The sequence below is a fragment of the Homalodisca vitripennis genome, chromosome 8, assembly GCF_021130785.1.
Source record: "Homalodisca vitripennis isolate AUS2020 chromosome 8, UT_GWSS_2.1, whole genome shotgun sequence".
In the NCBI taxonomy this organism is placed as follows: Eukaryota; Metazoa; Arthropoda; class Insecta; order Hemiptera; family Cicadellidae; genus Homalodisca; species Homalodisca vitripennis.
This window is the reverse complement of record NC_060214.1, coordinates 98981432-99125610: the sequence shown is the minus strand read 5'-3', so window position 1 is coordinate 99125610 and position 144179 is coordinate 98981432.

Below are 144179 nucleotides of genomic sequence, written 5' to 3'. Positions count from 1 at the left end.
ATACCTAGCAACTAGGTGTAAACAGGTAAATGGGTGTGAAAATTTCCCATAATTTCTTTTCTCGAAAAATCAAATATGAAAATTTTGGTATTTTTATTACACCCATTTACCTGTTCACACCTAGTTGTCAGGTATTATTGCCAGAAAAATGTAGGCAACGGTGTTGTAGTATATTGCATATGTATTGAACTTTCAATTCGTACTAAATTTAAAATGAAAAAGAATGGTGGTGTTCACGTAAAAATTTTAATTAAATAATTTTAAATTAAAAATAGCCTTTCCAGGAAATAATATGGCAACTGACAGGGTTTTTGATTATTTATTAATTTTAAAATAAAAAAAGTTTCATTCAATAAAAGAAATAAGAGGTCCATGTATACAGCGGGATCTTAGTCTATTATAGTAGAGAAGTTATAGCATGACCGGTGACTTCGAGATGCGCAGTAGGTAAAGACGGAACTAAAGTGGTGGGGGGTGGAGCGGCTCAGTCTGTTGCCGTATTTAGCCTTGTGAACTTCGGTCACCAGTCTTCTATACGTGCAGCCCAAAAAAAACATTCGCTTGTGCCAATTCACGAGTTGTAATACAATTTGTGAATTGATTGCGTTGTGCTCATTACGTTTTAAGTAAGGAGTTTGTGATGGATCGTAATGTAAAAAGTAAAATTGGAGGTAGAAAGGTTATACACGGCCAAGCAAGAGAAGTGATTGCAAATGTTTACCATTTTATGAAACGGGAAGCAGAAACCAACACACTTATAAAATTGAAGAAAGTTCAATAGCGTGTCGTAGAGGCAACTGGAATTTCTGAAAGTACGCTGAGATGAATTTTGAAGGAGGAAAAAAAGTCCAATTGGCTATTCTTTTAGTACGCCCAACAAAGTAAGAAACATACTAAAAGTGATCTGGACAATTTTGATTTGGGTGTAGTTCGAAGAACAATAAATAATTTTCATCGGCAACGGGGTTTTGTTATGTTAACTATTGCGTGTATATCATTGGCGTTATTGTTATTTTAAGTATACATCATTAAATTAACTTGATACAAGTTGGTAGATAAAACTGAGTTTTTTCTTATTCTACTGTGTATATTGACAAATTAGTTTAACCAATTTTATATTAATTTTTAATTTAGCAGCTAGGCTATGTCAGTTGAAAATTTTGTAGTGTATAATTGTATCTACTATCGTAAATCCTGAAGCTTACACGGTTAGTATATGATAAATTGAATTTTAATGGCTAACAAAGCGTAACAATTACAATTCTGAACTGTTGTCGTTGGAGATCAAGAATAATATAAATTCCTACCCCTTCCCAATTTATGAGAACCCTTTCTTACCACCAGGTATCTCTACTGCGAACTCATTAAGAAGGGTGAGCTATGAACACAATTTCGGCAGAACATTGTCATTGTTACGATCACGTACATCCGGTCCCAATATTTCCAAGATTTCCTGTATTGAATTCCCCATCATAAAAGTCCGTCGCCGTAACTACAAAAGAGTCTAGAAATGTTCAAATATTCTCCTATACTAAATTGCTCATCATAAAAGACCGCCGTGGTAAGAACATAAGGGTCTAGAAATGTTCGCAAACACTACAATATTCGGATCCCGCCACCACTATGAGCCGGGAGCCGAAAACTCTCAGTAGGGGTAGTAGCACCGTATTCACTCCCCTACTCTAGATTGTGCCCCCACGCGCTCACCTCCTCCACTCCTCACGCGCATCCCACCAGTCATGCTATAACTTCCCTACAATACATTATTTCATCAACTGTACTGCCTCGGTGGTAGCGATAACAGCTGGGCAAGTTATGTAGCGTAGTGGCCAGAGTACATGCAGCAACTACATGGAGTTAAATATACAGCAAACTAAGTGCGTTGTAGTTCTGCTGTTCTTCAGGTAATAAGACAACATGATGAGTTGCTACAGTCTAAACTTAAGCAATAATTGTTTAAAATCAAAATTCAGACAATATCTACGTTAGTAATATACATAGACAATTTGATGTTTTAACTTACTCATTTCAAGAATATTACGGCCAAAATGACAGAGGCTCAACCATATTGTCAGAGTCACAGATCGAAAGAAGAGCAATTCCAAACACTGGTAATTTTGTCCTATGCACTTGTACCAAAATAATCAGGATGCTACTTTATTGAAACTATGTAAAAATTATAATGTTCTAAAATGGTGTTTTCATGGTTACGAAATAAAAATTTTTGTCAGCTAAGAAAATGAACAATCCTTTTTTTGAAAGTAGTTTTTTTAATATTCCAAAAAGTCTTAAACCTACATAAAAACATTGTATTTGGCTGCGTGTCATTAAAATCTATTACTTACTGGTGTGACAAAATTCTTGTTTTGCCTTCCGTTAGAGGTATAAACATTTATTTTCTGTGTAAGTGTTAGTTTTTATATGTTTCCGCAGGAAATCGAGAATGAAATGTGATATCGGCTTAAAATTTTGCATTTAACTTCAGCGATGCCTGTTACGCGACACATGGAGTAACATAAACCTTTATTTACTTAACGTTTATAAATTCTGTAAGTAATGCTATTTTTAAATGTATTGAAAGAAGAGAGACAGAGAAATAAGAGATCTGAAACAACAAAAATAAACTTTTCTAATTATAAGAGACTTATTTACTCGAACAAAATAAAACAATTTAGATTGAAGTTCCGTTTAGGCTCACTCTAGATAAACTTTGTTATCAAAGTCTCAAAGAAGATCCAATCGCTTAATTCTATGTTTCCAACAAGAAGTTGTAGGAATTTTACTTAGAAAATTTGGCTTCTTTAGGAAATTAGAAGATACAGAACTATTGCCTAGTTCAATTATTTGACAATGTATTATTTGTTTTATTTTTATTTTAGGAGTGAATACCAAATAATATTAAAAATATGGATTTTCTTCTTTTTTACATGTTCTGTTAGCAATATGTACACTAGTTAAGATTTAAATTGGGAAAATATATTACCCGCAAACAATACGAAATATCTGAGAACACTATAGCTGGATAGTATTTAATAAAGGTACAATAAATAACCTGGTATATTTATTGAAAAAAGTTTAATTTCAGAATTTTTGTTTGTAAATTTTATAATGGTACCTATTTTTTTATTCTACTTGTGTTCCAAACGTTACACTTATTCATTTCATATAATCGTATTTTCATTATATTTAATTAACCAAAACATTGGTAATATGTACGAAAATTTGTATCCCTTTACTTATGTTTGGTTTTATTTTGCACGTATCACTCCAATAGACTCAAGCAAAATATTATCCATTAAATTTAAATAATTACTTTCTAATGTTATTGTTATAAAACAGTATATGTGTTATAATTTTGAGCAATTATATTGTACTTAGATACTTTAAATTTTAATATTTTTATATTGCTTTTGCCGTTTGATTATAGAGTGTTTACTCGATTACAGAGGGTGTGACATTAATTATTTCACTGACCGCTTAAGTTAAATAAAAGTTTATATTTTTATATGATTATTTGAAAACCTTGTTTAAATCAGTTTATGTTTGTAGTCAAACCTCATCATCTATATTATTTTTAATAGTGTATTATAAAACTAATTTTGTAGTGAGGCATTTCAATGAAAAAATATAACGAAAACCTTTTCTATCATTGATACTAAGAATATACATATTATATTTACAACATTAAACATTTTTGAAAAAAAAAAAACTAATATGTGTTTAACTGAGGGGGCATTCGCCACACTGTACTATGTGATAGTCATGTTATTAAAGTTTTAATTTAATACAAGTTAGGAATACGCCTTACTACAAGTCAAGAGACAGATGTCGGAAAGGTTGTGTTTACATTTTTAAGTATCTGGGTCGTTTAATTCGTAAATTATCCTGTGGATAGACCAAACAGACAATCATTGAGAAAAGACATTTTTAAAAGTTTCCAGTGAACAAAGAAACTGCGGCTTACTGGTGATAGGTTTCCTGAAAGCTCAGCTAAATTTCAAGACTGAATATGCACCATTATAGAAGTCTCTACTGTTTGTGTTGAATTTAAGTTTTAATAGATATCTTGCAGATATTTTGGATAAATTCGTTGATAAATCACATGTTAAAATCTAATATGATTGTACTTAGTTTATTTACAAATTATTTTATTCAGGGATTTTCTATCTGCCACCATTGTTACACATGAGATCAAAGTAAAATTGTTTGCTGATTGTCAGCCCAATTCTATAAAGTGTCATTTATAATAAACAAAGTCGACAGAAACTACATTTATCCAGTCCCTAGATCGCGTGAATTCACTAATTCTCAGCGAATTATTTTATACGTTTAAAATAGATTTTTTGAGATCTACTCGTAATAACAGGATTTATTACACATGTTTGGCCTGTTACAACTAACAGTCTTTTACGAGTCCATGGTTTTTTTTTATTCCAAGAAAAACAGATATAAGAACTACCGTATCCCGAGAGCCATGTACTGTGGAGTTTCATTATCAGTTAACCACTCGGAATACTTTGTTTTATTCTTGTTCTGCCAAAATAAATTGGAATCCTATTATCTTTTCTCAGAGCAGTTGGATTTAATCAGTATTCGATTAAGGGAACTTAAATTTCACGACAAAATATTTTATTACACTTAAAGGTATACATGATTTAATAATACGACATGATTCACTCATGGTAATGCATAAAATAACTCCTTACATCGTGACCTACATAGGAATCCCATTTAGTCTAATAGTTATAAATACTTATGAGTATGCAAACTTGCCTAAATGTACAATAAGTAGACACATGTAGTCGTATCTTTAGCAGTAAATGATTAAATTATATAGCAACTAAACATTTTAAAACGTAAATAAATAGAACATACATAGTTATTTTAATATCTTAGCATATTTGGTTTACAAGAGATTTGGCCAGAATGGAACGAATAAGTTTATCAAACTAAGGAAACGTGGTATAAATGTGTATACCAAGGACAGGAAATAATTGGTAATATAAAAAACTGGGCATTTAAGAATAATACAAAACCAAAAATGCATAAAGGATTGTGTAAATTACATAAATAAAGCTTAATGCCACCACAAACCCTCATTAAACTTACATGAGTAAGCAAATACATTGCGTTAACGAGCCACGTCCATGTTCATGCGTTTGGTGTTACATATGTGATATGAAATGACTGTGGTGTAATATATCAAGTATATTTACTGGTGTAATATATTCTGTGTATTTACTCGTGTTGAAGCAACAGTATATTGTGTGTTCCGACCTTAATATGGGTTATTTTTCAATAAGTTCGAAAGAATTTAAGTAGAAATTAGACTACGAATATTTACTGATTTTAATGATTAGTGAAATTAGTTTCCGTAATGGAAACTTGATAAAAGGGTAAAAATTACTGTAACTCATTATTTAGTCGACTTTGGCTGTGCAGAATACTGGATGTTATAATACATTATTTGGAGAAATAGAGATGCCGACATTATTTTTAGTCTAGCTTAATCTGGTCGTACTTGACGGCATACTCTGAGACCAGGAAGAGGTTTAAGGTTAAAAGTATTGCTAAGGAATGGAAGATTACAGACAGGGTTTGAAAACGAAGTTCTACAATGCAGCGCCAAAGTTTGAGACACTTCATATCCATTGATGCCCCTATTTAGAAATAATACTTTTTGCCTCAATAAAACAACAAGCTTTTTATAAGCAACCACGTTTATCATATGGTTTTGGTTCAATAATGGCTTCTAAGATATTCGCTATCAATTATGTTTTAATTACAAAATACGGACTGGACGAGTGCATCATTAACCCAACAGATGCTTCTTTATCAAACATCTTGATCATTTCATTTTTCCCTATCATTAAGTCCTTCAATTGAAGTCATTATTAGAATTAAAATCATAGAAATAATAATGTTTCTCTTTCTGTGCAAAAAGATTGTTTTTGTAATTTTTATTAGTTGTTTGTCCAAAAGATCAGAAAGCATAAAAATCATTAACGTAGCTTCTCAAGACATGGTATATGTGGTAGATAAAGATGACTTTAAGGTTTTCTTGATTGCTGTGTTATCACAAAAATCCATTCACTTCTGACGGATGTTTTCTAGCTTCATATAGCTTTTATATTTGCGTCCTTACTTAGGACTCTCATATTGACACGATAACTCAAGATAACTGCTATTACAAAGAAAGTTTATTGGCCTAAATACTTCAAATCTCTTAAATGGTTCAAGCAGATAGATTTTGATGTCAAATTGTAGCCCACCTTTTTCTGTCTGACCATCTGAGTTGATAAATCTGTACAGATTATTTTTCCTAGTGGCTTTGAAACTGGATTATAGATTTCTATAGACTCTTCTTTGAAGATGAACTATGTATTGGAAGTGAAAATGTCAAATGTGATCTCCTTTTTAACGCGTTAACAAGATATCGGCAAAAGACTCCCATATGATATTATCATGAAGCTTCAAGACGAATAAGTACAATAAAATAGTTTTAGGTCGAACGTTAACGAGGTTTCAAATTACCCGCCCAAAATTTACATGGATTATTGACTTAAACTCAAATAAGTTTAATATCGCTTGGAGTGACATTTTGATGTGTACATAGCCAGTTATATGTGTAAATTGATAATTTATTATTGATTAGTTCTCAAGATGTCCATTGTTTTTTTTAATACACGCCTTATCCTATTTTTTCTCTAGATTCCGATTAACCAGTATATTAGAGCTCTTTAGGAAAGTTTTTTTTATTATGATTGAAGCAAATGTATGATAAGGATTCAAAGGTAAAAAGCGTACTAATATATGACCGTTATTTCTGCAAGATTCATAAAACGTCTACTTGTATAAAAATCCTGTTTGTATAACTTTACATTAGGTAATCATCATTGTATTATTTTGCAATAAGCATGAAAATTCACAACCTTAATACAAATTAACTGATTACTTTATTGTTTTTAGTGTTCATGAGAGTTCAAAGTATTCCACTTATTGAGAACGTTCTCCCTTCAGGGTTTTTGATAAAGTACAGGTTTATAAAGAAACACTAAAAAAAATTTAACCGATACTTTAATGTATACATAAAGTTCCAGAATGTTTCAACCAAAAATTATTAAATATAATAATTGTGTAATACTATAATAATGTGGGGAAACACTACCGAGTTTGTTGAATAAGATAGAAATGTTCAAGATTTATGTTATATCAAACACATCCTAGACATATAAATCATCTATAGCCTATAATGGAAATAAATAAAATGCAGGTTAAAAGGAATTGTACATTAAAGCACCTACCGAATTTTTTGTTGGTTAGATTGGAGGCTATTTTATTGCTAATATATTTCAAAACCACTTTTTTCTAATATAATTTCTTACTTCCAAATAATATCGCAGTAACACAATAAGTAAATTTTTAAGAATAGCCGTATTAGTTTCAATAACATTAAATATCTTACACCACATTAGAAAATAATATATACTTTTCTTTTGTCTCTTAACAAATTTAACCTTTTTTAATCTACAATCTTTCCCTTGTGTCCTGTATTACGTAATTAGCTTAACTCCATGCACGATATGGATACGCCACAACACCTGTTGTGTAAGAGGCTTCGTAAAGGTAACAAGAAAAACATGAAGTCTTCATGTGTTTCTGTGTAACACGTTATATTGCTGTACAATTTTATACAGTTTGTTTAAAATTTATTTATTCTGTAATTTTACTATTGCCGTCATAGAGAAACACTGAACACATGTTCGCCAACTGTCATACAAGACTTGTAACGGAAAAGCAATCATATAAAAAATGTGCATGATAGAACAAATTTTATAAATAAAAAATAAATGAACACATAAAACCTAACAGAGGATGGAAGTAAAAGGACTTCTCGTGAGATTAATAAATGTAATTCCGCTTTGAGACACACCGCGCAGAAAAGGATAATAAATTCACGCTCTTGTTTGAGTTGAACATACCCAAAGTTTGCTCTTAGTCCTATCATATACAGCAAAGATTTCCCTTTTATAGTTTAGATGGAGGCATCCTTTTGTGAACGGTATTCAAAATATTTTACTACGGACGTTATATTTGTACATAACAAATAAAAATCATTAGATTAAAAGGTCCTGTATCCATTTAAGACCTATTTTTACCTTTGGATTTTTACATTTTTAAAGAGATATTTAGTATCAATAGAGTTAACAGGCGTTGAATTTTGCATTATTAAACTTCAAATAATAATTCCTACCTTGGATTAAAAAAGAATTAAATGGAAGCCAATGTAGTATTACAAGTAAGGTTGATGCTTCTAACTATTGAATTATGTTTAATGGCTGGCGAAATAAATGAAAATTAAGAACTTCGCTGTTGGGGAGTTTAGACCTGCGGATCTCTAACCTTAGGCCACGTGTACTATTAATAAGGTGTGCATTCAATTTTTAAAAGGAATTTACAGCATTTTTTCTCTAGAAGGGTATGGTGTAATAAATTAAGGAAACACTACCATTGAAGAACATAATAGAAGTTGAAGGTTTTAAAATTCCAGTTATTAGTGACTGAAACGTTAACATTTTGTACTTTAAGTATAGTAGTGTCCACATATAACACGTTCACGACCAATTGGTTCACAATCTGTGGTTTGTATGCCAAGATTAGGCACTGCACCGCTCGGTAGTCAAAGTGTTAAAGAGTGTTGACGAAATCCGATATTACAGCCTAGTAAAGCACCATTAACTTCGAAAAACCGTTTGAAAATAAATGCAATCTCATTATAGTGACCGTTGGTAGTTTCAAGTGCCTCATTGACTATTAATTAAAAATTTTAGACTCCATGACAATTTTTCAAAAAATATTCGTGAACAAAGATATAATTTGCTTGCATATATAATTATGATTAGCAATAAAGTTAAGATATTAATAGATTTTTTTCTTAAATTGACCTATAACACAGTATTGTAAGATGTTTTTCTAGCTAAATACCTTTTATCTTGGTATTAATTTAATATTTCTATCAAATATTATCACACAAAATGCAATTTACTTCAAATATACAAACAAACAATAAAAAGAAAGTTATTGAAACATTTACCAAAAATAAAGTATATAAATAAAAAATATCATGATACCTTGAAAATAAATGGAAACAATCATAATGTTAGGTTTTCACATTTATTTATAATAATTAATCAAATTTACACATTAATATAATTTATTACTAATAACCAAAATTGTATTTTATTTAGACTTGCTCTTTGTCCACCATTGTTTGATACCATTTTAATTATAAAGCAATCTATTTTCATGTATCTTTACACACACACACACACACACACACACACACACACACACACACACACACACACACACACACACACACACACACACACACACCTACATCCCAATTTATAGTGGTCCGACTGTGACGTGGTATGAGGTGACTTGTGTCGACCAATCAACGGCGTCCCTGGAGACGCGGACGAGAGAAGAAAGCCCTCAGAGGCATCTTCTTTAGTTCTTTCACAGACTCCTTATCGCTCGGTCGTACGTTAACACCAGCATTAACGTAGTTTGGGCCGTGCCCCCTTTTCTTGTTCTTGTGAAACTTTGAGCCGTTCTATGGCAATTAGAAGCCTTGCCACTTCATAGTGTAATAATTGTCGTCAACCCCTTGCCGGACTTTATATTGTTAACGAGCCAAAAGTAACTTTGTCCCTGTGGAACATCAGCGTTCGTGAGTGAACCGAGGATAGTGTCTAGTGAATGTGGAATCTTCATCCATCAACAAGAACTCCAGCAGTGCAACATTCCTTGGAAGCAACCCAGGTCGAACTGCAATCAACCCAACTTCATTTGTGTCAAGGTATCAGACAATGGACGGTGCAAGTTAACAGTGCTTCATTATTCTTATGGTCCTTCGTAATTAGAGAACATTTTCTCCTCAATCAGGATTTTTAAAAGCTTCAACTAATTTAGGACATTATTTTGGACATTTTTAATAGAAACGAAAACCATTTTAACACTTTGTATTCATGATTTAACTGTGTGCTTTTTTCTAATAATATGTTCTTTGATCTTATTCCGTATTTTTATTTTTCCCCATTTGAACTAACAGTTGTTCTTAGAAAATCAACCTATAGGCTCCATTTGCTCAGTTATCGAAGTGTGAGTTTATAATATTAGACATTTTATTGGTTCTTCGAACACATAATATTTTTCTAAAAGCCTTCGGAACATTATAAAAATTACAATACTACAAAACAAAACATTTCTAGAATTTCAATTTTAAAAATCAAAGGTCATAATTGACTATCCTTTTAAAGTAGCAAGGGAATTTAGGTACTTTTCTTCTGCAGCTAAACCAACCTAATATTATATCATAGGCAGTCCTCTCAAGGAGCCATTGACGGGACCCACTCATGAGTCTGTAAGTGAAATAAATGTGTCCCATATCATGAAAAACTACAAACCAAAAACTCACATGACATAACGGAATGTCTGTGGCACAATAACATTGCTTCAGTCACATTTTGATCCAGTGTAAAAATTTATTATTATTTTGTTTGCACAAACCGTTTTCTGGTCTGCATTGAAGACGGCCTAAGTAATAATTATCAAAAAAGGCGATCCTGGTATCTCAAACAAAGATTCACCAATTTATAATTTCCCGTTAAAAGTGTAACTTACTTTTAAAATGCTTTCTTCACAAGATAACAAAATGTTCATACTTTTGAACTTATATAACCTGAACAGTTTGGGTACAACAAATGCAAATCGACTATCAATGATATACAGTCAGTAACAGTTAATTTCAGACTGACTTTCTAAGAGACTTTTATATTTCACTACAGTTTTCATACTATGTTCAGTGAAATATTTGTCACGTTTACTATCAGAATAGTGGAAAAAAATCCTTCACAAATTTTCACACAAACGGGTATTATTATTAACTATTTTATGTATTTTTTATATCAGTAAAAAATCTCATTTTTGCGATTAGGTAAAATTTTTTAAGTAAACAAAGCCTACAAATTCTGCTTGCTAGTCTTGAATAATTTTAATTACAATATTTAGCAAATTCCATATAAAACTTTACAATATAGGTACAAATAAGAGAGCTGTAATAGTCTTAAAATTGTGACAAAAATCAGTTTTTTTTAGTACAGCGAGTAAACGACGCAATCAATAATCTATTTCAAATGTTTAATTTTTTGGTCTGCTTACAACTTTGTTTTTTTAGTATTTTGTTTATCTCCTATAGTCTCCAAGATGCCTTTAGTTTACATAGAATTTTTTACATTTTGTATAGTAATTATATTCACTATGTATAAAATATTAATATATATATATATATATATATATATATATATATATATAACTTTTTATGTTATGCTATGTATTTGACGAATGAAAGATATTCTGGCTTTTGATTCCTAAACTTTATGATAATTGTTAGCACAACTCTGTATTGCTACAGTTTTTGTTACAGAAATCTTTAACACACGAACACCACAAAAACTCTAAATAAATTACCTGATAACAAAAGAATGCCCGGGGTTCCCTGGTAACCCTATTAACTGGTACACCACTGGCATGATACGTGAATGCAATAGGTCCGATAACTTGGTTGCGTTGGACTAACACAATTTTTAACAAAGGATAAAATTTCCTGATGATGATTTCATTTGTATATACCTAAATTTTCAACATGTAATGCTACTCTAATTTGTTATTAAAACAATAAAAACAGGTACATGGAAACGTTTGCCGGTTAAATGGGTATGACATGATGTGGGCAAATATAATGTAATCAGTTTCACGCTCCTATTGCAAGATTTGCAAGATTTTCCATACTCGGTTATGGTTAAACCCCTTTATTATTTTTATGTGATGTTCTGTTTTCAGCCAAAATATAAATTAATTTTTGTACTAGATAGTTATAGTATTCACGAAAAAAAGAGATAATAATTCAAATACTGTGTACTTTATCTCAAGAAACTTCCACCTAAAATATAAAACTTAAAAAAACTTTTGAACCTCATAATTTTTAAAGTTTGTATGTGCTTTCCTAAGAATTACATAATAGTACATGATGCTATATACTACATTGTGAATAAAAGCTATAATCCCCTTTAAGCTGCTGTGTATGTCAGGTCAGAAAGCTCTTTGTAATAATATGAGTATGTTTCTTCTTCTAGCACACATCTATTTAAAACAATCTTCCGCACAAAATGATCTGAGGTAGCCAGGTGTAAAACCAATAAGTGAAAATATTGAAGGTTTGAAATTAAGTTTTAAAAATTACAAGTATTCCTAAAAGATGATTTATAAAATCAATCGCGATTAAAAATGCGGCCACGTAATGCTAAATAAAAAACAGTTTTTAACCAAGAAAATTCAAAATAATTACAAAATATTCCGTCAATATCTCAGGATTTACACAATCACGGTAATGTATGATTCCATCTGTATGTCACAGGTAACATAAAGTAACAATACACAAGTAGGCAAAAGTCTTGATTCTCAATTATCTACCGAAATAAGTATATAGAGCTTGTGAATTCATGTGAAAGGCTACTTCTTTCCTCGTGCAGGTTAGTTGATCGTTTGTATGTTAAGTCTAAGGCTTAGATTAGTTGAATTTAAAAAAATATAAATATTCGTAAATCTGGAGTCACATATGGTAGTAGGAGTTTATTCTTATAACCTAATTATATAGAACTTCAACGATACACCAATATTCGATTTTTCGAAATTTTTCAACTCAATATAAACATTTTTCAACGAATAATGCTCCAGTTAACAATGCAAGGAATAATTTATGTCACAAATAATTATATAAAATGTTGAGAGAATATTTATATAATTCAATGTCTCATAAAATACAGAAGTTGGTTTGGAGAGAATTCAATTTGAGTTGGAGTGGTAGTACTGTTGTGTGGTCAGGTACAGAGTAACTTCCTTGTTAGACATTGCTGTGTCTGTTCCCTTCCTAATTAAAACCGAGCTCCGTAGAGTTGTGCAATTAGGCGTGGTTCAATGAGGTTCTTTAGCAATGGCACTTTTACTTTAGAGCACTAAACGATTTCAAGGGAAATTAATTACACTAATAATTTGTTTTTTTAGTCATTGTCTGTTTGGCAACCATTCCCAAATGTTATACACTAGGAGCTAAATTTTAGTATGATCTGTGTAATTAGATAAATCCTCAAAATAGACTTTTCATATTGTGTTTAAGTTACACTCACAGTAACACACCTACTATACATATTAAATTGAGCTTACATCAATTTGTGTCTATGTCTTTATTGTTTAGCAATCATTGTTGATGTCATTGTAGGGACAGCCATAGTAAATGCGATTTTATTCGTTCGCACCCTGAGAGAGAATGTGTTATGCAGCCTGGAAGACCATTTACGTCAATCTCACTGATTAAGGGTTAGATGAATTTACCAAAGTGGACTTATTAATAATAAAAAATAATAATAATAAACCGAAATTCCGGCTTAGTCATAATAAAGGAAGATTTCTTGTGTATCCATCAACTATAAATGTCAACCTGAAGATGTATTATTAGTTTAGTTATTTAATTTGCACAACACTGATAGGACAGAAAATTTCAATGTTGGCCTGTTAAAATTATCGAAATATTTAAAAGTTCTTGAAAGCATATAATGAAAGAAAATAAAACCTTACAAGACAAACACTGTATAAATATAAAAAACGAAGACCATAAAATCGTACCTGAAGATGGAATCAATGATTCCGAAATGTACATAGTGTAATAAAAATAAAAGTTTAAAAGTGTTAAAAGTTTATTTATATTATGTTAAATACCATAAAATTATTTGATATAAAAAGTGACTCGCTTTAGTTGCAATCAAAGAGAGTTATGTTTATAAATATAAGTACTTATACCGAATCTAATACAAAATTGTATACCTTCAACGCTTACCATTTTGAAACCTAGAATATTATCTAACATAAATGTTAAATGAAACTTCTGGGTGATCTTAAGAATGATTTTAATTATAACTTATGATATAAAATTAACTAGGTAAATATTTGGCATACATTTAAATATCAGCAATCTTGGAGCGTCTTATTGGTTAATACCACATAACTGTGTGACGAACACAACTAAGCTAAATACCGCTTTACTACTAAGTTTGGTCCCAGTGATAAAGTTATTCCTACAGTTTTGTATGTTACGTAACACTTTGTACTCCTCTTATATAGACATCTTTCAAGATATAAAAAGCAAAGCGGAAAAACATTATTGTAAACCATCTGAAAATTATGAAACAATTTGTTTGTTTGATGATATGATGAATAATAAATGTTATATAACGATTCATTCTCCAAATTTAAATAACCACTTTCTTGAAAATTTCAGAAATATATTGTACCGTTATTTAGTTGTATTTTATATAATATATATTTTCACCACTCTGTTACTCGTTGCTGGTTAATATAAGTTACATCCGATGGTCTTGAACTGAATTGTTGGCAGATTAATAGCCTAATTGTCACACGTATTATTTTTTTCTCTCGTGAACTTTGTAGCTGCCCATCCTGCTGGCGAACAACGTCTCGCGCGCCTTGCCTGTATATAAAATTGATATTTCCGTATTGTAAATTAGCTCTTTGATGCGAGAGATCTAATTTTAGTAATGTAATATAAAGTAGAGTTTTAAATGGGAAAGAAACTTACCTTGGTTGATGTTTTATTTGGCAGATTATTGTGGATAATAGTGTGGTGATGTCCTTCTGACGAGACCAAGTTGTCATGAATCTCAAGTTTTCTCGATAAATAGCTAATATCGTCGCGATTTTGTTATAGACTAGTTTAACTTCGAGTCTCTGAGTTTGATTTGAACTAGGAGTACACCTTTGAGTGCTTCCAGCATTCATGTTTTAGACTTCTAGTCTACTAATATTCACTTTTTCCAAATACAGCTGCAATGTCATGCCACGATGCTGACGCTCGCGCTTGTGAATAATGTGAATTAATGTCAATTTTAAAGTGTTGATAATTAATTATTAAGTTCGTATTCCATTGAACATTTTAACCATTAGGCCCACCTCCAAGATATCATTTAGTTCATTACCATTTTTTTGGCAGCAATGGGACAATATATTACTTTATTTTTAACATCTAGAAGCGGTTATTTTATGTTTATTTGCCACAGTTAAACACGTAAGTAAACTTTGCAAATCTAGTATTCATTACTACGACCTCAGCGGTATCCAACCCCATGTGTTCGTCTATTCCATACAATCTTAAAAAATTAAAGTAAATCTATTTATAATTACATAGTATTAAAAAATACCATTTTGGGTCTCTGTCGGGAATTTGTTGACTTGAACGTTCTGTTTCAGTGCGAATAGCCGCATTTATGTCTTCCAAGTTAGGGTTTTTATTTTAATAAGAGGTGACAAGAACGTTATTACGATGATTTATTACACAGAACCTAGTAGTAATATTTTACTAACCTATAATATTGCATTCTGTATAGACAATTTGAGGAAAAGAATACTAATATTTTATTTAGAAAAATTACTATATCTAATAAATTAAGTTACCCTGATAATTAATTCTATTTTAAATACATTCATATACATACATAATACATCAATACATCAATATTACTGCACCTGGACATACAAAATTAAAATAATAACGTAATCTTCTTTGTTCTAAAACATCACTGAAAAATAATTTATTAGCAAAACGAGCTACATATTTAGTATTTGAATGAAAAACGGGAATGTAGCAATATAAATCAATAGTGATTCAATTTCAAAATCAGTATGTTTAAGATTCAACACAGACTGGTTTAAAATAACCTTGTTTTTAAGACATTGATATTTGTAAAAATAATATTCAGACTCGTCTTTTACAGATCTCTGAGATTACTGTTATCATTAATTACAGCAACTGAATATTCTTATAAAGGGACCCGATTAAGATTTTTTCGAGCTAACAAGATATCTAGTTTCTTATAGTGACTAGCAAGGACAGTTTATAAATAGGAACCTTTCTTTAATTAATAACGAGTTTTTAAAGGACAACATGATTACGATTAGTACCGATATGACGTGAGGTAGAGAAACGAATTCTAAATATAACTTAGTCCTTGTTAAGAATACCAAGGACCTTATTGAAAGTGTTGAGAGTGGAGCCTCTTGCAGCAGGAAAGTTTCAACTCGTAATCAATTGATTATAAAAGCTAACATTACGTATACTGTTTCTAGAATTAATAATTAAATATATATTTTTCGTATATTAAATTAAATACAGAACTATAATACTTCATCCATAATTTTATAGGAACTTAAAAAGAATTATACTACTTAAACATTTTGAAACTCTCAGTGTCACAAAATAAAATTTTTATACGGATTTTGATTTTTGCCATTCGTTAATAAGTGGGTAAACAAACTACTTTTTAGGGTTTAATTGATCTGTTGGTCAAGATTACCCGCAACCGCAAGGGAATCTTGGATATGCATTCGACGTAACTTGTCAGTGAAATTTATGGTTAATAGGTTTCCGGTTCCTGCGGAGAGCTCATAAATGTTTACGGGTTCACTTTTGTTTGTGTTTCATTCGCTCCATTTCCTTCTGGCTAAATGAATTACATTTTGTTTAATTTAACTCTACCATATACAGGGTTTGTCCGGAAAGTAATAGGACTGATTTTTCTCCTGTATATAATAGGAGTATTCTGCTGTTTTGAACCGAAGATAAGCTATACCAAAAAGACTAATTTTCTACGACCTTAATCCCAGGAACAATTGAAATAAAGTGTGTGTTGTTCCGAAAGTAATAACATGAGCAAACACTTTTTCATCACCAGTGAGGTGTCACGAGAGTTTGCAATACACAAGATACATCGGTATTACCTTGACCAATCATAAATCAGGCTACTAACAAAATGTTTTACACTTATAAATCACAAAACGAACTCACATAAGTTGATAGCACTACATACACCAAAATTACTGGTAGACGTACTTAAAATGTTGTCTTGTGACCGCTTCCTTAAAGCTATAACGTTATTTTTAATAACAGTAAAAGTATTTAAATTTTTGTATACATTGCAACATTTAAGAATATATAAAAAATATACAAAGCTAATTTTTATTAATGAGTTTAAATAATTCTTTGTATACTATTGAGAAAAACCGCCTTACCTATAAAACCGTAAGCTCTCTTCCAAATAACAGAGGGGTGGGTAGTTTTATCCTGCTATCTCTTTCTACCTAGATGCTATTATCGATATATATATATATATATTGAATATATATATATATATATATATATATATATATATATATATATATATATATATATATATATATATATATATATATATATATATATTCAATAATGAACCTTTTTAACACTTATTGATCTTTTTTTTATTTCGTATAATGTACATTTCAAATTCTAGGAATTCATCTTTTTATTTGATATTCCTACAAGTTGTTATTGATATTCAATGCCTGCTAACCTCCTCATTACAGATGTTACATAAGATCTCAAAACAAGGCAGATCCTATTACGTACCCTGAATATCCTGTCTTTCTGGAAGCAGTGCACAAGTCCTTTTGAGACAATGTGTAAAAGAACATTTCCTCAGCTTTTACACATTGGAACAGTGTAAACTAAACTCTACTACGACTTAAGTGAACATGGGAAACAATAGTAGAGATCTATTAGAATATACAAAAAAGAGTATTCATTTTATTTATTTTTGTTTTGTATTGCAAACTGGTAAAAAACGTGAATATGTTAAGTTATGATAGCCTAACGCATAATAGTTAGAAACGTACTGTATTCATTGTAACAATCTCGTTGCTTTATGCAGTCTCCCGGTTGATTTATCCCATACAATAAGGCTGAGAACTGAAACACGCCATATACACAAGGAAACACATGGGCACTGCGTCATTTCTCGCAGCTGAACCTGAATGTGTGTTTCACTTCAGCTCAACTTTCTGGTTCACTGCCTAATCCATTCATTTTGACTCCACAGTACATGTATTTATTATAAAATCGTATTTATTATAAAATATGTGCTTATCCTTGTCAGTTTTTTAAATCTAATGTGTTAATTTCAAACAATTTATAATTTTAACAATTTTCATACTTTTCAAACAATTATATATTGTACTAAGTATAAGACAAAATAAAGAAAATAATGTATGTTTTGTAAAATAATTCGTAAGAAAATATCCTGTCCATATAATACTTTTCCGTCCATATAAGCGTTCAGTTTTCACATTTACCTTAACTTAAAATTTTCTTACTATCCTTGTAACACATTTTAATTTATTTAACATTTTAGTAATATTCAAGCTCAAGTTTAACTTAAAAAGACACTTATTTTAAATCCTGAAATAAAGTGTTATACAATTATTCCATTAATAAATAACCTGTTGTATAAATGGAATGCAATGTGTTTGAACAGGAAAAATAAATTGTGTCTAGTAAACATAATTTGTTAATGTTAGTTTTTCTAGGGATGAACGTAGGAAGAGACTAATGCTTTACCCTTTGGTCATATTGTATATTTTGTTGTTGTTGTGTTTTTAGTGGGGAACTACCAAATCAAAAACATATTAACTTGTTATTGATATTCTATTGACCATTGTTATTTAAAATAACAGTTCTTATTTATCGTACAGTTATAAAAGTTACAAAAATAAAAGTACCGTTAAAGGTCTTATTTTTCTGAAACTGCAACAAAACTTTATGAATTAAAATAATGAATATTGATATCCAAATAATATCTGTTAATTCTGTCATAATTGTAATAGTAACAAATATATTTATACACAGTCCTTTAATACATTTCATTAACTTGGTTACGTATGTCTGTACGGGTATCCTATCGAACTAAAGCTTTCCAAGTGCAACGTTGTAAAAATGGAATTAATCGAGACGCTAGCGTTCACTTGGCCTGAAACTTCACTACCTGTTTTCAAACACGAGGGTGGTTTTTATCTTAAAAGTTTGCCAATATCCTGAAAGAAGTCGAAACAATCGCAGGTGGTCGCCGCGGTGGTGCAGACCTAGGGGTTAGATCTCGGAATTAACTGACTAATTGTACTTAGCACACCAAATAAATAGTAATAATTTATGTTCTTTATAAATAATAAAATGGAATAAAATTATTTGTAAAATTATGAATTCTTCAAAAGTAATAGCACTAGCAGTAATACTGAAATTTTATAGGTTTAATAAATTGCATCATCAAGTGTAATCCTTTAAAATGACATTTACCAAATTATTTGAAAGTTTTTCTCCTAATAATATATTGGAAACACATCTAACCATTTAAGAAATCATATGACATGGCATATATTTAATATTTTGCATCAAGATAAAGAAAAACGACTGGCAAGAAATAAGAAGTAATCTAGAATATAAATTTAAAAAAATTGAGGATTGTTTTCTATTAAAAGGAATGAACCAAATATCAATATCCGGATGGAATTTACAACAGATTAAAATTAAAGTACATGGAGTAGGGTTGCAAAATCATGTTGAAGACAAAAGATCTATTTAGACTAAATTTAAGATAACTTTTTAAATAACATTTAGAGATCAACATTTTTGTATAGGCAGTATTACTTCCTCCTTTACAAAAGTCTACTATTCTACCAAAGATTCAACTAGAAACCAACGCCCTCTGGACTTTATCAAATGCTATGCACAGTATAGGCATTTATATATCCTTGACTCTTGTTAGCTTTTAATAATTTTTTTGTAAGATTTTTGTTTATATTTCAACCCTCTAGAAGACTAAATCCCCTGAAATATATAAGTGAAAAACTTTCTTTATTTCCTTTACTTACAAAAATGAATACTAATTTAATATAAGATAATACTTACTGATTTTTTAACAAATATAGTTCAATTCAGCGTTTTAATTTCACATAAGAAACATCGGTTAAAAATTTAACACGAAACTTACGACTTAGAATTAATGTCTATTGCTACATAAAGTACATTTTCTTCATAATTTTTATACATATATTGAAATCGGAAGTCGCAAAATACTTGCTTATCTTCAAATCACTTCTTTCCTGAATTACATTTCAAATTTTGTTACAACGCAAGCACTACTTTCATTCGATAAGTAGATTATAACTTCAAACACTGGTAGTGCATTACAGTATTTTCCTTTACTGACTAAGACATATAAGTCAATATTGACTGACACTTTGGAAAACTCAATATAGAAGCCAGGTGGCACGACAAAACACTCGGTGGTTTAGATCCGAATCCCATCAGTTCTGACGTTACAAGCGATGTTTACTTTTCCTGAAGTCAATCTTATCTTTCTGAGCCTCTGTCACAACATACAAAGCAACTGACGACTTTATATATGAATTTCCCAGAGTCGTCATTGTCACAAATATTTGAAATTGAAAATTATTCTATTCTATTTTCTACATTTATTGTTTCCATTTAAATTTAAAATTGGGTTTTAATGTGTTTTCATTCACTGTTTTAAATCTTTTGAACCAAAATTTTATTAAACTCAACGAAATAAGCCTTAAGTTGTTGAATTTTACCGTTAAAAATATTTAAAATAATAATAATTACGTAGAGTTGATTTAAATTGTTTGTTTGACCATAATTAAATAAATTCATACTTAATAAAACGTAGATGATAGAATTCGAAATATATATTACAAGTACAATGAAGAATATCGGAATAATGCTTTTAAATAAATCATTAAATGGAGAAAGCTGTGTTTTTTAATATTAAAATTATCGTTAAATCATGTACGTTATTTTTATAAATATAACTTCAGTTTATAAATAACTATAAACATGTATTTGGCACGTTCAAAAATATCTCTGATGTTTTTTTTTTTAAACCAAAGACTTTATGGAATCTTTGATACGACTATGAAGCTTTCTCTTTTTGCTTTAACTTATAAAGGATAATAATAACTAATATAATAATTAACTTCTGTTGCTAATGCGATGAAAAAAATAGGGTTTTGCAATTTGGAACGAAATAAATTTATTTTGGTTGTTCAGCTGGGCACTGGGAAAAAGCATTTATTAATAATACAAATGATACATTTTACCATGAAGCAAGAATAAATAAATAATAAAGAATTAATAATTGACTAACAAAATATGCATGTGTTTGAATGAATATGAATGTTTTAATTTTAATTGTATTTAAAAAAACAACAAGCCATTTGCTTGCTTACACTAGCATATTATGTATAACATTGTAATAATTACAACAAGGTCAATTCTTATAAACTTTTTACTCCAACTGTACTTTTGAAATAAGGAGTATTGCATTTTAGTTTAAATTTTCATTAAATTCCGTTCATTTCATTAAATTATTTGAATGAAAATAAGAAAATTAAAAAAAATGAGTTGCTGGGAATTTATTTCAGGCTTCAAAAACGAAACTTACTAACACTTAAAGGATCGTTCGTGGTAACTTTGTACCTCGTGCATTTTTATTTTGTAGACATAAAGAGTTGGTACATTTTACAATCATCAGGGGAGAATCACTCGGGAAAAATCATGAGATAATACATTACCTTCTATACAATGAATGTAGCCAGATCATTGAATGTTATACAGAAATATTAAAAATTATAACATGTATTAATATGACAACAAAATTATATTTTATACTGACCAAAACAGAGATGTACACTTCTTAAGATTAATGGTAAGCAAAATTTATCTTAACAGGGTCTCTTTATGCATCTGTCAAATCTATTTTCAAAATAATATTGAACAATTTGCATTATTTAATTAAAGTTGGTTTTAAAAGATGGGTGATTGATGCGAGTAACATAATTTTGTACATTTTCTATTTTTATAAGTTAAAAAAACAGAACAGTTTGAGTATTTCTATTAATTTCCTTTCTCAGGGGTGAAAAAAACTATAATCCGTAAGTTTAAACATACACAAAAAGTGAAACACTAAATGCTATAACATTGAGCTTAACACACTAAACGTAGTAAATTTAAAATTATAATATGATGTTAGTAAAAGAAATTAGTTAGGATACAAGTAATTATTATAGATTACAATATGAAATAGTATATATCTATTAAAAAATGAACAAAAACGGTACCACTTCAGAGACCCAAGAGCACAACGGCTATCTCAAACATCAAGAAAGGTGGAAAAGTGGGAAGAAAATAATTAACCGTGCTTTCTGTATCAGCAGTTTGTACATGTATCAAAAACAGAAAATCTTTATGTTTATTGATTATAAACTAAATATTTGAGTTAATGTGAGTAAGCAAATACTACGACAAAAATCTTTTAATAAAACCATTGGGTCACAACGATCTAAATAGATTATATACAAACTATACTGCTATGTAAGTTTATTTCTTCAATAACGTTTGGTCCGAATAAATATTTTAGCAGCAAGTTAACTTAAAAGTTTCTAAGCAGGTCCTCGATTGATTGTGTTATCCACTCTCGGTAGAATATAACAGTTATAACTCAGTTAGAGGTTGTCGCCAGAACAGCCCACTCTTGCTTAGTTGTCACTTTAAATCATGTTTCATCCTACACAGATGTAACTTTAACTACTCTATCAAATGCCTTTTTGTTATTACAACAACATCCTGCTTGTTCCTTCATTCTCTATTTAACATGTTTAACCCACCGAATTCATGATGAGGTGTGTGTTCCTATTTTTGTGAAACATATGAAAATAAATATAGTTACCAATAAATATGAGTTCCATATACGTTGGTAAAAATTCTACTTTGGCAGATTTTAATTGGCAAAATATATAGTGCTTATGAAGGTGTTGCAGTTTATTTGGCCCTGTTAAGAAAATGTACTACTTTACATCTAAATATTTTAATTCATCTAACAGTAGTCCGAGTACAGTTTTTAATTATCTTAGTCGGTAGTAACATTATTTTAATGCTCTGAAATATAAATAAATAGTATATTACAATAAAATATCTATTATACCAGCCAAATGTAATTGTTTAAGCTCTAATATCGTGTTAACGCTGTATTTCAATTTTATTTTATTTTTATATCCACATTAGAAAGTTTAAAAAATGTCAACTATAGGAATATAATAAGCAGTTAGGTTTGTGTAACACTTGCGATTAGTGATCGAGGAATTTGAGATATCAAATCAATCGATACTAGTACCAACCTATGTAATGATAAATACTGAAATCCACATGAGCGCATCGAAAACTTTTAGAATTGTTTCCCTAAATTTATATATCTGGCATGTTATTACAAATTTGTAGAAGAAAAGAGAGCAGATACGTAACTGTTTAGATTACAAATAAGGAATCGGTAAAGAAATGTGAAATAATAAGGCACATAGCAGTTGAAAGTTACTCAGATAGCTATGTGAAATAACAGTATTATTTTAAAAATAATTATAAAGAAGCCTCCTACTGGACTGTACAAACAAAGAATAGTTTTTATTATTACTTTTTAGATTTTAAAACCAAATATTAAAACAGTTACAGAACAATTTTTTAATTTTTTTAATATGAAAATCTGAACAAAAAATTAAGTTGGTTAATAATCACACATACAGAATACCATTTCAAGCAATCTACTTACAGTAGAATTTTAATAACACGTAATTTTTAATCTTCAAATAATTAGCACTGAAAATTACGTCAGTCTGAGGTGAGCGGTATTATACACATGTTGTGTTAAGATGACTTTTAAAAATAGACTCTATTTATGTGAAAAATAAAACACTATTTAATTGTAATTTAAATTTTCTTCAAATTATTAAATAATAATAATATTATTACTAATACCAATATATAATTTATTATATATAATGTTTTTATAAATACATTTATTTCTGGAAAATAATATACTATCAAATCGTTTTCCACACCATCGAGTAATAGACACCATTTATGATTAGTCAATATATAACGAAAAGAAGGATGTAAACCAAGGATTTGCTGAAGGATTATTTCGAAATCAGTATTAACAATCAGAGCAAACACTACGTTATTTGGGACGATTAATTACTAAATAAGAGTACCAATAATCATGATGTACTATAATCTCAATCATCCATATTATTGCGTTATTATCAGTAAGCGATCCTACGAGTACGACGTATATTACATTGCTCTAGTAGAGACAGAGAGAAACAGGTGGGCACTGAGTGTGGACTCACCATCCATAATTTATCAAACCAAGTCCGGAAACTTGCCCATAGTTGTGTGTGTTTATTGAACTTTAACGTTTGAGCATGTGTTTGAGGAGGAAATCTCAGAGAAACTGTCCACTCTCCGAGATTAGTCGATCTGATCCCAAGACACGATATGTTCTTGTCTCGGAATTTCCTAATTTAATTTCTCAAACTGTTTGAATTCACTTTTGATAAGTATTAACATATATATTTGATTTTATGTAAAATACAATTATTTCATCCAAATAACTGTGCTTCATTTAAGAAAAAATTGAATTTTTGGAATTTATTTACTCCAATAACAAAATGTAATTACAAATGTATTTACTCAATAAAAAAAATTTCAATACGATTACAAAAATTTTCTAAAAGACATTCAAAAAGTCATATAAACTGTTTGTTTATCTAATAATCCATATTATTTCGAGTTATTTTTTAATTTCAATTCTGTAAGCTTTTGCTATATAGAATTACTTTATTATCTGAGTGTTAGCAAAGTTTGTGGGCTCAAGTCTGCAAACTTTTCTTCCTTTTAATTTGTCTGTGTCTTTGTCTATCCTTAGTACATCTAAAATTTAAATGAGCAGTATAATTTCAGCTTTAGTAAATGCAAAATCAAATATTAAGAAATTTAGTATTCGACAACAGTACTTTAAATATTTTATTAAGATATTCCTTACTAAGATATTCCTTACTTTGGATTGTAATTCCGTTGGACTTATGTAATAATACATATCATGTTTACAGGACTAAAAAAATTTCTATCATCTATGAACCGTCGTATTATGACACCAAAATAGAGGTTTAAACAACAAGTAAAATATCCAAACGAAATACATTCTAGTATGTAGTACAAGACAGGAGCTGGTTTGAAAATTTTATGGATTAGTATGGGCTCCAGGATCTGATATATATCCAAAAAATTTAATTAATTACAGATGCTTTATGAAAGTGCATCCAAGACTGATAGATGTATTGACAGATTAGTTGCTCTCTTGCAACCAATACATGCACCTCCAACTAGAGTTTTGGATTTTTCCAGTCCAACTGCGATAAGTTTTGTTTGCGTCTTCTAAGCTCAAAAATTGCATACAATTCTGTTTACCTAACGTGGAAATAATTCTTATCAAAACTTATATTACGTAAAAAAATGTATTGAAAGTAATATTCTATGACAAACTTAATAAAGAATCAAATAATTGGCGAAAGACGTAAATTTCGACATTGCTTTAGGTAGATTTTGTATAATGAAGTACCCTATTAAACATCGCTCATATAATACCACTTACCGAAAATGTCTACATAGCTTCACGAAACGTGACCCCAAACATGAAAAACCCATCCCCTGTCTAAAATTATATATAGACATATAAAATTATATATTGGAAATTATATATTAGAAATTATATATGTGCTATGTGTATTTACATACATACATATATATATATATATATATATAAATATATATATATATATATATATATAAATCATAAAAGAAAAAGACTTCACATAATCCTTTAATATTTCGACTAATATTGTCGTTTTCATAAAGGATACACAAGTTTATATCTGTACCTCGGAGGTAAAGGACACTATGTCTATTTTTATCAAAAATGGGATTATTGCACTGTTGAATACAGAATTTTTCACTCTACTCAGAGGTATACCACACTATGTCCAGAGACAATTATAAGTCATATTACCGACTTATAAAATGAACACTATGTCCACTTTCATTCAGAGGTAAACAACACCATGTGGACTTGGTGTGGTTTACCTCTACTAGATCTGTGTAATGTTATTCTCCATCTGGACATAGTGTTGTTTACCCCTGGTGGAATTTTCATAAACTAAAAGTGCCTGGTTATATTGCAGCCATTTTGTTTATTTACAACGCTGTGTTAGATTGTTAAATGCTTATATTATAAGCAAAGAATTCAGAATCAGCTGAAATGTTCTATTCTTATTTATAGTATAAAGCTTTAAACTCCTTGGCATATTGGAAGAAAACTGCTTTATATTAAAATTTAGATTAATTATACAAAAAGGCGTTCTAATCGCTTACAATTAAATTAAATATTAACAATTTTTTTGTTTTGGAGTTGTAAATTCATAAAATATAAAAATCATTAAAATATAGACATTATATTGTTTTAGATTAATTTGGACTATTTTTAACAGATCATTTCTTTTTTTATCCAAAAGGTAATTATGACTTGGTGACTAATTGATATGCTTGTTCTAAAGTTTCTAATTGAATTTTGAAAGAATCTTCTGGTACTATACAAATCCCTTTTAATGTGTAATAATTATTAAATATTTAGTTATGAGCCAATGTATGTTGTGAAACCAATTTTTCGTCTTTTCTGTTGGATGAAGACCGATGTTTATTCATCCTAGTATTTAAGGGATTTGTCGTTAAACCAATATAGTCCTAGGGACAAACTTTGCATGACAACTGATAGATTACCTTCTTCGATTAACAGTTAATGTTATTTGAAATTTGATATGTTTTATTAGTTGTGCTACTTTTAAAAGTTTTAGAAGGATTTAGAATATTGCATGTAGCGTAACGCTTGTCTTTGCAAGAATGGCAACTTAAAAACTTTTTATCAGCACCTGAATTTAGAATTTGGTCTTAATAGGCAATAATTTAGGTTTTACCAGAAGGTTCTTCAGATTAGGGGATTTACTAAAAATAATTCTCGGCGGTTTTGAAAACAAACTATTTGTCAAGGGGGATAATTCTAAAATTTTGTAGGCCATTTTAAATATATCTTTTAGTTTTATGTAGCTCCAGGAAATATTGCGTAATAAATTTAGGATCATCTGTATAATGTTTCTTGTTCCTGCTGTTTTTGTTATTTTATTTTCGACTTGTGAATTTGATTTTTAATAATCTTGGTAGAGTAGTTCCTAACAGTAAAATCTATAGATAATGTTTCTATATAATGATGGTAATCCGAGTTGTGTGAACATAAATGTTTTACTCGGATTGATAGGCTTTTTAGTATGGAATTTTAATGTGAACAGGATGGCAAATGTTATAGTATAGGTAATGCGTGGTATTAGTTTCCTTTACATGATTTTTTTTTCTTTTGATAGCCGTGTTGAATAAAAATGTTTAATTCCAAAAGGTTACAGTTTTAGAACAAAATTCCAAGAAAATTTAAAAAAACTTTTAACGAATTGAGTTGTTCCATTCGGATTTTGGTTGAAATTTGGATACAGAATTTGGTACTATATTCTTTTTAATTGTAGACTGTTGTTGGGAAAAGTGAAATTTAAGTCCTACATTTCTAGCAAATCTGAGAGCGTCTGCCACAAATTTCATGTAGTTGAATTTGGGTGTCGGTGCAAAAGTAAGTAACCCCTTTTCTAAAACTAAAATTTATAAAATATAATATGTTGTATAACGCGGCTTGAGAAAACTAAACATGGGAAAAAATCCTGATAAGTGCTTAGTACAAAAATTAATTTTATAAAGGTCTTGGCTAAGTTTCCTGGCAATATTTTTAACCCATTTAGTTTCAATATGGCACTCGTTTAAACTTATAGTTAATACACGGCATTGTTGTTTATTTACCTAGAAAAAAACTCAAAATTTTCTGGAATTCTTGTAAAATAAAAAAAATGATAACAACAAAGTTTTACATCTTGAACGTTTTCCAAGAAATTCATTAGTTTATACTGTCATGAAGAAATGTTGATAGGATTTATGAAACATGTTTAAACTGATTAGAAAGTTAGAAATTTTAGTTATCTCGAATAGATTGGTTGGAAATTTTGGCAATCCATTTCTTTTCAATATGACCGCCGTTTAAATTTTGATTATCATTATTTGAAAATCCATTATTTATGGACCTAAATTAAAACAAATACTTTGGAATATACTTAAGATTAACTAAATATGTATATTCAAACTTATTGTATCAAAATATTTTAAGATATTGATTTCATGTAAATCCTATAGAATGAATTATTATTAATTTAGCTGTCAACAAATCTATCTAATTCTTGCGTCTGATCCAAAATATCTGTTTAATTTATAAACAAAATAAACTTCATTCTTAAGAAAAGAATCTTACTTTTTTGAGAACCGCAAAAAGAGAGTTCATCTCAAACAACTCTATAAAAGAAGACAGTAAGTGTGTACTTATCATGCAGATCAGCACCGCTTCTGCAGTAAAGTTGAGTATCTTTCACTTTATGAAAACTTTTCAGAGATTACCTTCCTTTGAATCCGAAATACATTGCTAATACTCGTCCCCACTTCTCTGAAAACGCATACAGTATTTCTTGATACACTTCATACTAAACACATTCGATAGACTTATATTTTTCTTTATAGTAAATGTTTCATATTTCGTCACTTTTCATAATCAATAGCTTGTATACATAAAGTACAAACAAAATATAAGAGTGAAGGTTATAAACACATTGCTAACAAAAACAAAACATATAATATCGAAACAAGAAAAATAAAACATGTAACTTTTCCTAAACACAGAGATATGTTTGAATAATTAAATTAAATTAACTGTGCCTCAGATTTATACCAACGGGTAATTTTTATTTAAGACCCTTTATGTTTGCTTGGTCATATTCTCTTAGAAATTATTTTGTTTACTCTTTATTTAAATAATTTTGAAACTTCTTGATGCCAATTAGAGAGAAGCAATTTTGATCTATTGCACAGCGTGTGCAGACACGGGTCTAAGTAAATTTCAATGTTAAACATCGGCACTATGGTTGTTTATTCTCAGCCTAAGTGATGAAGATGTTTCTCCAATGTATTCGTTAGGGAATGTTGACAGGATATTTTATAAACTAAATTTTCGCTGTTACATTTGATGTCTTCTGCAATATAATATTTTTTTCTCGGTATGCAGCTTTTGTAACTGTTTGTGGATTGTATCATGTTGCGTATTCCACAGCGTGGTTATATTGCATGGATGGCATTTGTGTTTGAGATTTTGATTGTTGTCGTTATCTTTAATATATTTTAGATAAACTAATAGATTTTAAAATTTTAAAAATAGTTTGAAATAATTCCAGGAGGTCTATTTGAAAGATCCTTTGTTTCTGGAGATTGTTTCAATATTTTGTAGGCTGTCTTAATAATTCAATTTACACAGTGTAATCCAGGATGATACTGAGTTAAAAATGTTACATATTTTTCCACAACACTTAAAACATGGTTTTGGTTTTTGGGTTTAGCCATTACACTGTTACTCAATTTTGCAGGGTATTCTTTGTTAATTAATGAATTTAATAATGTTATTATATAAATTGGGAAACCAATATCATCCGTAACGTAGATTCTTAGCTCTTAGAGCAAAATTCTAGAGGATAGATTTCTTTACCTACTGTGGATGGCAGCTATCATAATGTAGGTACTGTTTATATATATACATACATACATATATATATATATATATATATATATATATATATAATTAGAACTATTTCCATTATTACATGGATAAAAGTGACAGCTTTATTATGAGTGTTTGTAAATTTCTTTTACTGCTCCTTAAGATGGCTACTTAAGTGACACCGTTACCATGATGTTGCATGCGTGGTGATGGCTCTTCCTATTGCCCAACTTTGAGTTGGTGCAGAAACATCATGAATAGAGAAAGACTTTAATTTGTTTGTTTTGTTGCCTTTTAATTCGCTACGTTAAACTTTTTTTTGGTTAAAAAGTATTTAGTAAAGACAAAAATATTCAAATCCATGTCATTTTTATATTTCTGTTTAGTGAAAGCATTATTCTTTAAGTCATAAATAAATTACGTATAACTCCCTCATGCTCGTAACTCATGCACAATTGTAAAAACTTTATATTTCGCCAATTTTATTTGGGACTAATTGCTACAACGAGCATTAAGTTACAATTTTAAATGAATTTAGTTCCAATTGGGAGGAATATATACTTATTGTACTTTTTTCTACTTTCAGAGATGTTATCTTAATGAATTATGGGTTTATCGAAAATAATAATACTACCCATACTCAAAATCTATTTCAGCTCCTCAAACCATATGGCTGGATTCAATAATATTATATTTAGAAATTTAAATTTTAGCTACTTAAGATATATACTCCATTTTTGATAGATATTAACGGTCCTTTACATAACATATTTTGACAATTTACTTACAATAAAAAATAAACATAAGTCTTTTACATATGTTTTTCTTTCACACTTGATACATTAAAAAGATTTTCGGTTTTCTACATCTGGTTGTAAACTATTTAAATAATTTTCAGAGGGTGTATGGAAGTCGAAATTTACGAATAATTAGTTAAAGCAGTTAGAAGGGAAGTTTATACCTTGTTGGAAATATTTGTGAAGCCCATAAAATCACATTTCCTTACCTTTGCTTGTATCCACATACCGTGTTAGTGGAGCACCAGTATATTCGATTACCCAGAAACTCTTTCGGTGCCAGATAACGTATTTACACATTTTATGACGTTTTTCTTTCAATGTTCACAGCTTTAATCAAGTGCTAACTCAATCAGTTATTGCACGATTTTAATAGTGATAGCACCAGTAAATAATTTTCTGTACTTTTGTTTATAAAATACGTAGTTAAATCTCAAAAGAGGTTTATGTTGAATTCTTATAAATTTTTGAATACATAAAATGAGCACATATTACATTTTAATACTCTAACTTGAAATCAAACCCTATTTCATAAAAGTGGTTAAAGACAATAAATAATATAATAATGCAGAGTAGTTAAGATTTTTTACGCAGATCTAAAGAATTATAATGTGCAAATCCTTCAATATTTAAGTATCTACATAATGTTTTATAATATATATATATATATATATTTATATATATATATATATATATATATATATATATATATATATATATATATATCAATGAATGTTTGTATGTTTGTCCTTTATAGAATCGTAAACTATTTGTCCGATGATTATGAAAGTTTTTATGTATATGTAGTTTTCCACGGAGAAGGTTTGTATATTATGCCCATTGATCTAACTCACCACCGAGTGGCGCTACAAAAGATACAAGTTTTAAAGCGCCTGCACGTAAAAAGCTGTAATTACAAAACAATTACGTATACTAAATAGCCAAACACTATTTGAAGGCGCTAATTTATTATGTAAATTTATCTTTAAAATCCATTTCAGATTGAACTTAAAGCTTAAGTGTTAGACTGCTTTGCAATAAAGTACATGTACGTTTACAGTGGTTATAAACATACACTTTTGAGAGATTTTCTTGATCGTGGCAACAAGGCAAACTCTACATCGGCGTTGGAAATATAATGCACTTGAACCAGTAGTGTTTAAACGGGCAAAGGTTAAGAAAAGCGTGCGAAGCCGCGGGAAACAGCTAGTTAAATATAAAAATATAGGTAAATTTCATAACTTAACAATGTATTTTAATTGTAAGCTTTCAAATATATTAAAACTGAGTAGTCATTCTTATACCTTTATTAAATGTAATACCATCCAAATCCATAATATATTTCACAAAATCTTTTTGTAATTATTATAGGAATATTATTTTCTATAATAATTAACAATTCTGCTTCAACCGAAAAGCTGTTAATAAACTTATATAGTAGCTGTATAGTTAGGGTTAAAATGGATTTAATTAGTTTAATCTCGTTAAATGAGTGAAGTACTAGATATAAAATGAAAACTGATGGCTAATTTAGGAATTTCTGTTCCTGATCATAAATCAATATCAGTGCCACTAACTGTTTCAGCTGACAAACATAGAGGTATATCTATTCAAGAACTTCTGGTTATCTTTTACGGTTGATGGTTATTTTAATAAATTATATGATATACGGTAAAATTAACAACAGCTTTTAATTAATGTAACTTTAAAAAATTACAGTACAGTTTTTTCAATATTTAATATAACTTTTCACTACCGAAAGAGTTACTGAAATTGGTAAATTATTCTTTTGACATCATGGCCAGCTAAAATGTTAGTATTTCCAAACTTTAAATTCAGTATTGTTAGAATTACGATATTTACTCAAATCTAGTATGAATTAATTTTTCCGCACGTAATGTGAATCCAAATTATTTATTCGAGAGTATTTCTAAGTATAAAGTAAGAAAACCCCTCGCATATTTGTCTAAAATGTTTGTTGTATGCTTGAAACAATGTGCATTGATTACTTTATAGCTACATTCTCTAACAAAGGTAAACTTGAGGTTACGACTTTGAGTGATCGTGAGGCCTTTGAATTTACGCCACTGCGGACAGTATCCTAGGTCAGAGTAACCATTTCCAACAGAGCCTTTGATGATTACCATTGTAAAATGATTGTGTGTTGTAGATAATAAAGGTAGAGTTACAAACCAAAATTTTATTCTCCTTGCTTATTGATCCAAAAAAGTATTGTGAATGCAGAAGGGACACAGATTAAGACAGAAATCTCAAAACTCAGGCAATTGAATTTCGTAGGGACTAATTCTATATAATTAATGAGCTTTAATGATATAACCGTAGATTTTAAAATGAATAACTGTTTAGAGACATGTCCTTTGCGTCATCTGTTCACAGGTAGACACAGAGTTCACTTGCAAAATCTTGGGAATAAATAAGTTCTATTGATTAACAACCTCAAAAATATATGTTCACAATAATCGTCAGATCAACGTCTCTACAGGAAGTAATATAAAAGATCCGTTCAGGCAAAAGTCCACACAACTGTGGAGATTTGAATCTCCCAAATGTTACCTCAGAGGTATTGTAAGAGGTTCCTAGTCTACGTCAGGGTTCAAGAAAACGTTCGTGTTCGAGGTTTCTTTGAACATAACAGGAAGAAACGAGAAGGAATGAAATCTGTCATATAGGGCAAAAAGATAGGGTTCAATGCGAATACTGGAATTAATAAAAAAACTCTCAAGTTACTGTTTGTATTTTACTAGGCTACATCAGGATTCCAGAAAAACGCTCCTAAAATGACATGAAACAGAATTATAGAATAATATTCTGAGACCTTTCGAAGACCACAAAGTAAATCATAGACGCCGTCATACAGATGCCAGGATGTTATATTGTAATATTGTAAGAAATGTACTATTTGGGGTCAATATTACTATTAGAAATTCGTTAACGTATTACATGGATACGTTACATGATAGAAGATACGAAATATCTTTCCAGGTTATAGCTACCTTCGGATCGCATTTTTTAACTCATTTTGCGGTATATCATTGTTTGTTGGAGAATTTGAGAATTTATCTTATAAAAATTAGATAGGATTGAGATCTCACACTGTAATTTTTCAAATCACTAAATATTATCTCAGAGTTGATTTAGAAGGCTTCCCAGATTGCATCAGTGGTTTCAAACCACCCTCCTCTAGGAATTATTTATATTTGACAGGGAGAAAAATGACAAAACCAGTTGCTGAAAAATATCTTCCTACTAATGACAATAACCTATCTCGTACATGCTAAGGAACGTACAGTATTTCATAGTAATTGTCTGAGTAAATGTTTAGTTATGAAACTGTATAGATTGTATCCTGGATCAATGAGGCAGCGTTGATAATGGATATTAGAATTTTGTAAATAATTAAGTTGCTTAATAGCTTAAATATTTCAGCTGCAAACTTAAGACGCTAGGATAGAATCGTCGATTTAGTCTCACAATCTGCCAATCCATAAAGTAATTACAAAAGGTTCCGCCTTTAAGTAAATCAAGGATTATTTTGAAAACAACACACGATTGTGTTAAATCAAACTTTATCCCGTTTACGTTTAACTTAAATTCATCTTAAAGTAATAATAAAACGTAAATCAGGAATATTATTGCGGTTTTTACATAAATATGTGCTTGAAATTCATTCCAAGAACATTAGAGCCAAAAAGATTCCGCTTCAACATCAATTAGTATTTTACTGCAAGGTAAGGTTTTACATTTTACGCTAGTGTGATTAATTATATAGTTTAATAAATTTACAAGCATACATTGCTGATACTATTTCTTTATGTATAGTGTGATTAATTGTGTTATTATATATATTAATTAATGTGATTAATTACATAATTTAATAAATTTACCAGCATGCATTACTTGCACTATTGCTCTTTGAAGTTGATTAAAAATTTAAATTTATTTTCATAATGTATTAAGGATTTTATATTAAATTATTAAACAAATCTATGGTATGAAAACAAAAATGTTCATCCGTGTTTTATGTTAAGAAGTTTTGTAACAAACATAAACTACCTTTCGGGGCTCTATTGAACAATACAGTAACCGCAAAGGAATGCTGGATGTCCGTTCGACGTAACTTGTCGGTGAAAGTTATTGTTAACAGGTTTCCGGTTCCTGCAAAGGGCTCATGAATGTTATAAAATTTACTTTTGTTTGTGTTTTAATCCCACAGGGTAAATGATTCACGGTGTGTTTATTTTAAATGTGCAATTTTTGCTGCTTTACAGGTGGATGTCATTCTGCTTGTACACAATTATTTTGTCGTTTTTAACTTGGCAAGTAACAACTTTCATTACTTTCTCAAGAATTATATTCTTGGATCTTCGTCTTATCGACAATTGATATTAGTTTACGATTCTTCTAATACGTTCTGTCACTATAGAGTGAATATTTACTTACACGTTCTGATATAAATATACTCAAATTAGAGTTTAAAAATACACAACTGAATATGTATTGGTTAGAATGAATCTGTTAAAATATAAATAAATTTTTATATTAACACAACACGTAGTCTACTCATAAAACACGAACATAACATATTGCAGGCCTATCTGCCTCTACGTTATTGGCGCACATACTTCAGGATCAGGTCACGTGACCGCTTCCGTTGTTTTTACTTATCTTAACAGAGTGACGTAATCTAGATGTCTGCGTATAATGTTTTAGGAATGAAAAGCATTTAAAATAATACAGAGTTATTTGTAATTGAATAGTGAAAATATTTATTTTAACGTCATTTTGAGTCAAACTGATTGGTTATAAAATCCCAAACTCCCTAGTTAAAAGGGTTATATATTATTATTCTATCATCTCATTCTTTGAAGATGTCATTTCTGATATGAAGTACCCACTATCCTCTTCATGGTGGTTTAAACATGTATATTGACAGCAGGTGACCCTTACGTCCAACGTATGAATGTCTTCTCATTATAGAAGCAGCGCACATATCCTTTTAAGACAGCGTGACATTTCCTCAACTTCTTGTCTTAAGTGAATATAAAAACTAAAGTACAGTTTTTACTAGGCACTTATTTTTTTACAAGTATGATTAATAATTAATTTGATTTTTCCATATTGTAAACTTTAAAAAAATATTATAGTAAAATTTCAATTAAATTATCGAAAACAAAATACTGGTAGCTTAGACACGCTATTTGTTTACATGCGTACGTGTAATAGCGCACGGATTTGAGCACTGCGTCATCTCTTGAACCTCATCTCGTGCTTCTCTTCAGGTCGGCTTTCTGGTTTACTGCGAATTCACATAAAATTTATGTTTAAAGTTTTTATGATGTCATTAAAAATATTAAAATTAGTAATGTTACAACTTTTTTATTAAATACATCCTAGGACCAAACATAATAATTGATTGGAAATGGCTTAGGTTTTATTCGATATAGTTTAAACGTTAATGCCCTTCGTCAATGCTCATAACGAAGAGCACAGCGCAACACATGTCACAAGCACCAGCAAGATGAGTGGCGTTGATGCGTGTTGTCCGAACTTACTGTAGAGAACGAGGGTTATTTGTTACATCTATAAGTATTTTACCATTTTTTTAAAGTTAAATTTTTTGATTTAGTACAGTATTAATATTTCTCATATATATTAACATGTGTAGGATTTCTATATTGTTTTGTTTTATTATTACAATACGTACTAATATATTTAATAATTATTAATGAAAATTGAGAGATCGTCCTCATTGGATTTATCTACTCGGTAAGAAATTTCAATTTCATAATTAAAAATAAATCGCAAAACATGTTGCTAAGCGATAAAAATGACATCGGCTGGCCCGATTCGGCTAATGGTTTTGTAAAATATTCGTTTGAATCCAAGGAACGTTTGAATGATGATAAATATTAGAAAAGTTACATATATTATGTCTAAATATGTAATATTTATGTTTTTAACGCAAGTTTTATTGAGCTTAACAGCTTTCAATACATTCCGAAGTTCGTCCAATTGGATGGAACATATATTCATGTTTTAAATTTTTTAAAATTATGTATTGTACAGACCTTGATCAGTAACGTAATACACATAGAAAACATATATAACTTTTTAAAATTATGTCAGTAACGAATGTAAAACATGTAATAGATTAACATTGTAACTTATTTAAACATTGTTACAAACCCAAATACGTGAACAAAGATTTGAATTTTTTCGCATATTGTACTCAACAATGTTGTGTATTTAACATTGGTATTTTGAACAGGGCCTTAAGGATAAAACAGAAATAACCACTAACATGCCTCAACAATCCATTCTTTCCCAGAGTAAATTCCCCGAAATAACAAGACTTCTCAATGTTGATAAAGATTTTCCCTTTTACGGAAAGTAAATACAATGTTCCACTAAACCTTAAAAGACTTCCCAGTCCCATTCATCTACGTATATTTTGCTAATTGGTACTACAAGCAAACTGTGTTATGGCACTAAAAATACCTTAGACAGAAAGTAAATTACAAGACCTGGTACCCATTACTTTGTTATCAAAGTAGATTTCCGAGAATTACTTACGTATTCCCTACAAAGTAGGCTTCTCACACTTACGTTTGTAGATATATTTTCTTCGTCCAATAAATAAGAAAACTCTAATGTTAACACTGGTAATATTTTAGCCTGAATTGCACGACAAAGGCTATAAATCAACGCTTTTTGATCGAAGTACGTCTCCATGGCCAATTGATTTGTATGTTTTATCGGAGCAACAAACCAGACTGGCTTTGAAATACAATCATTTCGTTCTCTAAATGCTTCTATACGTGCTAAAAATGACATGAAATCATGTTAAACTCTAACATTCTTAACCACTAAACTCGATATTACATGTATATTAATGAATCATAAAATAAAATTTAAATTCTTTAAGTTCGTTCCTGTTAGACATACGTCAAGAAATATTTGCAGACTCTTGAGTGGCAGGCTTTACTAATGCTCAGCCCTTGAGTATTTTCTTGTTGATGTTAGTGTATAATCACAGGATGTTACACCTTGTAGCGGAATACGAAGTACAGTTGTTTTGAAACCGGTCACTCCGTTACTAAACAAAAAATAGTTTTGTTTAGTGTGAATACAATTCGGGATATTCAGCAAACCAAACTACCAATAAGCTTGTGATACTGACTCCGTTACTAAACAAAAAATAGTTTTGTTTAGTGTGAATACAATTCGGGATATTCAGCAAACCAAACTACCAATAAGCTTGTGATACTGACTCCGTTACTAAACAAAAAATAGTTTTGTTTAGTGTGAATACAATTCGGGATATTCAGCAAACCAAACTACCAATAAGCTTGTGATACTGACTCCGTTACTAAACAAAAAATAGTTTTGTTTAGTGTGAATACAATTCGGGATATTCAGCAAACCAAACTACCAATAAGCTTGTGATACTGACTCCGTTACTAAACAAAAAATAGTTTTGTTTAGTGTGAATACAATTCGGGATATTCAGCAAACCAAACTACCAATAAGCTTGTGATACTGACTCCGTTACTAAACAAAAAATAGTTTTGTTTAGTGTGAATACAATTCGGGATATTCAGCAAAACCAAACTACCAATAAGCTTGTGATACTGACTCCGTTACTAAACAAAAAATAGTTTTGTTTAGTGTGAATACAATTCGGGATATTCAGCAAACCAAACTACCAATAAGCTTGTGATACTGACTCCGTTACTAAACAAAAAATAGTTTTGTTTAGTGTGAATACAATTCGGGATATTCAGCAAACCAAACTACCAATAAGCTTGTGATACTGACTCCGTTACTAAACAAAAAATAGTTTTGTTTAGTGTGAATACAATTCGGGATATTCAGCAAACCAAACTACCAATAAGCTTGTGATACTGACTCCGTTACTAAACAAAAAATAGTTTTGTTTAGTGTGAATACAATTCGGGATATTCAGCAAACCAAACTACCAATAAGCTTGTGATACTGACTCCGTTACTAAACAAAAAATAGTTTTGTTTAGTGTGAATACAATTCGGGATATTCAGCAAACCAAACTACCAATAAGCTTGTGATACTGACTCCGTTACTAAACAAAAAATAGTTTTGTTTAGTGTGAATACAATTCGGGATATTCAGCAAACCAAACTACCAATAAGCTTGTGATACTGACTCCGTTACTAAACAAAAAATAGTTTTTGTTTAGTGTGAATACAATTCGGGATATTCAGCAAACCAAACTACCAATAAGCTTGTGATACTGACTCCGTTACTAAACAAAAAATAGTTTTGTTTAGTGTGAATACAATTCGGGATATTCAGCAAACCAAAACTACCAATAAGCTTGTGATACTGACTCCGTTACTAAACAAAAAATAGTTTTGTTTAGTGTGAATACAATTCGGGATATTCAGCAAACCAAACTACCAATAAGCTTGTGATACTGACTCCGTTACTAAACAAAAAATAGTTTTGTTTAGTGTGAATACAATTCGGGATATTCAGCAAACCAAACTACCAATAAGCTTGTGATACTGACTCCGTTACTAAACAAAAAATAGTTTTGTTTAGTGTGAATACAATTCGGGATATTCAGCAAACCAAACTACCAATAAGCTTGTGATACTGACTCCGTTACTAAACAAAAAATAGTTTTGTTTAGTGTGAATACAATTCGGGATATTCAGCAAACCAAACTACCAATAAGCTTGTGATACTGAAGGATCTTCCAATGGCATGGGAAGGGATTGTACCTACCAATTCACTAGTTTCAAATTTAGATTTGTTACTTTTATTTTTAAAAATTTCCTTACTAACGAAAGATCATTTGAAGGAATAACAGGAATTTGGTCATTTGATATCGTTGTATGTCATAAGATTATAACTCAAAATTGCTTCAAGGATTTCAATCCAATACCTATCGTAGTTAGCGTAATCACTAATGAAGACGTATGTAACAGCTGATGAGACCCTGATACTCTGGATGTATAAGAGTAAAATTATTTATATATCCAAACATCTTAATAGATTTAAGTTGAGTATTGTATTATACGTACAATAATTTCTGTGTAATAAAACACTCATAAATTCATAGCAGCTTGCCCAAAAAAGTGTCTTTGGTGCCAAGACTAAACTGAGAGAGCAACTAAATTCACTGTTAAAATACTGAGACATTAAAGTATATTTCTTTTTAAGTAACTAATCAAAATTATGGTTGATAATCACAACAATAATTTAATATCCAATCTGTCCCAAGTATATTTTTATTGTTAGCATATAATAACTAAATTATAACCATTTAACTGATAATACATTTTTATATGTTAACTTTTATTCTACTAAAAATCATAATTATTTTTAAATTTTGGTTCTGCACTATACTGGTTGATAGATGAGAGCCTAACAGATTTAAGTTTATTCAAACATCGAAATATATGTTTACATCACCACCATAGGTGAAGAACTACGTGAATGTTCTTTTTTTTTTGAAGTTAATTTTTGACGCTGGAAGGATTATGAATGAAACAGGATATTTGCCACCGTTCAGTTAGACAAAAAATCAGTAACACTACGTTTTCGAGATCTGCAATCTGATCTATTCTTCAGGTAAATAAATAACCTAATACATAACTACAAATCTAGGTTAAAATAAACAAATCATACCAGAGCGTTGTAACACGCCTATGTCAGAAATCACAACCGCCATGTTTTTGTGTCAACTTCACTAACTTCATAACAGCCAGCAATAAAAGTGACGACAAGAAATAAAACCATTATCATTATCTGCTCTTACTGCTGATAGTAAAAATCCATAGCCATGGGATTTATTTCAGAGAATACAACTGATTTACTTTGTTGCTCTTATCAAGGATATACATATGGAAATTTTAGAAAGCCTACTTCTGTTAAAAGACAACTAAGTTGAGTTTTATAACAAACTTAAAGTAGTAAAATTTAGATTGTAACTTGCTCATTCATATCTGCGTCACGGTGGTTACAAGCAATGCATAAGTGATGTTTACCAAAACTTACAGTCAAAGTATAGAGTATTTAAAAATATTTTCTTACTTCGTGCTCAACAGTGGTTGCAGGAATCGTTGAAATAAAACTTATTCTTATTATTAAGCTTATTCCATTCTTTCACGCTATAAATGTAAAATAATGGAGAATAATCGTTAAATTGACTAAGGATATTTTTGTGCTGCTATTTAACAGGTTGTTTTTAATTAATATTTTTATAAGTTTAAAAAACCAAGACGGGATTGAGCGCAACTTTATAGACAAGAAGAACGTAGCCCGAAGAGAGTTTACAAAAATATGTATTCTAGTATAAATATAGTTATCCTATATATTTTTAGAGTCCCTGATTAATGTAGAGGCCTATTTATATTTATAAACTACAATTTCCTTGTAGACTAATACATAGTGTTAAGTAGATTACTTCAGTCATTATTGTTATACTTTAATATCAATATTTGCAACTTTCTAAGTAGGTCCAAACAGAGCCACTGACATTAAATGCCTTCTCACGTGAATTAGAACAGTTGCTTTGCTAAATTTTACTTACTTACTAAGTTGTCAGTTTTGTCTCTGAAGTAGAACACTGTAGCTGAGGTACTAAACTCAACAACTTGTATTACCCCCCAAACTACGTTGCAGTTGTGCAAGAATCTGTTCTAAACTCTAGATGGAGTACCGGAGAGCATACATTCATAGATCAATTCAGCAGTTAAATTGGATTTACGTAAACGATTCTGACCGGAAAATATTTTATCACCGGACAACTCATAGCCAACCTTTAGAAAATTAAAATTTTACATATATATATATATTTTTTTTACATATATATATACATTTTTTACACACACACACACACACACACACACATATATATATATATATATATATATATATATATATATATATATATATATATTTAGACTGCTCTAATCATTGTGGAAATATTTCCTCACATAGGTGCATAGAGAATGAGTCCCATTAATTCATTAACAAGTTTCTTAGGGAAATAAGATGTTTAATTAATGTTCTTTACTAAAAATAATATATAGAAAAAAAATTGATTTAGTAATTATAAATACAGATAACGCTCATAGTGGTAAAGAAATGGTCATTGTGAGCAAATTAGAGGGTAACTGCTAGTATTATTTAATATTGCGATCGCTCATTGTGATATACATTATGAGATTCAAACTGTTCATGTTTATACATTATTAAAGTTAAAACTGTTAAGATTATTCTTCTTTTTCCTACTGTAGAATTACATAGAAAACTATATTTGATTAAGTAATCCACTTCATTTTCCAGTAATGTGTTATATTTTCTGTTTAGTGGTTAGAGCTAGAAAAACGAATATTTGTTCTGGTTTAAGCAACAAAATTCTCGAATTTCAAACCATTTATACTATCAAAATTCTTCCCCTCTATACCTTTATATTCTTGTGGCACTAGCGTTTAAGGTTTATGACTCTGCAGTTTCAGTTCCACTAAGATCACGAAGAGTTTTTATGGCAGTACCAAATTAAAAACGTGTCGTTGAAATTCGAGGTAAGGGCAACCATTAAATCCATTACGAGGCACAGGTCTACGCTTGCTAATCTTGAAACCTGAACTTACTATGTTACTGTGCGTTACTATATATATATAAGAAATGCTGATCTGAAATATTAGACCATGTGTTTTTGAGCTGTGTAGTATTAAGATTAAATGTTTTATTGTTAAATTAGTTTCTACCTATAATAAGAAGACGAATAAAAGTATACGTAGTCATCTTATAATGTATTTAATAAGTAGTAAGAATGTTGGAAAAAATGGAAATATAGAGTTATTTTACTATGTGTTTTATTCATTGTTTATACTATGTACGTACTATAAAACGTTGAAATTTTGAGTTAACCATTTCGTGTATATTATTATTTTAGACCATGAAGTATAAAATTTTTTCAATTAAGAATAGGCAAATACCTAACTAAGCATGAAATTTATAAGTGAGCCAATTAAATGCATACAAAATTATAGGTAATTGATATAAACATATTTGTATGTATTAAATTTAAAAACATGCCACATAAAATATTTAAGGGGGTTCGGTAGGCCCTATCCTTACAATGCTATATTCCTATATTTTATGTACCTTCTTCTCAGGAACAACTGGTTCGATTACAGTAAAATTTTTATGTTTTATTTTTTTAGATCCTTATCATGAAATAGAGCGCAAAACATTTTGGTTTTTAAGAAAATTTCATTAAAAAAGAATTTTTTTTAAAATACATGTTTTTTTTGAAAAATTTTATGTTATTTATTTTTTTGCGTAATTATTAAAGATTTTTTTTACAATTTTACGCGCTTAAAATGTGTATATTGGTGGCATGTACAAGTGTTTTTTTTTTTCATAGTGATCCATCTAATACTTCCTGACATAAAGGTACATAAGTAAGAAAAAAATTAAATTCCGGGATATCAACGTTAAAGTTAAAATATACATTTGGTCTTACTTGGTAATATGTAACTGAAGTTAATGGCATCCTGCTCCATAACTGGGATCATCAGGATCCTCCAAAATCTTCCCATTCATCTTCCAACTTCCTTTTAGCACTTTCACGGGGATTGTCTGCTTCTTTTTGCAACTTCCGAGATCATGCGCTGAGCCTTTTTTAGCCGGGATATATCTTTATTTTTCATAGCATCACAAAAATTCTGCCCAACAATCAATCCCAGTTTCTTAAATACCATACACCTTGCTATTTTTCCTTTATTAAAAGTATTGATGGCATCATATACACCTAAGTGAAGTGTGTGAATGCTTACAAACACGGTTTTCGGTAGGCGAGTCCAAATTATTTGGTTCACAGACTCATTGGGATTCTGTGATTTACCATGTAAGCACTTTTTTAGAAGGTCAGGAGCACTAAGATCTTTGAAAATAGGTTTTAGCCTCTCCATTATGGCAAGTGGTAGGTGAAAATGTTTTTCATGATCATATTTTTCATTTTGGACCAATGATTTTTTATATTTACACCAACTATCACTTCCTTTCGGGCAAAGTCCATGTTGAGGATTAGAGTTACTTGATAGTAAATGGTAGTATTCTGCCCTTTGTCATGTCATTCAAATTACCTATATTTCTGCGTATGGCTAATCCGTAGTATTTCTGAATTGATAATATAGCTTAGATAATATAGTTAGTCGGTTGCGACCGCCTAAGGTTTTTCCATCAATTTGTTTTGCCTTACCTTCTTTTAGTTTTAATGTCCTTAGGGCGTGTGCCCATACGCTTTTGGACATGTCCAATGCACTCTAATTTTGTAACTGGACAGTCATTACCATAAGGCATGCTTTCTAATACACTAGCAAACCCTTTTAGAGTCGCCGTCTCCAAGATATTCAATATAGCGAACATCATAAGTTGGAACGGACCGTTGAAATATTTTTACAGGTTCCTACCACTTCCATACCCCCACTTACTCCTTGGTAATTAGCACTGCAATTATCATCATGATGGCCAGTAAACTTGCCTCTACAACGACAGTACTTAGACAGTATGACGGCATCTACAACTTTACCAGTATCAACACTTGTAGCAGTTACAACGCCATTTTGAGATGTATGTCCACGCTTTTGCCAAGTGCCGTCGATGGCAACACACAAATCCCTATTTCCATAATTTATTTTCACTGCTTCTTCTACAGCCTCTTTCATAAATGAAAAACATATATCCTCAGCTGTAGACCCTAGAACTCTAATGTATTCACTAAACTTTGTAGGAGGTTTAGGCAAGTTTAGCACGCCGCAAAGAGTTTCACAAGCGATCTGGCCCCTTTCTAATAGTACGCATACGGTACTTTGGGATTATACCGACCACACCCAGACATGAATCGTTATTTCACATTTCGTTTCTACTGATTACTAGATTAGCGTAGAACAATATTTCGTCAATATAAAACAGGAATTGTCTTATCGCAAACACCTCCCCATCCTCAGACAGAGGTCAAAGTCGAGCGTCTAGTAGATAACGTGATTGCAGAGTCTCGCCGCCCGTTCAGCTGGTGCATCGCTTTGTTGTACTTCCGTGTTTTACCTCTACATTTCTCCAAAACACAAAATTCAACAAAAACAAACATTTACCAAACTAAACTTTTTATTAAAAAAACACTCAAAACTTGTTTTTATTCTTGATCACATTCCGCCACCCAAAATGCGAGTGCCTCCGGCCATCAGCGCGGGCTTCGGCAGCACCTTCGGTGCTGCCCCGCGCTGATGTCGACGAAAGAAAAACATCCCTCGAGATAGTACCTATCAGTAAAATATCAAATTCTAGAGGGGCTAATCAGAAATATAAATTGAATTGTAATGGAAAGGCAATGATGTACCGTGCAAATCACGTGATGCCGCGCGGCCTGCCGTAATCAGGATTCTCGAGAAAGATAAGATAACAGCGACAACAATACCGATCACAATACCTGGAAATGCTTGTAAGTTTGTAATTTTGTAATTGAAGAGTTGTTTTTTCGTTCTATCATGTTTGTTTCTATAAATTTCTATTTTTGTGTTCTTCATAACTGGTGTGGTCGGTATAATCCCAAAGTACCACAAACTGCTATATTAGAAATTATTTTCAACAAACTATTCAAATCAACTATTTCATAGGCTAGACTAGGCTCACCATCAACAATAGATTGGTAGTTATTGGAAATATTTCCTAGTTTTGCTTTTGAAGCACTAACTGGTTCATCTAGACTAGTCATATCTTCCAAAACATCAGCATTAGGACTATGCCTAATTTCAGTTTCTACTGTGTTCTTACAAAATACTCGTTTCCTTTTCTTGAAAACACTAGTACTCCTAGGCATTTTGAATAATATATTCTTCTAAAACACTAGACACAACACTTTAGAAAAATAATTGTAATGTGTATTTACTTTTGAGTCTTCACAATAAAGAATAAACTCATGAATGTAAACAAACAATGTTTTCTTACTTCTCTTGTCTGCTGTTTATTGGCACAATACTTCAGGTTAGCCAACCATTGAAAGAAAAACAACTGTTTCTGGATGCTAGTTATTATAACAAATAAATAATAGTATTGTCGTTACCATAGATACAATTCTGGTAAAAATTGCAGTTGTGCAGACAATATGTTGTATATTTTTTTTAAATACTTCCCATTGTCAGAATTAAATAATTTTTATGTCAAAATGTTCAGAAAACAACACAGAAAAATAAATTGAAATAAAAAAAAATGTATAATTTTTTAATTTTTAACCTACCGAACCCCCTTAAGCTTATAAAAATTATCCTGGATATGAACGGATACAACGGAATATAACACAATAATAAATAAGTGTTTTGTTATAATTCGATAGACTTACAAAATATTTGTTCAACTCGTATTATTAATTGCTATGAACATGACGATTACCTTATTTCCCTTACTACCCTTTTAAGTTCTTATCAGGAAGGAATAATAAATTGATTCAACACAGTAAAAGTTCACCCATGCAGATAAAATGTGGTCAGGGTACAGACAGAGCTTTTACAGCATGGAGCCTAAAAGTTAGACTCAAAATCCTATAATCGAATCGTCATAATGGTAACTTGCTTTTCAAGAAAAATATTTTTAATTTATTTTATTTTTTCAACTGACTTTCTATTATCCAAAATAGCAAAATCTTACCTTCATATTTTTTATAATTACTAAGTACACAATATGCATATAAGTTATGTTATTTTGAAATTAATTTCAATAAGTACTACTTTATTATTCAGTTTATAGTTAACAGGAATAAATAATCGCGTAAATAATATTTTTATAAACACACATTTAAAATTCTGTGAATAAATATCATAACAAACTATGGAATGCTAATACATCTTTGAAAATTGAAGAGTTACGCAATACATGTGTAGTATCTTTTAGTAATATACAAGAAATAACGATTTAAAAGATCATTTTAAATGATAATGTAGTTAATATCGTAATGTATTAGAATTTTAATAGTAAATCCACTTATCTCATTTCCTAAACCACTATACAGGTTTAAAGTAAAAAATTTGTGAATATATAAACTTATTTAGCATTACTTTATATTTTATAACCATTTATAAAATATTTGCCGCAATATTTTAATTAAAATAGTATTCCGTTTAAATAATTTTTTCAATCTTTAATATACTTCAACTATCAGTTTATAAGTTATGAAAATGTTCACAATATCTAAGGTCTAAAATTTCCTTATAAACCTTTATTTCCAAAATTTACATAAATTTAAAGAGATGGTATAAATATACCATTCTATATATGCTCGAGTAAAATGAGCTAGTCGATTGTAATTTATTTTCCCTATGCAATTCAAATCTATTGTTTTTTTTTACATAAAATTCAACAATTTTTTTACAGTAACCACGATCCAGTACATTTTTTAGTTTTGGAAAGAACCCACTCAGTATTAGCTGTCTCACAGGTATATAAGTTTTTGAATTGATATTTTTTATATAAATTCAGTTTAATAACTTTCTTGTGTATTAAATGAGTACTTGTCAACCCGGATTTATATAACTGAACTGTTGATAATACAAGAGTTACAACCAAGGGTTGTGTCCTACTTGCAAAGGAACTAATGTATCTCTTATACAAGTACCTGGCCTGTTGTCCTCTAGCCAACTTATCTAACTTGCACTGTTCGTATATTCCATGAACACAGGTGCCAGTTGTTTAGTTTCGGTCCCTACTTGGTAACTTTTAATCTAATTGATATTTTTTATAAATACATTTTTAAATAGAGTATATATATGAAATATAGATTTAATTTCAACAAATTAATATTGTCATGCATATATTTACTTTTTAAATTTAAAATTACTAGTTACTTTCGTTACAAGCAAATATTTTTTCAAACCTTATTAATATTTTAGTACACTACGTAATGTATTAATATTGGTACGCAACTATTGATAGTTTATATTACAAACCATTTTATTAGTACTTGTAGGTTGAAGTTATTACAGACAACTCATATGCTGCTATAATTGAGGCCCAGATAAAGATGATTACCATGATTACTCCTATAGATATTTTGTTTAGGGTGGAGACAGCCAGATGAAATAAAATAAATTAAGGCAATTCGTCGAATAAATGTTATATTTTAAACTCGTTATCGTTGCTCTTAGTAGTTGTTGAAAATACCATACTAGAAGTGGAGCACATTAGGTATCATGTTATTTTTCTCTAAATACCTATAATAAAAGTTCTTCAAAATAATTGAAATAGACGGATTGAAATGTAAGTGTGCTGCGGCTTCTTAAGCGATGTCACTGAAAAGGAAATAAGATCACAAACAACATATCTAACCCAAACTGACGGAGGTGTGAATCAAGTTAGACGAGTTAACTGAACTTGTGCCATCTCCAGTTAACTAGATGAAGATAGTGAAACCTTCCACTTTAAGGATCTGTACGTGGTAAACTGATGTTTATTTAACATTAATTTGTATATTTTACGGTTATTTTTGGGTATTATTGTCTAAACTATTATTATTTAAAGAAAAATTATTATTTCAAATGTTTATTATTTTCAGTACCCTATCATTTCAACCTTAACGAAAACTACCTTGGATAGCGATACAATTTTTTCTTTGAGAAAATCTTCTATTGAGATCCTAAAAATCAAATTTTGTGCGTATTTAATTCTTTAATTTGTGTTGAAATTGGCTCTAGACTTAAGGATTTCCGTTGCACTTTCTAGACTCCTCAATCTTCAATCTATCAAGATAAATTTTGCATAAGTCCCATCTCACAGAAGTAGATATAGAAGTTAAATATTCCTAGGTAACAAAAATCACGCATTACATATTAGTTGTAATAGTTTTTGAATGAATATGGAAATCAAAACACCTTTACAAGAAGTATGTATTTAAAACGTAAAAAACTGTTCATGACCATTGATTTATCATACTAATAAATATTACAAATTATAATATATAAGATAAAGTCTTTTCAAGTATCGTTGAGGCGTGTTATTTTTCCAGCCCTAGTGATTATTCAACTATTCAAAAATTTCATCAATTAAATATAAGAATATAAATATTAAAAAATTTACAAATGTCATAATGATAAAATACATGCTGTGCCTGTTTCTATTTTTTTTTAAATTTGGTATGGTATCAAAGAATAAGGTAGTTAATAACGTACATTTATGATACTACAGCACAATCAGAATGATTGATACTCTTTCACATAATTTATGTCATTTAAAATAAAACATAAAAGCCAAAGTTTAGTATTAAATTTTCTGAATGTGTGTTGACTATTTAATTTCATTTTACTCTTGCTGAGAATAAACACAAAATAAAACATTATTACTTAAAAAGTTTTTATTTTAACAAATATTTTAGATCTATTAAAAAACACTATGCCAATTTTTGATTCATGTATAAACCCCACGCCGCTCTAGTACCTAACGTAAAACAAATCAATCAAATACAGATTTTCCTCACATATGGACAAAAGAAGGTATATATTAGGCAGCCAACAAGGGATTCAATCAATACCGAAACGTGGCAGACTCAGTGAATGGAGATTGATTGGTCTATTATATGTGGATATACGTTTGCTAAGTGGATTGTAACTGTACATGCCTAATACAATTAGGATTACACGTAGAACTATTATTAAGTTATATAACTGACCGCACTACTGGTAATAGTGGTCAATAATTCCAAAAAAGTTATTGTGAATTATACTTTGTAAATTATTTATGTAGTAAACATTATTATTATATTATAACTATTATAAAATACAGAGATTAACAAATACATGGCAAGTAATTAAGAAAATATCCAATGTTTTACCAGTTGTCTTCATTGATAGTTATCGCAAATATTAAAAATATTATTTGGTAAGTTTTTTCAATGTATTTATAAACGGTTGCTCAGGGACTGTTAAGCCTAGTAACTGTATTTTTTGCTGATAAGCAATCAAAAAATATAGTTTCCTTTTTGTAGATTTTTTTTAATCCACAGGCCTGAACTAAGTCTGTATGAATTTTTTACTCCTTAAGAAAAATATATTATTAATTTTGATTTATTTATTTATTTTGTTCCATAGCTACAGGAATATTATCCCTAAACAGCTATATTGACAATACAAGTTAATAATAATAATTTACAATATAATATACTATAAGTACGTACACGAAGAAACTAAATTACAAAATCATTATTAGTCTGAGTAAAATTTAACTGTTTCTTACAGCACGAGAAAAAATAAAAATATAATACAATACATAATAATAATTTAAAACTTTAACAAAACTGTGTACATTAATCTGTAAATAAATAATAAACAACTAAATATACACATGTACCTCATTTATAGTTCAATCTATTTGACAATAAGTTGTATTTTAAGTTGCTTATTATTTATGTAGAGGTTAACGTACATTGATGATGGTTAAATGCCTAAATACGTGTATGGCAAAAAAATAATTTTATAAAGGGTTTCAGTTTACTATTAATTATACTAATATAAAGATAACTATAATGTGGAAGTTATAACACTTAAATATAATTTAATTATAAATATTACTTTATGTATAATTCATATTGGGTACGGGTCGTTACATGCTTAGTTTGCTTAAAACTTCACTTAGGATACAATTTTTACGTTCCCGTAAGTTTTAGCCACAGGAGCAATGTAAAACTTTTGATAACACTCAAACGAATTACATGGAGTGACATGTACCAGTTGATGCTTTCACGGAAATGGAGCTTCTTAGGAGTAGGTCAGTTCGATCTCCAAAGATAGACAAAAGGCTAGATAAGCAAATGGAAATGAAGTTTTTTCTAGCTCCTCGTACCTTTTATAACGCTCAGCCAATAACTGAGCAAGATGTAATATTTGGTATAAAATAAAAAGCAACTTGAATATAAAAGCAATTCAAAATTTATCTTGTAATGTTTCACTATGGAAGTAAGGAATTTTTTCAAATAAAATGTGTTATTCCAAAATATGATCATTTCTATAAATTTTGATTCTCACAGAAAAACACTCGGTATGAAGCATTACTAAATAAGCTTTTTCACATAAATACATACAATTCTTTTTTCAAGAAAAAAATGTATTTTTTTATCTAACGAAAAGTTTATATTATCTTTTAGTTTAATATAAAACTTTGTAACCATCCTAATAATAAAAAATAATTCACCGAGTTATTGTAAAATTTTTTATAAATATATTTTTTCTGTGAACCTCTTCCTTGTTACTCAGTAACATGGAACTTCATTTAATAATAACTAGCATGAACCTCTATCACAGGGCAGAGTTGGTAGCAACATGAATAATCAAGTCAAGATCTATAGGGAAATTATTGGAATGGGCTGGTCTACATTGGGTTCCACTGGTTATTGACAGCACTACAACATATAAAATTAGCAACCCATCAGTTTTATACAGTGCGAAGTAATTAAGGTATCTATATTGCCTTTACTGTGATTAATCAGTCACACGATAGAATCTCAGTATAATTTATTTTTAATCAGCAAACCACTCATTATTACAGTCTTGTATTATTTTAAGGAACAATTTTTTTTATTTACTAGGTGTATATGAAAAATATGTTTAAATACAAGTTTTATAATCATCACAAACTCGACATCATATACTAGTGAAAAATACGTGATTTTCAGTAGATAACTTCAAAATATATATTATTCTCCTTCAAGTAATCGTAATATGCTATGTTATGCATGAACGGATTCTCGAAGTAAACATATTGAAATGGAACCGAGAAATTTATGAAATCTGGTATTATACGTACAGATATAATTGTATTATAAACAATTATACTTAAGATATGTTTAGGGAGATTGTTTTATGATAGTTGAACGAAATGCGTGTTCTTGTATGTAAGTATTCTTGCTATTGTACTAACATGAACTTGTAGCGAAAACAAGAATGTGTTTAGTCATGTGTTGTGAAATAGCCATTTAAAGAATAAAAAAGTTCTTTATCCTTACACTGATATGAGAATTTTTATCATAAGGTTTCATAAATCTGTCAAGAAGAAATGAATAACATTTTTAAATCTAACGTTTTAACAATCGATGTTGATGAACTTGAAGCGTATTGAAATATGTTTGATTCCAACAACACTTGCAATAAATGTAAGATTGTTACATCAATTACGTTATATTTGTTTTGACTTTAGTTATGTTCTTAACAATTATTGATTGTTACGTTAAATAAATTACGTTCATAATTTTAATTTTAATTGTTTATCTAAAATTAACGTGCCAGGCTTTAATGAGTACCATCATACCTGAACCTGGTTTTTAAAGTTTCGTGGGTTAGCAAAATTCATTCATAATTTTCTTGCTTTATTTCGCTGTTTTATACATCAAACTTGAATGTTGACATACCACCTTCTCTACCTTAGTCTTATTAATAACTTATAAGTTATAAGATCCTGTTAAAATTATTTAAACTATGGAATATGTTTAAAAAGTACAGGTGTTAACTAGTTTCATCTCTCAAAATTGTTGGAAAATTCGACTTCTGACTTTGAGTCTCTATGGTTCCGCACCATAACACTGATTTATACACTCTTAAATTTGAGGAAGCTTCATTTCTATACAATAAACATTGTCTGGTTGATCGTGTTCTTATAAAAAAAAGAAAGAAAGAAACACTTCTTTATTGAGGCGAAATTAGGACCATATGGTCCTTTCTTACATTTAACCTCTTAAAAATATGTCTTAACAAAGCAAATTAAGGCTAATGAACTATAACACTTACACTTACAGTATTCCATTCACTCTTCCATTCACACAGTCACGATTCAAAGAGCAGCCCCGCCGCCCGTCCCAATTATCCGGTCCAGGTATTTTCGTCTCAGCTCCGCCACAAACCGTTTTCGGCTCACAATTTGTTTGACAGGATCTGGTAAGGAGTTCCATAATCTACAGGCGGTAACGTACACAATATTACAAAGGTATTACATAGAATTTTGCTGAGCATTGTTCACAAGTTTAATATAGGGTGTATTATTAACTATAATTTCAACAAGAAATCCGTAGAATCAACAAAATTTGTAATAAATGATTGTACTGATATAATATTTCAACTGGTTAATAAGAATTATTTTACATTCCTTTGGACCCTTAGATACTACGATGTACCATTTTATTTTTAGATAGACAAAATAGAGTTTAAAATACGGTTTATGTCTTTCTATTTGATTTAGCTGAGCTTTAGCTTCGACTCGATTGTATCGCATGTGGGAAACAAAAGATGAATTGAGCTTTAAAATCGATTTTATATTTAAATTACCTCAATAGTGGCATTGAATTTATTTTATCAATGGACTTTAAATTCTGCACTAAATTTCGATGAATGTGGATTTGTATCCATGGGATTTGAGTGGCATCTTCATTTAAGTATATATCTCAAATATTATGGCAGTTTTTCTCTTCTGTATTCTTGCAGGCAATAAAAAATTCTTTTATGGATTATATGGCCGTCTACATCACATTTCAAGATTTACATGAGATATAATCTTGATATTGTCCATGTAACTTCGGTAAAGCATTTTACTCCATACGTGGACTTGCATAATCCTCCTTTGTTTATTTAGTTGACGTATTTTTATGTTTTATGCATGATCCTTCAACTTTAATATGCTAAACATACTACCCTGGACTTAAATAACTACTTAATGAAATTATAACTACAGTATTTAGTTTTAAAACACGCTTAAAATATTAAGAAATCTCAAATTTTATATTACTAGTAAATTTACTGTTAATAAATGACGGTATAATAAACTAGGTGTATTGGTCGTGATCGCACTGAAAAAGAACAAATAGTCCAAACATTTATTTTACGTGTTTAAAAACACAGCAACCTGTTTCGTATAGTACCATTTTCCAAGTGAGTTACAATTAATCAACCTGCTAATTTGTCGTCACATGGCAGGTGGCAACAGACGGGGAGTGTTTACCTAATTAATGGCTGCAATAATGTTTCTCTGCGGGCTAATGTGGTGCCACTTACATAAAAGCGATTTATAGTTGTAATTATGTAAGCAACTAAATATACTTGTGGTTACACAATACTCTGTTTTAGCTCAGGCTACACTTTAAACACTAAAGATGGATGGGTATAAATCAATAAAGTTAAAGTTAAATTCACGACTAAAACATTTTCTGGATCCCCACTAACGATGTTAATGATGCTCCTAAATGCTAGATAATGTTTTCTAAAAACCTTAGATCCTATGTTAAAGATGTAGCTTGTATTGTATATTCATAATAACCCTAAATGAATACATTAAATTTCGAGAACCAATGTTTATAGGTTTTTATTTGTTAGGCCTTTTGATAGCTATGCTAATTTAATTAAAATTAAATAGCATATAGTCTATTGGATAGTAGATATAGTATAAAGAGTAAATTTACTCTTTTCAGAATTTTCAAGCCATAAATATCGCCAACTGTACATTCAAACCTTCATAACTTTTTATTCGTAACAATAGTAATGAAATTTTATCTAATATTCCTCATCCATAAACCACGCGAGCCAGAGAACATTTTAACATTCATTTACGTTAAATGGTGTACCCAAGATTGCCTGTAGCAATAATTTAAGCAGAAAGGGACATAGTCGCTGTGTACAGGCGGAGGGTCCGTAAGAGGATGTTGCGTATCGGTGTTGCTGCTGCAGAAATACTGATACAATCTCAGCACAAACAAAACAACACTTTTTATTTTAAAATTTCTCCCTTAAATAAGCTTTTTAAATTATTTTTTAATTTTAAGTATTTTTTGGGTTAAACCATTATTTTTACTCTTATCTTGACGGTAGATTTTATTCTTTAGCTTGAAATATTTTACATAGATGCATAGCTCTAATAGTTCTATGATTACAGGGATAGGTAGTTTTGTTCTCACGTCTCAAGGTCACAATAAGTGCCTACATTGATTTTCTTATTATTATCCCACTTTTGACTGTGCTGTTGTGACAAAACATAGGTTTGTTATCTAGTGACTGAATGCCAAGGCGTTTGGGTATGCGTGATACCTTTTCTTTTTTTTCATGTTCAAATTTTTCCTGTCTTTTTTCCATTAACTGTATATATCATAGCCTGACGAATAGGATAGATTGAAATCCTCGATATGTTGTATTTTTAATATTAATTTAAAAAATGGCCGAAACTTAACTATCTCTTCAATCATTTCATCGCGATCATCTTTAAATAATAAATATTGTCTTAGAATAAGATAGAATTTAAGTAAACATAATACAATTTATAGTTTAAATCCTTTGTGAATTCAGTTTACATCTATTTACATTTTATTATTAATATAATTATTTTTAATAATGTTATATATAGATCTTCAATAAGAATAGAACCAATTAACATAAAATTTCTCTATATTTCGTCTTAAGACATTTTCAAGAGATCTAGTTAAATAAGTAAATATATCAACATAAAATAATAAACAAAAGAAACATCATATGTTAATAAAACTAATTTTGAATTATGTACAAAGAGTAAATAATTTTGCTTAATACAAGGAATATAATTAAATTTGTAGTTAAATGTGTAATGTTATAAATTAAAATTGTAAAGTGTAATTTATATATGTAATTTATACATATCTTAAATTTAAACCATCCAGATGTTTAGTTTGTAACACCCTCTGATGAGCAATTTCCAAATAATTCATTTTAAGTTTATGGGGGTTCTGAATTTTGTTAATACTTTTTAGAGAAAAGTATTCATCGAATTTTTTGTTATGCTCCATTGCATGGGCCGAAATAGGATTTGATTTAATTTTAAGGTTTGTATCGCTGCGATTTTTTATATTTATGTAAATATATATATATATTTATTTATTTAATTTGTTGCAGAGGAAATTTACAGTATGTTAATATACTATCATAAAATAGTAATCAGAATAATATTGAATATACTCTAATAGTACTCGGTAAACATTGAATAGTACGTGAAGATATTGATTATTTGAATATATGTTCAATATTATTTGAATTGGTGATATATTGTGCCATTAATTCTACAGTACTATCAATACGAGAAATACACAATCCAAGTTTACTGTTGGGGTTGACTAAGCCCAATGTTTGATGTACGGCTTGGGATTATTGGACACCGATTCTGTAGCATATAACTTACAGCGAGTTATAACTTTCACATATTTATTTCATTACGAGATAATAATAATAGTTTAAAAAAATCCAGGTATTATTATAAAAACAACTTATCCATCACCAAGCCCGTAAGTTTAGCTATTATGAAATATAAATATACAAATTAGCATGAGGTTTACAATTATTCATTTAAACTAGTGCAATAAGTTACATGAACTAAAGAAAAAACAAGAACAAATATTGTCGGTTTTACAGAAAATAAAATACGAGAGGGAGTACGCCATATGATATGTATCATTAGGCTTCGGTGAGGAGGTGTATGTTAACTTTCTAGTATATAGTACATTTAGGCCTTTTTAGGGGTAGTCCCTCTGTTCAAGAATATTTATTTTCATAATTACGAAATTCAAACTGTACAAGAGCCAGACTATAGCACAAGAGTTGAGTTCTGGGATGAATAATTATTGATATTAAAACATGAGTTGCCTAGTTTTTATAACGTGTTGATTATGTTTGATGAAGTAAATTGTTACTTTTCTGGCCATGTTGCCAAATATAACAAGCGTTCCTGAAGTGCTTCTAACCCCAGAGAGCTTCAAATTATGCCTTTACCAAGGTCAAAGAGCTTATTGTGTGCAGTTTACGATGGAGCGAGTTTTTGGACCTGATTCCTTTGAAGATAACGGGAGAAAATCGGATACTCTGAAGTCAGCACATTAAGTTGAATAAATCTTATATTCCATTGCTGGTAGTCCTGGATATAGATTTCAGCTAGACTACGCGCATTCCAGACCTATTCATGCCCGTCCTTAGAAATAATTTTAACGGTACTTTGATCTCAAAATTTGGGGATGAAATCGGCCAACTCGATCACGAGATCTACCCGTTTACGATTTTTTCCATGGGGCAACTTGAAAGGTTTTTTATAAATCGTCAGTGAAATTTGCATGAACTGTAGCAAAGAATGTTCCGACAGTTCTTAGAAAAATGCTGAAACAAATATTCGGCGGCTGATTTATCCGTCTTGAGGAACGTCAACGAGTTCAAGATTATCATTTAAAGGATAAAAGGATATAGATAGTTTCTTTGACAATGAAAAATTTCATAGTTATACTCATAGTATTTCATATGTGTTTATATGTTACTTAGCAGTAAAATATTAAAAGAAATTAATTTGTGGTATGTAACCAATGTAGCTCTCGTTTACTCACTCCGAACGTTACTGAGAACAAGAGCTCTTTATTAAATCGGTTTATTTTCTATATAAGAGACAGAAAGGGCAATTTCATAATTATTTATAATTCACTAAAGTCGGTACCTTTTCACATAAGCAATGACTTATAATGTTATTAATATTATTATTATCATTATATTATAAAGTATGTACATAAACGTATCTTTATCATAATGAAACTCGTAAAATTCTTAGTTATTGTATCCAAAGATAGTTCAAGAAAATAAGTTTAGTTATGTTAAAAATTAATTTATTAAGTAAAGAGATTAATTGAACTGTCAAAAATAATGGTGACTGTTCAAAACTGTCACAGTTAGTTACCTCTGTTAAGCTTATTGAATATACATTGTTAATCTAAACTCGAACTTTTGATCATCTGGATTCCAATTAGTTCCAATAACTGACAGATGAGTTATTTAATAGTTATTTAATACAATAAAACATTCGTCCGGGTTTCAGCGACCAATCATTATCTAATTATAATGTATTATGGAGCAGAACAAATTTGAACATTGATTAAACAAGATTTTTCAATACATAGGCTTATAGAGTTTATTTAAAATGTTACTTTTAAATAGAGTTTAATTCTATTACTTGAAGTTTTATGTGCGATTCCCTGAACATTAAATACAAGTATATACAGATGTATGTGTGTGTATGTGTAGGTTAATTAGAGGAAAACAAAAGAAACATTTATTAACATATTTTGGGAGATTTAATACCCTATATTCAGAAGTTTTAAAAATATATTAATACATAATAACAAAATTTTAAAGCGGAAAACAAGAATCAAGAAAAACATAAATGTAAACACAGTGTATAAAATTAAAGCTAATCTAAGTTAGTCTTGGTGGAATAATGATTTTTGTAAAGGATAGAATAATACTTGTAATTTTATTTTATGAGCTTGCTCCATGTGCTTTAATTTTAATATGTTGCAATTTTCATCCGGGCATGGTGTTGTTTGGTGGATTCCTTTTCATGTAAAACATTCCAAAATTTTGTCTTGCTTATGTTCTAAAACAATATCTTTCCAATGGTTTTTCCTTATCTTGATGGAAAATATCAAATCTATGCTCTGTCATACGAATTCATGGTTGGATGTTTGGCTAATATATTGTTTAGAGTAAAACTATAAATTAATTTTGTATATTAGATTTTTATTATTACAGTCAATGTTGCCAATTAATAGGATAGGTAATTCCAGTATTACTGCTCTGAATTATCTTGAAGAATTTATATTACATGTTCCACATTGTGATTTTTATACGGCTCACATACCTTTCTAGTACAGTTTAATAGATTTTGAAACTCGCGTTTTAAGCAGCTTAAGAAATTTGGAGGGTTCGTTTTAAATGATTATATGAAATTTTTTTTTAACATTTGTAATTTACTCATTAGATTTTTGAAAGTTTTTTTTTTCAGGGTAATCCAAATCTTTAAATGTTTGACCTAATTTTTCAAAATAGTTTAAGTAATGCTATTTGCTGCTGCATAGTTGCTTAGCTCTTACTGATGAAAATGTTATGGAATTAAATTTTTTGACATACATTGGGTGGTAGCTGCAGAAATGTATGTAATCCATAGTTTTATAACCTAATTATATATATATTAAAATGAAATAAATAGTTCCTTTATCGTTTGAACCAAATTTAAACATCTAATAGTTGTTGATGAGTGAGTGGTCCAGTAATAGGAAAGCTATTGTTATTTTATTTGAGACCATGAAGCGTCTTTATATAAATTCATAATTATACTACATTGGGAAGTTCAGGTACACCTTTTTCTTTTAGGGAATAAATCTCATTGAACCCTTTAATGTATCTTCAAGAATCTTGAAGATACATCAAAGGGTTCAATGAGATTTATTCCCTAAAAGAAAAAGGTGTACCTGAACTTCCCAATGTAGTATAATTATGAATTTATATAAAGACGCTTCATGGTCTCAAATAAAATAACAATAGCTTTCCTATTACTGGACCACTCACTCTCATCAACAACTATTAGATGTTTAAATTTGGTTTCAAACGCTAAAGGAACTATTTATTTCATTTTAATAACATTTGAATGTAGCTTTTATATCTAAGCGTAAAAGAAACAAATTTACTTAATTTAAAATTTTAGTTAATATAAAAGTAAACCAACTATTTTTTTGTAACAGGATAAGTAAATGTTCAATTAAATTATAGTAATTGAAAAATAATAATGATTACAGTAAAACTCGTAGGAGATCTTGGGAATTTACTAAGGAGATGAATAGTTTCCTACAGGAACCTATCTGGTCACTTCTACAGCGTTCCAAAACGTACAACCAATGAAATTATCATGTCCAATGGTATTTGAATTGATAAGTTGGTTGCCATATATACCTTAGAGATGCTGTTCCATTACAAATGTTATTACTGTAATATCATTTCAAACTTAAAGGTCTATTGCATCAACTCTAAAGTTGGAGAATAATCAGGTTTTTAGTAGTTATACTGGATTTTGTTAAGTCTCCTAATTACAATTTTAATATTAGTATTTTGGTATAGTTATAGACACACAGTGCATTTTAATGTTTCACAGATTTATGAGGATTTGCTTCGTATTATTCATTTTTTATTTCCCTGCCTATAGTTTCACAATGATAAGGATATTAGTTTATTTATAGACTGTATTTGGGTACATTGATTTTGCATTTAGCCCAACCACAAATATTAATCGTTAATACAGGTATTAAACTGAAAAGTAAATTTAATTAAAAAAGACAATACAGAAACATCTCCCTTTTTAGAGTAATGTAATTATAAAACCCCATGAGTATGTTAAGGAAGAGAAAATATCCGTTAATTTGAAATTTCAGATTTGACGTAAATTTAATTTTTTTAGTTTACAATATGCAGGATTACTACAATAAATAGAAGCAATTGTAGTTGAAACATTCTTTAATCAGATTCTATAAGATTGGAACTTGAATCGAAGAGTGCATCGTGCAAAGCCATTTAAAAAGGACATTAAAGGTTTACTTCTAAACTCTTAAGGTAGTAAATTATTTAAGCACTGTATATACTTCATGGTGATTTACTCTAAATTGTTTACTCAAGCGTACTGTAGAATAGATTAAATTTTAACCTAAATATACCTTATTCAATCTATCTTACACTTTGAGATCTTCATCCCATAGGTTACCATCCATCTATTGTCATCTGTAGGACACTACACTAAGACAGGACGAGTTTTGTGTAGTCTTCTTAAAACAATTACAATTATTTTTTAATAAGCTGACCCACTTTACATTCTATTTGTGTTTCAGTATCAAATAAAAGAATGCATTGTGTCAATCACAAAGGACATAACCATCACCATATAAATTTCTAACAGTTAAATTACATTCCAAAAATATCAGGCAATGGCTTGCTCAAACTGGTTTTGGAAAAGTATAATTTTACTTACATAATTAATGAATAAATTAGCACAAATAAATATAACAGATCAAAAACAAGCATTTGAGAGAATCGCATGGGAGTAGCAAAAGCATTATATTGCTTAAATGATTGAACTGTTCACGTTACAATATTTGAAGGTTGTAATGCTGTTGCCATAATGTGTGGAAATCGCTTTTTTGCAAATTTATCCTTGCAAATATAAACGTTGCTACTATAATTGGAAGAAGAGCTCGACTATACGGTGGAAGATATAAATTACTATTAGTTATGCTAATTGCCACACAAATGGCTGTAAATTCCAAGACATTATTAGTAACTTAAACTTATAGAACGGGGCTTATTCTAATCTAATCATGAGTATTCTCTTTGAGTAGTGCTGTCATTCATTAAAAAAAGCCAGACGTTGATGAGACATAGAGGGAACTACATTTTAATATGACGTTTTTACAATGTATATGTTTACATCTAGGGTATAAATATTAGAAGTCTGATGTGCACAGGTTGTATACGGGAAGACAATCGGACCCAGAATAGTGCTTTTTCAGTCACTAAATAAAAATCAAAACAATACTTAAGTGGTTCTAATATTATACAAAACTCCCTCAGTTTCATTAACATTAAATATTACCTTATTGAAATGAAGAAAACCCTCTAAAAGGCCACCCAGAGTGTTTAAATTTATTCTACATGTTAACATAATTTTTTAATTTATTACGACCTCTCTGGCGGTGATTGTGGCCAACGCGAAAAACAATTTAATATATAATCATAAGTCAGAAATGCTTAGTGGTTAACTATACTAAAATTGCAAATCTGTTTGTATGTGTTCCGTAGAACTTTTTTATTTCAGACATAAGTAGAGGACGAAAATGCAAATTTCCCACAATTATTATTATTTCATTCTGAAATCAAAGGCAAATAATAATTATATTTTGTTTTAAGATGGTTGACAGTTGACATTTTAAAAGCTTTAGAATGTAAAAGTTTACTAGAATATGAAAGTATTTAAAAAAAAAATGAGTTTCCAAAAATAATTTACGAACATTTTGACAACTAGTACATAACAATTGGTCAGTAAATAACGTAAATGTTAGCCCTTAAACTATTTTATCTAACAGTTCGTAATGAGGTAAAGATGTAAACCGAAAAAAACTATACCGAGCATTACAACGCTTCATGTTCCTTAAATTATATTTTTTAGTTATGTATTTCGATAATTTATTAAGCTCTTCAAACAATTTTGCAGGAACATTAGGCAAATCGTCTTAATTTTTGGCTCGATAACATATCGGTTTATACATGCGATTGGTCACATTCGACACTAAATATAGAGTAAAACCATAAGGATTGTGCTTCTGAATCTTGGTTGTAGTCGATCTTTGCGGATTGTTCTTGCATGTCGGAATTTTTTCTAATATACTCTCAAAATCCATATAAATAACGTACGGATGGCTAAACTTCTTTTGATAATTAGTAAATTTAGTTTTTTGACCTGGAAACGGCATAATTGGCTTACAAACTTCATGATTTTTACAAATTTCTAAATGATCTGTTAAATCTCCAGATATGTAGAAATGGCTTAAACATCTTCTACATAGAAAATTTGTATGTCATTTTTTGGATGGTTTGAGAACTCACTAACCTACTTAAAATCGGTTATCAAAACAAAATGAGATTTGTCCTTCTTGTTTTACATACAGTTGTAATGTATTGAATTACAATAATAATTATAATAATAATTATTATACATATTATAAATTGTTACTGGCAAGTTAAAGCCACAGCCAAAAGACCAACTGTTACGATCTATGATGCTGTGACGTCATATGGGGGTGATTAGTTTTGAATAAATGCCATTGGCTTGTTTCTCATCACGCCACCAGATCACACTCAACCACCTACCACTTCCAGTGTCCTGCCCTTGTCTCTCTCTCTGTTACCCTCCAACCTTAACCGAGCACAGTCGATGATGTAAACTAATTCAGTCTTTTATTCCGATTCCCCGTAACCCGTACACAACAATTGGCGACGAGGATGGGAATGCGATCCCGCGAGTGCAATGCAACCTGTTCGATTGTGCGTAAATAATTTCTCCGAAAATTATAGTGGGAGGAAGTGTGTCTGTAGTTTGGCGTCACGTGGACTCAAAATCGGTACATTTTGAGGTTGGAAGACAAGGTCGTAAATTGGAACATTTCGTCTTTATTTAGTGAAACAGTAAAAATGGCGGGAATTATTGGCGGAATTGGTGACTTCGTACAACAGTGCAGAAACTTGGAATTCGTATGTTGAACGATTTGAATTATTCGTTGACTGTAACAGTATTAGTGACAACAAAAAGGTTAGTACGTTTACTAACAGTCGTGGGTGTGAAAACGTACAGTTTGTTACGAGATTTATGTACGCCGGAAAAACCTTCAGTGAAAAAGTTTTGATGAATTAGTGAAGTTAATTCAGGACCATTTGTACCCGAAGCCATCATTCATAGCTGAAAGGTACAAATTCAGCAAAAGGAATCAACAGGAAGGAGAATCAGTCGCAGAGTACATCGCCAGCCTCAAGAAATTGTCTGCATACTGCGAGTTTGGCGCATCCCTCAACGACTATCTCAGAGACAGACTGGTGAGCGGCATCAGGAAGTGAGTCGACCAAGCAGAGGCTGTTGGGAGAGACCACCCTAACCTTCGACCAGGCTGTAAAAATCGTCTGCTCAGTGGAAGCGGCGGAGAAGGATGCGGCGGCATTGACAGTGAACGGCGGCCAGCCGGGTCCAGCGGATGGCAGCGCATCACCACCCACATGTGAGAGTCGGGCGGCAGCGGTGGCAGCGCGAGCTACAACGCAAGGCACGAAGTCAAGGTGCAGTGTACGTGCTTGTGGGCAGTGTGGTCACTATAGGAAGCAGTGCAAATTGTTTGGTGTTGTGTGTCACAAATGTGGTAAAAAGAAATCACATATCTAAGGTATGTCGATTCTACTGAAATTAGTAAGTTACCAGACAATCAGCTTTCGAAAGTTAAGAAAGGTATATATCTTATCAGTCTAATTTTCAAAACAAGAAAAACAAAGATTATAAGATACATAATTTTGTAAATGATAGTTCAGAACTGTCAGATTCAAATAATTCTAAGAATTATGTTTCAGAGTGATGAAAATCTTGAGAGTTATGTCGAGGACATACAGAAATTTATTTAAAGTAAATGAAACTCACCGTAAAAGAATTAGAGTTGACCCAATTAAGATTAAAGTCCTAGTGCAAGGTCGAGAAACCATATTTGAAGTTTGATACTGGAGCTAGTGTCACAGTGTGTAGTGAGGATTTTTATGAAAATAATTTTAGTTCTTGTAAATTGTTTAGAAAACTACCTAACTTTGAGTTCGTACACTAATGAACCTATTATACCTGTGGGCAAAGTTAATGTTGATGTTTTGCTATGAGAAAATACATAAATGCTTAGATATTGTATGTGATTAGAGGAGGTTCACATCCTTTAATGGGTCGTGATTGGCTTAAAGTACTGGGAGTTGACATTTCGTTTAAAAAATAACTTGTGTGTTATAAACAGACCTGTAGATAACAAGGCTAATTTCGAGACAATGACGTCCGAAGCTAACTAATCAATTTCCAGAAGTGTTCACTGAGAAACTAGGTCAGTATACAGGCGAACCAGTAAAAACTAAATCTAAAAGAAAAATGCTAGACCTAGGTATTTTAAGCCAAGAACCGATACCATTCTCATTGAAAAGTAAGGTAGAAAAAGAACTACAACGCTTAGTTGACGAACAAGTGTTAATTCCAGTAAGCAGCTCGGAATGGGGAACGCCCATTGTACCAGTATTAAAAAATAACGGTGAAAATTAGGCTATGTGGAGACTTTAAAGTTACTCTAAATCAGTATCTAGAAGTAGACAAGTACCCTATATACCTAGAATAGAAGATTTATTTGCAAATTTACAGCATGGAGAACGTTTCTCTAAAATAGATCTTAGTCCAAGCCTATATGCAATTAAAGTTAGATAGTGAGTCACAAAAATTATGTACAATTAGCACGCATAAGGGTCTTTTCTCATATTGTAGAATGCCTTATGGGAATCTCATCAGCCCCAGGCATATTTCAAAGAGTTATTGAACAATCTTTGCATAATTTAGAAGGCCATATCAGTGTTCATGGATGATATTCTTATCACCGCACCTAATAACGAAACTCATGTAAGTAGGTTGCAAGAGGTTTGTAAACGCCTGAGTGAAAAAGGATTTACCGTAAAGAAAGATAAATGTACATTCTTTGTAGACAAAATCGAGTATCTTGGTTTTAGTATCGATAAAGATGGACTGCATACCTCTGAATCTAAAATTAAAGCTATAAATCAAGCACCCTGCTACCTAAATCTGTCACTCAAGTCAAAGCTTTTATTGGCTTGGTAAATTATTATGGAAAGTTTATCAAAAATTTGTCAACAATCTTGAGTCCGTTGTACAACTTGTTTAAAAAAGGACGTGCCATTTGATTTTAATGAAAAATGTCTCAAATCATTTTAGCCATGTCAAGGATGTTTTGACTAAAGCACCAGTTTTGGCGCATTATGATTCAAAGTTGCCTGTAAAACTAGCAGTAGAGACGCAAGCTCGACAGGGCTGGGCTGCGTACTTAGTATCATAACCCCTGAAGGCGTTGAGAAACCTATTGCATACCACTCTCGTACTTTATCACCAGCAGAATGTCAATATTCACAAATAGATAAGGAAGCTTTAGCAGTAGTATATGGAGTAAGGAAATTTCATCAATATTTGTATGGCCGAAAATTCACATTGTGTACTGATCACAAACCTTTAATTAGCATATTTGGACCGAAAAAAGGGTTTACCTGTTTTCGCCAGCAAGCCGGATTACAAAGATACGCATTATTTTTAAGTGGATACAATTTTGATGTACAGTATGTAAGGTCAGAAAAGCATGGTAACGCAGACGCATTATCACGCTTACCATTAAGCACTAAACACGTTGTAAATAATAACAATGAACCAAGGTGGGAAAGGGTACCTATTTACACTGTAATCGCTGAAAGTTCAGTACCTTTAACTTTTGAAGATGTAAAAGCTGAAACCCAAAATGATCCTATTATAAAACAAATACATAACTATGTGATGTACGGGATGGCCAAATTTTTTGTCAGGAGAGAATAGGGAATTGTTACCTTATTTCCAAAGGAAGGACGAGCTAACAGTTGAGCATGGCATTGTTATGTGGGGATATAGAATTGTTGTTCCTAACAAGTTGCGTAGCTACATATTAAATGAGTTACACGCGAGTCACTTGGGAATTGTAAAAATGAAGTCAGTAGCAAGATCCTATATTTTGGTGGCCAAATATAGATGAAAAACATTGAAAGCCTAGCGAACAATTGCTCTTCCTGTCTTATGGAACGTTCTAGTCCTAGTAAGAGTAATCTACATGTTTGGCACTATCCATCTATGCCATGGGAAAGATTGCATATTGATTACTTTGGGTCCCTTTCAAAGATAAGACCTACTTGGTAGTAATTGGTGCTTACACTAAGTGGTTGGAAGTAATTTGAAGTAGGCTCTACTTCAGCTAAGCTAGCTATAGAAAAGTTAAGAGAACTATTTTCTAGATTTGGATTACCTGTCACTATCCATAGTGATAATGGACCACCATTTACCTCAGTTGAATTTAGAAATTTCATGCAACTTAATGGTTATAAGACATACATTTTCACCAGCTTATCATCCTCAGTCTAATGGTTCAGGCTGAGAACTCAGTTTAAGTATGCTAAACGTAAAATAAGATTGGCTTTTCAAGAAAATATTGATACTAAAGTAGCCTTGAATAGGATGTTATTTTGATTACAGAAACTCCGTTTCATAGCACTACTAACGAGACACCTGCCAAATTAATGTTTAATAGACCACTAAGATGCAGGCTAGATTTACTCAGACCTAATATAGCCAGAACTGTGCAATTAAAACAGGACAAACAAAAAGAATATTTTGGCGGTAGAAAAACGAGAATTCTATTTCCTAATCAATCTGTATTAGTGAGAGATTATCGCTCTAAAGACAAATGGATAGAGGGCATTGTAATAAAAAAAATAATGTAATGTATTCTGTTATGACAAAAACTGGTCTAATTTGGAGTAGACATATTGATCAGCTGATAGGACTACACAGTAGTATTGTTGACAGTGACAGTCAAATTCCACCATCTCAGGACCGTACAGTTGCGGAGCGTGAGACAGGCGCTCAGTGTCCGCCAACTCCAAGCCCAGTCAGAATTAGTAACACTGACCTCACTAGATCAGGCTGGTCTCTCCCCCTCCTCACCGCATCATACCTCTCCATGTCACATCACTACCCCTCATTCTAGACCACGTCTTTCTCTACCCTCAGCTGTTCCTTCTCCTGTCACTAGAACAGCTGATCATACAAACAGATACCCAACTCGTATTAGGAAACCTGTAGAGAAATTAAACTTGTAAATAACTTACAGTACTTAAGGATGACATTTAATAATGATATGTGTTATTTATATTTATATGTGTTTTATTATATATTTATTATTACACTTGTATTGTTTAATTTATCTATGACTTGTGTGAATTCAATTTATTTTGAAATTTGGAAGGGAGGAAATGTAATGTATTGAATTACAATAATAATTATAATAATAATTATTATACATATTATAAATTGTTACCTGGCAAGTTAAAGCCACAGCCAAAGACCAACTGTACGATCTATGATGCTGTGGACGTCATATGGGGTGATTAGTTTGAATAAATGCCATTGGCTGTTCTCATCACGCCACCAGATCACACCACCTACCACTTCCAGTGTCCTGCCCTTGTCTCTCTCTCTGTTACCCTCCAACCTTAACCGAGCACAGTCGATGATGGTAAACTAATTCAGTCTTTTATTCCGATTCCCCGTTTACCCGTACACAACAACAGTAGATCAATATTTAATTCTGCATCATATTTTTCAGAAATTTTGTAACGGAACAACCTTAATACTTTCATCAAAACTGTAGACATTGATAGACATTTTTGGATATTTGTACTTGGAATTGTAACTTCGTTTCTCAAATAATTGTATATCTTTTAAAGACATTGGGATACTCAAATCCCTAAAATATCTCGTCATTTACAAATTTTTCATATTGCTTTGCTCGTTCAGGATGAAATTTTGGTTTTTCAATAGCACATCGGATAGAGTAAATAAAACAGAAATCATCTTCATTTTTTTGATATTTACACAAGCTTTTTTTAACCTTGATTTCTTGTGGTAAATCGATTTATATGAGCGTTCATAAATTCGTGTTTATTGAGGCTCAACACTAATTGTTTACAACTTTTAAATGTCCATCCAGAACCTCTATTTGGATGATTTGTCTATTCTCGATGTGTTAATTTATTAAATTTCTTAGTGATAAAATCGTTTACATCAAAGATTTCATCTGCTTTTATAGTAAATTACATTGGACACGTTTGTGTTTCACCGTTCACTAAAGTTCTTTCATATTCACATTCCAAAGAGAGATAACCCTTCATATTTTTAACATTCTCTTGAAATTTTTCCTATTAAACTTTTAATTTTCTGGCCTCATAATTGATAGATATTTGTAAATTGACATGGAATTGTCGTTTCAAGTTTGTTAAAACGTATTGCTTGAAAAGACCGTGTATTGAGATAAAACTTCTACATGCATGATATTTTTAGGTTTTCGTTAAGAGTTTTCACCTATTTGCTCGATGATTTTCTGACTTTAGTTTTAATCGTTTGTTTTCAAATCAAAAGTTTTTCAGCGATTGAATGAATTTTTTCATTATTAAATAGATTTAAGTCTTTCTTTTCAACTTTGAAATTTCTCTTTAATTACCTTAATTTCTCAATATTAAACTTTTCGGTGATCGATAGTTTGGTTTTCTTTAGCCCATTGTCTTAAATAATGTAACTCCTTTTCATAAATTTCTTTATTTTTTGGCATGGATTTTGGAGCCATAATGTCGATCATAGTTTTTTCTTAAAATGTCTTTTTTGCAGAACGGACATGATATTTTATCGCGTGCCATTTATATAGAAAAAATTTGAGTGTGTCAAGTTTCACTATTTAGTAAAATATCTTTTTATTAAGAAAAAGTTAATCAAACTTTTAAGCTTAAAGTTGGCAATAATTTGAGATAATTCAGTAGACAATCAAGGTTTTTTTAAGGTCCCTACACACTAGTATAAGAGTTTTTTGAAAAATCCTGAAAATCTACTGAGTTATCTCAAATTATTTCTAAACTTTTAAGCTTAAAAGTTGATAAATTTTTCCTTAATAAAAAGATATTTTACTAAAATAGTGAAACTTGACACACTCAAATTTTTTCTATATAAATGGAGCTACTAAAGGAATTAAATGAAGTTGGTGAGCTAAGATTTAAAGAATATAAGAAGTTGAATGAATTAGAAGAAAATAAGATACAAAATTTTGAATTTGGAGAAAATGAAAGATAAATTTGGTATAACAATAATTGCCGAGTTGGAAGATTATAAAGTACACTTTACCGAACAGATTTTTGACTGTTTTGGATAAAAAAAGATTAAAGAATTGAATAAACATGATAAATTACACTTGGTTGTTTACTGGAAAGAAAACTATTAAAGATCAAAGACTGTGTTACTATCAATTTTGGTAGAATAGAAGATTTTTCGTTTATTCGTAGCAGACATTTTCAAATAGATTGATTTGACTAGACAGCTCAAGAAAGTAGAAGCAAACACCTATAGATTCGGTAATTTTTCATTCGTGAGTTTACTGTTTGATTTTACAGATTCGTTTTATTGTCCTTTAAACAGTATTTTTGGTTTACTGTTTGATTTTACAGATTCGTTTATTGTCCTTTAAACAGTATTTTCCCTTGATTTTACTGTTGAACTCGGAAAGTGTCCTAGAATCGGCACTTTCCTACCTACTTATATAAATATTCTTAGCTTATCAATTTATTAGTGTTCGCCTATACATCTATGTACATGGGCAGATTAGTTTTAAGGATCAACCTGCTGGCAAGGGGAGAATGTCCTCTTGTTCCTCATTGAAATATTTTTCACTTGTATGTAAATATTAATCTAAGTTCACAGTATCTAACCTTATACGTGCAACCGCAGGTATGAAAAACAGTCAAACTTGCATTAAAAATCAAATAGGTGACTTCTACTTCTCAGTAAAATTAATTTCAAAATTTCTACCACTATTTTTCAAATACCAGCCAAATGTAACGTGTGTCATAACACATCATATATAAAAATTTCTGAATCAAAAAAATGAGTATAATTTTTTATATTTTGACTATTTTGTTTAACCTATTGTACTAATATCTATAACATTCCAATTTTTTAAAATTCCATACTAAAAAACTTTTTAATTGCATGGTATACTACAATAAGGAATAAATCATAACGGCGTTATTTTTATTGAAGTATTTATATAATGTTCAAGAACATATTTAAATCTTAATTGTAATTAATAAGTTACGGTCATGACAAACAATAATAATACATTCTTATTTATATGTTTGTTGTTCTATGTTTGTTTTGTATGCTAAAATAAATGAGGTCATATTTTATATTATAATAATTTCCCTGTATATTTGGTTGTGTTTCGAAATAGCAATTACTTACATGACATTTAACTGATATGGAATAAATAAAATCAGAGTAGTAATTACATTTTCTATTACTTTCTACAAAAGAATATTATTTTGTTGCTCACAATTATCCAATAATTTTAATTTTATCAAACTATTAATTACAATTTATTTTATTAATATAAGAACTCCTTTTTTACTTTAGTTAGAACATGATTTGTTAGTAACGTAACTTATTACAACAGTTGTAATTGTACAAAAAATGTAGATATTAATGCAAGCTTGTTGTAGTTTAATTGAGAATAAAAAAAATAAATTTAAGTTTGAATCATTTTGAACAAAATTCTTGAGAACTCATTATAATTGTAACCTGAAGTCAGAGAAGTAGCCTCTTACAAAGAAAACCCAGTCCTGGTATTCAAGAGAAGGGTTTTCTTGAAATAAAACTTCTGTTAGGCCCTAGAGTAATTTTATTTATATTTCCAGCCTTTAATTAAAACCTAATCTAACGTATAATATTGCATTTTATATGAAGTTATTAGTGATTTATTGTCTATATACTATAAAATGTATTTTGTAAATGAAGTTTAAGTTTATATATGTATAATAAATTATGTTTACTATATGAAAATATCAATAGCAATAAAATCAGTTAGTGTAATAATAATGTTATGTCACTTAAAATATTTTTAAAGCTAAAAATTAAAGAAGATTACCGTGTCATAAAATATTGAATATATTATTAACATAATATTAAAACATAATAAAGTTTTAACAGGGAACTAAAACTTTATTTGTATTATTAATTTTCATTTAATTAATAAAGCCGTGTAGAATCAAGACCAGTCTTATCAAAATGAAAATGTCCAAAGAAAAATTAACTCCCACTTGTAGAATTTCAATATACAATAAATAATATAATTTGATATCAATATGAAAAAAAATCATAAAACACTTAAAAACTTTCTTAAGTAATGGCATTGCAGCATATACTTAGAAGCTGTCTATTGACAAATTAACCAACATGGTCCTAGCTAAATAAAGGAATTTGCTGTTCATTTATTAAATAATTTCACTAGGACTGACTCAGCCAGGTTCATTTATATTATGAAGTGTTTGTAAATAATATTGAAACTTAACTATATGTTTATAATATGATCAATATATATATTTTCACATATATTGGACAATAGTTAGTTGGTTTATTTTCAGGACATAGCAGTTCCCCTCGTAGACATCTATAAACCAAAGTTTATATGAAATGCAATTTAAGAATAATAAGTTTAAAATACATATTTAGAAAACAGGATCTTATCTATACACGCGTATTAAATAGGCCTGTATGTTGATTGATCTTGTCTTTTTTATAACTTATTTAGTAAAAAAAAACGTATTGTAGCACATTGTGATTTAAAATTTGTATATTTTTATATTTTTATTAGGTTTTGTTTACTAAAGAATTTATAAAAAAGATGAGATCAATTAACATTATTTGGGGCTAGGTATCTAGATTATTACAGATCTTTCTTCAAACAGTTTATAGCTTAACCCATCAAAGCATTTACATATATTATGGCTGACTCTCTGTTATTTTAGGATTACATTGCTCAGCAGTTGTCCCCGGGGTCATGGTTTTCCATATTCATAGACCGGCCCTTCTTGACAAGGGTGTTGTTTCCATCCCCGCTCCACAGCTGTACAACGTGTCGCCTTGGGGTTTGGAGAAAACCGTGAGCAGTAAATACTTTCTCAGAAAACTGTTTTTTTAGCATATAAATATTATTATTCAGTGAATGAGTTCCTGATTGTATTTAAGGAAACATCTAATTAGTAAATTTTTAAGGTATATAAGCTAAGTTGTTATTCTAGATATGACGTGGCTATAGTAAGAAGGGTTTAATCCAATTCGAATTGAGAGGTTAGCACCAGTTTGTAGTTTTTATTGCTTAGTTAATATACTACACGTTTAATTAACCATTCATAGCCACATTATCTGTAGAAAGCTCGGTTTATCCACCGTGCTTAAATAGAGATCGTGTCAGGATCATCGTAGTGCATACACTACTGTACACCTCATAAGTTAATGAAATGACTTGTTTCTTAGATTACACTGTGTTACTTGGTTTGGGTGTCTCCGGTATCGAAACTATTAAGTCAATTTGTTTTGCACTTCTTTTTTACTACAAATTTGAATCTGAACTTGATTTAAACTCAACGTTTACAAAATTATTATTATTGTTTTCATACGGAATATTATAAGCAATTTATATGCCAAATTGCAGGTAACTTACTTAAAAAATACATAAATATTATACTTTGTTATACATAATGTAGTAGTAATTATTATTATTTATTACTTAGGTGACGATAGGTTTCTGGGCCATACTAAACAAGATAGGATTATGCTACACTAAGTATGTCATAATAGGTTTTCCTGACATTAAATGCAAAATTTCAAGTCCATAGCTCGTTTACATTACTACCAGTCTTACGGCAATGAAATACCTATATATCCTAACAAACAAAAGTACAATTTCGTCAGCCTAATGCGTAGAAGGCTGATAAAACGCTCAGCGAAGTTTATTAGTTGAAAATAAAACATTATGTAACTCATTCATACCTACTTTAAAATTAATTTTAATGTAAAACTTAATGTCCAAATATTTAAATCTTTCTTGAGACATTCTGCCACATGATACATTCAAAGATTTATATTTCATTTGGTTTTATAGTAATATTTAAATAATAAATGTCAACAAACCGTCACGATAAAAATTTGGTTGTATGTGCCTGAATAATTAGACTACATTGGTTAATTACATGACATATTAAATACTTCTTATAAACGTATAGAGCTATTTTACATTTTACAAATTTATTTATTCTTTATGTTGTCGGTGCCGTTTATAGTTACCGTATAAGTCCCATGTAAAAATATTCGCTAGTTCTCAGCATAACATCGTAATTGCACTCAGTGTATCTCATACAGGAATGAAGCTTCTTGCACAATGTCAAGTGTATCTGTCAGTTCATTCACGAGATAGCGTGGAGGAATACCGGCAGATACAAATTTAAAATTTCAGCCTAAAGAGTGATAGGCCTCGCTGACGCTCAGCCAAGAAGGGTAAATAACTGATTAAAATATAATTGAACTACAACGCGTACATGACGAATAAATTCTCTTATTATAAGGTCTATAATACACGTGGAATTTTTTAATATCACTGAACAATTACGTGATTTTAGTCTAAGGGATATATTCTTTTCATGTATAACTAATACAGTTTCAATCTAATAAAGTCAAGTAATATAATAATGATATTATGTAGATACAATTTTAATTGAATGAATGTAACTTTGAGAATATTACTTCATTTCCATCAGGTGGTTTATATTGAACACTGGAAAGTAATCTTAAACACCGTTCAACTGGTAGATGTTAACATATTTATGATTTCATTGTCCGATAATTAAGATAGGAACATGGATTGGTTAGTTCTAAAAAAAATGAAATAAACACTATACAGCTATCGTAACACTTACACTGACGCAATATCAGATGGGCATTGTGTTGGATGGATATTGTATGAGTTTTGGGACAAAACTAATTAATACGGACCTCGTATTTCGTTATATCCAACGGTAAAAAGTAATTTAATATGTGACATTTTGCAGAATCTGCATATTTTACATAATTGTGTATGATATATCCGTGTAAATTTCATCATTGTGCTGACTAGAATAATCGACCTTTACAAATATACCAAAATTTCCCAAATGAAAAGTATATGTTGAATACGCCGTTACAGAGAACCAAGAATCAATTAAAACAGCTCATATATAGGTTGAGGTTCTAAAGAAAGGTATTTAAATGCAAAATTGAAGTAAGCAAAAGTAGCTATTCCGCCTGCACATGGTTGTTTTAATTCAATGTGTCTAGCTGTAACGTGGGTACACTAAAGTAAAAGCAAAAAGGCTAAATCTCAATTTAAACTTTTAATACCTTCTTACGCATGCATAGAGTGAACTCTTTACTCTGCTTACAATTCCAAACATGATTATATAAATAAGACAAAATAATATTATTCTAACATCACTAGTATTGTTTTTATACATTTACTACATTCATAATTAAATGTAAGTTAAATAAATAAATATTTCCCTCTATTGTGGAATCACAACACACAATAGATATATTTTGTAAATTAGTAAATAATATAAGAATATGTATAATGTTACATTTACATTTGAAATTGAAGGTGATAAAGTAGCCTTGGACTATTATGAAGTCCAAATGTTATGTTTAAAAGTGTGTAAATATTGGAAAGTCAAACTTTATTTATCTCTCATTAATTAACACACACACACGTGTGTGTGTGTGTGTGTGGTGTGTGTTTGTGTGTGTGTGTGTGTGTGGTGTGTGTGTGTGTGTGTGTGTGTGTGTGTGTGTGTGTGTGTGTGTGTGTGTGTGTGTGTGTGTGTGTGTATGTATGTATATGAGATATATTGAGAATCTAATGTCTGATCCAATTACCCAAACATGACCAATTGGTGAATACCTGAATAGGGGAGCGGCAAATTATCTGTGGTGATATAATTGCTAATTAGGACACGGAGTCCTCATGATTGATGTTAATAATGGGACAGAGAATCAAGGAGTTAATCAATACAAACCAGGTAATGGACCAAGAGTTCATTGTACGGCAAGACCTAACTATATTAATAAGGAGAAATGCTGGAAATTAATTGTTACAGAATGTCATAACGTTCTGAAAGACTACCTTACTGGGTTTGGTGTAGAATGTGTGGAGCAACAAAAAGACATGATGGAAGTTAGACGTTACATATTACAAACACATATGGCTCACTTCAAAAATTCTGTTGTAGTCTCGTAGTTCCTGGTCAGAACCTTTCAATGTAAAACATGAGATAATAAATGAAAATAATTTAGATTACCCATACTTTACGTAAGAGTTTAATGAGAAACACTTAGCTGTATCTGATAACATTTCTAGTGATATCCATCTTGGAGATATTTTGTGAGCCATCATTGAGCTGCGATAAATAATTAATTGAAGAGATTGTGAATTATATTGTTGGTCTTAAACTTAGTCAAAGGATATTTTTTAAACTGTTTACGTCACTGTTCCAGATAACGCATCCCTTGGAAAAGCCTCTATAATAATTATTAAAAAACTTAGAACTGGTTTAGTACGCTGTAATGTGGTTTAATACAGACCCTACGGTTTAACTCAGTAAGATAAGGAAAGTTTTATTTTTTAATTTTTAATAATTGGAATGTGCATGTGGAGTATATTGTGTGTAATAAGGCAGCGAACAGAATATATTGCAGATATTGAGATTCCTGAAATTGAATGGAAACCTCAGTCCTAAAAGTTCATTAGTGTCAAATTTAAGCCAATGGTTTAAAAAATGTAACAAATTAACAAAACCAAAGTAAAAGAAAATAAATATTAGTTCGTAAGTAGACTTAATCAATTCAAATAAGTTTAAAGATTTTACGTAATTCCCCAAGGAAAGGTGCGATATTAAAGAGTATATTTGTAGGAATATAGTAACTTATAAGTATAAAGGGAAGTCATGTTTCAAGGTAGTTGGATGTATTATAACTTTCCAAGGGTTAACGGATCTTATGTTATTGACGGATTCAATTACGACCTGAGAACCATTAATGTCTAGGATAGACTCGAACTCACATGCAATGAAATAATGCCACTGTTGGAAGATAATATAAAAAAAAAACATCTCCGGGAATTATTTTTTTATTATTATTCCCTCTACATGTTATTAAGTGCATTAGAAATATGTTATTTTGGATAAATTTCCAAGAATTTTTCGTAAATAGTGAAATAAACTCGTTTTTTTGTATATTACAGGAATAGGATACCATAAAGCTAATTGAGCTTTTGGGGGCTATTCCGAAAAATTCTTAAATAAATCGACCGAGTCCTACAGCAATTTTAGAAAGCAAAAATTGTTTAAAAACTTCCAGAAGAATATTTTAATGTTCATCTGTTATACATAGAAACATTATGAAAGATCTTTATTCTAGATAAGAAAAGTATTTTTACTTTATTATCTTTAGCAGTTTTAATGGTATATTACTCGTGTATTTGAAGTAATGATTGTTCATTACTTTAATGAATATAAAACACTAAACATTATAAGTACAATAGTTTAAATTCTGAAGCGTATACGTGATAAATCTGTTTTAACTACTAGATGTACAAATGTTATTGTATCTTTTAAAAACGTATAGCTCTAAAGGCCATAATTAGATAATATTAATGCTAAGTATTGTGTCAACGAGGAAATGGAATGATGGTGTCTTGGCTTATCATTATCTCAAAAAATGGAAACTTCTGCATTTAGAATTTTGTTAGTATTAATATTCAATTTGAAGGCATTTACATTGGTGTGTGATCATTAGAAGTGCAGAACTAAGGCTCTGTGAGTGCAGTAAATAATTATTATACAAACAAATCCTTTTAATTAGATTAGCGGGTGGTTTTTTGTGCTACTGTTTTGTCTACCATAACTTATCTATAACTAGAGTGGTGGTTTAGAACTTATACTTTTCCGTATGAATATTATACCACAACTGGTATATTTCAAAGAAGCTCATGAAAAATTTCATTGATGATCTTTGTATTTTGACCTCCCCATCATGAAACATTCTCGACCCATAATAAATGTTAACTTTAATTGAATAAATACAGTAGACGGTGCAGATACACATCTCCAAAATACTATTGAAAATCGATGTGAACCTGCGATAAATCCAACATTCCTTAAACCTAACGATTGGCTCTCTTCATAGTTTGTTGGCCATTTTTAGACACTCCTTAGTAATCAAAATTTATTGGAGGAAAATCCATATAAATAGCTTGAGAGATGACCTTACTCAGGGACCATTCAGAAGAATTATTCTGAGTACTGTTTAGAGAAGCTTGGTCTGGTATATTATTTTGCAATAGTTAAAATAAAATAAAAAATACATAAGCTCTGTATGTTAATGTTTTTTATTAAATTACAAATATTTTATTTTACAATTTTTGTTTACTATTACATTACATTTATTTTTTATAGTAATAATATTTAAATGAGAATTGTGTCAAACATTTAGTTTTCGTCAACAAGAATTAAAAATTAATTTATTTATATTGTCCACAGTACAACATTATTGACAGATATCGAATGACATAAATATGAAGTATAGAAACTAAGTCTATTTTTATCTAAATACACGCATAATTATGTTGTAATGGCATGAGGTCAAAACTTCAATACGTCATAAACTAATACAAGTGTGATAAAATCACAGTCGTTTAATCATTTGCTATGTTATGTTAGTCATCAAACATGATGTTGAATTTAATATATGAATTACATAGACTGTTTACCCAACGATCACTATCACAAAATGAATTAAGTTTTTTAATGATGTGAAGTATGATGCATGTATTATTTTACTAGAACACGTTTGAGCTCTGAAGAAACTTTAAATAGCTTGTGGAATTTATCATATGACTATTTTCGTCACATATTTGTTTACAATTGTTAAATATATACCAGTGGTTTTCAAACAGTCTGGGACTGAAACGGGTCTTGGAAAAGTGATAAGGCAGGTCAGCTCCAACATTGTGAAGGGAGGGATTGTGATTCTGTATTGTATATAGACAATACAGTGTGTGAGATATACTTCCCTCTCCACAATATAAGTTAGTACAGCAAAAATCACGCCATTTGCTAACCCGTGTATTTCTCAACTTTCAGATGTAAATATAGGCGTTTGAATAAATGTTGAGCAACAAACCGCCATAGTAAACTAAATTTAAATAACCAAATTATTACCATTTAACTGAAACCTAAAAAATATACACAGTAATATAAATGTAACTATATATTGTATATGGGATGTAGAACTATATCCATAAATGAAGAGCTTACAAGTAACCTTCAAGAAATAAAATTAAAACAAAAAACAATACTACTCTATTATTCGTCTTAATGCCACAATATAAAAGCATGCCCTAGACGATACAATGCTCTATACATTGTCCAATGTTTCATGTAATTATTTAAACTCTTGTAAAAATTTAAAAATTTAAATTAGCTTTTCAGTGGTATTATTTGAGTGGTAGTAATTAGTAATCTATTAAGCTTTTTTCCTGTTTTAAAGAAAAAACATAATAACATTTCCGTTGAAATTCGTTATTCAGAACATGTGCTGGTCCCACTATCTTGGTGAATAAATCTAAATAAATTGTTTAAAATAGTGGTCTCATATATCTTCTACAAGAATTAGTAAGGTACAGTAACGAAAGGAAACTTACTGTCCCCAAAATTAGAAAAAAGCTTTTTCATTTTTATTTTTTTTCATAGTATATTTTACTGACGAATAAAGTGAACGTTGGTTTTAAAGTTGTAATGGCCTTGAGTAACAAAAGTTATAGGCGTTTATTTTCAATTGTACGTAATTACGACACTTAAATATAATGCATCACTTACCTTAATATAGTAGTTTCTAAATTCCCAATATAAAAATACTTTACACTTTATTTAATAACTAATTTGAGAGAATTTGGGTCATGGCTTTTCCAATCGATTGATAGATTTACGAATTTAAGAATCAATTTTATAATACTTATATTTAGTTTATGCACTACTCAGAATCCAATATTTATTCAACTGCTTCGTCTGGGTAAAACATAGCAATAGCTTCGACCAATTAAAGGAAATTTATAAAAATTTCTTATTTTTGTAGTAAATAATTTAAAACCTATTTTAAAAAAAATATGACATTGACTTGTATAACGCTATGATATATTGGCCATTACGCTTTAAATTAACAAATCATTATTACTTCTAAAGGTTTAAATTTGCTTGTTTTTGTTCTATTGAGACACAATTATTAGCGCTGAACCAAACTGCAAGACAAAAAACTAGTTTACTAGTTTTTACGTTATTTAAGAAAATCCATTGTGTTCAAAAAGTTATAATAAATTATTAAGAACAATGCACACTTGTTACGTTCCAATTGGTTTCATGCTGGTTAATTTGCATTTTTAATTCAAGAATTTCCTCTCTTAATTACGTTTACTTGTTGAAGGAAGGGGGTTTGTCCGTACGACGCTTCTTAAAAATGTCGTAAGAAGGCATTACTCGCACGTAACAGTGCAAATATATTAATGGATTTATATGAATAGCTTTGGATTCAAAGGGGGCTTACTTGCGGCTAACAACACCAATGGTAATTTTAACGTAATGAAGCCACCAAATGGACACCACTGAGCTACTGTACTCTCTTATACATAGTCTGGTGTATTTAGCTTCGTGATAATTGCCTTCTCAAAATGCTAAACCTATTGGCAACATTTACACAAAGTGCTTACGCTTAAATTTAACGTTATAAGGTTATAAATGAATTCAAAACAATACTAGATACACGTAAAATAAAATATAAACTATATATTTAAGTTGAAATAGAAGAATGTTTATACTAGCACATTTAGTACTACTGAAAATAATTTACTATGTGAGTACACTGTTTTATTGTAAAAATGTTAGTGTTCACGTACAATCTTCTCGTATTTTTTTTAGAAATAACTCTCATTTCAGAGAACAGCAAGTGTGCTATTAAAATATAATATTGAAACATCGTGAATATCGTAAGGAGGTAATTCATGGAGATTGAATATTAGGTGAACTGGAGTTTCACTTATTCGATTCAAGCAACATGTTTAATTATATGACTGACTAAGATATGTGATAGTTGTTTGAAATAGCAAAACAAAAACCTAGACATTTGGAGTTTGATATAAACGTGCCACTTGGCCCAAGGAAGAAGAGTCTATATGTCTGTTTCTCGGTTCACGATAAGAATGTATGTCTGTCTGTTAGTATTTTCCCAGTTAGTATTACCAGGCCTAACGACAATCACCTTATGGCAAGATCATAGAGGATTTTAGCTTAGTACATAGAATTATCTTGTTCAAAGGACGAAATCTGCTGATTTTGAGGTCGTGAAGTTAAAGAGCGTACTCTTTCATTACATCCAGTCGAACCCTTAGATACTAGTTAATTTTTACTCGGGGTTTCATGTTACAAAAACTACACGTTTGTTTACCCTAAATCTTCAAGATTCTAAAAATACAATTATGAGCAAGTGGAAAGGGCTGGGGAAAGACGATTCAGTACCGTGCATTTCTATTCTGACTACACAAAGTTTCCAGTTAGTAAATATGACTTTTGTTTGCTATATTTTGAATAGCTCCGATTAGGATATATTAATTATTAATATTTATTCAAAGTGACACGATTTTATTAAGCTACAAAGCGTTGCGTTAGTAGTATATTATTATTAAGGTTTTCCTAAGTAAATATAATAATCTTTATATTTTTATTTGTGCAGTAGTTTTGATGTAGAATATTTTACCCAATACTTCAAATAATGCACTATCATATAACTGCGTATAATTACATTTTCTGGTTTTTTAGTGCTTTTTACGTAATTTTGACTATTATCGTGCGATTAAACATACTGAAAAGAAAGTCCATTTGGTATTTACGTATAAATTACTGTATTACAACACAGAAACACGTGATAATATATAAAGTCATTCGAAGCATTTCAATTTAACCGTGAGTTATACTGAGATACCCAATGCTTGAGCCGTCAGCATTAGTCCTAATGTATGGTTAAGTAGGTCTCGTTAAATAAATTATTCACCAGTGCTATTGACAAAATAACAACTTGAGTAATAAAATTAGGATTCGTTATCTACATAAGATTAACGCATTGTAGTAAGATCGTATTTATAAGCTTCTATACATTTATTCCAAATATCTAATACAATTTTAAAACTTAGAGAATTAATTTGTTTCATACATCATTTTGACTCAAAAAATTATAAAAAACATTTAATTCGTTTAATTTTTATTTTTATATCGAATTATATTTTATTTGTCATAAATGAATAAAAAATCTATTTTTAAATATAATTCATTAGATAAATTTGTAACTGCAACTGTGGTTGTTTGGATCTGGATTAAATACATTCCAAATTTTTACGTAAAATGCCTGTAATTTCATGTTTAGTAGTTACAAGTTTAACATTTTATAATTGCTTTATAAACACGACGTAAGAGCGCCCCCTAACACATTGACTGCTGGCATATGTCTTACGGGGATAATTCCAAATTATGCATATTGTTGACTAAGAGAAAATTCTTCTAATTTTTATCAAGATTTTTCTAAAGAACCATTATTTTATATAAAAATAGGTAACCCCATTAAAGTGCAAATTATCTTTAAAACCCATTCACTGCTGAAAAATTATATCAAAACGTACCCTAGGTGCTAAGAAATGTTATGTTACTAAATCCTACCTTATGTGTTGAAATGTCTGGAAATGGCATTAGCGCCACAAATTCGAAACTCCTGATGTGGCGTTCTGGCCCATCAAGTCATCAGTCGCCGGCGGACCCCGCAGCACCTGGCGTTGTCACTCATGTACTCCCGCGCACAAGCTGCACTGTCGAACGCGCTCAAAAGCGACCGCGACCGCATTTTATCACTACGCACTTTTATTGTACATTGTGTCCTAAATTTAAAAAAAATAAACTAAAATTAAACTATTCACACTATATACAATCCTCCCACTTATGTTCAAATTTAGTAAATTGTATAGGTCTCATTCCTGAAGTTCTTATTTGTCCATTGTGGAGCTGTAGTGTATATGTCGGGTTCCTCATCAGCATCAATTACCGACGATCCATCATCTGATTCCTCATCCGATACGTCATGCACAGCGCGTTGAACAGGGTCATCTACGTCCGGCATAGTCTAATAAATTTTCAGGTTGTGGGCGGGTAGCTTTCTAAGGCGTTTCCAGACGGTCCAGGAATTTAATGATCCGATTGTACTCCATCGTACAACACTCGTACACACAACACAAAAACACTATTTGCAGCACACCTAAAATAACATTGAACACTGGGGGGGGGGGGGGTGGGGGGGGGGGGGGGTGGGGGGGGGGGGGGGTGGGGGGGGGGGGGGGTGGGGGGGGGGGGGGGTGGGGGGGGGGGGGGGTGGGGGGTGGTGTAATATATCAAGTATATTAACTGGTGTAATATATTCTGTGTATTTACTCGTGTTGAAGCAACAGTATATTGTTTGTTCCGACCTTAATATGGGTTAATTTTTCAATAAGTTCGAAAGAATTTATGTAGAAATTAGACTACGATATTTACTGATTTTAATGATTAGTGAAATTAGTTTTCCGTAATGGAAACTTGAATAATAGGGTAAAAATTACTGTAACGTATTATTTAGTCGTCTTTGGCTGTGCAAGAGTACTGGATGTTATAATACATTATTTGGAGAAATAGAGATGCCGACATTATTTTTAGTCTAGCTTAATCTGGTCGTACTTGACGGCATACTCTGAGACCAGGAAGAGGTTTAAGGTTATAAGTATTGCTAAAGGAATGGAAGATTACAGACAGGGTTTGAAAAACGAATTTCTACATCCAGCGCCAAAGTTTGAGACACTAAATATCCATTTGATGCCCCTATTTAGAAAATAATACTTTTTTGCCTCAATAAAAACTACAAGCTTTTCATAAGCAACCACGTTTATCATATGGTTTTTGGTTCAATAATGGCTTCTAAGATATTCGCTATCAATTATGTTTTAATTACAAAATACGGACTGGACGAAGTGCATCATTAACCCAACAGATGCTTCTTTATCAAACATCTTGATCATTTCATTCTTCCCTATCATTAAGTCCTTCAATTGAAAGTCATTATTAGAATTGAAAATCAACCGTAATGTTTCTCTTTCTGTGCAAAAAGATTGTTTTTGTAATTTTTATTAGGTTTTTGTCCAAACGATCAGAAAGCATAAAAATCATTAACGTAGCTTCTCAAGGACATGGTATATGTGGTAGATAAAGATGACTTTAAGGTTTTCTTGATTGCTGTGTTATCACAAAAATCCATTCACTTCTGACGGATGTTTTCTAGCTTCATATAGATTTTATATTTGCGTCCTTACTTAGGACTCTCATATTGACACGATAAACTCAAGACAACTGCTATTACAAAGAAAGTTTTATTGGCCTAAATACTTCAAATCTCTTAAATGGTTCAAGCAGGATAGATTTTGATGTAAATTGTAGCCCACCTTTTTCTGTCTGACCATCTGAGTGATAAATCTGTACAGATTATTTTTCCTACTGGCTTTGAAAACTGGATTATAGATTTCTATAGACTCTTCTTTGAAGATGAACTAATTGAAGTGAAAATGTCAAATGTGATCTCCTTTTTAACGCGTTAACAAGATATCGGCAAAAGACTCCCATATGACATTATCATGAAGCTTCAAGACGAATAAGTAACAATAAAATAGTTTTAGGTCGAACGTTTAATGAGGTTTCAAAATTACCCGCCCAAAATTTACGTGGATTATTGACTTAAACTCAAATAAGTTTAATATCGCTTTGGAGTGACATTTTGATGTGTACATAGCCAGTTATATGTGTAATTTGATAATTTATTATTGATTAGTTCTCAAGATGTCCATTGTTTTTTTAATATACGCTTTATCCTATTTTTTTCTCTAGATTCCGATTAACCAGTATATTAGAGCTCTTTAGGAAAGTTTTTTTTATTATGATTGAAGCAAATGTAATGATAAGGATTCAATGGGTTTAAAAAAAGCGTACTAATATATGACCGTTATTTCTGCAAGATTCATAAAACGTTCTACTTGTATAAAAATCCTGTTTGTATACTTTACATTAGGTAATCATCATTGTATTATTTTGCAAATAAGCATGAAAAAATTCACAACCTTAATACAAATTAACTGATTACTTTATTGTTTTTAGTGTTCATGAAAGTTTCAAAGTATTCCACTTATTGAGAACGTTCTCCCTTCAGGGTTTTTGATAAAGTACAGGTATATAAAGAAACACTAAAAAAAATTAAACCGATAACTTTAATGTATACATAAAATTCCAGAATGTTTCAACTAAAAATATTTAAATATAATTAATTGAGTAATACTATAATAATGTGGGGAAACACTACCGAGTTTGTTGAATAAGATAGAAATGTTCAAGATTTATGTTATATCAAACACATCCTAGTCATATAAAATCATCTATAGCCTATAATGGAAATAAATAAAATGGCAGGTTAAAAGGAATTGTACATTAAAGCACCTAACGAATTTTTTGTTGATTAGATTGGAGGCTATTTTATTGCTAATATATTTCAAAAACCACTTTTTTCTAATATAATTTCTTACTTTCCAAATAATATCGCCAGTAACACAATAAGTAAATTTTTAAGAATAGCCGTATTAGTTTCAATAGCATTAAATATCTTTACACCACATTAGAAAATAATATATACTTTTCTTTTGTCTCTTAACAAATTTAAACCTTTTTTAATCTACAATCTTTCCCTTGTGTCCTGTATTACGTAATTAGCTTACCTCCATGCACGATATGGATACGCCACAACACCTGTTGTGTAAGAGGCTTCGTAAATGGTAAGAAGCAAAACATGAAGTCATAAAGTGTTTTCTGTGTAACACGTTATATTGCTGTAAAATTTTTTTAAATTTATTTATTCTGTAATTTTTACTATTGCCGTCATAGAGAAACACTGAAACACATGTTCGCCAATTGTCATACAAGACTTGTAACGGAAAAGCAATCATATAAAAAATGTGCATGATAGAACAAATTTTATAAATAAAAAAATAAATGAACATATAAAACCTATCTGAGGATGGAAGTAAAAGGACTTCTCGTGAGATTAATAAATGAGACACACCGCGCAGAAAAGGATAATAAATTCACGCTCTTGTTTTGAGTTGAACATACCCAAAGTTTGCTCTTAGTCCTATCATATACAGCAAAGATTTTCCCTTTTATAGTTTAGATGGAGGCATCCTTTTGTGAACGGTATTCAAAATATTTTACTACGGGCGTTATATTTGTACATAACAAATAAAAATCATTAGATTAAAAAGGTCTTGTATCCATTTAAGAACCCTATTTTTATCCTTTGGATTTTTACATTTTTATTTAGTATCAATAGAGTTAACAGGCGTTGAATTTTGCATTATTAAACTTCAAATAATAATTCCTACCTTGTATTATAAAAGAATTAAATGGAAGCCAATGTGGTATTACAAGTAAGGTTGATGCTTCTAAATATTGAATTATGTTTAATGGCTGGCGAAATAAATGAAAATTAAGAACTTCGCTGTTGGGGAGTTTAGACCTGCGGATCTCTAACGTTAGGCCAACGTGTACTATTAATAAGGTGTGCATTCAATTTTTTAAAGGAAATTTACAGCATTTTTTCTCTAGTATGGTGTAATAAATTAAGGATACCATTGAAGAACATAATAGAAGTTGAAGGTTTTTAAAAATTCCAGTTATTAGTGACTGAAAACGTTAACATTTTGTACTTTTAAGTATAGTAGTGTCCACATATAACAACGTTCACGACCAATTGGTTCACAATCTGTGGTTTGTATGCCAAGATTAGGCACTGCACCGTTCGGTAGTCAAAGTGTTAAAAGAGTGTTGACGAAATCCGATATTACAGCCTTAGTAAAGCACCATTAACTACGAAAACCCGTTTGAAAATAAATGCAATCTCATTATAGTGACCGTTGGTAGTTTCAAGTGCCTCATTGACTATTAATTAATAATTTTAGACTCCTTGACAATTTTTCAAAAATAGTCGTGAACAAAAATATAATTTGCTTGCATATATAATTATGATTAGCAATAAAATTGTTAAGATATTAATAGATTTTTTTCTTAATTGACCTATAACACCAGTATTGTAAGATGTTTTCTAGCTTAATACCTTTTATCTTGGTATTAATTGTATCCATTGTATCAAATATTATTACACAAAATGCAATTTACTTCAAATATAAAAACAAACAATAACAGAAAGTTATTGAAAACATTTACCAAAAATAAAGTATAAAATAACAAATATCATGAGATACACACACACACACACAGATACACAGACACACAGACCAGACACACACAGAGACACACACACACACACACACACACAGAGACAGAGACACACACACCACACACACACACAGAGAGAGAGAGAGACAGACAGACACACAGACAGACACACACAGAGACACACACACACACACACAACACACACACACAGAGACAGACAGACACACAGACAGACACACAGAGAGACACACACACAGACAGACAGACTACACACACACAGAGACACAGACAGACACACAGACAGACACACAGACAGACACACACACACACACACAGACACAGACAGACACACAGACAGACACCACAGACACACACACAGAGACACACACACAGACAGACACACAGACAGACAGGAGACACACACACACAGACACACACACGCAGAGACACACACAGACACACACAGAGACACACACACAGAGACAGACAGACACACACAGAGACACACACAACAGAGACAGACAGACACACACACACACAGACAGACAGACACACACACACACACACACACAACCCTACATCAATAATTGTAATGGTGATAGTAGGAAGTACTGGGGTATAGTTAGGGAAATATTGAATAGAAAAAATAAAGGTATAAGCAGCATAAAAGTAAACGACTGCCCAGTTAAAGTAATGGGAAATGAGTGCTCTCATTGCTAATGTATTCAACAGGTATTATGTTAGTGCTGTACCGAACCTTAAAATGAATACATTCGGGTGTGACATGTTTTTACAGGAACAACAACCTGTAACTGATGTCTTGTTGAATAGGTTTGATATGGAATAATTGATATATATAAAGTAGTACGTGGAATGAAAAATAAGAGTAGTTCTGGGATAGATGGCATTAGCAGCATAGTTGTTAAAAATAATATAGATATATTTGTACCATTGTCTTACAGCATTTAGTGAAAGTCTCTTGCACAGGGCGTAGTTCCGGACGATTTTAAGGTGGCTGTAGTGGTACCTGTATACAAGTCAGGTGATGACCAGGAGGTGTCATCATATCGTCCAATATCTCTCATAAACACCGCGGGCTAAGATATTTGAGACACTAATTAAAGAAAGATTATTAAAGTACTTTCAAGAATTTAAATATATTTTCCACCAATCAATATGGATTTTTACCTGGTAGGGGAACCGACTTGTCTTTGGAAAAGCATATAAGTCATATAACAAATTTCAGTTAACGCTCATAAATTTACATTGGCTATTTATTTGGATCTCAGGAAAGCATTTGAGGTTTTAGATATAGATATATTGATACAAAAATTTAGAAAATATGGTATTGGGGCATGGCTTTGACTTTGGTTGATATCTTTTTGCAAACATCGAAGACAAGTAGTAAAGATAAATAATGTACTGAGTGAGGTTCTAGAATTGCAATATGGAACAGCTCAGGGGGGAGTGTTGGCCCTCTTATGTTTTTAATTTATATTAATGATCTTCTAGATATTGACTTTCACTCCTCTATATTTGCATATGCTGATGACACGGCTTTGGTGTGTTCATTCTGGCAGCAGAGCCTCTCTCAGGACAAAGATTGACAGGGACTTGGTAAGGGTGTCGGAATGGTTGATTGCCAACAGGTTGTTAATTAATGTATCGAAGACTTAAATGTATTCTATTCTTTGATAGTAACAAGCCTAAGTCTGACCTGCAGAATATGTTTGATTTGTTCTGCCATGGCCACCAGTGCTTGTACGGCTGTACGTGTTCAAATATTGAAAATAGTCGATAATGTAAAATATTTAGGAATGTACGTTGACTCTCAGTTAAAGTGGGGATTCCACGTAACGTACCTGACAAAGAAACTGAGGAAAATCAATTATGCGTTTGTACCACATGAAACAGTTTTTGACTAGCGAATTATTAATACAGTTATACATGTCATGGTTCGAGAGCACAATGAGATATGGGATCGTACACTATGGTGGTACCTTTAGCACGGTGTTGCAGCCTGTGGTAATGAGTCAGAGGCATGCTTTGCGAACGGTATTTGGACTTCGGCGTACGGACAGAGCTAGTTACTTTTTCACTGATAACCATATCCTAACTTTCAAACAAGTGTATGAAGTCTAACGTATTGATGTATGTTTATAAACACTTGCAGGATTATCCCATTAAAATGACGTACAGGGAAACAAGAGCTGCTCAATTAACACTTCTCGATGTACCAAATTATTTTAAAGAAATTGCCAAGACATCAGTTTTCCTATGTTGGCCCAAAGATGTTTAATAAATTGGTTGAGAGATATGGCAATGGTATATATTTTGAACGAAAGCCTAAATTTAAGATGAAATGTTTAAAATTTATAATGGAAAATGTATAAAGTTCATATCAGGAGTAAGTTCTGGAATTTAACCTGTTTTCTGTCTTTGTTGTTGATATATTTATTGTTTATTTAATATTTATTATTTATTTAATATTTATTATTTATTTAATATTTATTATTTATTTATAAAATTATATGTACTTTTATTGTTGTTATGTTAATTTATTGTTGTTAATTTGTTGATTTGTTTCTATGTTTATACCTTGTTAATTGCTTATATTATTTATCTCTTGTTATTTATATACAGATGTGTGTAAGTAGGTGTGGTGGCCTATATGTATGTAGATTTACATGCATATATACAAACATTGTTATTGAAGGATATAAGTATGTATTCATGCGTTTTAGTTGTTAGCAGTAGCAAATTGGAGAACATGGTGGGCTCCAATCAATTAATTTGTGTCATAAAATTTAAGCATTTATATTTAAACATATTAATATACTGGAAAAAAGCATTTGTATCAAATATCACTTTTTGAATGTAGTGCTTAGTTGGAATAATGGTAAGTGACATTGTTGCATGGAGAAGATCTTAAATAACTATTAAAAGTAAAGGAATGACTGTCAAAAAATAAGCAATGTAATTTAAGTAAGCCAACTTTAATTCCCGCACGACGCCATTATAGGGGCATTGGGAATGTACGGTTAAAAATGCATGTAATGATAGATATTTAAACTGCATGTACTGTTAATGTTTTGCATGTATTCAACTTGTAATTCTCTGAATAAAGATCTTTTGAACTTGAACATCCCAAATTGTAGTGGTCCGACTGTGACGTGGTATGAGGTGACTTGTGTCGACCAATCACAGTGCGTCCCTGGAGACGTGGACGAGAGAAGAAAGCCTCAGAGACATCTTCTTTAGTTCTTTCACAGACTCCCGTATCGCTCGGTCGTACGTTAAACACCAGCAATTAACGTAGTTTGGGCCGTGCCCCCTTTTCTTGTTCTTGTGAACCTTTGAGCCGTTTCTATGGCAATTAGAAGCCTTGCCACTTCATAGTGTAATAATTGTCGTCAACCCCTTGCCGGACTTTATATTGTTTAACGAGCCAAAAGTAACTTTGTCCCTGTGAACATCAGCGTTCGTGAGCGAACCGAGGATAGTGTCTAGTGAACACACTATCTTCCATCCATCAACATCCATGGAATCTTCATGGAATCTTCATCCATCAACAAGAACTCCAACAGTGCAACATTCATTGGAAGCAAACCCAGGTCGAAACTGCAATCAACCCAACTTCATTTGTGTCAAGGTATCAGACAATGGACGGTGCAAGTTAACAGTGCTTCATTATCCTTATGGTCCTTCGTAATTAGAGAAAATTTTCTCCTCAATCAAAATTTTTAAAAGCTTGTACTAATTTCGGACATTATATTTGGACATTTTTAATAGAAACGAAAACCATTTTAACACTTTGTATTCATGATTTAACTGTGTGATTTTTTTCTAGTAATATGTTCTTTGATCTTATTCCGTATTTTTATTTTTCCCCATTTTCAACTAACAGTTGTTTCTTAGAAAATCAACCTATAGGCTCCATTTGCTCAGTTATCGAAGTGTGAGTTTATAATATTAGACATTTTATTGGTCCTTACGAAACACATAATATTTTTCTAAAAGCCTTCGGAACATTATAAAAAAATTACAATACTACAAAACTGCAAAACATTTCTAGAATTTCAATTATAAAAATCAAAGGTCATAATTGACTATCCTTTTAAAGTAGCAAGGGAATTTAGGTAGGGTACTTTTTCTTCTGCAGCTAAACCAACCTAATATTATATCATAGGCAGTCATCTCAAGGAGCCATTGAACGGGACCCACTCATGAGTCTGTAAGTGAAATAAATGTGTGTGAACATATCATGAAAAAACTACAAACCAAAAACTCACATGGACATAACGGAATGTCTGTGGCACAATAACATTGCTTCAGTCAAATTTTGATCCAGTGTAAAAATATATTATTATTTTGTTTGCACAAACCGTTTTCTGGTCTGCATTGAAGACGGCCTAAGTAATAATTATCAAAAAAGGCGATCCTGGTATCTCAAACAAAGATTCACCGATTTATGATTTCCCGTTAAAAGTGTAACTTACTTTTAAAATGCTTTCTTCACAAGATAAAAAAAATGTTCATACTTTTGAACTTATATAACCTGAATAGTTTGGGTACTACAAATGCAAATCGACTATCAATGATATACAGTCAGTAACAGTTAATTTCAGACTGACTTTCTCAGAGACTGTTTATATTTCACTACAGTTTTCATACTATGTTCAGTGAAAAATTTGTCACGTTTACTATCAGAATAGTGGAAAAAAAATCCTTCACAAATTTTCACACAAAACGGGTATTATTATTAACTATTTTATGTATTTTTTATATCAGTAAAATCTCATTTTTGCGATTAGGTAAAATTTTTTAAGTAAACAAAGCCTACAACTTCTGCTTGCTAGTCTTGAATAATTTTAATTACAATATTTAGCAAATTCCATATAAAAACTTTACAATATAGGTACAAATAAGAGAGCTGTAATAGTCTTAAAATTGTGACAAAAATCTGTTTTTTTAGTACAGCGAGTAAACGACGCAATCAATAATCTATTTCAAATGTTTAATTTTTTGGTCTGCTTACAACTTTGTTTTTTTTAGTATTTTTTTATCTCCTATAGTCTCCAAGATGCCTTTAGTTTACATAGAATTTTTAAAATTTTGTATAGTAATTATATTCACTATGTATAAAATATAAAAAAATCTAATATACTATACAGCCGCATGTGAAACTGACTGACTGACTGACTCACTGATATATAGAAACAAATTATAACATAGTTCTAGAAGTGCTGGAAACTTTAAATTTGGCATGCAGGTACCTTTTGCAATATGACCCGGAGGAAAAGTCTGAAAACCGGACTTTTTTACTTTTAAACCCCTCAAAAAAATTCGAGAAAATTCATGCATTCTTCACCCCTGCAGGTATTTTTTGTAAGCCCGATAGCGGGCGAACCGTTGGAGCTAGCTCGGATCTGACGAAAAATTCATAGTCAGGAATGAAGTGAACTACAAAAAAGGTCCAGTGACTTTTTAGTCTATCTTCCATTGTTATGCTACAAAACGCTTTAATATTTGACATTACAGAGATTTTTTCGCTAAAAAATAATGTTTCGAGCCCGATAGCGGCCGAACCGTTGGTCGTAGCTTAAATCTGATTGACCCATTAAATTATCAAAATTGGGCGATCTACAGAAAAGGTCCAGTAACATTTTGCCCTATCTCAATTGGTTTTGGCCGAAAAACGTGATTATGTGTAATTTCTTTGTAACTTTTACGTGATAATTTTGTTTATGGGGTTTGATAGCGGCTAAACCATTGGTCGGAGGTCAAAATATAACAAAGATTAGATTTAGTAAATAATGTGACCTACAAAAAATTTCAGGTGACTTTTTTGTTGTACATCCTTTAATAAGCCTGGAAATCTGTATAAATGGTAAAATATTTGTCGTGAATTGGCAATTTTTTAAATTTTAAATTTATGTGCGATAAATATTTGTGTAATTCATTCCAGATTCAAACTGCACTTGCTTTGCTAGGTTAACGAGTGAATACAACCCCACATTAGAAATTAGCTGAGCATTAGCTAAGCGTCAGTAGTAGATATGGACAAAGTGAAGTTTTGTTTTGTTCACAGACACAACACCCTCTAAAATAGACCCCAGTGTGTCATTTACCCCCGGTAACATTAACCCCCCCCCCGGGAATTTACTGGTAAGACGAGATAACCTCCTGAGTAAATTAAACCCCATGTTGTCTTAACCGCCGGTAACATTAAACCCCCCCAGGGAATTTCCTGGCATGACCTCATGCCCGAATTTTACCAATCACCAAATCCCTCTCATCCCCGATTTTGCTAGCGTACATCAGATCTACCAATCACCAAATCCTTTAACCACTCCCAGGAATTTTCTGTTATGACTAGATAACCTCCTGAGTAAATTAAACCCCTGATGGCCTAACCTCGGTAAGATTATCCTTTCCCCTTGGGAATTTCTTGGCATGACTATATAAACTCCTGAGCAAATAAAACCCCCTAAACAACTTAAAAATGTTGACTTAGGGTAGTTTTTTTACTATATTTCCACTCAACAATTTACAATAGTTGACAGGTGCAGACTTTACTACCACGCTCTGTACCTCCTAAACCAGAACTCGTAGCTCAAATCTGATGGCATAATCGAAAATTAAATTTCCGACAAGAAAGGTCCAGTCACTTTTTGTCGTATCTCTAACGGTTTAACCGCAAAATGCCCTCAAATTCAAAAGTTTGGACGAATCCAGAAAAAATCAATGAAAAAGGTCAATTTTTAAACCCCTTGTCATTTACCTAATGTCCGGACTTAACCAGTCACCGTATTCCGCTTATCCCCGAATTTTAAGCATTTACTTTGGGGGCCTGGGGCCCCCAGCGAGCCGAAGGTGAGTTTATATATATAACTTTTTATGTTATGCTATGTATTTGACGAATGAAAGATATTCTGGCTTTTGATTCCTAAACTTTATGATAATTGTTAGCACAACTGTCTATTGCTACAGTTTTTGTTACAGAAATCTTTAACACACGAACACCACAAAAACTCTAAATAAATTACCTGATAACAAAAGAATAACCGGGGTTCCCTGGTAACCCTATTAACTGGTACAGCACACCACTGGCATGATACGTGAATGCAATAGGTCCGATAACTTGGTTGCGTTGGACTAACACAATTTTTAACAAAGGATAAAATTTCCTGATGATGATTTCATTTGTATATACCTAAAATTTGCAACATGTAATGCTACTCTAATTTGTTATTAAAACAATAAAACAGGTACATGAAAACGTTTTGCCGGTTAAATGGGTATGACATGATGTGGGCAAATATAATGTAATCAGTTTCACGCTCCTATTGCAAGATTTGCAAGATTTTCCATACTCGGTTATGGTTAAACCCCTTTATTATTTTTATGTGATGTTCTGTTTTCAGCCAAAATATAAATTAATTTGTGTACTAGATAGTTATAGTATTTAAAAAAAGAGATAATAATTCAAATACTGTGTACTTTATCTCAAGAAACTTCCACCTAAAATATAAAACTTAAAAAAACTTTTGAACCTCATAATTTTTAAAGTTTGTATATGCTTTCCTAAAGAATTACATAATAGTACATGATGCTATATACTACATTGTGAATAAAAGCTATAAGCCCATTTAAGCTGCTGTGTATGTCAGGTCAGAAAGCTCTTTGTAATAATATGAGTATGTTTCTTCTTCTAGCACACATCTATTTAAAACAATCTTCCGCACAAAATGATCTGAGTTAGCCAGGTGTAAAACCAATAAGTGAAAATATTGAAGGTTTGAAATTAAGTTTTTAAAATTACAAGTATTCCTAAAAGATGATTTATAAAATCAATCGCGATTAAAAATGCGGCCACGTAAATGCTAAATAAAAAACAGTTTTTAAATAATAAAATTCAAAATAATGAAAAAATTTTCCGTCAATATCTCAGGATTTACACAATCACGGTAATGTATGATTCCATCTGTATGTCACACGTAACATAAAGTAACAATACACAAGTAAGCAAACGTCTTGATTCTCAATTATCTACCGAAATAAGTATAGAGCTTGTGAATTCATGTGAAAGGCTACTTCTTTCCTCGTGCAGGTTAGTTGATCGTTTGTATGTTAAGTCTAAGGCTTAGATTAGTTGAATTTTAAAAAAATATAAATATTCGTAAATATGGAGTCACATATGGTAGTAGGAGTTTATTCTTATAACCTAATTATATAGAACTTCAACGATACACCGATATTCGATTTTTCAAAATTTTTCAACTCAATATAAACATTTTACAACGAATAATGCTCCAGTTAACAATGCAAGGAATAATTTATGTCACAAATAATTATATAAAATGTTGAGAGAATATTTATATAATTCAATGTCTCATAAAATACAGAAGTTGTGTTTGGAGGGAATTCAATTTGAGTTGGAGTGGTAGTACTGTTGTGTGGTCAGGTACAGAGTAACTTCCTTGTTAGACATTGCTGTGTCTGTTCCCTATCTAATTAAAACCGAGCCCCGTAGAGTTGTGCAATTAGGCGTGGTTTCAAGGAGATTCTTTAGCAATGGCACTTATACTTTAAAGCACTAAACGATTTGAAGGGAAATTAATTACACTAACAATTTGTTTTTTTAGTCATTGTCTGTTTGGCAACCATTCCCAAATGTTATACACTAGGAGCTAAATTTTAGTATAATCTGTGTAATTAGATATATCCTCCAAATAGACTCTTCATATTGTGTTTTAAGTTACACTCACAGTAACACACCTACTATACATATTAAATTGAGCTTACATCAATTTGTGTCTATGTCTTTATTGTTTAGCAATCATTGTTGATGTCATTGTAGGGACAGCCATAGTAAATGAAATTGATTTAGTTCGCACCCTGAGAGAGTATGTTATGGGGCCTGGAAGACCATTTACGTCAATCTCACTGATTAAATGTTAGATGAATTTACCAAAGTGGACTTATTAATAATAAAATAATCATAATAATAAATAAAAACTCCGGCTTAGTCGTAATAAAGGAAGATTTCCCGTGTATGTGTCAACTATAAATGTCAACCTGAAGATGCATTATTAGTTTAGTTATTAAATTTGCACAATAATGATAGGAAAGAATATCTCAATGTTGGCCTGTTAATATTATAGAAATATTTAAACTTTCTTGAAACCGTATAATTAAAATATATAAACCCTAAGACAAACACTGATAAAACAATCAAACCCCATACAATATATTTTGTGTAAATAGTTGCCCGTTTTTAGTTTCTATTTCACAGCTTACCATCTTGAAACCATAGAGGTTATCAAAAACTATTAAGCATGAATGATGCTTGAAATTGCCTGATGATCTTTAAGAATAATGTTAATTACAACTTATGATATAAAACCCCTAGGTAAATATATGGCTTATATGTAAATATCTGCAATCTTGAACAGTTTTGTTGGTTAACAGCTCATAACTGTCTGACGAACACAATATAAAATAAAAATTGCTTTACTACCAAGTTTGGTCCCAGTGATACAGTTATTCCCACCATGTTGTATGTTATATTGTACTCCTCTTATATAGACATCTTTCAAGATATAAAAAACAAAGTGGAAAAACATTATTGTAAAACATCTGAAAATTATGAAACAATTTGTTTGATTGATTATATGATTAATAATAAATTGTTATATAACGATTCATTCTCCAAATTAAAAATAACCACTTTCTTGAAAATTTTAGAAATATATTGTACCGTTATTTAGTTGTATTTTTATATAATATATATTTTCACCACCCCTGTTAACTCGTAGCTGGTTACATCCGATGGTCTTGAACTGAATTGTTGGTGGATTAATAGCCTAATTATCACACGTATTATTTTTTTCTCTCGTGAATTTTGTAGCTGCCCATCCTGGCTGGCGAACAACGTCTCGCGTGCCTTTGCCTGTATATAAAATTGATATTTTCATATTGTAAATTAGCTCTTTTTGATGAAAAAAAGATCTAATTTTAGTAATTTCATATAAAGTAGAGTTTTAAATGGGAAAGAAACTTACCTTGGTTGATGTTTTATTTGCCAGATTATTGTGGATAATAGTGTGGTGATGTCCTTCTGACGAGACTAAGTTGTCATGAATCTCAAGTTTTCTCGATAAATAGCTAATATCGTCGCGATTTTGTTATAGACTAGTTTAACTTCGAGTCTCTGAGTTTGATTGTAACTAAGAGTACACATTTGAATGCTTCCACCATTCATGTTTTAGACTTCTAGTCTACTATCTTCACTTTTTCTGACTATAGCTGCAATGTCGAGCCACGATGCTGACGCTCGCGCTTGTGAATAATGTGAATTAAAGTCAATTTTAAAGTGTTGATAATTAATTATTAAGTTCGTATTCCACTGAACATTTTAACAATTAGGCCCACCTCCAAGATATCATTTAGTTCATTATCACTTTTTTGGCAGCAATGTGACAATATATTACTTTATATTTAACATCTAGAAGCGGTGCTTTTATGTTTATTTGCCACAGTTTAAACACATAAGTAAACTTTGCAAATCGAGTATTCATTACTATGACCTCAGCGGTATCCAATCCCATGTGTTCGTCTATTCCATACAATCTTAAAAAAATAAAGTAAATCTATTTATAATTACATAGTATTAAAAATTACCATTTTGGGTCTCTGTCGGGAATTTGTTGACTTGAACGTTCTGTTTCAGTGCGAATAGCCGCATTTATGTCTTCCAAGATAGGGTTATTATTTTAATAAGAGGTGACAAGAACGTTATTACAATGATGTACTACATAGCACCAAGTATAATATTTGACTAAACTATAAAAATGCATTCTCTATAGACTATTAGAGGGATAGAATAATAATATTAGAGTATTTGTTATAAAAATTACTATATCTAATAAATTAAGTTACCCTGATAATTAATTATATTTTAAATACATTCATATACATGACATAATACATCAATACATCAATATTACTGCACCTGGACAAACAAAATTAAAATAATAACGTAATCTTCTTTGTTCTAAGACATTAATTAAAAATAATTTATCAGCAAAATCAACCCGATATTTAGTATTTGAGTACAAAACGGAATGCGAAAATTTAAATTAATAATAATAAATGTTTTAAATCAATAAGTTCACGCAAAAAATTATTTACCTTACTTTTTAAACCAATGATATTTGTAAAAAAAATTAATTTTTTTTTAAAGCGATCTCTGAGATCAAGCTAACAATTTTTCATTTATGTATACTGGCAAGGACAGTTTAGACATAGGTATGATTTGATGATTAATATCGAGTTTTTAAAGGACAACATTTCAACGTGTAATATGCCAAACCAATATGCCGTAGGTTGAGAAAACTAATTCAAAATCCACCTTAGTCCTTGTCAAGGACATGAAGGACCTTATTGACAATGTTGCGAGTGGAGCCTCTTGCGGCAGGAAAGATTCAACTCGTAATCAATTGTTTTTAAAAGCGGACATTACGTGTGCTGTTTCTAGAATTATTAATTAAATATATATTTTAATAAATACAGATTTATAATACTTCATCCATAATTTTAAAGGACCTTAAAAAGAATTATACTGCTTTAAAATGTTTAAACAATTAGTATCACAATATCTAAATTTATATGTATTTTATTTTCTTACCATTCTATTAGTGGGTAAATAAACTACCTTTCAGGGTTTAATTGATTTGGACAATACCCGTAACCACAAGGGAATTTTGAGTATGCATTCGACGTAACTTGTCGGTGAAATTTGTGGTTAACAGGTTTCCGGTTCCTGCGGACAGCTCATAAATGTTTACAAGTTCACTTTTATTTGTGTTTCAATCGTTCCATGTAATACTGGCTAAATTATTTACATTTTGTTTAATTTAACTCTACCATATACAGGGTTTGTCCGGAAAGTAATAGGACTGATTTTCTCCTGTATATAATAGGAGTATTCTACTGTTTTGAATCGAAGATAAGATATACTAACAAGAATGATTTTCTACGGCCTTAGCCTAGACCCAGGGACAATTGAAATAAAGTCCGCGTTATTCGGAAATTAACATAATGAGCAAAACACTTTGTCAACACTTATAATAGAGACTTATATGAGCCTACAATACACAACATGCGTCATTGCTACCTTGACCATAGCTGGTAGGAGATAAATAACTCAGGCTATTCGGTTTGATAGATGTTACATAAGATCTCGACAAGAGGCAAAACGTATTACGTGCCTGAATATCCTATATTTCTTGAAGAAGTGCCCGTCCTTTTAAAACAATGTATAACAATATATCTCCTCAGATTTTCGTCCTAATTGAACCTTGAAATTAATATTAGAGTTCTATTAAAATATCCAAAAAGAATATAAATTTTATTTATCTTACTTTTGTATTGCAATCTTTTTTATATGTTAAGTTATGATAGCTTAACACATAATAGTTAGAAACATACTGTATACATTGTAACAATCTCGTAGCTTTATGAAGGTATCCCGTTTGATTGATCCAATACAAAATCGTAAAATACGCCATAATGTATACTTTTAATGCAGATACAGTATTGCCCTGAACATAAAAAACAATAAAGCAAACAGTCTATGTTTTTAAAAATATTTGAAACTAGTTTGGTTTATACAAGAGGTAATTATACAAGTAACAATATACCCTGTATATAAGTTAGTAATTGAACTATAGTTATATTTTTTTATACGCGTAGTTTTTACTTTTCCGTTCATATACGCGTTCAGTTTTCACATTTACCTTAAATTAAAATGTTTTTACCATCCCTTTAACACATTTTAATTTATAAAACATTTTAGTAATATTCAAGCTCAATTTTAAGTTAATATGACTGTTATTTTAAATCCTGAAATTCAAATGCTATCCAATTATTCCATTAATAATAAACCTTTTGTTTAGATGGAATGCAATATGTTTTAAACAGGAAAAATAATTTGTGTCTATTAAAAATAGTTTACTCGTTAATGTTAGTTTTTCTAGGGATGAACGTAGGAAGAGACTAATGATTTATCCTTTTGGTCATATTTTATATTTTGCTGTTGTTATGTTTTTAGTGGGGAATTACTAAATCAAAACATATTAACTTTTTATTGATATTCTATTGACCAGTTTCATTTAAAATAACAGTTCTTATTTACATAAAATGAAAGGTCTTATTTTTGTGAAACCTGCAACAAAACTTTATTAATTAAAATGATGAATATTGATATCCAAATAATATCTGTTAGCTCTGTCATAATTGTAATAGTAACAAACATATTTATACACAGTCCTTTAATACATTTGATTGAACTTGGTTACTTAAGTCTGTACGGGTAACCTATCGAACTAAAGCTTTCCAAGTGCAACGTTGTAAAAATGGAATGAATCGAGATGCTAGCGTTCACTTGGCCTAACACTTCACTACCTATTTTCAAACACGAGGGTGGTTTTTATCTTGAAAGTTTGCCAATATCCTGAAAGATGTCGGAACAATCGAAGGCGGTCGCCGCGGTGGTGCAGACGTAGGGGTTGGATCTCGGAATTAACTAACTAATTGTACTTAGCACACAAAATAAATAGTAATAATTTATGTTCTGTATAAATAATAAAATACAATAAAATTATTTGTAAAATTAGGAATTCTTCAAGAGTATTCACTAGCAATAATAATGATATAACCTATCCTTTAATAAATTGAAACATGAAGTGAAATCCTTAAAATTACATTTACCAATTTAATTGAAAGTTTTTCTCCTAATAATATATTGGAAACACATCTAACCATTTAAGAAATCATATGACAGGGCATATATTTAATATGTTGCATCAAGATAAAGAAAAGCCATTAGCGAGAAATAAGAAGTAATGTAGAATACATATAAGACGAAATGGAGGAGTGTTTTACATTAAAAGGAATGAACCAAATACCAATATCCTGATGGAAATTACAACAGATTAAAATTAAAGTACATGGAGCAAGCTTGTCAAATCATGTTGAAGACAAAAGATATATTTAGACTAAATTTAAGATAACTGTTTAGAGAAATAACATTTTTAGAGATTAAAATTTTTTTATAGCCATTATTACTTCCTCCTTTAAAAAAATGTACTATTCTACCAAATATTAAAGTAGAAATAATTAACGTCCTCTGGACTATATCACATGTTATGCGCAGTATAGGCATTTATAGTTTCCTTGACTCTTGTTTGCTTTTTATAATTTAGTGGTAAAGTTTTTGTTTATATTTCAAACCTTTCAGAAGACGGGGGTACTAAATCCCCTGAAATATATAAGTTAAAATTTTTTATTTTATTTTCCTATACTTAAAACAATGTTTACTAATATAGTGAAAAATAATAGTTACTGATTTTTTAGTAAATCTAGTTCAATTAAGCGTTTTAATTGCACATAAGAAACATCGGTTACAAATTCAACACGAAACTTATCACTTAGAACTATTGTCTATTAATACATAAAGTATATTTTCTTCACAATTTTTATAGATATATTGAAATCGGAAGTCGCGAAATACTTGCTTATCTTCAAATCACTTCTTTCGTAAATTACGTTTCAAATATTGTTACAACGCAAGCACTACTTTCATTCGATAAGTAGATTATAACCTCAAACACTGGTAGTGCATTACAATATTTTCATTTACTGACTAAGACATATAAGTCAATATTGACTGACACTCTGGAAAACTCAATATAGAAGCCAGGTGGAACGACAAAATACTCGGTGGTTTGGAGCCCAATCCCATCAGTTCTGACGTTACAAGCGATGTTTACTTTTCCTGAAGTCAATCTTATCTTTCTGAGCCTCTGTCACAACATACAAAGCTACTCACTACTTTATATATTCATTTCCCAGAGGCATCATTGTCACAAATATTTGAAATTGAAAATTATTCTATTCTATTTTATACATTTATTGTTTCCATTTAAATTTAAAATTGGGGTTTAAAGTGTTTTAATTAAATGTTTTAAATCTTTTGAACCAAACTTTTATTAAACTCAACGAAATAAGCCTTAAATTTTTTGAATTTCACCGTTACAAATATTTAAAAATAATAATAATTACGTAGAGTTGATTAAAATTGTTTGTTTGATCATAATTAAATAAATTTATATTTAATAAAAAATAGATAATAGAATTCGAAATATATATTTAAAGTACAATGAAGAATATCGGAATAATGCTTTTAAATAAATCATTAAATGGAAAAAGCTGTGTGCTTCAATATTAAAATTATCGTTAAATCATGTACGTCATTTTTATAAATATAACTTCAGTTTATAAAACACATAAACATGTATTTGGCACGTTCAACAAATATCTCTGATGTTTTTTTTTTAAATCAAAGACTTTATGGAATCTTTGATACAACTATGAAGCTTTCTCGTTTTGCTTTAACTTATAAAGGATAATAATAACTAATATAAAAATTAACTTCTGTTGCTAATGCGATAAAAAAATTAGGGTTTTGCAATTTGGAACGAAATAAATTTATTTTATTTGTTCAGCTGGGCACTGGGTAAATGCATTTATTAATATTACAAATGATACATTTACCATAAAGTAAGAATAAATAAATAGGAAAAAATTAACAATTAAATAAAAAAATATGCATGTGTTTCAATGAATATGAATGTTTTAATATTAATTTTAATTAATAAAACAACAAGCCATTTGATACACTAGCATATTATGTATAACATTGTAATAATCACAACAAGGTCAATTCTTATAAACTTTTCACTCCAACTCGACTCTTGAAATAAGGAGTATTGCATCTTATTATAAATATTCATTCAGTTCCGTTCATTTCATTAAAGTATTTGAATGAAAAAAAGAAAATTAAAAAAATGAGTTGCTGATAATTTATTTCAGGCTTCAAAAACGAAACTTACTAACACTTAAAGGATCGTTCGTGCTAACTTTGTACCTCGTGCATTTTTATTTTGTAGACATAAAGAGTTGGTACAGTTTACAATCATCAGGGGAGAATCACTGGGGAAAAATCATGAGATAATACATTATCTTCTATACAATGAATGTAGCCAGATCACTGAATGTTATACAGAAATATTAAAATTATAAAATCTATTAATATGACAACAAAATTATATTTTATACTGACCAAAAAGAGATGTACACCTCTTAAGTTTAATGGTAAGCAAACTTTATCTTAACAGGGTCTCTTTATGCATCTGTCAAATCTATTTTCAAAATAATATTGAACAATTTGCATTATTTAATTGAAGATGGTTTTAAAAGATGGATGATTGATGCGAGTAACATAATTTTGTACATTTTCTATTTTGATTATTTCTATTAATTTCCTTTCTCAGGGGTGAAAAAACTATAATCCGTAAGTTTAAACATACACAAAAGTGAAACACTAAATGCTATAACATTGAGCTTAACACACTAAACATAGTATTTAAAATTATGATATGATGTTAGTAAAAGAAATTAGTTACGCTACAAGTAATTATTATAGATTACAATATGAAATAGTATATATCTATTAAAAAATGAACAAAAACGGTACCACTTCAGAGACCCAAGAGCACAACGGCTATCTCAAACATCAAGAAAGGTGGAAAAGTGGGAAGAAAATAATTAACCGTGCTTTCTGTATCAGCAGTTTGTACATGTATCAAAAACAGAAAATCTTTATGTTTATAGATTATAAACTAAATATTTGAGTTAATGTTAGTAAGCAAATATTACGGCAAAAATCTTCTAATAGAACCATTGGGTCACAACGATCTAAATAGATTATATACAAATTATATTGCTATGTAAGTTTATTTCTTCAATACCGTTTGCTCAGAATAAATATTTTAGCAGCAAGTTAACTTAAGGTTTTGTAAGCAGGTCCTCGATTGATTGTGTTATCCACTCTCGGTAGAATATGACAGCTATAACTCAGTTAGAGGTTGTCGCCAGAACAGCCCACTCTTGCTTACTTGTCACTTTAAATCATGTTTCATCCTACACAGATGTAAATTTAACTACTCTATCAAATGCCTTTTTGTTATTACAACAACATCCTGCTTGTACCCTCATTCTTTATTTAACATGTTTAACCCAAAGAATTTATGATGAGGTATGTGTTCCTGTTTTTGCGAAACATATGAAAATAAATATAGTTACTAATAAATATAAGTTCCATATCCGTCGGTAACAATTCTACTTTGGCAGATTTTAATTGGCAAAATATACAGTGCTTTCAAGGTGTTGCAGTTTATTTGCCCTAATAAGCAAATTTACTACTTTACATCTAAATATTGTAATTCATCATTTAGTAGTCCGAATACAGTTTTTAAGTATATTAGTCGGTATTAAAATTATTTTAATGCTATGAAATATAAATAAATAGTATATTACAATAAAATATCTATCATACCTGATAAATATAATTTAAGAATATTTAAGCTTTAATTTCGTGTTAAGGCTGTATTTCAATTTCATTTTAGTTTTGCATCCGCATTAGAAAGGTTAAACAATATCAACTGTAGGAATATAATAAGCTATTAGGATTGAGTAACACTTGCGCATAGTGATCGAGGAATTTGAGATCTCAAAAAAATCGATACTAGTAACAATCTATGTGATAATAAATATTGAAATCCACATGAAAACATCGAAAAGTTTTAGAAATGTTTCCCTAAATTTTTATATCGACATGTTATTACAAATTTGTAAAAGAAAAAAAAGAAACGTAACTGGTAAGATTCAAAATAAGGAATTGGTAAAGAAAGGAAGGCTGTGTAAAAACAGTATTATTTTAAAAATAATTATAATGAAGTCTCCTACTGGACTGTACAAACAAAGTATAGTTTTTTATATTACTTTCTTAGATTTTAAAACCAAATATTAAAACAGTTACAGAACAGTTTTTTATTTTTTTAAATATGAAAATCAGAACAACACATTAACTTGGTTAATTATCACACATACAGAATACCATTTCAAGCAATATACTTAGAATTTTAATAACACGTAATTTTTAATCTTCGAATAATTAGCACTAAAAATTACCTCAGCCTGAGGTAAGCGGTATTATACACATATAGTTTTAAGAGGATTTTTAAAAAGACACTCAATTTATGTAAATATTAAAAAAGTATTTATTAATTTTATTTAATTTGATCTTTAAATTATTAAATAATAATGATATTATTACTAATACCAATATATAATTAATTAATTTATATATATATAAATGTTTTTATAAATAAATTTATTTTTGAAAAATAACGTACTAATAAACGGTTTTCCACCCATCGAGTAATAGGCACCCTTTATGATTAGGCAATATAACATAGTAAGGATGTAAACCGGAGGATTTGCTGAAAGATTATTTCGAACAATCAGTACTAACAATCAGTGCAAACACTACGTTTTTTTTGGCGATTAATTACTGAATAAGAGTACCAATAATCATGATGTACTATAATCTCAATCATCCATAATTATTGCGTTATAATCAGTAAGCGATCCTACGAGTACGACGTATATTACATTGCTCTAGTAGCGACAGAGAGAAACAGGTGGGCACTGAGTGTGGACTCACCATCCATGATTTATTAGACCAAGTCCGGAAACTTGCCAGCAGTTGTGTGTGTTTATTGAACTTTAACGTTTGAGCTTGTGTTTGAGGAGGAAATCTCAGAAAACTGTCCACTCTCCGAGATTAGTCGATCTGATACCAAGACACGATATGTTCTTGTCTCGGAATTTCCTAATTTAATTTCTCAAACTGTTTGAATTCACTTTTGATAAATATTAACATATATATTTGATTTTATGTAAAATACAATTATTTCATCCAAATAACTGTGCTTCTTTTTGAATTTTTGGAATTTATTTACTCCAATAACAAAATGTAAACAATTTCAATACGATTACAAAAATTTTCTAAAAGACATTCAAAAAGTCATATAACTGTTTGTTTATCTAATAATCCATATTATTTCGAGTTATTTTTTAATTTCAATTCTGTAAGCTTTTGCTATATAGAATTACTTTATTATCTGAGTGTTAGCAAAGTTTGTGGGCTCAAGTCTGCAAACTTTTCTTCCTTTTAATTTGTCTGTATGTTTGTCTATCCTTAGGCCATCTAAAATTTAAATGAGCTGTATAAATTCAGCTTTAGTAAATGCAAAATCAAATATTAAGAAATTTAGTATTCGACAACAGTACTTTAAATATTTTATTAAGATATTCCTTACTAAGATATTCCTTACTTTGGATTGTAATTCCGTAGGGCTTATGTAATATTACATATCATGTTTACAGGACTAAAAAAATGTCTATAATCTATGAACCGTCGTATTATGACACCAAAATAGAGGTTTAAACAACAGGTAAAATATCCAAACGAAATACATTCTAGTATGTAGTACAAGACAGGAGCTGGTTTGAAAATTTTATGGATTAGTATGGGCTCCAGAATCTGATATATATCCAAAAAATTTAATTAATTACAGATGCTTTCTGAAACTGCATCCAAGACTGATAGATGTATTGACAGATTAGTTGCTCTCTTGCAACCAACACATGCACCTCCAACTAGAGTTTTGGATTTTTCCAGTCCAATTGCGATAAGTTTTGTATGCGTCTTCTAAGCTCAAAAATTGCGTAAAATTCTGTTTACCTAACGTGGAAATAATTCTTATCAAAACTTATATTACGTAAAAAATGTATTGAAAGTAATATTCTATGACAAACTTAATAAAGAATCAAATAATCGGCGAAAGACGTAAATTTCGACATTGCTTTAGGTAGATTTTGTATACTGAAGTACCCTATTAAACATCGCTCATATAATACCACTTACCGAAAATGTCTACATAGCTTCACGAAACGTGACCCCAAACATGACAAACCCATCCCCTGTCTAAAATTATATATAGACATATAAAATTATATATTGGAAATTATATATTAGAAATTATATATGTGCTATGTGTATTTACATACATACATATATATATATATATATATATATATATATATATATAAAATATATATATAAAAAAAATCATAAAAGAAAAAGACTTCACATAATCCTTTAATATTTCGATTAATATTGTCGTTTTCATAAAGGATACACAAGTTTATATAAGCAAAGAATTCAGAATCAGCTGAAATGTTCTATTCTTATTTATAGTATAAAGCTTTAAACTCCTTGGCATATTGGAAGAAAACTGCTTTATATTAAAATTTAGATTAATTATACGAAAAGGTGTTCTAATCGCTTACAATTAAATTAAATATTAACAATTTTTTTGTTTTGGAGTTGTAAATTCATAAAATATAAAAATCATTAAAATATAGACATTATATTGTTTTAGATTAATTTGGACTTATTTTTAACAGATCATTTCTTTTTTCATCCAAAATGTAATTATGACTTGGTGACTAATTGATATGCTTGTTCTAAAGTTTCTAATTGAATTTTGAAAGAATCTTCTGGTACTATACAAATCCCTTTTAATGTGTAATAATTATTAAATATTTCGTTATGAGCCAATGTATGTTGTGAAACCAATTTTTCGTCTTTTCTGTTGGATGAAGACCGATGTTTATTCATCCTAGTATTTAAGGGATTTGTCGTTAAACCAATATAGTCCTAGGGACAAACTTTGCATGACAACTGATAGATTACATTCTTCGATTAACAGTTAATGTTATTTGAAATTTGATATGTTTTATTAGTTGTGCTACTTTTAAAAGTTTTAGAAGGATTTAGAATATTGCATGTAGCGCAACGCTTGTCTTTGCAAGAATGGCAACTTAAAAACTTTTTATCAGCATCTGAATTTAGAATTTAGTCTTAATAGGCAATAATTTAGGTCTTACCAGAAGGTTCTTCAGATTAGGGGATTTACTAAAAATAATTCTCGGCGGTTTTGAAAACAAACTATTTGTCAAGGGGGATGATTCTAAAATGTTGTAGGCCATTTTTAATATATCTTTTAGTTTTATGTAGCTCCAGGAAATATTGCGTAATAAATTTAGGATCATCTGTATAATGTTTCTTGTTCCTGCTGCTTTTTTTTATTTATTTTCGACTTGTGAATTTGATTTTTAATAATCTTGGTAGAGTAGTCCCTAACAGTAAAATCTATAGATAGTGTTTCTATATAATGATGGTAATCCGAGTTGTGTGAACATAAATGTTTTACTCGGATTGATAAGCTTTTTGGTATGGAATTTTAGTGTGAGCAGGATGGCAACTGTTATAGTATAGGTAATGCATGGTATTGGTTTCCTTTATATGATTTTTTACTTTTGATAGCCGTGTTGTATAAAAATGTGTAAGTCCAAAAGGTTACAGTTTTAAAACAAAATTCCGAGAAAATTTAAAAAAAATTTTAACGAATTGAGTTGTTCCATTCTGATTTTGGTTGAAATTTTGATACAGAATTTGGTACTATATTCTTTTTAGTTGTAGACTGTTGTTGAGAAAAGTGAAATTTAAGTCGTACATTTCTATCAAATCTGAGAGCGTCTGCCACAAATTTCATGTTGTTGAATTTGGGTGTCGGTGCAAAAGTAAGTCCCTTTTCTAAAACTAAAATTTATAAAATATAATATGTTGTATAACGCGGCTTGAGAAAACGAAACATAAGAAAAAAATCCTGATAAGTGCTTAGTACAAAAATTAATTTTATAAGGGTCTTGGCTAAGTTTCTTGGCAATATTTTTAACCCATTTAGTTTCAATATGGCACTCGTTTAAACTTATAGTTAATACACGGCATTGTTGTTTATTTACCTAGAAAAAAACTAAAATTTTTCTGGAATTCTTGTAAAATAAAAAAAAGGATAACAACAAAGTTTTACATCTTGAACGTTTTCCAAGAAATTCATTAGTTTATACTGTCATGAAAAAATGTTGATAGGATTTCTGAAACAGGTTTAAACTGATTAGAAAGTTAGACATTTTAGTTATCTCGAATAGATTGATTTTAAATTCTGGCAATCCATTTCTTTTCAATATGACCGCCGTTTAAATTTTGATTATCATTTGAAAATCCATTATTTATGGACCTAAATTAAAACAAATACTTTGGAATATACTTAAGATTAACTAAATATGTATATTCAAACTTATTGTATCAAAATATTTTAAGATATTGATTTCATGTAAATCCCTATAGAATGAATTATTATTAATTTAGCTGTCAACAAATCTATCTAATTCTTGCGTCTGATCCAAAATATCTGTTTAATTTATAAACAAAATAAACTTCATTCTTAAGAAAAGAATCTTACTTTTTTGAGAACCGCAAAAAGAGAGTTCATCTCAAAACAACTCTATAAAAGAAGACAGTAAGTGTGTACTTATCATGCAGATCAGCACCGCTTCTGCAGTAAAGTTGAGTATCTTTCACTTTATGAAAACTTTTCAGAGATTACCTTCCTTTGAATTCGAAATACATTGCTAATACTCGTCCCCACTTCTCTGAAAACGCATACAGTATTTCTTGATACACTTCATACTAAACACATTCGATAGACTTATATTTTTCTTTATAGTAAATGTTTCATATTTCGTCACTTTTCATAATCAACTGCTTGTATACATAAAGTACAAACAAATATAAGAGTGAAGGTTATAAACACATTGCTAACAAAAACAAAACATATAATATCGAAACAAGAAAAATAAAACATGTAACTTTTCCTAAACACAGAGATATGTTTGAATAATTAAATTAAATTAACTGTGCCTCAGATTTATGCCAACGGGTAATTTTTATTTAGGACCCTTTATGTTTGCTTGGACCCTTCATATTCTCCTAGAAATTATTTTGTTTACTCTTTATTTAAATAATTTTGAAATTTCTTGATGCCAATTAGAGAGAAGCAATTTTTATTGTATTGCACAGCGTGTGCAGACACGGGTCTAAGTAAATTTCAATGTTAAACATCGGCACTATGGTTGTTTATTCTCAGCCTAAGTGATGAAGATGTTTCTCCAATGTACTCGTTAGGGAATGTTGACAGGATATTTTATAAACTAAATTTTCGCTGTTACATTTGATGTCTTCTGCAATATAATATTTTTTCTCGGTATGCAGCTTTTGTAACTGTTTGTGGATTGCATCATGTTGCGTATTCCACAGCGCATTATATTGCTTTGATGGCATTTGTGTTTGAGATTTTGATTGTTGTCGTTATCTTTAATATATTTTAGATAAACTAATATATTTTAAAATTTTCAAAATAGTTTAAAATAATTCCAGGAGGTCTATTTAAAAGATCCTTTGTTCTGGAGATTGTTTCAATATTTTGTAGGCTGTCTTAATAATTCCGTATACTCAGTGTAATCCAGGATGATACTGAGTTACAAATTTGATATATTTTTCCACAATACTTAAAACATGGTTTTCGTTTTTGGGTTTAGCCATTTCACTGTTACTCAACTTTGCAGGGTATTCTTTGTTAATTAATGACTTTAATAATGTTATTATATAAATTGGGAAACCAATATCATCCGTACGTAGATTCTTAGCTCTTAGAGCAAGACCCTAGAGGATAGATTTCTTTACCTACTGTGGATGGCAGCTATCAAAATGTAGGTACTGTTTATATATATAAATACTCGCCTTCGGCTCGCTGGGGGCTACGCCCCCAGGCCCCCATTATGTACGCTTGCAAATTCGGGGATAAGAGCAATTTGGTGATTGGTAAAATTCGGACATGAGGTCGTGCCAGGAAATTCCCTGGGGGGTTTAACGTTACCAGGGGTTAAGACATCAGGGGGTTATCTGGTTATACTAGGAACTTCCCAAGGGGGGTTAAGAGATATGGCGAGTGGTAAAATTCAGACATGAGGTCATGCCAGGAAATTCCCTGGGGGGGTTTAAAGTTACCAGGGGGGTTAACACATCAGGGCGTTTAATTTACTCAGGAGGTTATCTGGTCATACCAGGAAATCCCGGGGGGGGGGGTAATATTATCGGGGGTTAATGAAACACACCAGGCCCCCTTTCGGGTGTTGGCCAGATTCGGGGATAAGCGGAATTCGGAATTAAATTGGACCCATTTTATTGAATATTTCAGTTTTAATCAAAGTTTTGACTTTAATGGCATTTTACGGGTTAACCGTTAGAGATACGACAAAAAGTGACTGGACCTTTCTTGTCGGAAATTTAATTTTATGTTTCGATTCTGTCGTCAGATCTTAGCTGCGAGCTTTGGTTTAGCCAGGACTGAGCTCGGAAGAAAAGTCTGCACTGGTCAGCTATCTTGAATTGTTTAGTATAAACATAATAAAAACCGACCTTAAGGCAGTATTTTAAGTTGAACAGTTGGTTTAATATCATCAGAGATTATTTAGTCAAGCCAGGAAATTCACTGGGGGGGGGTTAATGCTACCGGGGGTTAACACATCAGGGGTTTTAATTTACTCAGGAGGTTATCTAGTCATACCAGGAAATTCCAGGGGGGTTTAATGTTACCTTCTCTAATGCTCAGCCAATTCACGATGTGGGGTTGTAGTCACTCGTTAAATTAGTAACACAAGTTAAATCCAGAACAAGAACGGATAGCACAAATTACAGTCGCATCATATTTACAAGTCCTGAAATTGCTAAATACGACCAAGATTTTGCCATTAAGAGAGATTTTAGGGCTTACGTAAGGATATACGACAAAAAGATACCTAACCTTTTTTTTAGATCTGTAGATTGTCTAGTTATTGAACATTTAGGATTTGAGTTATGACCAACGGTTCGGCCGCTATCGGGCTAGAAACATTATTTTTAGCAAAAAAATCTCTGGAATGTCAAATATTCGTGCATTTTGCCGCTTAACCATGGACGATAGAGCAAAATGTCACTGGATCTTTTTTGTAGATCACTTCATTCCTGACTGACGATTTTTCGTCAGATCCGAGCTAGCTCCAACGGTTCGCCCGCTATCGGGCTTACGAAAAATGCCTGCAAGGGTGAAAAATGCATGAATTTTCTCCAATTTTTTTGAGGGGTTTAAAAGTAAAAAAAGTCCGGTTTTCAGACTTTTCCTCCGGGTCATATTGCAAAAGGTACCTGCTTGCCAAATTTCAAGTTTCCAGCACTTCTAGAACTATGTTTATAATTTGTATCTATATATCAGTGAGTCAGTCAGTCAGTCAGTTTCACATGCGGCTGTATAGTATATTAGATATATATTTAGAACTATTTCCATCATTAAATGGATAAAAGTGACAGCTTTATTATGAGTGTTTGAGTAAATTTTTTTTACTGCTCCTTAAGATGGCTACTTAAGTGACACCGTTACCATGATGTTGCATGCGTGGTGATGGCTCTTCCTATTCCCCAACTTTGAGTTGGTGCAGAAACATCATGAATAGAGAAAGACTTTTTGAATAAAGAATTTGTTTGTTTTGTTGGCTTTTAATTCGCTACGTTAAACTTTTTTTTGGTTAAAAAGTATTTAGTAAAGACAAAATATTCAAATCCATGTCATTTTTATATTTCTGTTTAGTGAAAGCATTATTCTTTAAGTCATAAATAAATTACGTATAACTCCCTCATGCTCGTAACTCATGCACAATTGTAAAAATTTTATATTTCGCCAATTTTATTTGGGACTAATTGCTACAACGAGCATTAAGTTACAGTTTTAAATGAATTTAGTTCCAATTGGGAGGAATATATACTTATTGTACTTTTTTCTACTTTCAGAGATGTTATCTTAATGAATTATGGGTTTATCGAAAATAATACTACCCATACTCAAAATCTATTTCAGCTCCACAAACCATGTGGCTGGATTCAATAATATTCTATTTAGAAATTTAAATTTTAGCTACTTAAGATATATACTCCATTTTTGATAGATATTAACGGTCCTTTACATAACATATTTTGACAATTTACTTACAATAAAAAATAAACATAAGTCTTTTACATATGTTTTTCTTTCAAACTTGATACATTAAAAAGATTTTCGGTTTTCTACATCTGGTTGTAAACTATTTAAATAATTTTCAGAGGGTGTATGGAAGTCGAAATTTACGAATAATTAGTTAAAGCAGTTAGAAGGGAAGTTTATACCTTGTTGGAAATATTTGTGAAGCCCATAAAATCACATTTCCTTACCTTTGCTTGTATCCACATACCGTGTTAGTGGAGCACCAGTATATTCGATTACCCAGAAACTCTTTCGGTGCCAGATAACGTATTTACACGTTTTATGACGTTTTTCTTTCAATGTTCACAGCTTTAATCAAGTGCTAACTCAATCAGTTATTGCACGATTTTAATAGTAATAGCACCAGTAAATAATTTTTTGTACTTTTGTTTATAAAATACGTAGTTAAATCTCAAAAGAGGTTTATGTTGAATTCTTATAAATTTTTGAATACATAAAATGAGCACATATTACATTTTAATACTCTAACTTGAAATCAACCCTATTTCATAAAAGTGGTTAAAGACAATAAATAATATAATAATGCAGAGTAGTTAAGATTTTTTACGCAGATCTAAAGAATTATAATGTGCAACCCTTCAATATTTAAGTATCTACATAATGTTTTATAATATATATATATATATCTTTATATATATATATATATTCTTGTGTGTGTAAGCTGTGTATGTTAATGAAAACTCCTCCCTAAACGGGTGGACCGATTTTAATGAAACTTTTTGTGTGTCTTTCAGTTGGATCCGAGAATGGATTTAGATTCATAATTCGGTCCAATTTTAATAGTTTATTTATTTAATGTTTTTATAATAAATTGTTGTTGATGGTGGAGTGTTTTACATTGGATCCGCCAGACTGCGCCACAAACGACACGTAATACAAAGTGAACTGATACTTAACAGCTGTGAATATTTTCAGCTGAAGTTCATCGAAGAGGCAGAAACATTTGTTCACATTATAATTTAGAAAGTTCATATTTTTAAATTTGTAAAGTGCTTGATCAGTAGTGTAATGCAGATTGCAAAGATGAAGTTTCACCAATTGTTCTACGTAAACATTATAATATTACAACACAGCCATTATGTTTTTTCTATTTTAATTCCAGGTTTTCCCGACATTTTGTGCTGTTATCAAATTTGTGTTTTGTTTTGTAACATTCTGTAATTATTGTGTGAGTGCTAATTGTTATAATACATTAATAGAGATTGAAGATGTTTAAAGTGCATAAAAAACTATAGATAACTATTAAAGTTATTGACTCATTTTGCACATTTATTGAAGTGAGTATATTGGTCGCATACCTCAAATAACCTAAGTAGCATACAAATCAAAAGGTTGTGTTTCTATGTGTGAAATATTGTTAACAGTTTTAGATAATCAAGTTTTTAAACTAATTGGATTTAAAATAATTTGTTGTAATTTACATTTTTTCATCTGCAGTCAGAATTGGTCACATAAGTTCAAATTAAGTAGCATACAAATAACTACTTATTGTTAATAGTGTAGGAATTGGTTTTATATTAAATTCTAGTGGCCAGTTCCGACATTATACTGTAATTTTAAATTACTAATTTTATAACAAGTATATTTTTTTAAATTTACAACTTAATTTATCGTAATGCTATTGAATGTACAATATGTTTTGTTAATCCTTCAGGACTGTACATAAACAAATTAGATGGTTTTTCCGATAGGGCTGAAATATAATAAGTGGCTCCATTACAATCGAATTATTGATATTTCTGAATAGCCTATCCAAACTACTATCCGAATTGGATTATAGTTATTTAAAGGCTGAAGTATAATAGGCAGCCACCATCACAATCGAATTATTGATATTTCTGAATAGTCTATCCAAAACTACTGAATTTTCATTATAGTTATTTATTCGGTCAAATTTAATTAAATTTTTAATTATAAATTGTTGATGTTGGAGTGTTTTATATTGGATCCGACAGACTGCGCTACGACATGTAATACAAAGTGAACTGATACTTAACAGCTGTGATATTTTCAGCTGAAGTTCACCAAAGAGGCAGAAACATTTGTTTACATTTAGATTACGTTATTATAAAGTGCTTGATCAGTAGTCTAATGCAGATTGCAAAGTTAAATTTTCACCAATTGTTCTATGTAAACATTATAATATTACAACACAGCCATACGTTTAATCAATTATAGTCTTGAAAGCATAGAGTAAGCATAAACATATAAAAATAACACCACTTCTTATTTTCAATATATTCTGTACTCACTTTGGAGGATAGAGATTATCCAGATATAAAATTGGAAGTTTTTAGCTTTTAAGTGAAAATTATTAGTAAATTATTAAGTTTTGATCTTGGAAGAATGCGCTACGATCGCAGTTTCAAATTGTTTTTCTATTTTAATTCCAGGTTTTTCCCGACAGTTTGTGTGCTATCAATGTGTGTGTGTTGTTTGTAAAGGTTTCATGTTTCAAAAGTAAATACGGCAAATAACATTAAAATATAATAGAATGAAGTTATAAAAAGTGTACTACGTGGCCAGCGTTATAAGTTTATAAAGGCCAGCCAACAGGCAAAAAGAAGAAAAATAAAAAATAAAATACTTCGTGTAATTATTGTGTGAATGCTAAAATTGTAATAGTACATTAATAGAGATTATTGGTCGCATTACCTCAAATAACCTAAGTAGCCTACAAATCAAAAGGTTGTGTTTCTATGTGTGAATAACTATTGTTAACATTTTAGATAATTCAGGTTTTTAAACTAATGGATTTCAAATAATTTGTTGTAATTTACATTTTTAATCTGCAGTCAAATTGGTCAGATAAGTTCAAATTAAGAAGCATACAAATCACATGTGTGAATAACTATTGTTAATAGTGTAGGAATTGGTTTTAAATTAAATTCTGTTGGCCAGTTCTGATACTATACTGTAATTTTAAATAACTATAATGAAATTCGGTAGTTTAGATAGGCTAATCAGGAAATCAATAGAGGTTATCCAGATATAAAATTGGAAGTTTTAGTAAAAATACACTTTTAACTGAAATTCCTAAATATTAAGTGTGCAGTGATTGATCAGTTAATTTTTGGTTTATAAATAAATTGTTCTTATCTTGGTATGTTTTAAAATTGGATCCAGCAGAACGCGCTACGATCGCAGTTTCAAATGTTTTTAACTATTTTAATTCCAGGTTTTCCCGACAGTTTGTGCTGCTATTAAATTTGTGTGTTGTTTTGTATCATCGTGTATTATTGTGTGAGTGTAATTGTAATATTAAATTAATAGAGAATCACATGTGTCAATAACTATTGTTAATAATGTAGGAATTGGTTTTAAATTAAATAGGCTAATCATAAATACCAATAATTCGATTGAGATGGTGGCTGCTTATTATACTTCAGCCTTTAAATAACTATAATTTGGGATCGTCATTTTAGTACTTTAGATAGGCTATTCAGATATATCAATAATTCGATTTGTGATGGTGGCCATTTATTGTACTTCAGACCTATAAGGAATACTTATTAAGTATATTAGATAAATTACATTCTGTTGGCCAGTTCTGATTACTATACTGTAATTTTAAATAATTTATAATATAATTCGGTAGTTTAGATAGATTAATCAGAAATATCAATAATTCGATTGTGATGGTGGACACTTATTGTACTTTAGACCTATAGGGAATACTTCTTCAGTATTTTAGATACTGTAGTCTATGTTGTTATACATTTTTATCTAGAAGTTACTTAATTAAAATTACATATTCAATAAGTTACTCATATTCATTGTGTACTATTATACAGAAATTTTTATTTTTTACAGAAAAATGCCACGTCTTTTGTGGAAGAGGACGAATAGTTATTCAATCATGTGATTTATATGCTACTTAATTTGAACTTATGTGAACAAACTGTTAACAATAGTTATTCACACATAGAAACACAAACCTTTTGATTTGTATATGCTACTTAGGTTTATGCGACCAATATACTCACTTCGTTCTATAAATTTTCAAAATTAGTTCAATAAATTCAATGAATGACTATAGTTTTTTATGTACTTCAAACATCTTCAATCTCTATTAATGTAATATTACAATTAGCACTCACGCAATAAATTACACGATGTTACAAAACAACACACATATTTGATAGCAGCAAAAACTGTCAGGAAAACCTGGAATTAAATAGAAAACATTTGAAAAAAACTGTGATCGTAGCGCATTCTGCTGGATACAATGTAAAACATTCCAAGATGGTCCACCCATTTAGGAGGAGTTCAGCTCCATAACACACGCACACAATAAATATAAATATAAGATAATGAAATTCGGTAGTTTAGATAGGCTAATTAGAAATATCAATAATTTGATTGCGATGTTGCCGCTTATTATAATTCAGCCTTTAAATAACTATAAATCTAATTCAGTTCGTTTATTTTAGTAGTTTAGATAGGCTATTCAGAATATCTATAATTCGATTGTGATGGTGGCCACTTATTATTACTTCAGCCCTATACAGAATACTTATTTAGTACTTTAGATAAATTAAATTCTGTTGGCCAGTTCCGATACTATACTGTAATTTTAATTAACTATAATGAAATTTTTGGTAGTTTAGATAGACTATTCAGAAATATCAATAATTCGATTGTGATGGTGGCCGCTTATTATACTTCAGCCTTTACATAACTATAATCTAATTCGGATAGTAGTGATATAGGCTATTCAGAAATATCAATAATTCGATTGTGATGGAGGTCACTTATTATACTTCAGCCCTATCGGAAAAATCATCTAATTTGTTTGTGTATATTCATGAAGGATTAACAAAAAATATGTGTTACATTCAATGGCATTACGATAAATTAAGTTGTAATTAAAAAGAATATACCTGTTATAAAATAGTTTGTTGCAACCTTCAGTATGATTAAGTTAGTTTTCATTTAAAACATCCTCTACATTTCACATCACTCATGTTATACTCCACACACTATCGGTTGGTCGAAGTGTGATTAAATGTACATGTGATGAAGTTAGATATTCTAATAACTTTTTAATAGACTTTTTATCAACAGCCCAGATTGTTACAGATTAATCAAAGTTAAAAATTTTCGAATTAAAGACGTGTATAGGACAACGTCTGTCGGGTCTGCTAGTAATATATATATATATATATATATATATATATATATATATATATATATATATATATATAAATGAATGTTTGTGTTTGTCCTTTATAGAATCGTAAACTATTTGTCCGATGATTATGAAAGTTTTTATGTATATGTAGTTTTCCACGGAGAAGGTTTGTATATTATGCCCATTGATCTAACTCACCACCGAGTGGCGCTACAAAAGATACAAAAGTTTTAAAGCGCCTGCACGTAAAAAGCTGTAATTACAAAACAATTACGTATACTAAATAGCCAAACACTATTTGAAGGCGCTAATTTATTATGTATATTTATCTTTAAATCCATTTCAGATTGAACTTAAAGCTTAAGTGTTAGACTGCTTTGCAATAAAGTACATGTACGTTTACAGTGGTTATAAACATACACTTTTGAGAGATTTTCTTGATCGTGGCAACAAGGCAAACTCTACATCGGCGTTGGAAATATAATTGAACCAGTAGTGTTTAAACGGGCAAAGGTTAAGAAAAGCGTGCGAAGCCGTGGGAAACAGCTAGTTTATATAAAAATATAGGTAAATTTCATAACTTAACAATGTATTTTAATTGTAAGCTTTCAAATATATTCAAACTGAGTAGTCATTCTTATACCTTTATTAAATGTAATACCATCCAAATCCATCATATATTTCACAAAATCTTTTTGTAATTATTATGGGAATATTATTTAGTATAATAATTAACAATTCTGCTTAAACCGAAAAGCTGTTAATAACCTTATATAGTAGCTGTATAGTTAGGGTTAAAATGGATTTAATTAGTTTAATCTCGTTACTGAGTGAAGTACTATATATAAAAATGAAAACTGATGGCTAATTTAGGAATTTCTGTTCCTGATCATAAATCAATATCAGTGCCACTAACTGCTTCAGCTGATAAACATATATATCTATTCAACTTCTGGTTATCGTTTACGGTTGATGGTTATTTTAATAAATTATATGATATACGGTAAAAGGAACAACAGCTTTAAATTACTGTACCTTTAAAAAATTACAGTATAGTTTTTCAATTTTTAATATAACTTTTCACTACCGAAAGAGTTACTGAAATTGGTAAATTATTCTTTTGACATCATGGCCAGCTAAAATGTTAGTATTTCCAAACTTTAAATTCAGTATTGTTATAATTACGATATTTACTCAAATCTAGTATGAATTCATTTTTCCGCACGTAATGTGAATCCAAATTATTTATTCGAGAGTATTTCTAAGTATAAAGTAAGAAAACCCCTCGCATATTTGTCTAAAATGTTTGTTGTATGCTTGAAACAATGTGCATTGATTATAGCTACATTCTCTAACAAAGGTAAACTTGAGGTTAAGACTTTGAGTGAACGTGAGGCCTTTGGGTTTACGCCACTGCGGACAAAGTCCTAGGTCAGAGTACCATTTCCAACAGAGCCTTTGATGATTACCATTGTACAATGATTGTGTTGTAGATAATAAAGGTAGAGTTACATACCAAAATTCAATTCTCCTTGCTTATTGATCCAAAAAGTATTGTGAATAGAGAAGGACACAGATAAGACAGAAATCTAAAAACTCAGGCAATTGAATTTCGTAGGCACTAATTCTATATAATTAATAAGCTTTAATGATATAACCGTAGATTTTAAAATGAATAACTGTTTAAAGACATGTGCTTTGCGTCATCTGTTCACAGGTAGACACAGAGTTCAGGTGCAAAATCTCGGGAGTAAATAGGTTATATTATTAAATAACCTCAAAAATGTAAGTTCACAATAATGGTCACATCAACATCTCTACAGGAAGCAATATAAAAGATCCGTCCAGGGACAAGTCCAAAAAATTTACTTTGGAGATTGGAATCTTCCAACTGTTACCTCAGATTTATTTTAGGAGGTTCCTAGTCTAAGTCTGGGTTAAAGAAAATGCTCCTGTTCAAGTTTTTTTTAACCTAAGAGGGACTGACGAGAAGGAATTAAATCTGTCATACAGGGCGAAAAGATAGGATTTATTGCGAATACTGGAATTAATGAAACAATTCTCAAGTTACTGTGGGTATTTTACTAGGCTACATCAGGATTCCAGAAAACGCTCCTAAAATGACATGAAACAGAATTATAGAATAATATTCTGAGACCTTTCGAAGACCATAAAGTACGTCATAGACGCCGTCATACAGATGCCAGGATGCATTCATTGTAATATTGTAAGAAATGTACTATTTGGGGTCAATATTACTATTAGAAATTCATTAACGCATTAATTACATGGAGAATGATACGAAAATATCTTTCCAAGTTATAGCTACCTTCGGATCGCTATTTTTACCTCATTTTACGGTATATCGTTGTTTATTGAAGAATTTGAGAATTTATCTTAAAACAATGAGATAAGATTGAGATCTCACACTGTAATTTTTCAAATCACTAAACGTTATCTCAGAGTTGATTGAGGAAGCTTCCCAGATTGCTTCAATGGTTCCAAACCACCCTCCTCTAGGAATTATTTATATTTGACAGGAAGAAAAATTTCAAAATCAGTTGCTGAAAAATACCTTACTACTACTGACAATAACCTAGTATCTCATATGTGCTAAGGAAACGTACAGTATTTCATAGTAATTCCTTGAGTAAATGTCGCGTTATGAAACTGTATAGACTTTATCCTGGATCAATGAAGCAGGGTTGATAATGGATATTGGAATTTTGTACATAATTAAGTTGCTTGATAGCTCAGATCTTTCAGCTGCAAACTTAAGACGCTAGGATAGAATCGTCGATTTAGTCTCACAATTGGCCAATCCATAAAGTAATTACAAAAGGTTCCACCTTTAAGTAAATCAAGGATTATTTTGGAAACAACACACGATAGTGTTAAATAAAACTTTATCTCGTTTATTTTTAACTGACATTCGTCTTAAAGTAATAATAAAACGTAAATCAGGAATATTATTGCGGTTTTTACATAAATATGTGCTTGAAATTCATTCCAAGAACATTAGAGCCAAAAAGATTCCGCTTCAAACATCAATTAGTATTTTACTGCAAGGTAAGGTTTTACCTTTTACAATAGTGTGATTAATTACATAATTTAATAAATTTACCAGCATGCATTACCTGCACTATTGCTCTTTGAAGTTGATTAAAAATTTAAATTTATTTTCATAATGTATTAGGGATTTTATATTAAATTATTAAACAAATCTATGGCATGAAAACAAAAATGTTCATCCGTGTTTTATGTTAAGAAGTTTTGTAACAAACATAAACTACCTTTCGGGGCTCTATTGAACAATACAGTAACCGCAAAGGAATGCTGGATGTCCGTTCGACGTAACTTGTCGGTGAAAGTTATTGTTAACAGGTTTCCGGTTCCTGCAAAGGGCTCATGAATGTTATAAAATTTACTTTTGTTTGTGTTTTAATCCCACAGGGTAACTGATTCACGGTGTGTTTATTTAAATGTGCAATTTTTGCTGCTTTACAGGTGGATGTCATTCTGCTTGTACACAATTATTATGTCGTTTTTAACTTGGCAAGTAACAACTTTCATTACTCTCTCAAGAATTATATTCTTGGATCTTCGTCTTATCGACAATTGATATTAGTTTACGATTCTTCTAATACGTTCTGTCACTATAGAGTGAATATTTACTTACACATTCTGATATAAATATACTCAAATTAGAGTTTAAAATACATAACTGAATATATATTGGTTAGAATGAATCTGTTAAAATATAAATAAATTTTTATATTAACACAACACGTAGTCTACTCATAAAACACGAACATAACATATTGCAGGCCTATCTGCCTCAACGTTATTGGCGCACATACTTCAGGATCAGGTCACGTGACCGCTTCCGTTGTTTTTACTTATGTTAACAGAGTGACATAATCTAGATGTCTGCGTATAATGTTTTAGGAATGAAAAGCATTTAAAATAATACAGAGTTATTTGTAATTGAATAGTGAAAATATTTATTTTAACGTCATTTTGAGTCAAACTGATTGGTTATAAAATCCCAAACTCCCTAGTAAAAAGGGTTATATATTATTATTCTATCATCTCATTCTTTGAAGATGTCATTTCTGATATGAAGTACCCACTATCCTCTTCATGGTGGTTTTAACATGTATATTGACAGCAGGTGACCCTTACGTCCAACGTAATATATGAATGTCTTCTCATTATAGAAGCAGCGCACATATCCTTTTAAGACAGCGTGACATTTCCTCAACTTCTTGTCTTAAGTGAATATAAAAACTAAAGTACAGTTTTACTAGGCACTTATTTTTTTACAAGTATGATTATTAATTAATTTGATTTTTCCATATTGTAAACTTTAAAAAAATTTTATAGTAAAATTTCAATTAAATTATATAAAACAAAATACTGGTAGCTTAGACACGCTATTTGTGTACATGCGTACGTGTAATAGCGCACGGATTTGAGCACTGCGTCATCTCTTGAACCTCATTCTCGTGCTTCTCTTCAGGTCGGCTTTCTGGTTTACTGCGAATTCACATAAAATTTATGTTTAAAGTTTTTATGATGTCATTAAAAATATTAAAATTAGTAATGTTACAACTTTTTTATTAAATACATCTTAGGACCAAACATAATAATTCATTGGAAATGGCTTAGGTTTTATTCGATATAGTTTAAACGTTAATGCCCTTCGTCAATGCTCATAACGAAGAGCACAGCGCAACACATGTCACAAGCACCAGCAAGATGAGTGGCGTTGATGCGTGTTGTCCGAACTTAGAGAACGAGGGTTATTTGTTACATCTATAAGTATTTTACCATTTTTTTAAAGTTAAATTTTTTTATTTAGTACAGTATTAATATTTCTCATATATATTTACATGTGTAGGATTTCTATATTATTTTGTTTAATTATTACAATTAGTACTAATATATTTAATGATTATTAATGAAAATTAAGAGATCGTCCTCATTGGATTTATCTACTCGGTAAGAAATTTCAATTTCATAATTAAAAATAAATCGCAAAACATGTTGCTAAGCGATAAAAATGACATCGGCTGGCCCGATTTCGGCTAATGGTTTTGTAAAATATTCGTTTAAATCCAAGGAACGTTTATATGATGATAAGTATTAGAAAAGTTACATAGATTATGTATAAATATGTAATATTTATGTTTTATTGAGCTTAACAGCTGTCAATACATTCTAAAGATTGATCAATTGGATGGAACATATATTTATGTTTAAATGTTTTAAATTATTTATTGTACAGACGACCAGTAATGTAATACAGATAGAAAAATATATAATTTTTTATGATTGTATCAGTAACGAATATTAAACATGCAATAGATTGTTAACTTATTTAAACATTTTTACAAACCCAAATTCGTGATCAAAGATTTGAATTTTTTGGCATATTTTGCTCAACAATATTGTGTCTTTAACATTGGTATTTGAACAGGGCCTTAAGGATAAAACAGAAATAACCACTAACATGCCTCAACAATCCGTTCTTTCCCAGAGTAAATTCCCCGAAATAACAAGACTTCTCAATGTTGATAAGGATTTTCCCTTTTACGGAAAGTAAATACAGTTTCTCACTAGACCTTAATAGACTTCTCAGTCATCTTCATCTATGTATATTTTGCTCAATGGTACTACAAGCAAACTACAACGATTCATTGTTCCTTGTTTTCCTTGTAGCGGAAATCGAAGTACAATTGTTTTGAAACTGGTCACTCCGTTACTTAACAAAAAACTTTAATAGTATGAATAGAATTCGGAATATGCAGCAAACCAAGCTACCAATAATCTTGTAAAACTGGAAGATCTTCCTATTCACTAGTTTCAAATCTAGGTTTGTTATTTTCATTTTCTAAAATTTTGTTATTAACGAAAGATAATTTTAAGGAATAACAGGACCTTGGCCATTTAACAACGTTGTATGTTATAAAAATGTAACTCAAAATTGCTTCGAGGATTTGAATCCAATCAATATCGTAGTTAGCGTAATCTCTAATGAAGTATGTAACAGCTGATGAGACACAGATACTCGAGATGGATAATAGTAAAATTATTTTTGTAACTAAACATCTCAATAGATTTACGTTGTGTACTGTATTTTATTTACAATCATTTCTATGAAACAAAACAATAATAAACCCATAACAGCTTGTCAAACAAAATGTCGTTGGTGCTACGACTAAGCGCTCTAAGCATCTAAATTCACTGTTAAATACTGTTAAATTAAAGTATATTTCTTTTTAAGTAATTAATCAAAATTATGGTTGATAATTACAACAATAATTTAATATCCAATCTGTCCCAAGTATGTTTTTATTGTTAGCATATAATAACTAAATTATAAGCATTTAACTGATAATACATTTTTATATGTTAGCTTTTATTTTATTAACAATAATAATTATTTTAAATTTTGGTTCTGCACTATACTGGTTGATAGATGAGAGCCTAACAGATTTAAGTTAATTCAAATATCGAAATATATGTTTACATCACCACCATAGGTGAAGAACTACATGAATGTCCTTTGTTTGAAGTTAATTTTTTACGATGGAAGTATTGTGAATGAAACAGGATTTTTGCCACCGTTCAGTGAAACAAAAACTCAGTAACACTACATTTCGAGATCTGCAATCTGATCTATTCTTCAGGTAAATAAATAACCTAATACATAACTACAAACTAGGTTAAAATAAACAAATCATACCAGAGCGTTGTAACACGCCTATGTCAGGAATCACAACCGCCATGTTTTGTGGCAACTTCACTAACATCATAACAGCCAGCAATAAAAGTGACGACAAGAAATAAAACCATTATCATTATCTGCTCTTACTGCTGATAGTAAAAATCCATAGCCATGGGATTTATTTCTGAGGATACAACTGATTTACTTTGTTGCCCTTATCAAGGATATACATATGGAAGTTTTAGTAAGCCTACTTCTGTTAAAATGCAACTAAGTTGAGTTTTATAACAAACAAAGTAGTAAAAGTTAGATTGTAACTTTCCCTTTCATATCTGCATCACAGTCGTGACAAGCAACGCATACGTGATGTTTACCAAAATGTAGTGTCAAAGTATAGAGTATTTAAAATATTTTCTTACTTTGTGCTCAACAGCGGTTGCAGGAATCGTTGAAATAAAAATTATTCTTACTATTAAGCTTACTTCATTCTTTCACGCTATAAATGTAAAATAATGGAAAATAATCGTTTAATTGACTAAGCATAACAGGTTTTTTTTAATTAATATTTTTTAAATTTAGAAACTAAGATGGGACTAAGCGCAACTTTATTGGTAAGAAGAACGTAGCCCGTAGAGAGTTTCTAAATATATATTCTATATATAAATCCTATATATTTTTAGAGTCCCTGATTAATGTAAAGGCCTATTTATATTTATAAACTGAATTTGTCTTGTAGACTAATACAAAGTGTTAAGTAGATTACTTCAGTCATTATTGCTATACTTTGGTGACTAAATTTACAACTTTTTAAGTAGGTCAAACAGAGCTACTGAAATTAACTGCCTTCTAACATGAATTAGAGCAGTTGATTTGCTAAATTTGACCTACTTACCAAGTTGTCAGTTTTTTCTCTGAAGTAGAACACTGTACCTGAGGTACTAAACTCAGCAACTTATATTACCCTACAAACTATCTTACGATAGTTTACGATAGTGCACGAATCTGTTCTAAACTCTAGATGGAGTACCGGAGAGCATTCATTCATGAATCATTTCAGCAGTTAAATTGGATTTACGTAAACTGTATAGAAGTTTAGCGTTAACAAAAGAGGACTAAACCAGTAATTATATTTGTAAGAGACTGCACCTATTAATGTAGAGTCCATGAGCACTATCTCAACAGCATCGTGAATGTACGAGTTTAATTACACTATGTGAAAAGCTGACTTTACATAGCTAGTTTCAAATACATTAAATACTACCGCTAATTCTGACAGCAGGATGTTTATCTCCGGACAACACATACAGCGAACCTTAAAAATATTCTGAGCAAAGTGAGAGTAACTGCTAGTATTCTTTAATATTGCAATAATTGTGATATATACATTATGAGATTCAAACTGCCCATGTTTATACATTATTTAATTTAAAACTGTTAAAATTGTTCTTATTTTTCCTATTGTCGAATTACGCAAAAAGGGTATTAATTAATTTATCCACTTCTTTTACCTGCAACGTGTTATATTTTCTGTTTAATGGTTATAGCTATAAAAAAGAATGTTTGTTCTGGGTTTAGCAACGAAATTTATACTATCATATTTCTTCCCCTCTATATCTTTCTATTCTTGTGCCTCTTGCGTTATGGCTTATGACTCTTCAGTTTCAGTTCCACGAAGATCACGAAAAGCTTTTATGGCTGTACCAAATTAAAACGTGTTGTTGAAATTCGGGGTAAAGGCAACCATTAAAAATCCATTACAAGGCACAACAATTTTTTCAATATATATATATATACAGAATGAGTTTTATGTCCTGTCACACCTGGATATAATTTAAACTGCCCGAGATATCTATGTGAAACCTTTACCTTACCTATTATAACATATTTTTTTTAATTTTTCAATTTCTTGAAAGGGGGCCCCCTTTTCTAAAGGGGGGGGCAACTAAAAATTTTCAAATACAAACCCCTATCATGTGACCCCTCATTTTAAAGGGAATAAAAAAAGAAATCCAATAATGCAAACTAGAGGTCTCTACGTTTGTTTTAACATATTTTATGACAAATTTACAGTAACTGTCTTGTCCTGTTTATCGTAACATGAGTCATCACTAACACAAATTCTAAAACCAGTTACCTGTTTTAATGTAGCAGGTGTTCAAACTGTTCACCTTCGAAGGTTTTACAGTGTGCTAGACGTGTGTAAAAACGTGAGACAGCATTCAAGAAATGATCTCTAGGAATTGTTTGAGATAAGTTCAAAATTCTTTGCGTTAAGTCATGGACGTCAATTGGCTTTGATTTGTAAACCAGATATTTAATTTTAGCCCCAAAAAAGTAATCAAGTGGGTTAAGGTCAGGAGACCTTGCTGGCCATTCCACAGCGGCCCTTCGGCCTATCCACCTTCTTGGGAAGAAATTATTTAGATATTGTCGTACTTCAAGACCACAGTGTGGTGGTGCTCAATCTTTTTGTAACCAAATGTTATCAACTTCTTGTCCAAGCATATTTTGGAGTGCAGGCACAATCTGGTTTTCAATACTTCACAGAATTTAAATTTCCATCAATTATAAATGGACCGACCAAGCGGTGATCAACTATTCCTGCCCAAACATTAACTTTTGAAGGGCGTTGTGTATGGGCCTCTACATACCAGTGTGGATTGTTATCTGCCCAGTAACTACAATTATGCCTATTGACGGCACCGTTGGTCATGAAAGTTGCTTCGTCACAAAAAAGGATTCTGTTCAGTACCTCAGGTTCAGCGTCTAGTTTGTCCATCATTATATCACAAAATTCAACCCTACGGTCATAGTCATCCTCACTAAGCTCTTGCACTAGTTTGATTTTAAAAGCTTTGAATTTATTACATTTAAGAATTTTTCTTACCGAAGAATGGCTAATGTCGTGCTCCAAAGCAGCTCTTCTCGTAGATATGTGAGGATCTTCAACAAAGGACTGCTAACATCTAATGATTTCTCCTCGTCAATTACAGGAGCCCTTCCTGGCTTGGGTCTATCCTTTACAGAATGAGTATCATTAAACCGTTGAACAATTCTTGCCACCGTAAATCTAGTTATGGGATTGTTCCGGTTAGGAAATTCCTCATTGAATAATTCTGCTACTTCAGCGTATGATCTCATACGTTCTCCATAACCTCCCATCATTAACACAGTAATTCTTTCAAACTCAGAATTCACCATGTAGAAATAAAATAAGTAACACTATTTGTCAGAAAAATAACCTTAAACTGATGTTGTTTATAGCAACTTAACCAATCAGCTGATGAAATGCAAGTGAGTAGTAAAGAGAAAGTCAACAGTAGATTGTTACTACCCGTAAGATGAGAACAATGGAAATTCCAAAGCATGTTGACTCATGTTACGATAAACAGGACAAGACAGTTAATGATTGAATGCTGTCTCAAATTTTTACACACGTCTAGCACACTGTCAAACAGCCGAAGGTGAAAAGTTTGAAGACCTGCTACATTAAAACGGTAACTGTTTTTAGAATTTGCGTTAACAATGTGCGTTGATAAACAGGACAATATTTTCAACAACTAAAAAAATTTAAAAAATATGTTATAATAGGTAGGGTCAAGGTTTCACATAGATATCTCGGGCCGTTAAAATTATATCCAGGTGTGCCAGGATATAAAACTCACTCTGTATATATATATATATATATATATATATATATATATATATATATATATATATATATATATATATATACGTTAAATTGTATAAATGGCAATAGCTTTATTTAATTTCAATAAACATTGAATCACAAAAAGTACTTGCTCCGCCGGGAGTCGAACCCGGATCTCTCACTTGCCGGGTGAATGTGCTACCATTACACCACAGAGCGCTTACTTTTTCCGATTCAATTATTTTGTATTTGGCCGTATCTGTCACATATGCGTTTAAATAAGCAAACTAACACATGATCGGAAGACCCAACACCTGTCAAACGACTTTTATTTACGTTAAATTGTATAAATGGCAATAGCCTTATTTAATTTCAATAAACATTGAATCACAAAAAGTACTTGCTCCGCCGGGAGTCAAACCCGGATCTCTCACTTGCCGGGTGAATGTGCTACCATTACACCACAGAGCGCTTACTTTTTCCGATTCAATTATTTTGTATTTGGCCGTATCTGTCACATATGCGTTTAAATAAGTATATATATATATAGTCTCTTAGAGCAGTTTCAAAAGAAAACTACAATTTTTTCGTACAATATTTCGTTGTAATTAACAACTTTTTCAAGTACACTTAATATACACAGAATAAAATAAACAAACAAAAGAAGAAACACCTTATAATAAACATTCTAAATGTAAATACAATTTTTACATGTAAACAAGTTTTGATTAGTTGTTAATTTAACAATAAAAACACAATCTAATTATTCTAGTGGAAAACAATAATTTAGCGAATGTTAAGTCCATATGATTGTTTCGATTTTAATATAAGTTGATGTGCCAATTCATTATTCCTTAAATTTAAATCATTTCGAAAGCTGTTTTCACAAGGAGTAATTTTGTTTATAGCTTTAATTTTGTAAAAATCTTGAAAGCTTTTGCTATGGTGAATAGTGTGTAAGGCTACTAGTTATTTTTCGTCTTTGTGATTGATAGAAAAACGGTGACCGGTCATTCTTACCCGCAAAGAATTTGAGGTTTGCCCAATGTAGTCCTTGGGACAAAACCTACAGGTTAGCTGGTAAATTGAATTGTTGGAGGTACAGTCCAATTTACCAGCTATTGGATAAGTTTTTTTTAGTGACGCTCCTTTGGAATTGATCGGTCTTATCCATAATTTTGCAAATACCACAATATGGTTTATTACAAAGTTCACAGCCAAAAGATAAATTTTCATAATTTTTTTCCAACATGAATTTTGGGCCTTACAATTTGATATATTCTTCAAATTTTTAGGTCTCTTAAATACTATTCTAGGTGGCCTGGACAATAATTTCTCAGTTAAGGGCGAGTTTTTTTAAAATTTCATAGCCAATTTTCATAACTCTATTGAATTTGTGCAAACCAGGATAAAATTTTGTTATAAATTTAGGATCATTTTGAAAGTGATTTGGAATATTTGTAGCCTTTTTTGGTTATATATATATATATTTAAAAAAATGTTTAGTTCTATGTAAACATTTACAAATATTCTACACACAGCTGATTTGAATCTTGTTGTTTATGGTATTTATTTGTAAAAATTTTATTTTGGTTACGTCATTTGTTCTTGGTTTTTATGTTTTTATGTTTTAATTCAGTGTTGTTCTAAAGAAGGGTTGTGTGAACTCGAAAATTAAACATGAGCACTGAATTATTTCTGTTTCGGTTTTTGTATAAACTTTAAAGTACTTAGAAGAGTATTTATATTATATGAAGGGGTCGGGGGAAGAAAGAGATAAGTCCACTTTTGAAAATTTTTCAGGAACAGCAGTTTACGATATCTAAACCTAAGTACACAACTGTTTTCACGTAAAATAAAGAGTTAAAGCCGGTTTTTTATGTTATAAGTTATATGAAACATTATATACTTGCGCAAAAAGTGCATAAAATCTTTGTTAAATACTTTTTGTTTAAGTATTTATGAAATATTTTACATATACTGGGGGAAATAAGGGGATATGTACAACGGACTTATCTCTTTCATTCCCCAGTTGTTGTTCATAAATGACTAGACCATGCACTTTCAAAGCTTAAAAAGAACTTAATTTTATTGTTACATTATTATAAAATAATATACATTTAAAAAAGAAAACATCCTAAAGAAGTTTTTTTTTTTCACTTTTACTTATATTTCAACTTCCTGAATATGTCCTGTGCCTCTGGACCACAAAACTTTGATAAGTGCTGCAGGTCAGCATACTTAGCCGCACTTATGGGAAGTGGCCCTGAAACATAGCACATACCTCCTAAGTGCTGTAAAATTATGGAGTAGTTTTTTAATGTTTATATTATTGACAATTTAATTTTAAATTTTAAAACTCCAAAGGCCGTTTACAGAATTTAGTTTAGTTACATCATTTATCTAGGATACAAAGAAATACAAAATATTGTATTAAAATAGTAACTCACAATAATTGTAGCTAGCCTCAGGCAGTGTGAATTCAGCTGCAAGATTCTTTGATTGATTCCTCTTTATTATTCCTGTAGATTCCCAAGCTCCATGATATGTGTGCCGATTAAAACATGTTTTCAAAGCTCTTATCATCAAAAATAATCTCCCTTATTGGCCTAATTTTTGAATTCTCCTCTTTGCAATAAAATGATTCGAGATGTTTGGTCCAACTCATAAAAAATACACTTTGTAGCTGGATATTGGTCATCGATTGGATCAATGGAGTTTTACAAACGAACGGAGTTTGGTTTCCTTCTAGCTGCCTCAAAATGTTCTTGCCAATCTTTTTGTGTTTCCAACCACGCTTTAGGGTTTAGAAGAGAGCCATGTGCCTGTCGCAGTCGAGGTAACTGTGACCACGAATAGGGTATGTTACTGTGGACACTTGTAAACCGCTTCTCAAAATGTACAAGGTAGTGAAGAAATCTGAACATTGTAAAATTCTTATTTTGGCCTCCACAGGCATCGGAGAATATGTGAAGCTTTTTTTACATTCATTGATAAGTTGATTGTAAAGAAAGTCGTGTACAAGAGAGCAAACATCATCGCTTCCTTTTTTCCCTGCTGCTTCAGTAAACAAGTAAAAATATTGATTCACCTGTCGACAAGATTGTTTATGTTGAAAACATACAAAGACAATTGTCGCTTATAATAAACGTCATTCGTCGAGACATTTGGGATTGGCAGGTTGCGTCCAAAATCAATACAAATTGCTTCTTCTTGTGGATTTTTTCTACACATCTTTGTCACAGCTCTTTTCCTATTATAAAAAGCATCTGCTTTTCTTTTGTGCACAGTTAGTTCAGTTTGATTTTTCCTACTTCTTTTTGTAGATCATCTCTTTGATTTAAATCTACAATTATTTATTTCCAATTTCAATGGACCTAACTTTTGAGTTTAGTCGCATCCAGCAGCCGAGCAAGTGTCTAAACGTAATCCAAATCAATGTTAACTCTTTGCAAAAATCTCATTATACTTGTCAAAAGGATACTTTAACTTGGGGGTTTTTCTCTTGGAAAAATCTGTGCATTTTTGTAAACATTGAGGTTTTGGTCAAGGTAAAGTATTTTGAGTCCTCGGTGCCATCCATAGTGAGAGTTTCTAGATGAGAATGAAGTAATATGAGTGCGAATCTTGTCTAAAACCTCATCACTAATTTTATGTGGGCGGTTCTCATGTTTTCCTCTTCTATTTTTTGGGCTGAATCCAGTGTCTCTTTTAATGCAGCAGCAATTACGCTCAACTCTCTCTTTAACCTATTCCAATGAAATGACTACAAACGCCTTTTTACATACATCATACTCTTTTGTTTCACCTTCAATTCGCCCCCTTACTCTGTACTTGTAAGTAGCTTCATTTTTTCTTGCCTCTTCTTCAGGTTTCCTATTCCGTCGACGAGCAACAGTTACAAACAGCGATTAGCCCGGATAAAGTAGGTCTTGTTCGAGCTAGCCATAAAGTTAAAGGCATTTAGGGACTGATTTTTTTGCATCGTCTGGCACTCTCTCAAAACATTTTAACCTTACAATGGCAGTCTTCTCCTAACTCATGACTCGATAAGTTAATTTTTTTTCATTACATCAGAAATTCTTCCAAAGGCTTTTCTTTTTCCTACTTCCCCTACTCACCCAATTACCTTCATCAACATCAATGTTTTCCATGTCACTATACTTATAATTTGTACTTATATAACCTAACCAACACTTCACTCAACACAAGCACTATACAAAACAAAATCTGATTTGAAAAAAAAACACTTCACAACACCATAAGGAAATATACTAATTGAAATTCACACAATAATTATCTTATCAACTGTTCTGCAAGAAGCAAGCAACAAACTAAGAATATTGTCCATAAAAAGACAAGTCCCAACCAGTCTGTGGCACAGAGGACCATGGGAAATCCAAATGAGCGCGAGGGACTGATCCCCTTATTGCAACTTCGTAGTTTCGTTTCATGGACTGATCTCTTTCTTTGCCCTTAGACCGTGGACTGATCCCTTTCTTTGCCCTGAGCTTAATTATTTATTTATTTTTTTCTGGTGGACTTGTCCCGTTTATTGCACAAGAAATCATCATAAACTGTGTATTTGCTACCTAAGAAATAAAGTGGCATTGATACATTGATATCTCTAAATTTTAAAAAAATGGACTTATCCCCCCTTTTTTCCCTTGACCCCTTCATATATATATATATATATATATCTGAAATTGGAGATATATACATCTCATATATAATCATATCATCTACATCATCATATCATATCATGATACATCATATATATATATATATATATATATATATATATATATATATATATATATTATTATTATTATTTTTGTCCATGAAGACTAATATTTAAAGATTGAGAATAATATAAATAGGCAAAATACCTAATTAAGTATGAAATTTATAAGTGTGTCAATGAAATGCATACAAAATTATAGGTAATTGATATAAACATATTTGTATGTTTTAAATTTAGAAACATGCCACAAAACCTATTTAAGCTTATAAAAATTATCGTGGAAGTGAAAGTATACAACTGAATATAACACAATAATAAATAAGTGTTTGTTATAATTCGTTAGACTTACAAAATATTGTTTCAACTCGTATTATTAATTGCTATGAACAGGACGATTACCTTATTTCCCTTTCTACCCTTTTAAGTTCTTATCAGGAAGGAATAGGAATAGATTCAACACAATAAAAGTTCACCCATGCTGATAAAATGTGGTCAGGATACAGACAGTTTTTACAGCATGGGTCCTAAATGGCTCAAAATCCTAGACTCGAATAGTCATAATGGTAACTTGCTTTTCAATACGAATGTTTATTTTATTAATGACATATAAATTTAACGTTTTCTATTTTACAAAATAGCTAAATCTTACCTTCATATTTTCTATAATTACTTAGTACACAATAAGAATATAAGTTATGTTATTTTGAAATTAATTTCAATAAGTACTACTTTATTATTCAGTTTATAGTTAACAGTATTAATTACACGACCCGAATAATATTCTAGAAACACACATTTTTAAAATGTTGTAAAAAAATATTATAACAAAAATATCATATCAAACTATGGAATGCTTATAACTCTTTTAAAATTAAAGAGTTATACAATACATGTTTAGTATCGTTTAGTCGTACATGAAATAATGACTTTAAAATATTATTTCAATGATAATGTAGTTAATATCGTAAAGTATTAGTATGTTAATTTCCTAAACCACTATATAGGTTTAAAGTAAAAATTCATGAATATATAAATTTATTTAGCAATACTTTATTTGTTATAACCATTTATAAAATATTTGTCGCAATGTATTAATTAAAACAATATTCCGTTTGGATGAAATTTTTCAATCGATATACTTCAACTATCAGTTTATAAGTTATGAAAATTTTCACAGTATCTACGGTTTAAGATATTTACATATTTAATATACAGAGTTTACAAAAACCTTTATTTCCAAAATTTACATAAATTTACAGAGATGGCATAAATATACCATTCTATATATGCTCGAGTGAATTGAGCTAGCCGAATGTAAACTATTTTCCCTATGCAATTCAAATCTATTGTTTTGTTTACATATAATTTTACAAAATTTTTTACAGTAACCACGATCCAGTACATTTTTTTACTTTTGGAAAGAACCCACTTTGTATTAGCTGTCTCACAGGTGTATAATTGTTTTTAATGATATCTTTTATGTAGAATTCAGTTTAATAAATTTCTTGTGTATTAAAGGAGTACTTGACAACCCGGATTTATATAAATGAGCTGTTGATAGTACAAGAGTTACAACCAAGGGTTGTGTGCTAATTGTAAAGGAACTAATTGATTTCGTATACTTGTACCTTTCCTGTTTAAGTCCTCTAGCCAACTTATCTAACTTGTACTGTTTATATATTCCAGGAACACAGGTGCAGGTTGTTTTAGTTTCGGTCCCTACTTGATAACCTTTAATCTAATTGATATTTATGAATACATTTTTAAATAGGGTAGATATAGGAAATATAGATTTAACTTCAACAAATTAATATTGGCATGTTTATATTTACTTTTAAAATTTAAGATTACTAGTTACTTTCGTTACAAGCAAATATATTTTTTCAAACATTATTAATATTGAGTATACTACGTAATTTATTAATATTAGTACGCAACTAATGATAGGTTATATGTATTAGCTATTTTGTTTAGGGTATAGAGCCGGCCACATGAAATAAAAAAGATTAAGGCGATTCTTCAAATAAATGTTATATTTTAAACTCGTTATTGTTGCTCTTAGTAGTTGTTGAAAAGACCATACTATCAGTGGAGCACATTAGGTATCATGATATTTTTCTCTAAATACCTATAATAAAAGTTCTTCAAAATAATTGAATTAGACGGATTGAAATGTAAGTGTGCTGCGGCTTCTTAAGCGATGTCACTGAAAAGAAAATAAGATCACGAACAACATATCTAACCCAAACTGACGGAGGTGTGAATCAAGTTAGACGAGTTAACTGAACTTGTGCCATCTCCAGTTAACTAGATAAGGATAGTGAAACCTACCACTTTAAGGATCTGTACGTGGTAAACTGATGTTTATTTAACATTCATTTGTATGTTTGACGGTTATGTTTGGGTATTATTGTCTAAACTATTATTATTTAAAGAAAAATTATTATTTCATATGTTTATTATTTTTGGTACCCTATTATTTCACCCTTAACGAAAAATACCTTGGATAGCGATACAATTTTTTCTTTGAGAAAATCTTCTATTGAGATCCTAAAAATCAAATTGTGTGCGTATTTAATTCTTTAATTTGTGTGCAAATTGGCTCTAGACTTAAGGATTTACGTTGCACTTTATAGACTCCTCAATCTTCAATCTAACAAGATAAATTTTGCATAAGTCCCATCTCACAGAAGTAGATATAGAAGTTAAATATTCCTAGGTAAAAAAATCACGTATTACATATTAGTTTGTAATAGTTTTTGAATGAATATGGAAATCAAAACACCTTTACAAAAAGTATGTATTTAAAACGTAAAAAAGTTTTCATGACCATTGATTTATCATACTAATAAATATTACAAATTATAATATATTAGATAAAGTCTTTTCAAGTATCGTTGAGGCGTGTTATTTTTCCAGCCCTAGTGATTATTCAACTATTCAAAAATTTCATTAATTCAATATAAGAATATAAATATTAAAATATTACAAATGTCATAATGATAAAATACATGCTGTGCCTGTTTCTATTTTTTTGTTAAGTTGTTATGGTATCAAAGAATAAGGTAGTTAATAACGCACATTTATGATACTACAGCACAATCAGAATGATTGATACTCTTTCACATAATTTATGTCATTTAAATAAAACATAAAAGCCAAAGTTTAGTATTACATTTTCTGAATGTGTGTTGACTATTTAATTTCATTTTACTCTTGCTGAGAATAAACACAAAATAAAACATTATTGCTTAAAAAGTTTTATTTTAACAAATATTTTAGATCTATTAAAGAACACTATTCCAATTTTTTGATTCATGTATAAACCCCACGCCGCTCTAGTACCTAACGTAAAACAAATCAATCAAATACAGATTTTCCTCACATATGGACACAAGAAGGTATATATTAGGCAGCCAACAAGGGATTCAATCAATACCGAAACGTGGCAACTCAGTGAATGGAGATTGATTGGTCTATTATATGTGGATATACGTTTGCTAAGTGGATTGTAACTATACACGCCTAATACAATTAGGATTACACGTAGAACTTTTATTAAGTTATATAACTGACCGCACTACTGGTAATAGTGGTCAATTAATTCCAAAAAAGTTATGTGAATTATACTTTGTAAATTATTTCTTGAGTAAACATTACTATTATATTATAACTATTATAAAATACAGAGATTAACAAATACATGGCATGTAATTAACAAAATATCTAATGTTTTATCAGTTGTCTTAATTGATAGTTATCGCAAATATTAAAATATTATTTGGTAAGTTTTTTCAATGTATTTATAAACGGTTGCTCAGGGACTGTTAAGCATAGTAACTGTATTTTTTGCTGATAATCAATCAAAAATATAGTTTCCTTTTTGTAGATTTTTTCTAATCCACAGGCCTGAACTAAGTCTGTATGAATTTCTTACTCCTTAAGAAAAATGTATTATTAATTTTATTTATTTATTTATTTTGTAAAATAGCTACAGGAATATTATCCCTAAACAGCTATATTGACAATACAAGTTAATAATAATAATTTACAATATAATATACTATAAGTGCGTACACGAAGAAACTAAATTACAAAATCATTATTAGTCTGAGTAAAAATTAACTGTTTCTATTACAGCACGAGAAAAAATAAAAATATAATACAATACATAATAATAATTTAAAACTTTAACAAAACTAGGTTACTACCTTAAGTTTAAAAAATAATATTTAGCTTACTTACAAATGAATTAAAATTATTATTAAATATTTCAAATTCATTTTTTTACATGTTTAACAACCTAATACCTTTAAAAAATTAAAAATTATAAAACTGCACTGTATTACAACGTGGTGTAAAAACCAAAGAGGGTCTCAGATTATTTTTTGGGAAATGCATAAAAACCTTACCAATTAAAAAAGAACTATCAACTAAGTTGTATAAAATTTTATAAATGTATAAAATAATAGATACACAAGAAACATGTAATCTTTAAACCCTTAGTCGAGTTTCTAATCTAATTGTTTAAGTGAGTCACTTCTGAAATATTAATAAAGAAATAAGTCCCTCATTGTTGTGTATAGAAATGAGCATTAGTGTTTGAAATTTGTTATGCTTGAAATAGCACTTACCTAAATTTACTCGTAGTTTTTCTACCGTTTTCAAATATTATAACATGTACGTCATATGCATTGAAAAACTGTTTTAATAGCTTAGTAAAACCTACTGATAATATATTATGGTCAATGTAAAATATTCCTTTACGTCTCCTGATCCGTTTCAGAATAACTAGATTGTGGGTTAACAGAGCAATGCTTTCACGTCCTGAAGTCTAAGAGGAAAAGATTTTTCTGAGGACCTCATCACACCTGATAAGTATGAACGGATTATCTTCTGTGTAACTAATACAATTAAATCCAGAACCAACATTAAAAAAGTTGCAAATTATCAATTTAGCGTCATGAAAGCCTCTATAGCCTATAGATTACAGTCAGTCTTGTTAGTTATGTCTACTGTATGTATATAATGTTTATATTATGGCACGAAATTACCAAAGGCTGTGCAATCAACCTTATGCTGTATCTACTAAAGAGGAAGGTTTATTATGTGTGCTACATTCAAAATTTTAAATGCTGTAGGACATGTCCTTCCCCTTTAGTTATTTTTAGTTTAATGTTATTAAATTATCTACTTAATAGCTTGTAACCCAAAAACTTTGTTGATAGTATCTATAGTTTTACACAGAATTTTGCGTATTTTGGTCACCAATCATAACTAAAGAGTTACAGAGAGATCAATAAACATATAAGGTAAGACTTCCTATGCCATAGATACATTATGCAGACTGGACAGAGCATAGAAGACGTGAACAGACTGTCAACCTGAGTAACCCGTTCCTGTCCTGAATATATAGCCTTCGGAGCTTTGGGTCCCATCATACAAATGTTAACCTTCTGTCACCAGATAAGGTAAGACTTCCTATGCCATAGATACATTATGCAGACTGGACAGAGCATAGAAGACGTCAACATACTCTCAACCTGAGTAACCCGTTCCTGTCCTGAATATATAGGCCTTCGGAGCTTTGGGTCTCATCATACTAATGTGAACCTTCTGTCAACGGATATTTTAAGTCCTTTAGCTTGTATAAGATAGTATTTATTATATACCTAGAAATACTATTCTCGTCAAAATATGATTTATCCGAAACTGTATTTTCCGTTACATATTTTTAAAAGTTAACGAAATACTTTGTAGTCACCCAGGATTTTATAGATTAGGAGATTGCTTTAGTAACAGTTGCCATGTTATAGCTATGTCATCATAATAGTATAATGAAAGCATAGCGACAAGAATATTATTAAATGATCAAGGATAAAGAAATAACTGTACTACCGGTGATTATTTGGTTATGTGGTTGTATTAAATTAACTGGCTTGGCTCGCTGGTGTGGGTATTTCTAATTTCGGAGGGGAGAGATTTTGCTATAGGTTGATTCCAGAAATCATTTTTGCATTAACATTTTTTGGGATTTAAACATTATACTGTATTTTTTTAATATTCTGGATTTGATTAAAGTTTTCAATTTATCGTCGTTTTGTGGCTTAACCCTTGTAGTTACGACAAAAGGTGACTCGACCATTTTTAGGAAATTTAAAACTCTTTGTCTCAATTTGTCTCAGATTGGAGCTAAGTCTTTTGGTTTGGCCGTTACAGAACTTGGGAAAAAATACCGCACCGGTCAGCTATTGTGAATCTATAAAAAGTAATTTCAATGAAGAAGTTAGAAAAAGACATGTGGTTATTTTCTGTTTGGAATTGTGTCTGTGCTATGGGAATAAATGTGTACAATTTTATGAAAAGATCTATTTGATAAGGGGTCCATTGAACTCAGAAGATATCTATCTATACAGAGAAGTTCCAGGTGGGTTCTTACTGTTAGAAGTCAATTGTTTACGTAATAATATCAGTTCAATCCAGAACCAGATCTAACTGCACACATTGTACTCCTAAAATTGCCAATTTACGATAAATATTTTTCCAATAAGAACATTTTTCGAGCTTACACAGAGATATACGACAAAAAACCACCAGAAATCTTGTTTAGACCATCATTTACAAAAAAAAATCGGTTATAAACTAAGGTAAGACCCAAGTTTAACCGCTATCGAGCCGAGTAAGAAAATTTTGAAATAAAACATTACAAAATATTTTATTTTTGCGGAGAAAACCGATAAGGATAGAGCAGTAGATCGTTTTTGGTGATGACATAATTTATATGTATGAAAACATGTTTTTTAAGTTCAATAAATGATTCGGTAACAATTAATCCTAGGAACTCACTTAAACATTAAAACATTATTGCATTTCAATGTGTTCTGAGGCCAAATAATTAAAAATAGAGCAAAAACTTGATGGTCCTTTTTGGTACGTAGTGTTATTTTAAAATTTTAATTGATGTTAGATTTCAGCTACGACCAAGGGTTCTGCCGCTATCAGCCTGAAAACTAAATTCACACGTGAAATTGACAAAAAGTTTAGACATACATACTTGCGTTTTACGGCCAAAACGATTGAGATAGAAAAAAGACAGGTACTTTATTTTAGTTCACCTAATTTTTACTCAATGTTAAAAATTATATTTAATCTAGCTCTAACGGTTCGCGCTTGATCCAGCTTCATACAAAAGCCTTCAAGGGTGAAAAGTACGAACTTTCCAAAAGTTTTAAAGTTTTAAAAGTTACCGGTTTTCTGTAAGTTTCAAGGTAAAATCACCACGCGTGTCAAATTTTATGTTTCCAGCACTTTTATGTGTGTTTAGTACTAGTATACTCTATCAGACAGTCAGTTATATATCAGTCCGTATATACTGGGTATTCCAAAAACAACCTGAAACATTTAAAAATTAAATAACTTTACACAAAGTTATACTTAAAATTTGTTAAAATAGTCAAAGTATGTGCATATTTATGAAATTTATATTTATGGAATATAATAACACATAAATATTCCCAAACGACATCAACACATGTATGTAACTTTTCTGAAGATTTGCCAGTACTCAGTGTACTATAGAAGTTGGTACTGTAGCAACATCATTTTTATAATATTTCTTTGAATCGGGAATTATGTTACGTTTCGTAACGAAGAGGTAGGATCTAAAGGTATCCCCACAACCAAAAGTCGCAAACAGTGAGATCTGGAGAACGGATGGGCTATGCGACATCGTCTAAACGTAAAATGAGATGAATATCCGGGCAGGGGGACAGATTTGGCACTTGAGAGATACATTTCACAATATAACTTACTGAAGAAAGTAACGTCCAGCATAGATACGCACAGGCAGTTAATCTTGTTTTTCAAACAGCTTTTCATAGTCTAGATAAGTATACTGGTAAATAAATGAAAAATTAATGCCATAGATGGTCGGCGGCTTTGGACTGGCCGATTTCACTATGTACCAAAACAAGGCAGAAAGTAAATATTTGTAAATCATATAGTGAATCCTTAGAAGTGGTTTATGGAACGGCTCAAGGTGGTGTACTTGGTCAAATTATCTTTTTTTTAATACATCTATTAAAACTACCATAACATTCATCAATCTTTGCATATGCTGGTGTTATCGCCTTGGTTAGCTCTGCTTTCAACATAGAGACAAAAAAATATGGATTAGGGAGGATCTGAGGACATTTTCAGAGTGGCTAATACAAAATAAACTTTTAATCAATGTTTAAAAATCAAAATATCTAGTTTTTTAATCATACCGACGATAAAGATTGTATACGAGTAAGAAATGATTTAAACTTAGTTTGTCATTCACCTCGTGGTATATATAGGCGCACCTTTTCAAATATCGAGGTAGTGGATAGTGTGAAATATCTGGGTTTACATGTCGATAAGTTTGACCACCATATCAACGGTAAGTCGGAAAAGCTGAGGAAGGTAAATGATTCTTTTTGCCATCTTAAACAGCACCTTAAAAATAAACACATGAAGCAACTACTATATATTTCTTACCTTGAGAGTATTTGGTTTATACATTAGGTTGAACATTTAATACATACTATTCGAGAACCAATAATATTGGCACAGAGACACGCATTGCGCTTAATTTTTGGTTTACAAAGAACAAACAAAATTTTTTTTATATAATATTAGATTTTAACCAGCTGTATATGTGTATCTCGTTGAAGAATGTACATGAATACATTTAGATTACTTAAATAAATACAATCAAAACCGTGAATAGAACAACACTCAGTTCCCAGTTTCATCAATTGGAATTGCCTCTGTTTTGGGCAGTTTCCTTTAGGTGCCACTTCTGCCCATGATACCCCTGTCATTGAACCTATAGATATTGTGACAAAACTGCGTGAGTCTTTTCGGAGGATGTAACATGTCATCTGAGCCGTTCTGTGCTTGCGACAGCTGAAAACGACTTAGTTATGTGGTATATTATATTCAAAAATCTATTTTTCTATTGAATTTTGTCTAATTGGTTCTAGTTTTTTTTTTAAGTGATTATAATGAGGTACATTTTACTTTACATAGTTTAGTGTTCTCTTAATCGCATTCCTCCATCTGTAACTAATCATAGCCCTCCAATTCTGTTTAACTCTTTATTCGATTCCTTAGTAACAAAATTAATTTACTTCTATAGAAATGAAACTTAATGGAATTCATTTCTTTTTAGACATATATTGAAATAATTCCAGGCAGTAGAGTAATAGTTTTCGCTAACGCTCAGGAAATAACCAACTACTGAAGTGGAATAAATTTTTCTTTTAGAGTTTATAAAATAAATTTATGATCGGATATAAAGCAAAATTAAAAAAGGCTAATGTGGAATGTCGCTTTCTATGGAAGAAATGCTTGGAACAGTTTTAAGAAGTAAATTAAAGCAATCTATTAACCCTACATCAGGCGGTAAACGGCGTTTTCCTCTGTGTATTTTTAATTATTAAAAATTGTACTACTTTTCTGATGTTGGCAGTAGTTTACCGCAGTGTACTTCACGAGCATCTTTCGGGGAAGCAAAACAATAGCCTCCCGCTTATCTTTGTCAAAATCTGTCAGTATGAGGTCTACTTCCGTGCGAGACCGGACGATTCCTCCGTGAGCGCCCGATGTTGTGTTTATAGTGCTTGGACGAAATCTCCGTGAGCGCCTTATTGCGTTTAGTTTTTATGGAGTAATAATCCTTGTGCTCCTAAATGTGTGACCTGTGATGGTTTCTTTTTAAGTTTTACAATATATTTTATTTGAATTTTGTGAAATGGAGAATGAAGACGAGAGACTTGTCAGTACAGTACCAGTGTGCTAGGGAACATTTCAGTACTGGAGTACAGGAGTGAAAATTATCGTTATAAGAACCAGAAAGAAAATGTTTTGAAACTTTGTGTAGTGTGTAAAAAGATTTTTGGTAAAGAATAAATTTTGATTTCAGAGTAATAATCGAAATTACAATTGTATAATATCTCAAGAATTGACGTAAGTTGTTTTTGTAAGAAGTTAAAAACTAAGTTAATTTATATATATTATTACAGTAGGTTAAACACTTTTACAATTTATTGCATTATTCCTTAAAATAAATCATGTTGTTAATCATACAATAAATTTTTTTTATATTTTGAATTTCTTATTTGGAAAATTCATTACATGGGAGAGTAATTTTTATTTAATTTCTATAAATGAATATATTACATTGTAATTAAATCAGTATGAATATTTAAACAAATAAAAACAGTTTAAACGACTATGATATCCATTATTCGCTAACCTGGAGAAAACCTCCGTGAGCGCCTGATGGTGTTTCTAATTTTAAGCGCCTGATGGAGGGTTAACATGCAATAAGATTTATTCTAGTTTTATTTTTACTAAACAAAACAATATTGCCTGAAGTATTAATCATTTTCGTACTTATTGTGGTTGTGGAAAATTTAAGTGATAAATTGTGTGACCAAATGTTTTGTGTAATTTTCTAAAGTGTTAAACCTTAAAGTACATCAGAAATCATTAGACATAGACTAATAACTATGAATCCGTTCCTTCGCGACATAATAATGAGTTACGCGAGCTCTGAAACCTCTTCTAAAAGAATAAACTATGAAACCCTTTGAGCCTTTTGGAAAGTAATTTTGTATGCTTTAGGCTGCAACGTGATGGGTCTTTAAGCAGAATAGTGTATAAATATAATTCGAAAACGACCGTAAGATTTTTCATACCGAAATTAGTTTCTTAACAGCAATTAAATTAATATTTGTCTAGTTAACGTGACATTACGGTTAAAAGTAAGCTATAATGTGAGTGTAGAAATATTTAGAATATTATACATAGATATTTTTACATTTCTTATGTATACTATAATTAATAGCACTATAAATATCTGGTACAACTGCAGACTTGCAGTATTTTATTTTTTAAAAGTGCATTTAAGTAACATCCATACGTGTGATATTAAAGATTATGGTGGTCTTTAACATATAGAGTGTGAATATTATTTAGTTTATAGTTTAATAGACACACAGGATTCACGATTTGATAAAACCCTTTTCTATTTAACTTATAAAATGTCACTAAATCCTCGAAAATGTAATTAATACAAGAATTAGATATTCACTAAGTTATATAAAGAGTGTTTACAAAACGGTATCACAGATGTCTGTGATCGATAGTATTAATCGTTTAAAAAATCAACTAAGCATAAGTCTAGAAAAGTCGGCTAGCTGCCATTTTAAATTTATTTTAAAGAATTGTCTCTAAAATATTTTGAGCCAACGAATCTTAAGTTGGGACATGGTTTTGAACGGATGGAAGAAAATTTTAAAATAATTGGGTTATTTTCTTTAATAATACCGAAAATTTAAAAAAAAAAAAAAAAAAACAAAAACAAAAATAGGTGCATAATACATTTAGTTGACACCTATTATTGAAGGAATCCCAAAAGAACTTGTATCAACGAAATCCGTCATTTCATAAGAGGCCATGCCAACTTGAAAAGCCTAGAACAGCATACAGTTTGGCTTTTGATAAGCATCAGATATTTTATATAAGGTATACATATTTTGTACGATGCTAACATTTGTTTAATTTGCCAGCAATTCATATGGTTTTCTTTCAACGAAATCGTCCAACGCAGAAGCGAACAAGACCACTTTAAAGATAAGCACTAGCCGGAAGCATCGAACACGTCACAGTTGAGAGGTACAGTTGTTTGTTTAAAATATTTAAAACAGGCGTGCTCACTTACGTGCTGATGATTTATTTGGAAAAGTACCGTTGAAATTTATGTAATAATTACAAAATAAAACATTCAATTAAATCAACGTGTTCCTGACAAAGGGTCCTTGGACTCGAAAATTAAAACACGCATCCTTTTATTTTCAGTTTCTTATAAACTTTGAACTATTTGGAAGAGTATTGAAGCCGACCGGTTTCACATA